Source organism: Nannobrachium achirus (genome assembly GCF_963921795.1).
Source record: "Nannobrachium achirus genome assembly, chromosome: 13".
Classification (NCBI taxonomy): domain Eukaryota; kingdom Metazoa; phylum Chordata; class Actinopteri; order Myctophiformes; family Myctophidae; genus Nannobrachium; species Nannobrachium achirus.
Genome location: NC_137833.1, coordinates 45,750,668 through 45,870,667, shown reverse-complemented (window position 1 = coordinate 45,870,667; position 120,000 = coordinate 45,750,668). Strand labels below are relative to the sequence as shown.

The 120,000-nt window shown below is 43.3% G+C and overlaps 3 protein-coding genes and 1 long non-coding RNA gene across 4 annotated transcripts; all 4 read right to left on the bottom strand.

Moving 5' to 3' along the window:
• Positions 1 to 12,699: 12,699 nt before the first annotated feature.
• On the bottom strand, positions 12,700 to 61,181 carry plcb1 (phospholipase C beta 1; the record flags this gene model as incomplete). The annotated part of the gene is made up of 32 exons (XM_080740125.1): positions 12,700 to 12,849; positions 13,991 to 14,077; positions 14,905 to 14,962; positions 16,375 to 16,464; positions 17,329 to 17,405; positions 17,602 to 17,725; positions 18,996 to 19,173; positions 20,800 to 20,856; positions 21,656 to 21,806; positions 23,123 to 23,235; positions 23,662 to 23,766; positions 24,878 to 24,977; positions 27,659 to 27,826; positions 28,369 to 28,523; positions 30,804 to 30,928; positions 32,541 to 32,625; positions 33,140 to 33,236; positions 33,449 to 33,504; positions 33,982 to 34,147; positions 36,666 to 36,750; positions 37,135 to 37,217; positions 38,460 to 38,617; positions 41,494 to 41,640; positions 42,316 to 42,479; positions 46,621 to 46,721; positions 47,404 to 47,479; positions 47,947 to 48,000; positions 49,427 to 49,506; positions 50,265 to 50,405; positions 51,388 to 51,456; positions 52,427 to 52,504; positions 61,083 to 61,181. The coding sequence occupies 32 exons, from the start codon at positions 61,179 to 61,181 to the stop codon at positions 12,700 to 12,702; spliced, it is 3,477 nt and encodes a 1,158-aa protein (XP_080596251.1).
• Positions 61,182 to 77,435: 16,254 nt separating this feature from the next.
• crls1 (cardiolipin synthase 1) lies at positions 77,436 to 87,986 on the bottom strand. The gene is made up of 8 exons (XM_080740260.1): positions 87,619 to 87,986; positions 86,900 to 87,255; positions 85,102 to 85,239; positions 84,502 to 84,631; positions 83,240 to 83,325; positions 82,997 to 83,065; positions 80,408 to 80,499; positions 77,436 to 77,933 (listed from the first exon to the last, which is right to left on the bottom strand). Exons 1-8 carry the CDS (start codon positions 87,821 to 87,823, stop codon positions 77,831 to 77,833), a joined length of 1,179 nt encoding a protein of 392 aa, XP_080596386.1. The 5' UTR covers positions 87,824 to 87,986; the 3' UTR covers positions 77,436 to 77,830.
• Positions 87,987 to 100,667: 12,681 nt separating this feature from the next.
• LOC308297365 (chymotrypsinogen 2-like) lies at positions 100,668 to 103,469 on the bottom strand (the record flags this gene model as incomplete). The annotated part of the gene is made up of 5 exons (XM_080740777.1): positions 100,668 to 100,835; positions 101,119 to 101,249; positions 102,115 to 102,316; positions 103,027 to 103,105; positions 103,378 to 103,469. The coding sequence occupies 5 exons, from the start codon at positions 103,467 to 103,469 to the stop codon at positions 100,668 to 100,670; spliced, it is 672 nt and encodes a 223-aa protein (XP_080596903.1).
• A 743-nt stretch (positions 103,470 to 104,212) lies between these two features.
• On the bottom strand, positions 104,213 to 106,456 carry LOC308296999. The gene is made up of 3 exons (XR_013962652.1): positions 106,387 to 106,456; positions 105,432 to 105,494; positions 104,213 to 104,246 (listed from the first exon to the last, which is right to left on the bottom strand). It is a non-coding gene; the product is annotated as an uncharacterized lncRNA (long non-coding RNA).
• Between the last annotated feature and the right edge of the window lie 13,544 nt (positions 106,457 to 120,000).

Sequence of the window (120,000 nt, the reverse complement as noted above, 5' to 3'; positions counted from 1 at the left end):
GTTCTCCTTTGTAGCTACAAAGTGTTTTGTATTATTTGTTGATGATGTATTACGGTAGCCTATTTTTGTGTTATCCTTTTAGCCTTAATGACTGCACCACGTGCTGTTTACATTTGTGACTAATAAATAAAGTATTGAATCAATCAAACAGTAACAGTAACTCTTGATTTGACCTTCATGCAATACCACTTGCCAACCAGTAGGTGTCCTACCTGACCACAGGATATAGGCTATACTCAAGAGCAGCAGTACAGGTAGAGTAGACCAAGCACAAACTGCATTCTGTTTACAGATTGGCCCCCCAGGCCTAGTAGGGGAAACCTATAGCACAATATGTTAAAGTGGAACTACTCTCTTTCCAGCTCCCAAGAACCACCAGCAACAGGGATGTTCAGCCTTTTTTAATATGAATACATAAACTGGGAGCATGGGCACCAAGTCAAAACAATGAACAAAAGTAAAACTAATCAAGTCAAAGGGAACCTAAAGACAAAACACGAACCTATCGTACCACCTTATCAAACACAGGAGATCAAAAAGAGCCCTACCCTACGAATCCAGGTTGTTAAAAACAGAACCTTTTAGTGCAATACAATTGGCTTGCAGTAGTCTTGCTTGAAGTGGAAAGAGGAATTAAGCCCACATGAGATGGGAAACACTTTTAAAGCTTTTAAAGTTCCCTCTCCAGGGACCCTCCCTGCAACAAGGACCAGGAGGTGTTGGACCCATATGCAGGAACACAAAACTATACTGACGAATAACAACGGTTAACAAAAGTGCACACTGTGAACATGTGCAATATATCAACAGTTTCAAAACACTGAAACTCTGAAACTCTGAGGCTTCCTACACACAGTAAAGTCATATGCCCTGTCACTCTCCTTGGGGAATGAGGGGGGAGGGCGTCGTCCAGTTCATTCCCTATGGAAGTTTCATGGTTTCATGCCTCTAGCAAGCCTCTTGGCTTAAAGCAACCTTGCTATGCCAAGAGGCTTCCTACACACTGTAGAGTGATATGCCCTGCCACTCTCCTTGGGGGATGAGGGGGGAGGGTGTCGTCCAGTTCATTCCCTATGGAAGCTTCATGGTTTCATGCCTCTAGCAAGCCTCTTGGCTTAAAGCAAGCTTGTTTTAACAGCAGCACCAGCAGCACTGAACGCATGCAATGACACAGTCTCTTACTATAAATAGTCTCTGGAGCTCGTCACCCAATCAGGCTCAACTGGTCCTCGCAGGTGACACAGCGCAATCAGACTCTTTTAGGCCACAGGGAGGGGAAAAGGAGGTTGGCTGAGGGAAAAACACACTGGGCGAAGTCACAACAGGGAACCACTGGACGCTATTATTCTTTCCGTAGGTAAGGGAGCACTTGTTTTCACCTTGCACGAAATCCAAGTGAACACAGCTGAGCTCCCTCTCCCTCTCTGAAGGGAGAGGGAGCAAGGAAATGAATGAATGCTTGCCAACAACAGTCGTCTCTAACCACAACCATGTCCCGAACACGAAATACCGATTGACAACATCAAACTGGAAATATAGGTTTGCATAATTTAATATGTCCATATTTGGCCAACAGTTTGTGCTACGTCTGAGCTTACTTCACGCCCCCAAGGCATAATATAATCCTGCAACAGCAGGAACCAGAACATCCACAGCAACATGTACCAGAGGTTTAGAGTGTTCTAGGGCTTAGATTTGCTTAGAGGTTCTGTATTTTGAGCAAACGATTTACGGCTATGGGGGACGAGGAGAAAGAGAGAAAAGAGCGCAGGATTGCACTAGAGAGCATCGCCTTCAAAGCCGCCGTGGGAAAGCTCCGGAAGCAAATGGTCACAAAGGACGAGCTAATAGAGGAATACAAAGACGAGATCAGGAGACTCAAGGCACAACTGCGGGACGTGGGGGACTGTCACGGTACGCAAGCCGAGTCCAGGAGACTGGAGGATGAGCAAATGAAGAAAATGATGGACGACCAGTTAGAGGCCTTGCATATCCAGGAACAGGAGATGATACGCTTCTCTAACAATCCCAGCCTCTTCCAGGTCGTGGACCCACTGGACCCCCAGAGAGCCATAGCTGAACATGTGTCTTCTGGATGCTGCCCCCCTATGTGCAGCTGGTTTAACAGGAAACAAAAGCGAAGGTAGGCGATCTGCCATGTTGTGGCTAGGGGTCAGGATCCGGAACCCGACCAGTACCCATTATCACAGCACTGGTGATAATGTGCACTGTGTCAGTAGCCTACTATGACACAGTATATCAGGGATCTCCATATGGGCATAAAAGAGGCAGACAGACAGACAGACAGATAGATAGATGGACAGATAGACAGACAGACAGACAGACAGACAGACAGACAGACAGACAGACAGACAGACAGACAGACAGACAGACAGACAGACAGACAGACAGACGGACAGACAGACAGACAGAGATTTGTAGATGGACAACCACAGATCCGGCCGATGTCCCGCATGGCGAGTCACTCCCTTGCGTCCACTGTGATTATGAGTTTGAGCTCAATTGGGTGGACAATTTGGGATTGCGAAGGACAGATACACATGCACACGAATACAGTAGGCCTATATGATGCCACACAGAGATGATTTATAGCAGCATCTTGTATAGTTTTTATATTTTTGTTCGCTCCTTTCCAATTGTACCTGCATCTGTTATGCTAGAAAGATCTCACTGAATCTGTCTGCAAAAGGGCAGAACTATGAATCTCTCTCTCCACCATCTTAGGTTTATTGGCGTGAGTAGACAAACATTTCTTTTACTTTGGCGATTATGTGGGATGAAAAAATGAAATCAAAGATTGTAGGCCGGCTGCATGACCCAACGATAATGTAATGCTAGCCATTGTCTCTGACCTCAAACATTTCCTGGTTACAGCAAATTAATTACCACAAGGGATCCAAATGGATCCCTTTGGGACTGTAACTCTTGAGAGTGTATAAATGGAATCCAATGGAATCAAACAAATGGAATTGGGTTTGTAGGGCTTGTGGAGGAATTCAGATCAATCAATAATCAATGAGAAAATGAGGACATGTAAGGAGGATATGTAACATCATATCATGGACAGAAGTACAGTTTAACACTCCGGTCAGTGGTAAAGTAGTTCTGCCAAGAAGAATGGTCAGACACTAGAGCTGTACCATAACAAGATAGGCTTTACCAAAACAATGGCTACTGTGGCCTACTGAAGGCCTCTCGACTCCTAACTATCAAGTATTAGCATCATCATAAAGACCTAGATATTAATATAATCAATGAACACATGATCTACTCTAATAACGTCATGGATAATCAATCATGATAATATATAATCTACTACAGGCTCCTCTCCCCCCCACACCTCCTCCTCCTCTCCCTCTCCACCCTCCTCTCTCTCTCTCTCCCATCCCCTCCTCCTCTTTCTGTCCATCCTCACACTTTCTTCTCTCCCCCTTGCTTGTGAACTTAGAATTGTATGGATTCATGCTCCTGTAAGGCCTGCCACTAACTCAACATCCATGGACCTACTGCTCCCTGGGGTTTCTGTGTCTCCCATTACGCAAGTTTCCATGGCCTGTGATTACGGACCCCCTGGCTGCGGATCAAGGGTATGATTGCGGTCCGGGTCTCTCTGGAGCACGACTGCGGAGTGCTACTATTATACCATTATATATTATCTTAACATTATATTACACAAGTATATACTATCTGACATTATTATTACACTAGGTGATATCATTATTATATCATTATACCGTTGTATACTATCTAACAATATTATTATTGTTTTGACTGTTGTTGCTGCTATTTATGCTCTTGTGTTGTATCTCTCTCCCTCTCCTCCTCTGTCTCTCTCCTCTCTCTTTCCCCCTCAACACCGTCGAGGCAGATGATCACTTATCCTAGCCTAGAGCCTGGGTTCTCGTTGCCACTCTTGCAAACATTGCTCAAGCTGGGACAATGATGCGGTCTCTGCTCGATAGTGTCTTGGGACATCTTGTGAATTGGCACTATAATAAAATTGAATTGAATTGAATTGAATTGAATTGAATTGAATTGAACATAGGTGATTTTACAGTGTAGATTGGGGACCCATGAGTTAATAAAAATTGTATCAAACTGGCGTCCTTGAAATTATACAGTTTGAGAATCACTGTTTTACTAGCGTTAGACTGATGTCCACACGTACGGTAGGCTACCTATACAGTCTTTTTAACAATTGTTTCCTCCCTTGTTTTAAAACAGAAACTGTCTACAAGCACCTTTATAAACAAATTTGTCCACATTAAAAGCTACAATCGCAGCGGTCATCGCAAGACTGCCTACAGTACAACTACATATACAGTCTTGCGATGACAGGCATCTCATACAGTCTGGTCTTTGTTCAGGGGTGGACTGGGCATCTGGCATACCGGGCATATGCCCGGTGGGCCGACTACACAAGTGGGACTGTGGGCAAAAAAACAACAACTTTGATACCATTTTAGGATAATTACAGTCATTTTCGGCTGGGTGGCCACTAAGTGGAGAGGGCCAATCCTTCTGTAGTACAGGCTCATAGAGCAGAGAGACATCATATGATTGGCCCACTGCATGACTTATATCATCTGAATATCAGCAGCCCATTCATAGGCTACTGTGGCCCAGTAGTCCCACCCAAACATAAAACAGCTGATACAAGCCCACAACGCGTCGCTGCCTCAATGCATTGTGGGCTTGCAGATCTTCTATGTTCGGTTCACACCGGTTGTGGTGGGCCAGTCTGCGCCACTGGTTCCTTGAGTATCGTGAGAACTAGGCTCATTGCAACGGTTTGTTCTTACGTCACGCTCAAGGCATAGGGCTATATAAACAAACATTCACTGTAACCGAGGCAGAATTTAAAACAGTAGGTTATTAGCTATAGTGATAAGGAACGGAAGCTATGAAGGAAGAGCACAAGGCCGTCTTGGACGAGCTCCGGCAGCAGCTGGATCTGAAGGACGAGCTGATAGAACAGCTCAGAGAAGAGATCGAGACGCTGAGGGCGAAGCTGAAGAACGTCACGGTGGTTCACAAAACCCAGGCCGAGGACAGGAGGCTGGGTGACGAGGAGATGAAAGGCATGATGGTCGATGGATAACCAGGCACGTGCACACATAGACATCAATGGGGCCTTGAGCCCCTGCCCTTTTACCCGACTGTAGTAGATGAGTGCTCTCTCCAGACCATGAATGCAGTGAAAACTGCATAGTGAAACTATGGTGAAAGAAATTATGCAAATTATGCCCCCCTTTCCATGCCATAGCTGAAGGCAGCATCCAAGAGAATTGCCTCGCCAAACTCTCCTGAACTTGAATGCAGCATCTTATGTTGAAAGAGTCCATGCCGTACCGTACGCCACATCTCCAGTATTCACGTGATTATGCTTAGTTTAATGTGGTAAGTACCGGAAATAGCCGACCTCCAAACCCACAACGCGTCGTAGCTGTGAGCTTGGTGGGCTGCTATCCTTTTTAGGAATTTCAGCCCCTGCCTCTCCAACATTCTCTGCACATCCCTGTGGTTAACTCTACTGTTGTGTGTCTGAGGGGAGGACAGTACATGATTCTATAAATCGGTGGTTCTCAAAAACCTTTTTTCTACATTTTTATTTCAAGCACCCCGAGGTTTGGTGTGGATTAGGTCAAGAGTTCCAGCTCTTTTAAACTTTCCAAAAATAATCATAATTTGAACTGGGGACCCCCTCCCCCCCACCCTGACAAGCACTTGGAATTGTGAGGCGTTGCATAGATATTGTGAAAATAGCCGATCTACAAGCTCACAAAGCCTCACATTCTTTTGCCTCTTATAGGTCATAATTTGACAACTTGGCCAATGTTTATGTTTTTTTATAGTAAATAGATTGTTGGTCACTTTACTCACTTAATGGTCTTTTTTCAGTTTAGAGGTATTAAAAAGTCCTTAAATTGCCGTTTTAGAAATGTGCAGATAACCTTTGTACACTTGTACTGTATGGTGGTTTGTTTACTGTTGAGTGAGAAAACAATGTTGCACATTAAATTAAAGTTGTACTATGTAACTTTTTTTATAAAACAAATCTTAAAATTCTCCTAACTATTAAAACACAAAAGTTTTAGAAGATCCGCGCCGTGAATTTCAGCCTGTAAAGCCTTCTCTATATATGTAAACTGAGATCCTTGCCGGGGACCGGATCTCGCGCCAAAATTGCGTCATCACACTACCGGCCAATCACAGCGAGGGTTATACAACTGCCGGCCAATCACATCGCATCTTGAAGTGGGGTCGCCATTTTGTTGTCGCCGGTTTGTACCATCCAGTCTCTAGGTAATTTCGCCTACCAGGCAGGGTGAAGGAGTGTATCTCTGGAATTAGCCTTATTCACGGCCCGCCCACCTACTTCCGTTTCTCAGTTTTCCCCGGGTGCTGACTTCAATTTAGAAGGGGAAACTATACTGGACTTAAAGCCAACAAATCATTATTTCTAACAGTAAAGTAAATTATAGTGCTTTGTGCCGTTTAGTATCTTGTGTTCTTGATCATGCTAGCCGTATTTTATACTTTACTATTCGGAAATTGCATTAAATTTGCGATTTCTGTGCTAACTCCATAGGCTATGGTAGGATTTACCCCTTCAAAATGTGACTTCAGCACCCGTGGGATGCTTAGTGGGCGGGCCGTGAATTAGGCTAATTACTGAACGCACAGGAACAAGGGACCCCTCCAAAGATAGATCTCAGCGAGGTGGAGGCAGACGCGGGGGTCTGAAGGTACGAAAAACGGCCGAAAGACGCGGACGCGACCGCGGTTCGCTATAGGGCTAATGACCACTAGGTGAGCAACTTACACAGTATGGCTTTAAGGCTAATGCCCGAACCACCTATAGACTGTCTCCTTTCCAAGTCAAGGACAAACGGTTCTACCCAGAGTCTCTCTCGGGTGACTGAACCTTTTTCATATCAAAGGTCCATTATGTTAGTATTTGCCATTTGAGTCACGGACCACCATTTGATGAGATTTAGCCTCTCAGACCCACAAGACTTAGAATACTTTGTTGCTGTTGGATACGATTTTGCCACAATTCCATTCATGCTATTACTGATGCCATAGAAAAGATTCTACATTCTCTAATTGTGTAGGCTTCTTGTAAATTAAGTAATGCACATGTTTAACAATAATGTAACTCTTGAGAGCGTAAAATGAAACGAATGAAATGGAATGCATGAAAATGACATTTCATCGACTTGCACTCTCAAGAGTTAAAGATCTATAAGGGCCCATTTGGTTACAAACTCACCATCATTTAGCTGGGGAACCACCTAGTCCTAGCACCTCAAGGACCACCGGTGGTCCCCGGACCACTGGTCGAGAACCACTGGTCTGAGGGAGATGCCAGCCACCCGTCTGAGAACTCATTTCGGCCACTCGTATCCGCGATTCCGCTGCCTTAATCTTTCGGTAATGACCCCACACTTCATGACTGGTCATGGTCAGGGAGACACACACCTTGAAAAGTCAAATAAAACTAGAAATACTGTTCCTACGAAACAGTGTGGGCTCGCATGTAACACCATGTATGGGCACAAAGATCTACCCTTTGGCTGCACCTCATTGGCTAAGGGCCCTGTCGGTACAAAGGCAGTGTCTTACGTCATTTTGAGGAGAACTTGACTGATAGATAAATAATGAAGATAACATAGGCCTATGTGTGCTCGCAGCGAGCCCTAAATTAAAACTGGATTGATTTATATGATTGGTTATTAACTTAGTTTTCTGGGGACGTTTAAACACTTATGACATGTGCACAGCAATAACGGAATCGTCTGATATGGGAACGTGAAGGAAATACTTCTCAACTAAACACATTGCGTATCCAATGTCGATATGTTTAATTGGTTTAAAATTACATTCATTAAAACAATTCATTTCAAAGGGTAATCAAAGCAGCAACACAACATAGCATGCTTGGTTTAACCAGGGCTGCATTCAACGAGTAAGTTTTTGTTGGTGACGATCGTAAGTCGCTAGAATACATGCCACTGTATGCTAACATTCACTAATGGATAAGGGTAGTGGCATTATGCTATATGGTCACAAAGTGATATTTCCAACATAAAAGCCCCCCCCCCAAATTTTTTTTAATAAATACATAAATAAATAAATAAAACAATAACATGCCAATACTTGATCAACATCAAATATAAATATAGATAACTTAACTACATTTTAGAATATTGTCTTAAAGTCACACTTAAACCCCAGCATCCAAATTGAGGTTTCAGCGAAAGCTTTACCCAGAATGACAGAAAACAGAGAATACACTAGCATAGAGCCCCGAGGGACTCCGCTCAACTGGTATTGGGGTTGAAGTGGTTAAAAGGTCAGCTACAAATGGATGCATTCAATGTTTTATTAAAGATCATTCAGTGGAAGCAAAAGGCCCGTTGCGCAGCACGGTCGCTCAGGCCTTAATTCATGCCAAAGAAGGAGATCCTTCTTATCTCTATTTCCTAGTTCCGTGCTAATACGCTGATTAAATAAAAAGAAATGGGCTAGCTAAAAACCCCTAGCATCTAATGTGTTAATACCTGGCAGTCAATAGTTGCATAAACCCAGAGGAGAGCACACGGTCGTACCAGAAAGTATAAATCAGGCTTAAAGGAGTAGTTCACCCCCCCAAAATGACTTATTTCAATTACACACTCCAATAAGCCTTGAATTCATGGATATTTCTTTCTCTGATATGTCTCCTACTGAGACATATCATTGGCTCAGGAATGCGACAAAAGCAAAGAAATCTCCATGAATTCAAGGCTTTGTGGTGTGTCTAATTGATAGTAAATAAGTCTACTCCTTTAATACATTGGAAAAGGTTTCGTTAACTACTTACTGTAGTTACTTTCCACTTTTTTTTACTAAGTATAGATAGAGGGTTCAAGTGGTTAAACAACCAACTGGAAGAGCATTGTAAAAAAAGAAAGAAAAAAGAAAAAAAAAGAAAAAGAGCAACAAGCTGCATTCATTATTATTATGTTATAAGGGAGTCAGTTCATTGAGGGGAAAAAGAAACCCCAACACACAAAAAGAACTGGTGCAGGCAATATACAGTAGTGTGTGCTTATCTTATTTACAGTGATACAAAGTGCATAAATGAACAGGACCAGAGGTTGGCGCCAAAACGAAGGACCAATTCAAACTAAAAACATGTACTGTGCAAAAACCTGAATGTGTCCGTCTAATGCAGTGGTTCTCAAACTTTGAAATTTGACAGTTAACTTTGACAGTATACAATGGAACCAAATGGACCCTGGTTCCATTGTACACTGTCAAAGTCACATAATTGTAAGGGTCAATTTAGACCCCCATGAAGGAACCTAGAGAGTCCCTGAAATCCACTTTGAGAACCACTGGTCTAATGGACAGGACATAATAAAGCTAAAGCTGTACTAACTACAAACAACACAATAGCTTACAAAGACTGGCAACTAACTGCCCTCTAACCTAGCGTGCAGTTCATTATCTTAGCTATAAGTTAAAATAAATAAGCAACTTATCTAACAGCTATCCTGACCCAGTTGTCCCGCTAATGCACTTGTGTCAACCAATACGGACAAGTCTGTGTCAACTCCCTCACGCATGGGTTTTCAAACCATAAACTACATAGTCATAGATAGTAACTGTAACGTTATAAAAAAAGAAAAATTGTAATTAAATCAAGCCTATTTCTTGCAGTGGGAATATGGCCAGGTTCCCCTGCCAATGTGGCAGTGACGTTGACGCATTGATCCACCAGCCAATGCGCTGTAGTACATATAAATTATCATCTCTATGTATTATACTGGCATGGGGAGCTATGATTGGTCGGTCTCGGGAGGTAGGAACCAATCAGGAGGGACCGCCGAGCAGGATTTCAGTAGCATGCACATAACGCATGCATGCAGGCACGCAAGCACACAGACTAAGGCAGATCCTACTATAATGTTGGTAACAATGTACAGTATGTACATATTATATAGCTTTTCTTTTTTTTACAAAAGGTTGACATGGCACATTAAAACTGTATAAACTCTCCCTGTTTTGGACATTAATTAACATAAATTAACATTTAAATATAATAAATAATACATCTTTTGAACTTTTATATCAGAAAAATCATGTTCAGTCATGCAGTTCCAACATCATTTCCACTTTCTCCTTTAGGGGTGGCAGGGTGGACTATCGCCCCACTGGGTACAAGTTAAACCCGGCCTGCAAGTCAATCTGTCCATCAAGGCCATGTGACTAAACTGAAAGCTCCCATGCTAGGGCGCTCAAGTCTGCAGCAAACAAGGGACTTAAAGCAGGAAGAAACGCTATAGGCTGATGTTGTAGTTTGTAGTTCTAGTTAATGGCAAAAACTACATCAGGGTACAAAACATGGCTTATGTTGCAGGGTCATCAGGCAAAGACTTGGCCAGTTGACCGTACGTGGCATACCTTTATTTTACAGAATATGTGCGGTACATTGGCACATTTTAAGTCCACTAGTACTAGTGGTTCTCAAACGTCTTATTTATTTGCAAGGACCCCCATAACTCTGAGAGCAGAAAAGTTTGTTTTGTAGCTTTTGTCCCAGCTGGTGTGAACTCAACATTACAGCAGAGGGCCTATACTGTGATGTAAGCAAAACAGCGGCAGCTAATCAAAATAAAAATTGGTGTGTTCTAGCCTTAGAATCAGACCCTTGTAGCCAGACTGACGTAGCATATTACAACGCTACAAGAGTCTTAGCGAGTTGTCAGACAGTCTGGCTGGATGGTCGGCAAAACTGTCCTATTGGCTCTACACAGTACACATGCACAAATGCAAAATATAGGACACCGACACCATAGACCTTCTGCCAACTGTTAGCGACTACTGAGGTAGCCTTGCACAATGTATTAGTCCGTTGTTTTCAATAAAAAATATTTTTTACCAAGTGTCACTGCTTTTCCTTGTTTGCCACAATGTTCGTTGCAACAGCTCCTCTTTAAATATTTAAATATTGGTGATTTCGTCAAAATATAAACACTAAGCCAAAACGTTAGGGAGTTACTAATGGAGAAGAGATTCAGTAGAACTAAGACAAGTCATTTCATGTTCGGTTGAGCTTGGGTGTTCGGTGCTCTAAAAATAGCTGACCACTCTCGGAATTAATAATAATAATACAAAAAAACAGTAGTGCAACATCAACTGAAGCATTCAAAAATATGGCTGTAAATGATCTATCTTCATGTGATAAATGAAAATGATGTGGTACGGGAATGGCATAGACTGGCATACTCATCCATATCGATACCGGCATTTTAGGCAGCTTTTCCGATACTGATATTGGTATCAGGAAAAAAACAAATCAATGGTATGGACTGGGCTTAACACACCCATTGTGTTTTGATTTGTATTAGTTGCAGCTGTGTTGCTTAGTAGCCTGTCATGTTGACAACATTTTGTAGTTTTCTAACCTCACCCGGAGAACAAACTACAAAATCAGACCAGGGGTTTCCGACCCCTTTAACAGTTGGAATGTATTCACAATCACTTATCTTCTTACAGTTAGAAGACAGACAGAGTGATCAGAGTGATTATGCTGTACAACAGCCTTGCTGGGTTTGTGTTTCGAAAAAGAGACTTGCACTGAAATCTCTCCCTCTGTCCTCTTCTTAATTAACCTCCTTTCCTCCTATAGTACTTCCTCTATATCTTCACCCAAAGATTTTAATATAGGACGATAGGCAATCTCAATTGTAGCCACAAAAATCCTACAAATGGTCTCCTAAGACCTAAGTGGGCACCGGCGTTTGACGGCTAATCTCGCGCATGTCCCATGTTACTGGTGCTAGATCCTGTGAGAGTGTGTTGCAGTTTCTGGGACAGACAAAGGTCAATAATAAAGTTGATTCTCTCCTTATTTGTGTCTCTGAAAAAAAGCCATTTTAGTTATGAAGAATATGGGAATATTGTGTGGCTTATTTAGTTCAGTGACCACGGGGCTAATGCTGCGTTCAGATGGGCTCAGGCAAGCGGTAGACGGCAAACCGGAAGTCATTTTAGTGGACGGGAGTAGAACGGCAAACGGTACAGTAGTCCGGCAGTCGAAACCGGTGACGGTAAACGGCAGACGTGCCGTTCAAAGTTAAATTAATTTATCTTTTTACCGTGGTACAGGACGGAATCTGGAACCGGATGTTACGTAGCTCCATCTCACGGGAAAAATTCGAGCAGAGCGCCAACACACACAGAACACACATCAGCCAGCAGTAGCAGAGAGAGCAGCATGGAGCCACCTCAACCACCGCAGCGCGCGTTTTCATTTTGCGCGAGCGCTTTAAATAATTAATTAATGTTGCCGTACCGTTCCGTCGGGCATATTTTGTTCTACCTTGCCGTACCGTCCAGCAGGTGGTGCCGTTTGCCGTCTACCGCTTGCCTGAGCCCATCTGAACGCAGCATAAAGAAGCTGTGTTCAGGTTCACTCTCCCTTTGGCAATGAATAGACTCCAACCTGCTTCCGGTCTCCTAAAAAGGTGACAACCTGCTTCACGCAGAAAACCAGAGATGGCGTGTTGTGCTATTTCCGTCTTGGCTTCACCCTCCCCGATTCATTTTACACCTGTTTCATTTTGCTCCTCCCCTCCTCAACATAGCTACATGTCTCTCTCTCTCTCTCTCTCTCTACCCCCCTCAGTCCTCCTCTGACAGGGGGTCGTGTGGGGTCAGGGGGCGGGACACGCCGTGACCTCTGATCCACTTCCCGTCCTGCAGGAAGTCCCGGATGTCGCCTGGCAACTGGTCAAACTTCTCCTGGAACTCGGCCTCCAAGGCTCCCTGCAACTGGACCAGAGAGAGAGAGAGAGAGAGAGAGAGAGAGAGAGAGAGAGAGAGAGAGAGAGAGAGAGAGAGAGAGAGAGAGAGAGAGACTATGGGCTTGTACACACTGCCCGACTTTTTGCGCCGATTATGCTGTTGCCAAAAGTTTAATTTAGGCACTCACCGACAAAACCGCCCTCCCGAGCGCCTACGTATCTCTCTCTCTGTGTGTGTGTGTGTGTGTGTGTGTGTGTGTGCGTGCGTGCATGCGTGCGTGCGTGCGTGCGTGCGTGCGTGCGGAGAGACAGAATGAAAATCTTTTGTGTCCTGCACGCACATATCACGGCCACGGGAGCCTTTCATGTTTTTGTTGGACAATGGAATAAAAACTAAAGTTGGCTATATGTCTCGCATCCTGGTGAAATATCTGTCAGCGTGTGATCCCTTGTCGGCTATCGATCTTATAGTATGAAAACCACAACGATATTATGACAGCCGATTTCAAGAAAGACACTTGTGTAGTGTGAAATACGATACTCTAACTATCTAATAATCACTGGACACTTAAATATCGTACAGTGTGTCCAAGCCTTTAACCTGGGCTCAGACTCACACATCTGACCGTGTAAAGTGGTCAGATGGGTGGGCCACGTGCTATTTATCACAATGAAAAGATGTCGGTGTTTTGCCAATTATTTGGCAAAACACTTATTCGTTGTTGTCGGGTGGAAACGTATGTCCAAAACCGTTTGTTTTGTATTTAGAAATGTAAAAGTGATTTAAAACAGGGAAAATAGCTGATCTACAAGCACCGTGAGGCGTTGTGTGCTTGTAGGCTTGTGGATCTTCTATGTTCACTAGTTTTGTGCGACAGTCTTGTATGATGAAGCAGGGCTTTATTTAACGAAAGACAAACCTATATTCCGTAAGAAGAAAAAAAGAGGCCTATGGGCTACGGCTACGCAGTGTTATTAGCCCTATGCAGTGTTATTAGTCTGGCCATACCAGGCTACTGTAACAATATCCTCCACTGGTGTACAAAATGTGTATATTGTGTGTGTGTGTGCGCGTGTGTGTGTGTGTGTGTGTGTGTGTGTGCGTGCGTGTACGTGCGTGTACGTGCGTGCGTGCGTGCGTGCGTGCGTGCGTGCGTGCGTGCGTTTACTTTTGGTTTGTGCTCCAGTATATCCTGCAGCAGCTTGTTGTGCTGTTCCACCAGCTGGTCCTGACGCTTGGCCTGGGCATCCTCTAGCTAGGAGAGGTCAGAGGTCAGAAGGTCAGCATGTACTGAAATAGGGGTGGGCGATATGGTGATAATTATCGTTGAGACAATACAATGTCTCCACGATATGCCTTTTCAGAGGTATCGAATATGTCGTGATACAATTGAGGGAGCCTTGTAAAACATCCTGTTTAATCGTTAATACAGAGAATCATTGCAGAATTCAATTTAAGCCTGCATTTTGGTCTAAATCAGTAGTTCTCAAATGTTAAAATGTCAAGGTCTCCACTTAACTCTGACAGTATACAAATGAAACCAAATGGACCCGTGAGGGTCCATTTGGTTTCATTTGTATACTGTCAGAGTTACATACTTGTAATGTTCAATTTAGACCTCCCAAAAGGAACCCAGAGAGTCTAGTTTTTGTCAAGTAACTTGAAAAATAACCATAAAAACCAACGTGAAAAAGAATCGTGATAAAATCGTGTATCGCGATACAGCTTGGGAAAATATTGTGATATTGTATTTTTCCATATCGCCCACCCCTATACTGAAAGGATAGCCCCGCCCCTTGAGATGCAGCATCTCATTTTAGAGGGGGTCCTATACACATAAAACACGATTACATACTTGTATTAGAGAGAGTCGCGCCAGTCCCAATCAGCACAGTACCATACAGTAAAGTACAGTACCATACAGTGCAGTACACCCCAAAAGTACAAAAGTAGCAGCTCTACAAGCTCGAAACGTGGCGCGAAGCTTGTAGATCGGCTACTCTTGATGCGTTTGTGTGATTCTGTAGCATGATCAAGTTTCTGACCGACAGAAAGTTTGAGCTGCCCCTCTCCCCATCTCACCCGTTTGATATTCTGGACGACTTCGTTGACATATGACTTATTGATTTCCATCTTCTCCCTGGGAACACAGCGGGGTCAGGTACAGTGAGAATAGGTGAACAGATATAGTGATTATTTGTGATTATTTATGTTGGCTGTACTGTACTGTACTGTACTGTATGTCTTCATACATATTTAGCTACCTGGTCTGTAAAGCACTATGGGCTCTATTTTGATTGTCTTAAGTACCAGCTCTTATGCCTTAACTTAAGACCTGGAGGCGTGGCAAACGCTGTTTGGCCACTCAAAACATCCAAACAGCATTTGCCACGAGCTGCCTGGTACTTAAGACATTCAAAATAGAGCCCATATGGGTCAACAAGAGTTTGTTTTTTAAGATGATTTAGAAATAAGAAGATAAGATGAATAGAAATTCATATTGCCCCTTCGCTGATGTCTGTCTACTACTATTTCAGAAACTCGCCAAAACAATGACATCGTCGGCAGGCAGGTTTTGGTCATTTCAAACAATATTTCACACTTTTGTGGTTATACTTTTTATTGATGCTAACTTTCCTGGAAGAAAGCTTGGAATCCTCATCGATAGTGTCATTGGCAGGCATGTTTCTGAACTGTCCACAGGCCACCAATGAGATGCAGAGTGAGTAGACGGAAGTGGTACCATATTAAATACGGACTTAAGTTTTCTGAGAAAAAGATGTTGCTATGTATATTGTTTCTGCCGTGTGGAAACCTGTCCAAAACTGGTACTTTTCAGGATTTTCAGATCTACAAGCTCAAAGTGCGTCGCTTTGTGCCGCGCTTCGCTTCTGCTATTTTCAATGCTTTTGTGTCAAACTGTAGTATAATAAAGTAGGGTGTTAATTTAAAAATCACACCCGTGTGAACTGAGCGGTGGTTTACCCACCAACCCCTAACTGTACTGTATACTGTACTCTACTGTACCTAACTGTACTGTACTGTACATATTCTGTGTTCTATATCTATGAATTCGATGTGTTCTAGATCTATGAATTCTGTCACCTCCCTCCCGCCCCCCCAGGCTAGTCTCAACAGCACCCTCTTACCCACCAACCCCTCCCCCCTTCCCCCCTGTGTGTGTGTGTGTGCCTGGCCTGGCCTGGCCTGAAAACAGCGCCCCTCCCTTAACATGTGTGGTCATAAAAGGTACTACACCACAGGCTTGAGGCTACATACAGACCCACCCACCCACATACAAACATACCTACACACACGGCCACGCTATGGAGACGGTGTGACCACCGCTCAAAAAGAGGAGGAGATAGAGGTTTCTGCCCGACAGCAACAATATACAGTACAGTACAGTATGTACAGTAGCAAACTAAAATGGAAGGTAAGATTGAAAACGGGTGAACTATCCCTTTAAATGAACGTGCTGAAGAGACTGTTGGTACAGTACGTAGATGTGGCGGGCTACATAAACAGATGTGTGCCGGTGTGCTAGCTTACTCTTCAGCCAGATGTTTCTCTTTGGTCTTGGCCTGGTTGATCTTCTCCGTTCTCCTTCGATCCATCTGTCGCTTCAGCTCTTTCTTCTCTCTGGCAGTGACAGTAACATTACAACCACCAGCAGGGACATGCAGAGAGAGTTAGAGAGGCAGGGGCTGAACCTTCTAAAAGGGCCTTTGGTGAAAATATTGAAAATAGCCGACCTCCAAGCTCACAACGCGTCACGCTCCAGTAATCAAGTGAGTACTGGAGATGTGGTGTACGGCATGGATTTATTTTCTACACAGAGAGTGCAATTCACCCTTTGTCAGCCTTCTGATTGGTCCCTGACTGGCCAACCAGAAAAATCATTCACTTTTGCTACCGGGGGCGGAGTTATGCAGTGGGACAAAGTCCTTTCATTCTTTCACCGCGGTGCGGTGATGCACGACACGGCCGCGGCGCAGTACGGAACTTGTGGATTGTCTATTTTCGGCAAAGAGATTTGGTAGACCAGTGGTTCCAAAACTGGAAGGTTGGTACCCCCAGGGGGGTCCCAAAGGTATTGGGTGGGGGTTCCCAGTTCAAATATGAGGGGTCCTCAGATGACAAGCTTAATGTCCAACATCGTTTTCTTTCAGCCATTTGAAAATAGACAATCTAATTTGTACTTTTACTCAAGTTTTGATACTTTTATTTAGTAAAAAGAATTGTACTTTTTCCACCACTCATTGTGACTGGCCAGACACAGATTCATAAACTGCAGATCACTTGAACAAAGTCCATAATGCTTCTGTATTTTGCAGTGGAACAATTAATAGGAATGCTTGTTAAGAATTCTTGTTTGCTAATGTAAGTAAGCCATGCTGAGCCATGAGGGCCTCATGGCTCATGAGTACATGGCTCATGGCTCATGAGTACCAAGCTGGGAGGCATTGGGTCTTTGTTATGACCCGGCATGCAGCTTTTACTTACTTGTCACAGATGTCCTTCAGTTTCTTCATCTGGGCATTGTGACTCTCCTCTGCCACTGTGCCCAGTCTCTCTGTCAGCTAGACAACATAAAACAGTACATCGATGCAGGTATTTCCGGCTATTTTCACTACTTCTTAAACATTTGTTTTCTAATTTATGGCATTTCTTAGATTTTTCTTTTATTGTTTCTTTTTAGCTTTTTTCTGAATGTTTTTTGAAAATGTTTTGAATGAATACTAATTAAAACCAGAACCCGTGCTCTTCAGTACCTACCATTTTGATATGCTCTCTCTGCAGGTATTTCTGACTGTAGTATTGCTCCTGTCTCAGAGTCAGTAGCTGCTGCTCCTGTTCCTCTCTGAGCAGCTGAAGGCAGTCGGACTGGGCATGGACACTCCTAGATAACATAAGACAGTGGTTCTCAACCTTTTCAGGCCGCGACCCCCAAAATATTTTTTTTTAAACTGTGGACCCCCATCATATGAGTATTTTGTATAACACGGTTCTATTGTGAAACTAGCAGATCTGCCATTTTCACAATTTAGGCCTCTAATATTTGTCAAATTGGCCAATGTTTAATTAGTCATTTTAGAGGTATTAAAAAGTCCCTAAATTGTCACTTTAGAAATGGTGCAGATACCTTCTATACACTTAAACTTTATGTTGGTTTGTTTACTGTTGAGTGAGAAAACAATGTTGCACATCGAGTTAATCATCTGGGGACCCCCCCAAAATAATTTGGGGACCCCCCTAGGGGTCCCAACCCACAGGTTGAGAAACACTGACATATATGATAAGACCTTTATTGACCCTGTCGGGGGGGGATTCAGTCACCAGAGGCACTGATGCAGCACAGCAGTTGGGATACAGTTACTGGCCAAGAGAACATACTGTAGTGACTGTAGATCAGTTTTCAGGCCGTGACCCCCCAAATAATCATATTCGAACTGAGGATCCCCCAAAAATAATCATAATCATATATGAACTCCAACCCTGACAAGCACTTGGAATTTGTAGGAGTTGAGGCATCGCGCTTAGTTTGACTCGGTTTCACGGATAAATATTGTGAAAATAGCCGAATTACAGTACAAGCTCACTACGCCTCATTATGTAAGGCGTTGTGAGCTTGTACATTGGCTATCTTTCTCACGTAATATTTGATCATTTGGGCAAACATTGTCCAGAATTCTGGCCAGAACACAAAACCGGGGGTACATGGCACACAACATTTTCAGATGGGGGTCACCATATTATACTTGACACAAAAAAGTTTGAGAACTACTGATTTCGAAAACATTTTGTAAAAAGACCTGAGGCCGATTCTACAAATGTCTTCTAAACCCGCTTTTCAGAAAAAAACTTATGTTGCTATATCAGTGGTGCTTTTTCATGTCTAGGACCCCCAAAAGTATTATGTATTGGCTAAGGAACCCTCATCTCAAAATATTTTGTTTCAGGGACCCCCAAAAGAAAAGATTTTAGTTAGAAAAAGTTTGCTTTTAAAATACATACACATATTCAAAGATTGGCACAAAATCTTAAGATTTTCTTTTTTAAATAGCAGATAAACAAGCTCATAGCCGCGCTATGGGCTTATAGATCTGCTAGTTTTGAATAGACAACGTATAGAAAAATAATGGTTAAAGTGGTTAAAATAACCCAGATACCGGGTCTTGCTCTGCTGTTTGGAGGTCTTCTTGTATCTGCTGTTGAACTCCCTGAGGAGCTCCGAGGTCTTCTTGTGGTGCCTCCTCACCAGCTCCTTCAGCTCCTTGAACTGTCGTCTCTGCTGCTTCTGGTAGCTCTTGGACTGCTGCAGGCTCTCCACGGTGCCCACGCCCACGTCTGCCCAACACATCCACAGTGGGCAATACCATATTACAGAGGTCCTCAACCCTTCTAGGCCGTGACCCCCAAAATAATAACTGAGGACCCCCATCCTGATGAGCACTAAGAGTTTAGGCATTACATTTCGTATAACACGTACGGTTCTATTGCGTACGGTTCTACATGCTCACAACGCCTCGCATTGCGAGGCGTTGTGAGCATGTAGATCGGCTATTTTCACAATTTCTGCCTCTAATATTTGACGATTTGAACAATGTTTAATTTGTCATTTTAGAGGTATTAAAACGTCCTTAAATTCTCACTTTAGAAATGTGCAGATACCCTCTATACAATTAAACTTTAAGTTGGTTTGTTCACTGTTGAGTGAGAAAACAATGTTGCACATTAAGTTAATCATCTGGGGACCCCCCCAAAATCATTTGGGGACCCCCCTGGGGGTCCCGACCCACAGGTTGAGAACCACTGCCCTATTATACCAAATACCTCAGAGGTACTACAGCAGTGTTTCTCAAAACTTCACATTTCAAGGTGCTCCCCTTAACTCTGACAGTGTACAAATGGAAGCAAATGAACCTAACGGGTTCATTTGGTTCCATTTGTACACTGTCAGAGTTACAGACTTGTATGGGTCAATTTAGACCCCCCTAAAGGAACCCACAGAGTCCCTGGAAACCACTTTGAGAACCACTGTACTACAGGACACAACTTTGTGTGATAGGATCTTTCTTTCTTTTCTTTTTTTATGAACCACTTGAACCCTAGCATCCCTATTCTGAGGAGAACTTTAGCTAATAAAAATCAAACCTCGGTTCGAAGTGAAGCGGTGAATTTGGATTCTATGTGTTCTATAGCTATGAAATCTGTGTTCTAGATCTATACATTCTGTGTTCTAGATCTATACTTTCTATGTGCTTTAGTTCTATATTTATATGAATTCTGAATGAATGAATGATTTTGTCTGGAGGGCCAAATTGTCATGTGAAGCTTGACCATTCCTCAATTCTGCATGCACGGGACATGTACGGGACAGACAAAGTCACTCCTTGAGAATCTATGGGAATCCTCAAAAAAACATGTACGGGACAGACAAAGCCACTCCTTGGAAGCGGCTTTCACAGCTTAAAAAATAGCAGATCTATAAGTTCATAGCGTCGAGGCGCTGTGAGCTTGTAGATAGTCTATTTTCGGCAAAGAGGTTTGGTGTAGAGGAAGAGAAAGAGCAGACGTGAAAGGTCAGGTTTACTAAGTATTGATATAAAGGACCACAATGGAAACAAGCCCTCGATCAGCATCATTGTATAATCGTAGCACTGTACTAACTGTTAAAAAAGTATTCAATGAATCAATAAATCAATCAATGACGGTGGTTAAGATGAAAATGAGTCCAACATGACAGTGCTGTCAAACATGTCTATGAAGCTATCTATGAAATCTATGAAAAAGGTTTAATGTGCATTACAATTTAATAAAATATGTAGTGGGGGTCCCAGTTTCATCTCTCTCTCAGCTAAGGGGTTCTTGAGCTGAAGAAAGGCTGAAGACCCCCTGCTGTAGATTTTAAATATACCTTGGTGAGAAGTTATAAAATCTTCAGCTCGGCATTATGATGTGACAGTGACTGACCTAACAGCACACTTAGCACCAGGTCTTCAGTCTTGGCTGCTTGCTTGATGTTTGATTCTGAAACACAAAGAAAATGATAAGATAATAACTATCCACCAATAGCCTCACATAGCCAGGCTTACTCAACAGAGAAAAGAGAAAAGTCTGGTTACGACCATAGGCTGATACGGCATAGAACGGTGCTACTTCCGCCAGGAGAATTTCACCGGATGTTATTGTTTTTTCACCGTGTGACGTATTCCCCGCTGGCGAAAAAAAAACTGTTCTACTTCTCCCGACCCTTCGGTTGCGCTCGTAATGAACAATATCCAAACAAAAACATGGATTCTGACAAAGGACACCTATTAAGAGCTACAATCTATTTAGGTTTGTTTCGCTGGCAGATGTAAACAGACTGCAACACATGATGTAACTTCCGTTAACCGCAGCACTTCCACCACTTCCGGTGTCTACAGGTTCATGCCATTCACATGGCATATTGTGGCCAGGGTGCTATCCACCAGGCTTATAGAAAACTATTACAATGTTGGACCACTGTTGGATCTGTTATTATTTTGTCACAACAATGTTTCAAAAATGTTTATAAATAGCATATCTACAAGCCCATGGTGACGAGTTGTGTAAGCTTTTAGATTGTCTCTTTGCAGTTTTGCACTTCACTCTTTAATGACCAAGTATGGCATTAATAAAAAACTAAAAATAAAAACACATACATAGTTGAAATACAGAGATTTTTGACAGCATCAATATATATGTAATACATTGTATATTTAAAACCTGATTCGACCTGGGTCTTCAGCACTAAGGGACACTAAAGCCAAAGGGGAATTAGGCAGAGACTCAGTTACACTCATACCTGTGGCAGCCACTTGGTGATTGGCTGCCGACGCTTTTGGCGTGGTGGCGATGGGGGTGTGGCCTGTGGGTCCAGAGGCGGGGCTGAGGCCGTTCTCCACCGGAACGCTTCGTAGATCCTTCTTCCCCTCAGCAGAGCTGTCAGCCTGTTCCTACACACAGCATGAACACAATATACAACATGAGGATCCCCATTCTAGTGCAGTGGTTCTCAACCTGTGGGTCCCCAGATGATTAACTTAACGTGCAACATTGTTTTCTCACTTAACAGTAAACAAACCAACACAAAGTTTAAGGGACGACTTAACCACTTTTCGACCTATCTTCATATAATTGGTCCTCACTAATGTTCATGATAAAATGGCAAAATTGTCTTCTACTCGGTCTGTGTCTCTCAGGAGGGCTCTGGAGAGTTCAGAAAACCGCCTGCCAGTGACATCGTAGTTTGGAAGATTTTCCCATTATAACATTGTAACTTTTCAGGAATAGAAAGCCTACAGTTTCTATAGAAGCCTAAAATAACATTTAGGCCTAACTTGAAATATACAGTGACTATACTTGAATGAACAGGCAAACAATTAAAAATTAAATACAAACTGAATTTAAAAAAAATTCTACACGCCAGCCTGAAAAGTGTGTAAAGATGGTTCTCCAAGCGATGTTATCAAGTTTCTGTTATGGCAGAGGCCTAATATAAAGCTCTTTGGGGGCTCCAGTCAATTAAGATTCAGTAAGACCTAAAAATACCTAAAATTGTCTTCTAAATCCTAATGGTTTTCTGAAAAAAACATGTTTCTTTATCTGTGGTGCTCAAAGTTTTTAATGTCAAGGTCCCCTAGAATTATATGTATTTGACCACAGATCTCAAAATATTTTGTTCCAGGGACCCCCCAGAAGCAAAGATTTTAGTTAAAAATGTTCGCTTTAAAATAATATACTGTATATATATTCAAAGATTTGCACACATGTTCAAGTTCTTTTCAAAAATAGCCAAAGTATGAAAAAATAATGGTTAAAGTGGTTACGTTACACAGATGCGTTCCAATGGGTTTAAGGTTAAATCATTAACCCTTTCAAAGCCACAGAGGTAGATTGACGATAATTATTAATTAGGCAACTAAGCCACAGACGTAGGTTGACGAGAATAGGCTATTTTTGTTATAAAACAACTCAAAATACATTATTATTGCCGATTTAATAAACAAGGGTTCCGTAGATCTGAGCTGCTGGTGGCAACCCGGTTCGTTACCAGCACATGCACAGAGCGCGTGCGTGGAGCGCCCGACGCAAAAGTATTTGCTCATTTTGTTAGAATGGTTGTATGAGTGTAACTATGGTGGAATTTAGCGTCACCCAGGGTACTGAAAAGAATGGACAGAACGGATAGATGTGTAAACAGCGTTTTCTTGTGGTCGTAAAAAAACACTGAAATGGGCTGTCATTGAAAAAGTTAATAAACAAAATGTACCTCCGTGTGAGTGTCCTCGTCAGCGTCCTCCAGAGTCAGAGCTGCCAGCTGACTGGCTCTCTGCTCCAACAGGTTGACGTAGCGGATGGGGTTGGACAGCGCCTCGATCACATCTACACAGGACGTAAATACACACATTACAATTCAGGAATGGTCCAGATTAACTAACAGTGAGCAAGGTTAAACATTTGAGGTAATACCTCAAATGCCTAGTAATAGTAATCTAGGTTAATATTAGCTCTCGTTAATGAATAAAAATGTATATACTGTAAATAGGAGATGTACAAGCCCATGACGGACGAGTTGTGTAAGCTTTTAGATCGGTTATTTGTTACTTTTGCAATTCACTATGACCAAGTAGGTCAATGGGGGGAAAAGTTTTATCCCTGCTTTTGGTCAGATTGGATTAAACACATTCCCTCTGTTTTTCTGTACAAATTGAGTGTGTGTGTGTGTGTGTGTGTGTGAGTGTGTGTGTGTGTGAGTGTGTGTGTGTGAGAGAGAGAGAGAGAGATAGAGAGAGAGAGAGAGAGAGAGACCTGCGAAGGTGTCCGGCACATAATCTTTGACCTCTATGTAGACGAACACAGCGGGAAGAATCAGGGATTGGTTTTTCTCGCTCCTCAAGCCGATGTAGCGATAGCCTAAGGCAAGGAAATAAGCATTTACAGCACACACACACATTGTTATGCATGGTGGTGTACACTCTCCCACGCATTTCTAGTTTAGTGGGTGGTGGCATGCAAGAGAACTGATGGAGATAAACAAGAAGACACACAATGTTCAGTTCTGAAAAGTACACAATATGTTCTTGGTAGAATACTCGTTATAAGATGACACCATTCCAGTCATCGGTGAGCAGGTTTGGCCACTTCAACGTTTCTTTTGTGTTTTTGTTTTAACGCAAGAGCATAGAAACAGAAGGCATTACGTTAATACAAAAGGTTTGAAATGATCAAACCTGCCTAGCGATGATATCACTGATAGGCAGGTTCCTGAACTGTCCACAGCCCTCCTCTGAGACACAAAGTGAGTAGACAGAAATGGTGCCATCTTATAATGAGCATTAGTGAAATGAAATTGGGTTAGTTGCAAGTGTACTTGCGGCACTTTTTTCAGTCTGCACCACATCTGTTTGTCATAATTAGCTGATCTACAAGCTCAAAAAGGGGCTGCATTGCACACTGATCGAGCTCACAAATAAGTATACTTAGTATGATGCATTGTGAGCTTGCAGATTGGTTATTTCCTCTACTTTTGCATGTAAGACATTCATTTAAAAAAGACATACAGTACAAAGATGAAATATGTAGATGCAAGGTTTCTGCCTGACTGGGATAACATAAAGTTACATTGTGTTTGTGTGTGTTTATTTAACTTTTTGTATAGTATATACCACTGGTTCCCAAACGTTTAAGCTCAAGACACAAAAGAGAAAAGCGATGTCTCCCCAGGACCCAAGCTAGTGAAAATAGCAGATCTACAAGCTCAGCAACGCAATGTGAGCTTGAAGATAGGCTATTTTCACTACTTCTTAAATAAACATTTGTTTTCTAATTCATTGAATTTCTTTGATTTTATATTTTGATTTATCCCAGAGTCCTCACCACATGAAATGAAAACATGCTCTGATATACATATAATTCTGGAGGTCCTTGACATGAAAATGTTTGAAAACCACTGATATAGAAGACATTTTTAGAATGGGCCTTCAGTCAGGTCTTAATGGGTGAAGGGTTATGATAAACAAACTACCTGGTCTAATGGCTGACACTGGGATAATTCTATGACCGATGAACTTCCCTCCTTCCTCAAAAGCTGCTATTCTCAGAGAGGCCAATGTTGGGAGAATCACCTGGCAAAGACATGGCATTAGCACATTAATACAGTACAGGCACATGTAAAAAAATAGGGATGGACCCAAACACAGATACAGTACAATACAGTTATTTTGAGTTGTTGTAAAATGGTTAAATATTTTCTTTTTCTTGACAAAAGAGGGTTTGTGTGTGACATCATCATCATCATCATCATACCCGGAAGTTACTGAGTGGCAAAAACTACTTTCTGGCCTTGACAGCCCATACATCCAAACAGAAAAGTCCTATCTGATTGCATTAAACCATGTTAAACTCACTTTGCCACTCGATTTGCCATTCACTTTATGCATGCGCATACCCTCTATTTAGTCCTTGCCATTTCCTTCATATTGTCTATATGAGGTGGAAACCATAAAAAAAACAGTGTTCCAATGGTTCATATTTAGTCACAAGATCTTGTTAATACTTTTCATCTGCAAAATATGCCTTAAATCCACTGAACACTTTCAACCTGAGTTAGGCATTTCATTATCCTATATTTAAGTTGCCTAGAGGGTGGTTTGACCGCAGAACGCAGACGTCACAAATAGGGATGGTCCGATCAGGTTTTTTGGAACCGATCAGCGAGCACCGATCACAAAAGTTTGATCACCCGATACCGATCAATCACCGATCCGATCAAGTTATTATTTATATTTTCTAAATATTAATGTTTTAACTTTAATTCATTAATTCACTCATGAATTCATTTATATATTTGCCTTATAGTTATTTACCAGCATTACTATGTATTTATTATCATAGTAGTAACTAATTATTCCTTCAGCACTGTGGAAATCAATACCCCAAAATGGCCTCAAGTGGGCATACTGAACGGCTGGTTGATCGGATGCACCGATCCGATCGGATCGGTGAATTTACCTTTTGATCTAAACCACCGATTATCGCCGATCACGCTTTGATCGGCCCGATCCGATCCATTGCCGATTGATCGGTAACATCTCTAGTCACAAACGTAACATCTGGACCTGCGAGGTGCAGGAACATGAACAGCAGCTGCAGTTACTTCAGGACCATGAACAGCAGCAGTTACTTCAGGACCATGGACAGCAGCTGCAGTTACTTCAGGACCATGGACAGCAGCGGTGGTTACTTCAGGACCATGGACAGCAGCTACAGTTACTTCAGGACCATGGACAGCAGCTACAGTTACTTCTGGACCATGGACAGCAGCTGCAGTTACTTCAGGACCATGGACAGCAGCTACAGTTACTTCTGGACCATGAACAGCAGTTACAGTTACTTCAGGACCATGGACAGCAGCTGCAGTTACTTCAGGACCATGAACAGCAGTTACAGTTACTTCAGGACCATGGACAGCAGCTGCAGTTACTTCAGGACCATGAACAGCAGTTACAGTTACTTCAGGACCATGGACAGCAGCTGCAGTTACTTCAGGACCATGGACAGCAGCTACAGTTACTTCAGGACCATGGACAGCAGCTACAGTTACTTCTGGACCATGGACAGCAGCTGCAGACATCTCAGTCTGTGCTATGTTCAGGGCTTCTCTCTCTCTCTCTCCCTCCTTTCTCTCTCTCTCTCTCTCTCTAGGAGAGATTTGCGGTATCTTTTGTCATCCTTGAGTGGTTCGACAAAGATAACATTCAGACTTACAAAGCACCATTGCTCTGATCCGCAACAAACTTGTCACAAACACTGTTCAGGGGACTGTAGTCACAATATCCACACCAGGGGCCACATGAGCACTGTTGTTCCAGTCCGCAACAAACTTGGCACAAACACTGTTCAGGGGTCTGCCATAACAATGGCCACACCAGGGGCAATGTCAGGGCCACAGGCCATGAGAATAGTTGCACCAGGGGCCAGGGGCTACAGGCACACGGTTGCTTCAATCTGCACCAAACTTGGCGCAGACACTGTTCAAGGGTCTGTCATGAAAATAATAGTTATTAAAATAAAATAATAATAATTAAAAACCTAAATTGATCACATATGGGGCTCTACACCAGTGTTTAATACTTCAAATGGCCATAACTCAGTGATCATTACTCTGATCACATCATAGTATAGTACAGCATAATATAGGACTGTAATTGAAGGCAAAGTATCAGCCAGAAAATCTAGAAGGCAAGATTTTCCAAACATTTTTTAAATGCAATCTACAAAACGTGTTACATCGCATTGTGAGATTGCAGATTGGCTAGTTTTGCTACCTTTGTGCCACACTGTCATTTCTGAAAATAATAATAATAATAATGAAATATGAACATATAAAGTTTCTGCCCGACGATGTACTATGGTCTCTGTCACTTTAATAACCTCTTAAACCCTCCACTAGTATTTTCCTTTACACAAAATCTTTTTGTCTAAGGTTTTTTAACTTGTAGGTCGACTATTTGTGCAGAATGTTCAAAAACCTGCCTATCAATGACATGATAGGTACTTTAGGCAGGTTTAGTAATTTCAAACACGATTTTAAACAAGTTTAATGCAAAAACAACAATGCACAGGTCTTCGATTACAGCATGCTAACTTTCCAGGAGGAAAGTGTGAGCTGTGTGCATTTTTGGATGCTCAGTCAATCGATTGTTTTCTGTCTTGGCTCAAGTAGTATACCTTTAAATCCTGATATATCACAATGAAAACCCAATTTTTTCAAGATGTTAAAGACAATAAAATAAATCTAGCTAACCTTCTTGAAGACGATAGGCTCCTCGTCCCAGACTGGGTTGATGGCGTTGCTGTTCTGTGAGGTTTTGGTCTTCAGCGCTTTCCTCCTGGTGTCCGCAGGCAGTCCAAACATCTCCACCTCCACGTAAACACCCACCCTGCGCTCGCTCAGTAGCTGACCTGAGATCACCTGCCACACGCACGCGCACAGGCATTTGTGTTACCATCAGGGATGGGACGATAAGCGATACTTTCGTTTATCGTGATAAAAAACACTCACAATAATCGTATTGTGGTGATTTAATTTATCGTGAAATCGGCCTCTGTCATGCACTGGGATCAATTCACCTTTTATTTGTCGAGCTGTATATCCGGTACCATTTAAACACTCTATAATAAACACTTATAATACTTAATAATTGATAGTCTTTTTTTCACTCTCTACCAAATTTCTTTGTCAAAAATAGCTGATCTACAAGCTCATCAACCCATCGCAACGCGTTGTGAGCTTGTAGATCTGCAATTTTTTGGCAAATGTTCCACCCCAGGATAATATCGTAAATCACGATTTCTTTGGTCACAATAATCGTGATATGAAATGTTTATATGGTCCCATAACTCCCATCCCTAGTTACCATGTATTGTGAGTACACTTTAGGACAGTGATTTCATGAATGCCACTCACACACACACAACATACATACACACACACACACACACATCTTAACATACCTTAACAGACAGAGTGTTGGCCACAATCCCGTCCACTGTGTTCTCTGTGAAGGGGTCAAAGTGTTTGTCCGGTCGTCTCATGAACTCGGGTTTGAGTCTGTAGCCACTGCGACCGTTGTACTCATACATGAAGAGGTTGAACTGCATGGACAGATCTTGTACAACAAGGTTAAGATGAGTGTTTTTTGAGTGCCTTTGCATGCGTGTCAACTTTGCTCCCCACTTGATTTCTTCTCTCCTTGGCTCGCGCTTCTCAGACCAAAGGCTGCAGTCACTAGCGAGTGAGATTCATACATTTTGTAGTATTTCATTTTATTTCATTTTGCCAGATTGACAGTTCAGCGAGAAATGAAAACTAAACAAGAGGAGGTAAAAGGGGCGTTGCAGGTTGGTTCTGGTGTGCTTAATGTGTGAGCTGTTGTTTAACTAGCTAGCCTATTTTGAGGCATACAATTCAACTTTTGTATGCCTGAAACTTTTTTTGTCAGTGATATTTGTCACCCCAGATGGGGAGATTACAACTTCCGTTATCGACATTCAGGAGGAGGCGTGGTTACTGACTAGTTGCAGCATTTAGAGCTTGTTGTAGTCTAACCTAACTCCACCAGAGGGTGGTGGTATTGAGTTCACAAGTTAGGTTCACAATACAGCTTCCATCTCGGATCGCTCAAGAAGGCCTTCCCGACCCTTTTTCAAGCTACTTGGCAGGTGATTGGATGGGGCCTTCTGTCTATCAGCGTCTGGGCGTGCCAATTCGAACCAATCATATTGTCGTGTCTACTTGATGTATAGTAGCTGCTGAGCCAGCAGGAAAGAATAAACACCTCTCACACCGTGCAAGAGGTGTCTCTCTCTGGCGCAGTCACAGGGTAGCAGCACCGAATTTTTCGTGGTAACGGCCATGATGAATAGTGAAAGAACTACAGTGCAACAGGTGCTTATTGATGGCGTCACACCTGGTCTGGCCAAGATCCCGCCCGTAGTTGCCGCTGATTAGTTCAACCTGGGCGTGGGTCAGTGTCAGCTCCAATCTCTGAGCGATACCTGATGGAGACTGTATTGTGAACTTGTGAACACAATACCGCCACCATCTGGCAGATTCAGGTTACATATAGTCTGGTAGTTGAGAGACTGCCTACCTATAGTCTGGTAGTTGAGAGAGACTGCCTACCTATAGTCTGGTAGTTGAGAGACTGCCTACCTATAGTCTGGTAGTTGAGAGAGACTGCCTACCTATAGTCTGGTAGTTGAGAGAGACTGCCTACCTATAGTCTGGTAGTTGAGAGAGACTGCCTACCTATAGTCTGGTAGTTGAGAGAGACTGCCTACCTATAGTCTGGTAGTTGAGAGACTGCCTACCTATAGTCTGGTAGTTGAGAGACTGCCTACCTATAGTCTGGTAGTTGAGAGACTGCCTACCTATAGTCTGGTAGTTGAGAGACAGCCTACCTATAGTCTGGTAGTTGAGAGACTGCCTACCTATAGTCTGGTAGTTGAGAGAGACTGCCTACCTATAGTCTGGTAGTTGAGAGAGACTGCCTACCTATAGTCTGGTAGTTGAGAGAGACTGCCTACCTATAGTCTGGTAGTTGAGAGACAGCCTACCTATAGTCTGGTAGTTGAGAGACTGCCTACCTATAGTCTGGTAGTTGAGAGACTGCCTACCTATAGTCTGGTAGTTGAGAGACTGCCTACCTATAGTCTGGTAGTTGAGAGAGACTGCCTACCTATAGTCTGGTAGTTGAGAGACTGCCTACCTATAGTCTGGTAGTTGAGAGACAGCCTACCTATAGTCTGGTAGTTGAGAGACTGCCTACCTATAGTCTGGTAGTTGAGAGACTGCCTACCTATAGTCTGGTAGTTGAGAGAGACTGCCTACCTATAGTCTGGTAGTTGAGAGAGACTGCCTACCTATAGTCTGGTAGTTGAGAGAGACTGCCTACCTATAGTCTGGTAGTTGAGAGAGACTGCCTACCTATAGTCTGGTAGTTGAGAGAGACTGCCTACCTATAGTCTGGTAGTTGAGAGACAGCCTACCTATAGTCTGGTAGTTGAGAGACTGCCTACCTATAGTCTGGTAGTTGAGAGAGACTGCCTACCTATAGTCTGGTAGTTGAGAGAGACTGCCTACCTATAGTCTGGTAGTTGAGAGAGACTGCCTACCTATAGTCTGGTAGTTGAGAGACAGCCTACCTATAGTCTGGTAGTTGAGAGACTGCCTACCTATAGTCTGGTAGTTGAGAGACTGCCTACCTATAGTCTGGTAGTTGAGAGACTGCCTACCTATAGTCTGGTAGTTGAGAGAGACTGCCTACCTATAGTCTGGTAGTTGAGAGACTGCCTACCTATAGTCTGGTAGTTGAGAGACAGCCTACCTATAGTCTGGTAGTTGAGAGACTGCCTACCTATAGTCTGGTAGTTGAGAGACTGCCTACCTATAGTCTGGTAGTTGAGAGCCACCAGCTGACAGCCAGCGTTCCAGAACAGCTGAGGCATGTAGTTGGAGGAGTCCACTCTGGTCCCTTTGGGGTAAATACGACTCAGCTGGGACTTATTATATCTGGTATAGTAATGGTCAAGGACTTGTAGTGATCCCCTTTCTGCTGTTAACACTGTTAACCCTTATGCCTGCGATACCCAACCTGTGGGTAAGGCAGAGAGTAGGCGGTAGGGTTGGAGCTTGTTCATTTTTATTGATAATGAGCACCTTATTGATCCTGCTTATTGAGCCGGGCTTTTATCGAGCCTGCTATTGAACGTTTTCTAATATTTCGTGGAAAGATACAAGAGTACAAATTAACTGCTATCTTTTTTTATTGGCCAGTTGTTGCGACTGTGAGTTTGTGGCTGACCACCATCTATGAAGATAACAATTGACAAAAGTAACTAATTAAATAAATGGCTTTATATTATGGATAGTACTGTAATAATCTCTTGATCACCTCTTTTATTGATTGTTTAAACATGACATCATGGGCCACTGTGCTCGATAACAAGCTTGATAAGACCAAAGCTTATTGTTATCGGGTACTCAATAAATGTGTTATCGAGCTACCCTTGTTTAGGGCTCCAGCCCTAGTAGGCGGAGCTGTGGAGTGACTGGCTATGCAAGACTACATGATGGCTGTCTCCAAGCACATAGTCTCGGCAGCCAGGCTTTTATTTTCATTGACGTTCGGCAAGCACATGACTTGTATTATTATTAATGTGCATAAAAACCTTATAAGTATGATTGACCATAAAGTGATAGCAACAATAAAAATACAAGCTCACAACGGGTCGCAATGTCACCTGTTGAAAGCCGGCAGATGTACAATTCTTTCCCTATTTCTGGACTTTTGAATAGAGGCCTTTTACTTGTATCATAGTATTTGCGGTATATATTGTATATACTGCAAATACTATGGGGCTGTTAAGTCTGACATCATTTTGTAGGCAGAGGAGAACTTTTGGGGCCAAAAGGCCCCAGCGCCCGTGAATCCTTTTACTATTTTTACTATTTACAAATTTTTCTTCTCTTTTTGTTGAAAGGAAAGTGATAAAATGATACTTTAGTAATTATTTTTGTCTCAGATCTGTTGAAATAGCGAGGGACAGATATTGACAATAAATCTGCTTGGAGGTCTGACTACAAAATGATGTCACGGCTTAAAAGCCCCATATAGTACATAGAGTATTTGCAATACTATTGTGATATTGCAACTTTTACTTCAAGCTGCACTACTGTATGTAACTTTCCTATCCTACCCCAGATTTGAATACGGATACTACGAATACAGGATACTCCACGAACTCCATTTGAGCCAATAGAGCTGGCCTGCTTGCTCAGGGGATAAACTGAATCTTGACCATCAGGTGAAAATTTATGTCAGATCTTGTGTCTACATGAGACATGACCTTTGACATGATCTAAACGTCTCAATAAAAGAGCATGGAGACAAAATACAACCACCCTAATTGTTTTAATTGCATGCATTGTAATAACTAATAACTCATTAAAAAGGAAGTTACATGGTGCTGCTTCAAGTCAAACAAAACCTGTGTACTACTGCCTGTTTTAATTAATGAAGCTCATCAAAGAACCATGGTGTGCAAATGATCTACATTAAAGTGAAGAGGAGGAGGTTGCCATAGTACATTATAGTTGCTGTGGTAACGGTTGTCAAGGATACTCCACAAACTCCACCGGTGACTTGGTGAGATGCTCCAGAGCTTTGGTCTCCACAAAGGACGACATGTGGTGATAGCGGCCCGCCTCTACGTGCACACACACACACACACACACACACACACACACACACACACACACACACACACACACACACACACACACACACACACACACACACACACACACACACACACAGAAAGAAAGAGGAAACAAGAATCATATCAAATAAATACAGATGAACTGATGGATAGGGCTTATGTACAAAACGTTCAAGATGCACATTGTGGTCGAAAGATAACACAAAAAGCTGGAGCACTTGTTTCCATTGTAGACCCCTATAATGGAAACAAGTGCTCTGGCTTTTTGTGTTATCCTTCTAGCAGAGTGAATAAATACAATTACAGCTATATAAAGTTCATATTGTCGCTGTTAGGCATCTCCATTCTTCAACTTTTGAATTATTTTTAAAATAAATCAGTGCTATTGAACTCCCTTTACGTCTGTGTGTGGGTGTTACAAATATTGAACCAAAGAAGAGCCCTCCCCCCTCCTGGCTCCCTTGCTCATGTCAGTGCATGTGGGCTGTGATGTGTTTCTCACTCTTGGAAGCTTCAAAGGAGTTGAACTTGGTTGGCTGCACGTAGTTGACCAGCGTGGACATCTCTTCTGTGGCCACAGCTTCCCGCTCTGCAGAGCCCTGCGGTCAAACCACATCAACAACAATATCAGACAGTAGTTAATAGCAGGAAAAAAGTATTGTACGCGTTGTGAGCTAATTAAAAAAATCTAAATCAAATACAATATTTAATCACTATAGTAAACGACAGCAAAAAAGTCTAAATAAGAAAATACATATAAAAGAGAGCAGTGAAATCATGCCTGCTCCGTTATTACAGGATCACCACTGACCTTTTTACCATCGTCATCTTCATCATCATCTTCCTCATCACTCTCAGCCTCCATCTCTGTTGAAACAAAAATAAGCAAATAAACAACGATCCTGAGATCTTCCAAATGAGTCTCTGCTCAAGCAGCCTGGCATAGAAACTCATAATATAAGATGATACCTGACGTTCAGGAAAGGGGGAAATCTGAACGAACGTCAGTGCAAGAGTTCTCAAAGTGGGGTCCGGGCACTACTCTCAAGACTGTCTCTGCGTAGCCTGTGTGTGTGTGTGTGTGTGTGTGTGTGTGTGAGTGCGTGCGTGTGTGTGTTTTGGGGGGCGGGGGGTTAGAGCAGTGGTTCTCAACCATGCTCACAACGCCTCGCAACACGAGGTGTGAGCATGTAGATCTGCTATTTTCACAATAGAACCGTGTTATACAAAATGTAATGCCTCAACTCTTAGCCCTCGTCAGAGTGGGGTGTCCCCAGTTAAAATATGATTATTTTGGGGGTCGCGGCCTGAAAAGGTTGAGAACCACTGAGTTCTGTGTCTTACCACCCGGGTTGTTGCTAGGAGACGAGGAGTCATTGCTCTGATTGGCTGCCTGGTCTGTCAGTCTCCTGGTGTCCGGGGCGGCGGTGGGCTTGTGGGATTTCTTGTTCTTGATCAGGATCTTCCCCATGAGCTCTTGAGGGCTGGGCAGCGGAACGCCTGACTCCAACTGCACACACGCACGCGCGCGCGCACGCACGCACGCACGCACGCCACGCACGCACGCACGCACGCACGCACGCACGCACGCACGCACGCACGCACGCACGCACGCACACACACACACACACACACACACACACACACACACACACACACACACACACACACACACACACACACACACACACACACACACACACACACACACACACACACACGCACACACACACACACGTACACACACATGCACCCACATTAATTTACCATTGTTTGCCCTACGCCAGGGGATTGTAGATCGGCTATTTTTGCTTCTTTTGAATTGGAATCCTGAAAAATGTTTTTTTTTTTTTTGAATTTTTGAATACTGAAATGTAACATTTTTATTTAATTTCAAACGCTTTTAGTTATATAGCCATGTTAACTTTATGTACCTAAATAAAATACATTGGACATAAAAAAAGACATTTTAATACTACTATACTAGTTACTAATAGACTGAGGGAATTAAAGCAAGTCATGTTTGGAATTGTAACAGCTGAAATCAATAATATATTAGTATTCTGCTATTAACCTGCGGGCCGCATTAAGTGAAGGTGGGGGCCCCCGGGCCGCCAGTTGCCCATGTATGCCCTACGCCTATGATGCCAAAAACAGCTTGACATGCAGCTGCTACGTTTGATATTTTTTCATTTGAATCCTGAAACGAAACAGAGATCTACAAAGTCACAACAACGCTTTTTCGATGCGTGACACTGAAAAAGCTGTCACGAAAAAGTCTCCCATTTAGACCTCTCAGGCCGATTCTAATCTGACCCTATCCCCGATCCTGACTGAAGTTTTATGAAAAAAGTTATTGCTACTCTGTACATAGCAATAACTACCCCAAAGGGAGTTCCGGATTTCGTATAGGGGTTCCCGGTCTAAATGGGTTACGGATAAATCAATCATAACTCCATCCATAACCCCTAAACTTATGCTCTAAATGTCTCTAATACCTTCCTGAATTATTATCACTAGAAGCTGAAACTCGGAACAATGTAAACAGGGAATGAATGCCCCGCCCTTTAATGCAAACCCCATTATACCTGTTTTCATAGGACCCGTATTGACCATCTGTCTGCCTGTGTCCATTTATGCCCATATATGGAGATATCTGTATCTGTCTGTCTGTCTGTCGGCGTCCATTTTATGTCCATATATGGAGATCACTGCAGTTATAGTTCTGGGTCCATTTTATGCCCATATATGGAGATATCTGTCTATCTGCGTCCATTTTATGCCCATATATGGAGTATCTGTCTGTGCCTCCAACTGTGTTGCAGACACAGTGCCGGTTCCCCCTTTAATGCAAACCTCATTATACCTGTTGTCATAGGACCCGTTTTGAACATCTGTTTGCCTGTGTCCATTTATGCCCATATATGGAGATATCTGTATCTGTCTGTCTGCGTCCATTTTATGCCCATATATGGAGATCTTTGACCATCTGTTTGCCTCTGTCCATTTATGTCCATATATGGAGATATCTGTATCTGTCTGTCTGCAATCCATTTTATGCCCATATATGGGGGCATTCATTTTATGCCCATATATGGAGAACGCGCGTGCCCGTGGGAGGAACGGTTCTCGAGATACGCGGATTACATACATACATACACACTCACAGAGATTTTTTGTTGACTCATGTGGCGTACGTGATGTCAGAGCCTTTTATGAGTGATGTCACAATGAGTCAGCGCTTGCGCCGATTTCCTCCGGAACAGCCTGATGTCAACAATCAACCCCGCATAAGGAGATTCCGAACGTTTCGCGCCGGTTCGGGAAAACCGCGCGTCGGGTCGAGTCGAGACCCGGCACTGCACTCCGTGCCGCGGCGGGGAACGCGCGTGCCGAATCTGAAGCCGGTGGGACGAACGGTTCTCGAGATACGCGGATTACATATAGTATCTATGTACACACTTACTGTATGAATCTGACATGTATCTGTGTCCCAGTGATTCTCCATCTTTATTTTCAACGGCCCACAGTTTGATATCTTATCTCCAGATCTTTATTTATTTACACTTTTTGTGTTTTTTCTCTTAAATTAACGACCTACTTGATTATTATACTACCGCGTCACACAAAAGCATTAAAATCAGCAGATCTACAAGCTCGAAACGCGGTTCAAAGCGACACATTTTGAGCTTGTAGATCTGCTACATTTGCTACATTTGAATCATGAAAAGTAACAGTTCTGGACGTATGATGCCTATATTGATCCATGTTGATACACTGATTGTACATACCGGTAATGTATCATTCTCTAATAATGTATTATGCCCATTTTACTGGTGATTATTTATGATTTATGATTATAGTTATAGCACTTAAGAGGGACCGTTTTTTTGGAGAAGTACTGTATGAAATACTTGACAGTAGTACTGTATGTATAGTAGAGTGCGTGCGTGCGTGCGTGCGTGCGTGCGTGCGTGCGTGCGTGCGTGCTTGTGTGCGTGCTTGTGTGCGTGCGTGCGTGTACTTACAGGATACTTGTCCAGTGGGTCTATCAACAGCGCTTCTCCAAAGATGGAACGACAGTATTCAGCCATCTTAGCCTGTTGCTTCAGACTGACAGAATGAAAGTCAAACAGACAGACAGACAGAGAGAAATGTGTCATGGCATTTTTTTGTTTTTGTTCAAAGCCTTGAAAGACAGTGATATTGATGAATAGTAACTTAAAGTATACTACCAGAACACAATTGATTGATTGATTAAAATAATAATCTCACCCCAGTTCAAGAGAGATAATTGATTGATTGATTGATTAAAATAATGCACGTGGCCTACCCAACTGATGGGTAGGCTTTAAAACACTTTCAAGATTTACAAATGAGCCCTGATCCTGAAGGTGGTTGGGAGCCACTGGAATAGTGGGTTGGTAGGGACAGTAGGTACTGTAGATACTGGGTTAGTGGGTTGGTAGGTAGGTACTAGGTAGAGTAGATACTCACGAATCCACATGGTTTTCAAAAGACAGTATGACAGGGAAAGGAGACGTCTTGAAGGCACATTCGGCGATGGCTTCAATCACTTCCTAAAAAAAATATATGCAATGAACAACAGTGACTTAAAAGCGTTCATTTCGTCATTGCCGACTAAAACTATGACGATAACGAAATACACATTTAAAACTAAAACTTGACAAAAACTCTGACAAAATATACCGTATTGAAAATGTTGTCAAAAAAGGTAAGCACTAAAGTTATTTGATCAGGTAAGCTGGTGTGTTGTTTACGCTAAAGCGAGCAAAAGAAACCACCTGATTAGAGGAGTGGTTCTCAGCATTTTCAGGCTGTGACCCCCAAAAACAATTTTGAATAGTTGAACTGGGGTGAGAGTTGAAGCATTCAATTCTGTTTTATAGTATAGTTTTGTTTTTCTTTTCATTATAATAATGCTCTAAGAAGAAAAGGGTCCTTTTGCAGACGTACAGTGACAGGTACAGAGCACATCATTTCACAGGCAATGATGTAATCAATATGAAATCACTCATCTCCATATATGGGCATATATGGCCACAGAAAAACGTACAAGCAGATTTGAGGAGGTTACAGATTGGATATATTAGACCAGTGGTTCTGAAAGTGGATTCCAGGGACTCTGTGGGTTCCTTTAGGGGGGTCTAAAGTGACCCATACAAGTCTGTAACTCTGACAAGTGTACAAATGGAACCAAATTAACCCGTTCGGGTTCATTTGGTTCCATTTGTACACTGTCAGAGTTGAAGATGGGGTGCCATGATTTTCCCCTCTATAAAACATGATTATCTACTATTATGATTATACTAGGAGGAAGAATTTTTCCAAAAAAGTGTACAGAAAGAGTTCAAATTATGTTTTTATGTGGCCACACCCACCAGTTCATTGGTATGAGTGGTTGTCATGGTGGGTGGTGACCCAGCTGAAGTTAGCCACACCCACATGTGTAGGGTGAATGGTAATTAGGGGAGGGGTTGATACTATGATGTAATAAGTATGGGTGTTTTTGGAACGGCACGTCTGACCCTGCAGGTGGCATCCTCCAGCTAAAAACCCAAATAAAAAGAGAATGCATAATTGCTCATAACAACCACACCAGGGGGTCTAATGAAGTACTGTCACAGACACATGAAAACACATGAAAACCAGAAAAAGTACAAAACTATGGCACCACCTCTTTAAGGGGAGACCTTGAAATTTGAACGTTTGAGAAACACTGTATTAGACAATATAAACTAAAGCAAAATGTGCTGTCACATTGTCAGGAGCGTGCCGTGCGGGGCCAGCCATGGGCTCACCTTGAAGGGGATCTCGGAGGTCATGGTGAAGCCGTGCGTGATGACGGGCTCCTCCTCGGCGGTGCGTCCCTTCCACACGTCCAGCTCCACACAGCGACAGCCCGCCAGCAGCACCTGTCTGTACATCTCCACCGACGAGCTCCCGGCTAACTGGCCGGCTGGAAAGACACAGCATTCATTTCAAAGACTAAAGCTATGACGAAAAAAAGGTTTGTCGACTACCTTTTTTCACTGATGAAAACTAAGTAAACTAGACTCTGTCGAGGTGCCAACTTGCGCCTTGTGTGGGGCACGGTGGTGCAGTCGGCTGCGCTGTCGCCTCACAGCTATAGAAGGTCCTGGGTTCAATTCCCACCGGGGACGCTGTGAGGCGTGTTCTATGCTCCACGTCATCAGTGGCCACACCCTAGGTGGGGTTGGCAAAAGGGCCTTTCTTTCTGTGTGGAGTTTGCATGTTTTCCCCATGTTCCCTAGGGTAGATACCCCCACAAAAACATACAGTAATCCTGGTCTCTATACTGCCTCCCCCTGGCCAGACGCCTGACGGAGGGGAAAGGAACTGGTTGGAATAACGTGTTCCTTCCACGCGCTATGTCCTGCCGGGGAAACTTCCCCCCCTCCCTGTCAGGTGATAAGAAGCGGCCTGCTCACTCGTCATGTACTGAAGGAAGCATGAGCTCAGCTCGGGGCTCACCCCAGGTTGGCAGAGGAAGAGTAGCACCCAGGATTACAGCTTAGGCATTAGCACCGGGTGAAAAATGCGTAACAAAATCGTGGGATACAAATGTGCGCATTGTGCACTCGTGGCCATAAAATAAATAAATCAATAAGCATATTGAACACATAATGCTGTCGAAAACTGGCAAGATTGCCTAGCAACAGAGCCACTTACCCACTAATGCTATTAAATGGCATTAGTTAGGTAGCAGCCCAGCCACAGACACAAATAAAACCATATTAACAGATATATCAGATTATCTCTGGATTACTTCACCGCTGATTTGAAATGTTCTCCACTTTTCTCCATATCAACTCCACTACCTTAACTGCATTAACCTTACCTTAACGACATTAACTGCAGATTCATTAAGACTAGGTTAGTGTTAGCTTACTATGTTACCACTGCATTGCCTGCCTCTATATTAATTCATTAAGTCTGGATTAGGCACATGTTAACGACATTAACTGCCTTGCCATGATAATGTGAGAGCCAATTAGAAGGATCTGTGAATGTGAATAGCCTTTTTCGATTGTTGAAGAATGTTGGTCAATATTACAAATAAACCATATTTTTTCCCCTCCAAACCAGTGTCTTCCCCCTCATCCCCCCAGTCTTAAACCTGTATGTATACGTGATGAATAACTTTGTATTATTGATTATTACATCTCAAACAGATTGAGCATGTATGTATTACATCTATGGCATTTTGCTATATTACATCAAAAAATTGCTCTATCATTGCCGTTGTTTGTTTCATAAGTTGATTTTATTAAGTAAAAGTAGCGAGAATGGGGCTGTTAAGTATGACATCATTTTGTAGGCAGAGGAGCATTTCTGCCCCCAGTTTCCGTGAATCTTTTTACTATTTTTACTATTTACACATTTTTCTTCTCTTTGTTGTTGAAAGGAAAGTGTTAGAATTATACTTTAGTCGTTATTTTTGTCTCGGATCTGTTGAAAATAGCGAGGGACAGAAAATGCTCTGGGGGCAGATTCTCCTCTGCCTACAAAATGATGTCACGGCTTAAAAGCCCCATAGCCAATCTACAAGCTGTGAGCATATATCGTCAATTTATTGATGACTTTTTCTTTCCACCGATAAAGCCAGGTTGAAAATGGTCGCATCAGTGGATTTGTATAAACATTTTTAAATGTAAAAAAAAAAATTATTAACAAGAGCTTGTGACTAAATAATAACTACATTTAGAACACAGGTTCCTTTTTCCATTTTATGCATTTAGCATTGAGTTTCGAACTCGTAGATCTGCTACTTTTACAATCGGTATTTCTTTAATGTGAAGCCTGAGAAGTAACAGTTTTGGACACATGAGGTTTCCATCCAAAAAATAATAATAATAATTGCGACCGAAAGTCGCATATACTCTGAAGAACCGTGTCGCTTGAGTGACCTTCCTTCCGTATCCTCTTAGATGTCCTTCCGTATCCTCTTAGATGTCAGTGTGATGTCAGCGAGTTGTGACATCACTTCCTGTACAGGGCGGCTACACAAAATGTGGATAACACTATATATGGAGATAGTCCAGTCCATCATGTCATATGGGACTACCGTCATAGAAAGTAGCCATTGTTAGGCCGGAGTCAATGGCTGTCTGTCTGACTGTCTGTACAGGAAGTGATGTCGATGACATGGAGATGTGGATAACACTATATATGGAGATAGCCTAGTCCAATATGTCATATGGGACTACCGTCATAGACAGTAGCCATTGTTAATCCGGAGTCAATGGCTGACTGTCTGTACAGGAAGTGATGTCACATGACATACTTTTTATGCCCATATATGAGTCCTAACATGGAGATGTGGATAACACTATATATGGAGATAGTCTAGTCCAATATGTCATATGGAACTACCGTCATAGACAGTAGCCATTGTTAGGTCGGAGTCAATGGCTGTCTGTCTGACTGTCTGTACAGGAAGTGATGTCACATGACATACCTTTTATGCCCATATATGAGTCCTTCTGTACCACATCTCCATGTTTAGGCAAACTCCACACAGAAAGGCCCTATCGCCAACCCAACCTAGGGTGTGAGCGATAGGGCCTTTCTGTGTGGAGTTTGCATGTTCTCCCCGTGTCTCCTAGGGTTGATACCCTCACAAAAACATGAACAAACTCCCCCCAGAATGACAACAACTAGAATCGTCAGAGAAACGCTGTGGTTGGCCAGATGGTCAAGAATTGGCGCGACCTCGCCCTTTAGGGCGAGGTTGCATGTCACCCTGAGGTCGCATTCCACCCTCAGGTGTCTTACTAGTAATAATAAGTTTATGGTTTACGTTGTACGTACCGGTAAGGTAAGTATTGTGTGAAGAGTTGATGAAGTAGTGGGACAGGGGGAAGCTCATGTCTTCAGACTGGTCCAGCTTCTCTGGGGGGATCACTCCGTTCTCATCACTGGAGAGGTAGCTGGAGAACGCCTGGAGAGAGATGAAACCTACACGCACACACAATATTAGGTTATTAAGTACACTTTTGAGGTATTTCTGAGCGGTGGTAAACCGCTCCTAGTGGCTATTCGTGTGTCTGTAGCCTTTTTCCTCAGCGTTTTGCCATAGTAAAATGTGTGTACGTAGCATCATGTTTGTCTAGTGATGTCATATGTCGTGTGTCTGTAGCCTTTTTCCTCAGCGTTTTGCCATAGCAAAACGTGTGTGTGTAGCATAGCCTGTACATCCTAGACTTAAATCCTCGTCTGAAGATGTTATGCAAGCGCGACCACTGCTCACTTCACATTGGGTGTGATTTTTTACTTTACTGGAATATTTCCAATCATCAATACTTTTACTTCTACTCCACTACATCTCAGAGGCAAATATTGCACTTTTACTCCACTACAGTTATTTGAAAACTTTAGTTACTAGTTTCTTGTTAGTAGGTTGTTATTATTATTACAACACATACATTAACGCCATCAGCCCTGTATACATTTCGGCCATTTTGAAAATAGGCTCCTAGATTGATCTGCTCGGACAAGAAGGGAGTCAAGGGACTCCCTGCTTGCTGACAACACTTGGAATTGTAGTTGAATCGTTGAATTTTGTTTGACTCTGTTTAAGATTTGTGAAAATAGCTGATCTACAAGCTCACAAGGCCTTGCGTGCGTGTGTACCTTGCTTCAACAGTGCCGTGTCCTGCTGGTGTCTCTCCATCTGAGCGTGTGTCTGCGCGGGCCTCAGAGGAGGGTAGAGGATCTCGTTCAGACGAGGGTCTCTTTGTCTGTTGTTGATGAAGTCTGTCATCTGGTCCAGCGACAGCACGCCGTCGTTACCTCCCCTGCAGGGCACCACACCACCAACCGGAACAGGACCGCACATGGGTTAATGTGAAAAAGGCAGCGCAAAAGTCATATTTGAAATTTTCACCAAACGTCAACATAGCAGTTTTGAACATACAGTACAAGGTTTCCACCGTCCCGACAGACAATATAGAACTTTAAATAACCAGTAAGACTCCCTAATCGGGAGATAAGCGACCATCAGGTCGCAACGTGATTTTAGGGCAAAATGTGTAGGAGCAGTGTCCAAAAATGTGTTTGGAAAAAATGGCCTGATGGTGGCGCTGTATGGGACAGATCCATGTTGATGACATGAGTGTAGACATACTGTGTAGCGATTTGCGTGATTTTAGGGCAAAATCTGTAGGAGTAGTGGCCAAAAATGTGTTTTAAAAATCTGCCTGAAGGTGGCGCTAAATGGGACAGATCCATGTTGATGACATGAGTGTAGAGCAAGTGTGTACCGATTTGCGTGATTTTAGAGCAAAATCTGTAGGAGCAGTGTCCAAAAATGTGTTTGAAAAAATCTGCCTGATTATGGCGCTATGAGCTAGCAACGTACATATGGGGTCATCGGTACCATCTGGGGGGAATAATTCTCATAGTGATTTTTGGGAAGGTATACACCCCTAGTACTAGGAAAAATGTGATAGCCTTGCAGTGGAGGTAGCTTTTTGTGTGTTATCACTCCTTTTATAACCACATGCCAAAACACAGTTTTCAAAATCCGAATGGAACATTCTACTTCAAACTGATGGTTCTCTCTTAATATTGACCCTATCTCTTTGAAAAATGGTTGGGATAAAGCTCAGACTATATATTCTTCACTAATGTTGTTAACATTTGCATATCTATAATTGTTTTTTATTACAGGCAGTGACAACATAGTGACTATAATTATGACATAATCCTCTGTGAACCATGGCTCCACATTATTTGGTCATCGGTACCATCTGGGGGGAACGATTCTCATAGTGATTTTTGGGAAGGTATACATCCCTAGTATTAGGAAAAATGTGATAGCCTTGCATCTGTGGTAGCTTTCTGTGTGTTATCACTCCATTTATAATAACATGCAAAAAAACTTTTCAAAATCCGAATGGAACATTCTACTTCAAACTGATGGTTGGTTCTCTCTTATTGTTCATCCTATCTCTTTGAAAAATGGTTGGGATAAAGTTCAGACTATATATAATATATTGTCCAGTAAGGTGGTTAAAATTAGCATATCTAGAATTGTTCTTTATTACAGGCATTGACATATAGTGACTAATTATGACATAATACGCCAGGGCCCCAAATTTGAGGTCATTGGTACCATCTGGGAGGGAATGATTCTCATATTGACTATATATTAAGACTAGGACATATGTGAAAGCCTTGCATCTGGGGTAGCTTTCTGTGTGTTATCGCTTCATCTATAATCACATGTCAAAACACAGTTTTCAAAATCCAAATTAAGCATTCTACTTCAAACCGATGATTTTCCCTTAGTATTGATGCTCTGTCTTTGAAAAATGTTAAGGATAAAGCTCAGACTACTGGTATATGTTTTTCATAAAAGTTGTTAAAAGTAGCATCTCTAGAAATGGTATCTATTACAGGCAGTGACAACATACTGTACTGTAGTGTAGTGACTACATTACATAAGATGTACTTTTGTTTTCATGAAAGATGTAACACAAAGAGTTCCTTAAACCATGTTTACATACATATATTCTAAGGAAATGTATTGTGAAATTCATTAAACAAAATATAGTGCAAGTGTGTAAGAAAATATCCAAAATGCCCACTATTTGATCCACTTGTCCTAGTATAGAAAACCTGCGTACTCTAATTTCTTGGTTTTCATATGTGTAGAATCCATACCTCACACGTTAAAGGTCAGGTCAAGGTAACATTTGACCTCTGGGAGAACAACAAATAGAAACAACTTGATGAATATTCATCTTTCACTTAATAAAGCGTTTGTGAAAACTGTCATTGGCATAATAGTAACATTATATAATAACATGGCAATATGTATCTTTTGCAACTACATCTGTATTCTCCAACTCATAATCAGGATCAGAAAGTCCACCCACCGCATCCTCCTGGCCTTCAACCTCCTGACTGGCACACAGTAAGGATGTAAGGATGAGGTTCCAGAGGTGGCTGCATCAGGGTAATAGGAATTTAGGAAGTCTTGGTGATGTCTGCCTCATCATGACTAAATGCAGTAGCCTATCTATCACCAGCACTGAAGGTGCCCACCATGCTCAACAGCTTCTGCTCTGTTCTTGCTCTTCAGGATGACATCTTATGTGGTTAAAGGATATTACCATGCACATTGTTGGGCACATTTACCAATAATGGGATTGAAGAGATGAGGGCAGTGATCTTTCTGTGTGTGGATACACCCCGATATTTTACAACCAAGACACACCAGTGCTTAGACTCCCTACTACTGTTACTGCACATTTTGGGTAGGCGTCAGTCAACTCTACCCACATGCGTCATGACTCATGACAGCATCATTCCTGCTCTCTCAGTCTGCTCCCCAGACTGGTGAGCAGAGACAGTGATCCAGAATCCATTATGGTGCTGACAGACAACTTCTAGCTTAGCCTCTATCTATGGCATGGAGACCATGCATTTCAGCAGGCACTGGGTGAGATATCAAGCATATTGCACATGGCCAGCACGGAAGAAGCACTTCATCATGTGTGTCATGAGAGAAAAGGTGACAACCTATTGACAAGGTGTCTCCCTGCATGTTCAAACTGGTGAATGGGAAGTATACAGTAGGAAGAATTAAGTTGTCTACCCAAAGTCAGCCAGTCGGATGCACAGTGTCCAAGTAGACTGCTGCTGTATCTGTTCAAATGTCTTTGGTCTAGTTGATAAAAACCACTTCAGAGTGCAGCTGATACACTCCATATGCAAACACATGCATTTCCAGCGCTGAACTTTGCAACAGTATTGCAATGCAGCTGAGGAATGACGTATCTGTATAACATGTCAATTGTGAGGTGAACACTCTACATGTCAACCAGTGACCATAGCTGCTGCCTGCTTGGACACCTGGATAAGGAGTGATAACAAGATGTGAGAGACCTTAACCTGACCTTTAGCACATAGGCCTAAGACTGAATGGCAATTGAATATATAACTGTAATCTACACCTATGCCCCCCAGGTACCCATATGAATCACCATAAGTTCACACAACTGAAATACAATTTGTTATTTTTAACAAAATGATGTACAATCATTGGATCATTGCAATACAATGGATTTGGCAATACATAATTAACTGATGGTAATTTCACTGATTCAGCCACATTCATTGAACCCTAAAACCTTGGGTTAGATAACCAATACCACCTTTCTATAGGTTGAACAGTATCATAACGCTATTTAAGCTCCAGGCAGCCATCTTGGACGCCATCTTGAAAATGATGGCTTTATAAGACATAGAAAATTCCAACATCTTTAGTGTGTTCTTAAGCATACCTAGAGGTAACATAACTAGTTGAAAAACCTTTTATATAGGGGGGTTAAGTAGTATGTTTTCATAAATTGACCTAAGTAATTTTCGCCTAGTGTTATAAAATAAAATGCATGATAGCACCCATAAAGCTACCTCTGGTGCAAGGCTATCACATATTTTCTAACTCTAGACATGTATACCGTGACAAAAATCACCATGAGCATTAATCCCCTCAGTTGGTACCGACCAACCCCAGTGGCTTACGGTCTAATATGGGACAGATCCATGTTGATGACATGAGTGTAGACATACTGTGTAGCTATTTGCGTGATTTTAGGGCCAAATCTGTAGGAGTAGTGTCCAAAAATGTGTTTTAAAAAATCGGCCTCTCATGGTGGCGCTAGAAGAGGGCCATGTGAGAATTGATGGTGGAGGTTGTGGTTTGGCAGGCAAGGAGTGTGTGTGCAAAATTTGGCATGGATCGGGGTAACGGTTGCGGAGATATGAGCAGGGCAAAAGTGTGACGTGTGACGTGTGACTGACTGATGGACTGACTGACTGACTGACTGACTGACGGACGGACAGCCGGTGGAGGTTTTGATAGTAAATGCGACGGTCGCAATAAGACTAAAACACACAACTACACAAAAAAAGACAAAACAAACTTACTGCAGCTTGAAGACCCCGTTGAGCTCAGGTCGAGGACACAGACAGTCCAGAAAGGTCCTGTAGGCCTCTGGAGAGAAGTCTTCCACTTTAATACTGTCACCCTGTCACATATAAAACACTTTAATACTGTCACATATACATTTGCGGGTACAATGCCAAATCGCCCGTTTGTATCATTCTGATTTATTATTTAGTTTTATTAAATTTTTTGTATGTCCAGGAACCCAGGCTTTCCATTCGCTGCAAAATAATATATATATATATATATATATATATATATATATATATTATAATATAATTAAATTAAGGCTGGTACTTTAACTGATTAATTGCGATTCATTAATCAAAGAAAATTAACGCGATTAAAAAAACTTAGTTTTTGCACCACAGAACCTTCAGTTTCGGGCATACCGATCATAGCGATGCACCAAACAAGAAGAGACAACAAACGCAAAGGGAGAAGTAGCCGATCAGAGCGCTTTGCTTGGCCCAGTGGATGCGAAATTTAGATTTAAAAAACTCACTTGTTGATTCACTCGTAAAACAAAATGTGTTTTACTTGAAAAGAAAAATGCTTCTCAGGTCAAATATCGATGTGCGATTAAAATGCGATTAATTGCGATTAATTAATCACAGAGCCTGTAATTAATTAGATTAAAATTTTTAATCGCATCCCAGCCCTAAAATAAATACATTTTGCATTTTTGTGTCGTCTCCCATGATTGTCATGATTTATTCAGTTCATGACAATAGTTTAATAACGTATACACAGTATAGATTTACCCGTCCATAGGGCAGTCTACAGCTTTCCAGGGCCGTCTCCACTCTCTTCCTGTCTGATGAGAACAGACGCACGATGCTGCAACGAGTCACAAAGAGCACACACAGCATTACTAATGGACCTGTCATCACGTTGCATGGCAATTAACAAACTACATCATATTTAGAACCAATAATCGACTTAAGCTTGCTCAAGTAGGTTCATCGAATACTTGAAATTTTTTATTTTGTTAAATATCAACAATATAAAAGTGCTAGTCGATTTGTTTTTATAAGCGACTAAATCAATTTGCGTGATTAAGCACACAAGCCCTGCATTGATACGATACGTTGTGAACTTGTAAATCTGCTATTTTCACCATTAAACAAAAAATGCATCATGAGCACGTAGATCAGCTATTTACACAAACACAAATCTTCTCTTATGGGGGTCACATACAAAATAGTTTCAGATGGCTGTCTGTGGCTAAATAAATCAATTTGGTTCTTGACATGAAAATGTTTGAGAATCACTGCTCTAGGAGGCAGTGAGGAAAACAAACTCACTTCTTGACTGGAATCTTCCCCTCTGGGTTTGGCAGGAGAGTTAACTTGACATACCTGGAACACAGTGTGCAAACAAATAGGAATATTAGTTGACTATTCATTTTCATTTAAATAACATTCCATTTGAACATGGGATAAATACGATTTTGTTTGCCTTTTAGGCAAAAGTATTAAAGTATTTATGGTCTAAATTAACTTAAAGTTACAAAAGTAAAAGTATCCATGATTCTGATTATTTGATAATAATAAACACAACTGTTGCAGCTGGTGAATGAAGGGAATGAACACAATACATCATAATGTATTTGTTGATTATATTTTATTTTATTAAAACTGCCTAGTGCAGTCCAGTGCAGACCATGGGCGTCACAAATGTAACAGTTGGACTTGTGAGGGGCACCGTTTCTCCAATCTGGCACAAACATTCAGGGGAAGGCCATCAGAATGGGCCCTGTATAGCAGCTGCAGTTACTTCAGGACCATGGACAGCATCTACAGTTACTTCAGGACCATGGACATCAGCTACAGTTACTTCAGGACCATGGACAGCAGCTACAGTTACTTCAGGACCATGGACAGCAGCTACAGTTACTTCAGGACCATGGACAGCAGCTACAGTTACTTCAGGACCATGGACATCAGCTACAGTTACTTCAGGACCATGGACATCAGCTACAGTTACTTCAGGACCATGGACAGCAGCTACAGTTACTTCAGGACCATGGACAGCAGCTACAGTTACTTCAGGACCATGGACAGCAGCTACAGTTACTTCAGGACCATGGACAGCAGCCACAGGTGTCACTGTGCTATGTTCAGGGCCTTTCTCGCTCTCTCTAGATCAGGGGCCTTCAATGTTTTCAGAAGGACCCCTTAGTTGAGAGAGAGATGAAGCAGGGACCCCCACAACCTGTTCACATATTCCATATAGTTTCATCGTTTGACAGCACAATCATCAGTGTATTTTGGTTCATGTAAATTTGTCTTTTCCGATATTTAACCACTTGAACCGTCAACACTTAAATAAACTTGACCTTTCACTCTGTACTGAGTCTGCTGTTTTTCCCCTCTACACCAAACCTCTTTGCTGAAAATAGACGATCTACAGTACAAGCGCTGCGAGGCGTTGTGAGCTTGTAGATCTGCTAAAGTTCTCAGAATATGGACGTTAGTTTTCTATCACACAGAGATTTGGGGGACCCCCTGCAGTAACTCTGAGGACCCCCTAGGGGTCCCAAACCCCCTGTTGAAGACCCCTGCTCTAGAAACATGTTCCAATCAGATTAGCCACTGTCTTCCATGACAATGGTCATACCAGGGGCCTTGAGTGGCCCCCAGGGTCCACGTCAGGGGGCCGGAGGCATATCACTGCTCCGAAACTTGTGTGTGTGTGTGTGTGTGTGTGTGTGTGTGTGTGTGTGTGTGTGTGTGTGTGTGTGTGTGTGTGTGTGTGTGTGTGTGTGTGTGTGTGTGTACTCACGCTTTGAGCAGACTCTGGTCTCTGTTCAGATTGTGGCTCAGAAGGTTAGAAGACAGAGAGAAGAGCTCTTCACACCACACCTACACAATGACAATCACACTGTCAAAAACGCATACATTATCACCATGATTTTAGTTTTAGTTTTGTTTATTTGAAAAGTCAACACAAAACAATTCAAAGATATATGAAACAAGTCCAGGACTTGTTTCCATTGTGGTCCTCATACACATAACAAATACATCTCATAACATGACAGACATGAACAATGAACGATGCACAACAAATAAACACATTATTTCAGACAGGACTAAATACATTTAGACTATTCTAAAACCCACTGTCCTTTCTACTCTGGAACCAAGCCTTTGTTAAACACTTGCATGTTTCATCATCATCATCATCATCATTTCTACATCAGTGGTTCTCAAACCTTTTCATGTCAAGGCCCCCGTAAAAATCTGAAAACTTTTTTGTGCCAAGGAACCCCATGTTGTTATTTATGAAATAAAAGATTATGTTTTTCGAAAAATATCTGTTTTGAGCACGTAGCTTTGCTATTTTCAAAATAGGTGATATACTATAAAAGGGTGAAAGTTCAAATACACTGGTGCTGGGGACCCCATGTAACCCCCCTCAAGGTTCCTGGACTCCAGTTTGACAACCACTGATCATCATTATCATTATATAATCATCATCTGTTCCTAATGTTTATGGTATTATATGTCTTTATATGAATTGAATATACAGGACCACAACGGAAACAAGCCCCTTGTGTTATCCTTTTAGCATTGAACAATCTTCATCGTCCTCATCATCACCATGACAACAGCAGTGGTACCTTGGCCTCGTCCTCCTGTGCAGCGATGAAGTTGAGCTGGGTGACGTTGACCAGGTCCGAGGCCGTAACCACGGTAACCATGCGGTTCTCCAGCCGACCCACCAGATTGCCCGCATCCAGAAGCTCCCGCAGCTTCGCTTCCTATTGGATGAGAGAGTCAGAGTGATAGCGGCTTCGCTTCCTATTGGATGAGAGAGTCAGAGTGGTAGCGGCTTCGCTTCCTATTGGATGAGAGAGTCAGTGCTGTATTTTGATTGCCTTAAGTACCAGCTCTTATGCCTTAACTTAAAGGCCTGTCCATACTGTCTCCGACCACTGAACCTTTCGTAGGAGATTTCCGACTTTTCGACGTGTAGCTTTCCGAACTATAGTTTTTCAGAAGATGCGAGTGACGTCATTTTGTAGTTGAACTGGACATTTCCGAAAAAACGTTCGGAGGTCGGAAACAGTATGGATAGGCTTTTAAGTTAAGGCATAACAGCCCTTAGAGTGCTAGCCGTTTCACTTCCTATTGGATGAGTGATAGGAGCTTCGCTTCCTATTGGATGACAAGAGAGTCAGAGTGATAGCAGCTTCACTTCCTATTGGATGAAAAGAGCATCAGAGTGACAGCAGCTTCGCTTCCTATTGGATGAGCGTTAGCAGCTTCACTTCCTATTGGATGAAAAGACCGTCAGAGTGATAGATCGGCTGACAAAAGTAGAGGTCAGGTACGTAGGTCAGTGGTTTTCAACCTTTTTCAAATGTAAGGTCCATTAATTATTCTGCATTTGAGCCACGGACCACCATTTGATGGGATTCAGCCTCTCAGACCTAAAACGTAGAAGAGTATGTTGTCGTTGGATAAGATCTTGTCCACATTTCCATACTGTATTGATGTGGTACCATATTAGAGATAACAGGCAAACATTGATCAAATTCAATTCTTCTACATTCTCTAATTGTGTAGACTTCTTGTAAATGAAGTAATGTAGATGTCTAACAATAATTTAACTCTTGAGAGCGTAAATTGGACCCGTAAGGTTTGGTTACCAACTCTCCATCATTTAGCTGGGGACCCCCTCAAGGACCACTGGTTCAGAACCACGGAGGTTTAAGTCACATATAGGTCAGGTTCAGGTACCTTCGGTGGCCGGGTGCTCCTTCCTGTTCTCACGTCCTTCACCAGGGTCAGGTCCAACAGCTCTGTCTCCTGAATGACGCACGCACGCACGCACACGCACACACACACACACACACACACACACACACACACACACACACACACACACACACACACACACACAGACCGTTACACAGGGGTTCTCCAGCGTTTTCATGCCACGTTTTCACCCCCACATTTATATTGTTGTTGTCGGGTGGAAACCTTGAATGTCCAAAACCATTTTCTATTTATCATTTTAAAATAGTGAAAATAGCTGATCTACAAGCACAGTGCTCGTAGATCTGCTATTTTCACTAGTTTTGTGCCAGTCTTGTATGATGAAGCAGGGCTTTACTTTACGAAAAAAAACTTTGGGGATACAAGGTTTCTACCCGACCATGACGATATGTATGCATTTGGCCACGTTCCCCCATCTTAAAAGATTTAGCACCAGGGACCGCAAGGTTCTAACCGATCAACTTCAGCATCTGGTCGAATTTTCTGTCATCTGCATTATTAGCACAACTATCTTGTTAAAGGATTAATTCACCCAAAAAATGACTTATGTTCGGTATCAGTTATCAGTTATGAAGCATGTATGAAGTTATGAAGCATTATTTTGTTTTCGTTGCATTCCTAAACCAATAATTTCATGACCGGCTCATAAAACAGGAGGCTCACCGGTCATCAAATTATTGTCTTAGGAATGTGACAAAAAATCCAAAAACCTACCATATGAATTCAAGGCTTCATGGGATGTGTAATTGATAGAAAATAGACTTATTTTTTTTATTCCACAGAGCTTCCACCATGCCTCAGTGCATGCATGCATGAATGCACACTCGGTTGGAGGTGAACCGTGGGGTTAAATGCTACATCCTGATTCCTGCTGGGGGGATTTGGAGCCCACCCGGAAAGAGAGAGGAGGTGTGTGTGTGTGTGTGTGTGTGTGTGTGTGTGTGTGTGTGTGTGTGTGTGTGTGTGTGTGTGTGTGTGTGTGTGTGTGTGTGTGTGTAACCTTGTTCTGGTCGGTCCAGTACAGGTAGAATCCATGTGGATCCACACACAGCGTGACGGGAGTCACTGTAGATAGATCCTAGAGAGAGAGAGAGTAAAATACGACAACAATAATGACTCACACAAGTATGAAAACAAACACATGCGGGCAAGGCACACACACGCACGCACGCACACACACACACACACACACACACACACTAGCTTCGTAAGTTCTGTCCAGTTGTCATGACAACTTCAAACAGTTACACTGTTGCCAGGGTAACAGAGCAGGGCCATATTTCCAGGTGAAACCAGGACTTTGCCGCGTGCATGGTGATGGACAACGTCCAGTACTTGAGTCAAAGCATAGATCAGTACTTCTCAACTGTTTTCATGCCATGGACCCCCAAATTGATTTGTATTTGGCACCTCGGACTCCCCGTCTGAAAATGCTTTCGTGCCGCGGACCCCCAGAAGCTCACAATGCATCGCACCGCGACACATTGTGAGCTTATAGATTGGCTATTTTCAAATGGCCGATATGTATACAGGGCTGACGTTGTTAATGTAGGTTTTGAAATAATAATCAAAATCTACAAAGTAACTAGTAACTCAAGTTTTCAAATACCGTAAATGTAGTGTAGTAAAAGTACAATATTTGGATCAAAGATGTAGTGGAGTAGAAGTGAAAGTTTGGAAATTGGAAATACTCAAGTAAAGTACAAATAATGTGTACTTAAGTAAATGTACTTAGTTACACCACAGCTTCAGTGTAAGACAAGCACAAAACACACTAAATAAACATGGCAGTCAAGTGGAAACCTTGTCCAAAACCGTTCGTTTTTCATCATTAAAAAGGTCAAATAGTGAAATAGCCACGAGGCGTTGTACGATTGTATATCTGTTATTGTCAGTCCTTGTGGTGACAACCTTGTTTGATGAGGCCAGGCTGCACAGCATTCATTTATGAAAAATAATCGTAAAAAGCTGAATATGGAGAAATAAGGTTTTTGCCTGACAGCAACGATGACAATATAACAAAAAGAAAACTCTAATTTCACTAAAAATTCTAACCAAATTGTGTAGAATGCAATTAAAATAGAACTGCAGCATATAAAACTGGCACTAATTGAAATGAGATCAGACGTACTGTAGACTGTGTGTTTTCAAAGGTTCTACTACTAACAGTGGTTTAAAGTAACTAAGTACATGTACTTAAGTAATGTATACTTGAGTACAATTTTGAGGTGTTTGTACTTTACTTGAGTATTTCCAATTTCCGACTTTTACTTCTACTCCACTACATCTCGGATCCAAATATTGTACTTCACTCCACTACATTTATTTGAAAACTAGTTACTAGTTACTAGTTACTTTGCAGATATAAAACATACATTTACCACTTTAGTTCTATTTTACACCTAGGGTATTTGAAAATAGCTATTGTACAAGCTCACAATGCGTTGCGATCTGCTATTTTCAAAAATGTTAAACTTTTACTTTTGATGCCAACACTTTCATACTTTTACTCAAGTACATTTTGAATTCCAGACTTTTACAATGAAGTATTTCTACATTGCAGTATTGATACTTTCAATGAAGTCAAACATTTGAGTACTTTTTCCACCACTGCTGCTACTACTACTAAGTTCATCATTAGCTCCTCTTCTCACAAAGCATCCTGCACTCAAAGAAAGTCCCTTGAATCACTGCTCCAAAAGACATCACACGGATGAGAAAAGATCAGAATAAGCATTGATGAATCATGCATGGCATCCCAGTGGGACAAGGCCATATGCATGTTCACAATGATGGCTCTATAACAGCAGTGGTTGGTTCCCAAATGTTTCAAGGACCACCAAAATGATATTTATTTGACCAACGGACGGTTGACACTGGAGACCTGGGTTTGAATCCCGGTTGTTACGGTTGCAATTAACTCTCCCTGTCAGAAGAGGTCAGTTACACACAAACTTTGTATTGTAGCTTTAGGTAAACCTTATGTGTTTAGTTCTAACTGGGTTTATATCAGGAATACCATATGAGGATACGCAGTGCACTATTATGCTGTTTACCAGAGGATGCTACTGTTCTGGAATTAAAAAGATATGTTGAGAAGGAAAGCAAATTAAAGAAAGCATAAAAAAGTAACATTACGGGCTCCAGAGAACACTGTAATCGAATCCAAACAGACAAAAGTCAGTTGGCTCATTACAAGGATGACTCAGTAATTATGAACCCATGTGGGACCAAAGACAAAAAAAAAAGAAAAAAAAAAAGCTGTCGGGTGGAAACCAAAATGGTTACTTTTGAGGAAAAGACAGCAGATTGCAATCATAAACCATAATCCACATATTATCTCTGTCGGGTGGAAACTAACTTTTCAGTCATTTCGTTCCACGTTACAAGCTTGTAGATCTCCTATTTCTCCTTTTGATGCTTTTGTGTGACGCTGTACTGTGGCATGGTCAAGTAGGGCGTTAATTTTACGATGAAAAGAACGTGGAGATACAAGGTTTCTGCCTGGCAGCAATGAAACAAACAAGACTACTAATACAGCAATAATGAAAGCGACAGCAATGCTTCTGTTAGAGGCATGATTAAAAAAATATCATTTGGATTTGGAGTCATTAAAGAAGATACTAAGCTTAGGGATCATGTTTTCTCTAATGGGCTGTTAGAACGTTTTAGGCCCACCTGATTGCAAATGCTTGATCAGATTTTATATCCAAGGCTAAACTACACAGCACAGCACAGCATCTAAATTAAATATAGCTGCAAGCGGCAATGAACGGGGATCCAAGCTCAAAAAGAGGATGGCTATGAGAAGATGGTGCAGAGGAAGGTGATGATGATACAGTACTTTAGTGTGTTCTTAGAACAGACGGTGAGCGTTGTCAAAGACGACTTTTATGGTAAATGGACTGCATTTATATAGCACTTTTCTCCGAGGCGCTTTACAATGTGTTTCACATTCACCCATTCACACGCACATTCACACACAGATGGCGGAGGAAACCATACAAGGCACCAACCTGCTCATCGGGAGCAGTTGGGGGTTCAGTGTCTTGCTCAACGACTCTTTGCAGAGCCAGGAATTGAACATGGAAACTTCGTATTGCAAGACGGCAGTTCTATCTCCTGAGCCACTGTATACTTTGCACTATTACTTTTCTTCTTCTTCCATTTTTTACCTTACATTGTGTATTTATATTGTCATTTACAGTATGTCAGGGAATGTGATTCTTACTTACACAGCTTCTTAACGGCACTGTATTGTGCTGTATTTTGAATACGTCACTCATATATTGTCGGGTCCCTCTCAAATAAACAAATGAGTCAAATAGCAATCAAGAAATAGAGGTTCTGTGTTATAAACCTGTTGTATAAACACAGCGGATGGGCATTTACAAGATAAGGCAAATCCCCAGTGGTGGAAAAAGTTTTACTTAAAGAGTTGGTGTCATAGTTTTGTACTTTTTCAGTTTTGTATGTGTCTATGGAGTTAACATTACTCTAATAGACCACCAGGTGGGGTTATAATCTGCAGATTTGCCTTCCCTGTGTATTTTCTGTTTCTTCCTAAAAGCTGAAAGCCTCCGAGTCAAAACGCCTGATCGAAAAACGCCTGATTTAATGACATCATAAAATAATCCCCTCCCCTATTACCATACAACGAACACTGTGGGTGTGGCTAACCTCAGCTGGGTCACCACCCACCTGACAACCAGGCATACCTAACGAACTGGTGTCTCTTTCTGTACACTTTTTTGGAAACAATCTTCCTCCTAGAATAATCATAATACCTGATAATCATGTTTTTGGGGGGAGGGGGGGGGGGGGGTTGATACATTGGGGGGTATTGATACATTGCAGTATCAATACTGCAATGTAGAAATATTCTGTTACAGGGTGCCAACTGGCCTACCCATCCAGGCGCATACCAGAGACTGTAGGATCTGATGCCTGACAAAAGTGTTGCAAGTTCGACGACCTTTGCTGCGTGTCACTCCCTATTTCCTGTCAGTCTACTGTCCTATCAATAAAGGCATAAAAGGCCCAAAACAAATCTATTATCAAATGGCCGAAATGTATATGGAGCTGGTTAATGCATGTTTTGTAATAATAATCAAAATCAACAAACTAGTAACTACTGTAGTAACTAGTTTTCACATATTTGTAGTGGAGTAAAAAGTGCAATATTTGCCTCTGAGATGTAGTGGAGTAGAAGTAAAAACACTGACAACTGTATAATTATCCAGAAAAGTAAAAATACCTCAAAATGTACAGTACTTGAGTAAATGTACTAACAATAGTTACTTTAGACACAATAGTTACTGTATGACAGAAATCAATTAAGAGCAGCGTCTGTGATTCCCACTAATCCGTAAAGATGATGTGATTAACTGTAACAAAAGGCAGAACTAATCTAGCCCAATGGTTCTATAAGTGGGGTCCGGGGACCCCAGAGGTCCTTGAGTATATTCCAGGAGGTCCCCAGCAAAATGAAGCACAGTTTAACCACTTTAACCCTATTTTACTTCAGCTATTCAAAAATATAGCTCAAAAGTATAGCCCATCTATTAAATTAGTAGTTCACTCCCAAAATGACTTATTTTCTTTTGATTACTCATGCCATGGAGACTTAATAATAATAATAATAATAAAGCTTTATTTTTATAGCACCTTTCATGACATGAAATGCAGCTCAAAGTGCTTTACAGAGCAGAAAATGAAGCACAAGTGCTTAACAGAAAAAATAAAATACACATGAATACAATAAAGCAGAAAAATAAAAACATAAAACATTGAAGAACAATTTCAGAACAGCGTGGACGTCAATTGCATCAAAGAGATTAAAAAATTCAGCTAAAAGCAAGAGTACAGAAATAGGTCTTGAGCTGTGCTTTAAAGCTATCCACAGAGGCTGCCTGTCTTAGGTGTAGTGGGAGTTTATTCCAAACTGTCGGTCCGTAGAAGCAGAAAGCTGCTTCACCATATTTTTTATATTTCATTTTAGGCACATCGAGTAGGTCAGCACTAGAAGACCTGAGTGGGCGGTTTGGAACGTATCTATGCAGGCAGTCATAGAGGTACGAAGGTGCCAGACCATTTAGAGCTTTATAAACAAGTAAAATAATTTTAAAATCAATCCTAAAAACAACCGGGAGCCAGTGTAGCGACGCTAAGACTGGAGTAATATGTTCTCTCATCCTAGCTTTAGTTAAAACTCTGGCTGCCGCATTTTGAAGTTGTAGACTGTCAGTTGTTTTCTTTGGCAGACCAGAGAGAAGTGCGTTGCAGTAATCAAGCCGAGAGAATCTTGAGACTCAATAATATTTTTATTTTATTTGTCGCATTCCTAAGACAAAAATGTGATTATAGTAAATTTACCCCCATTGATTCCAGATGGGGACCCAAATGCTTGGCACTGGATGGGGAAACCGTCAGGGTAAGTTTACTATAATCATTTTTTTTTCTTAGGAATGCAACAAAAAACATTTTGGGGGTGAACTACTCCTTTAAGATCTAAAGTAATGGGGAGTGTGGAGGAGAGGTGACGAAGAGAGTGCAGGCAGGGTGGGACAGATGGAAAAAAGTGCCAAGACTGAAGCAGCGTTAATTTTGACTGACATTTTTGAATACATTTTCATTTTGTTTTAGCTATATTTTAGTCATCTGACAAGTTTTAGGTTTAGTCTGGCTTTAGTCGACTACGACACAATGGGAAAAGGGTGCTAAAAATGGAACTAGCAGGTAAGAGGAGAAGTGGAAGGCCAAAGAGGAGGTTCATGGATGCGGTGAGAGAGGACATGCAGGTGGCTGGAGAGACAGAGGAAGACGCAGAAAAAAACACAACCAGATGAAAATCTGTTGCAGTGAGCCCCATGGGAATTAGCCGAAAGAAAAAGATGATAAGCTCTCAATGCATCACAAACCTGCTATTTTCAAAACATTTGACAAATCGTGAAAATGATCGACACTTGGTGAACAGGACCATACAAAGCATCATATTTGAAAACAAAAAGTGAATCTAAGTAAGGAACAACTGTGTACTTTAATCAGTAGGATAGTTTCAGAGAAAAATAATTCCAAAGTCGCTTATAATAAGCAGACATTGCAACACTGAATGCAACCAGGAGCGAGCACGTATAACCCGTTAACTGAGCAAGAAGCATATCTCGGCACACCCAGACATTACTGAGACAATAAGATAGCCTTATTTTGGTTCTTTCTTTTATGCAGCACATAATCTGGAACAAACTCCTAGCTCTTTTAAATCAAATCCCCGCAACTTGAGTGTTTGCCGCTGGCCTCTAATGAGGTTCACAACAAGGATTCATATTTTAGATAATATAGAAAAGAAAAGATGAGTGTATAGTAGTAATACATAGCAATAAAGAAATCGCCCAACCCCAACCCAAAATGACATTATGACAATGACACACACAAGCTCATCACACACACACACACACGCACGCACGCACGCACGCACGCACGCACGCACGCACGCACGCACGCACACACACATACCTCATCTGTTTAGGTGGTGGTAACCAGACCAGTTACCATAGTAACTTGACAGCACGTTTCTTATCAACGATCCCTACTTCAGCGTGCCAGCACACACAGATGTGCACGCACGCACACACGCACACACACACTAATACCTACTGTGTGGTAGTGTATATGTGCATGCATGCATTTTCTTTCCCCCCCCTTTTTAAAAAATATAGCTCAAAAGTATATACATTTTACAAGCTCCTGAATCATTGCAACTAATCTTTGAGATTCACATTTTTGCACTTCTACATCTTCTTGTATCTTTGATAATGGGAAGGATTTACATTAGTACAATACTAATGTAAATGTTTTGTATAATGATATTTCTGTACCCTTGTGATAGTGGTAAAGATAATGTAACAAGTATGTGATTGTATCCACGTCTCAAATCTTTGTGTGGTAGTATCACTCTTTTAAATGAACAACTTGAACCCTCACATCCCTATATTCTGAGGAAACTTTAGCCAAAAATAGCAGATCTAAAAGCTCTCAACGCCTCGCAGAGAGCTTGTAGATCGGCTGCTTGCCAAATAACTTTGGTGTAGAGGTCAAAAAAGAGCAGACCAAGTACAGAGTGAAAGGTCAAACTTACTAAGTAACCGGTCAATGATTTAAGCGGTTAAATGTCTGAAAAATACATAAACACAAATCCAAATTAGAATGATGACAGTGCTGTCAAACAAGTCGATGAAAATCTGCAACAAAATGTTATACAATAATGTAGAAAGGGGTCCCTGCTTTATCACCCTCCCAGCTAAGGGGTCTTTGGCCTGAAAACGTTGAAGACCCCTGATATACTGTATATCGTCGTTGTCGGGTGAAAACCTTGTATGTCCAAAACCATTCGTTTTGAATTTATCATTTTTAAAATGATTTAAACTAGTGAAAACAGACAATCTTGTTGATCTGCTGTTTTCACTACTTTTGTGCGACAGCCTTGTCTGATGAAGCAGGGCTTTACTTTGTGGAAAAACGTACAAATTTGAAACTTGGAGATACGAGGTTGTGGCCCGACAATGACGATATACAAACCCTACCAACAGGTAGCAGGACAGGAAATAGAAGCCCTTCGTTCACTCTACTTGCCTCGCTACTCCTGAATTACTGCTGGCATTTCATATTAAGGAAAAAAGATCCTGGGTCTTTGCTGCTCACATGGCAGACTCAAAAGATACAAAGTTACACAACATATTTTGTGGCTTAAGCTTTGTGTCTTTGTAGCTGAAGTTAAAACCATCTCACCTTTTTTCATATACTGTAGCTTTGTAGCTGTTGCAGTTTTTGTAGTAGTTACAAACATCGGCTGTATAGCTTTGTACAGTGGTGTAAGTAGATTTACTTAAGTACTCTACGTACTTAAGTAGAATTTTGTGGTGCTTTTACTTTATTGGAGTAAAGTAAATTGTCAGTACTTTTACTTCTACTCCACTACATCCACGGCCACACCTCCCTGCGCAAATAACGGAGTCGGCATAACGTAGAGTGGGTATAGCGACCCCAAAACACATTTTAGGGACAGAGCAAGCTGCCTTGCCTGCATTTCGCGGATAGAGGGTAAGGATAAGGGGTATAGCAGGGGATACAATAGGGCAGAGAATGTCTCCCGCTTTTCACCCCCTCCCCTCTCCTCTCCTCTCCTCTCCTCTCCTCTCCTCTCCTCTCCTCTCCTCTCCTCTCCTCTCCTCTCCTCTCCCCTCCTCTCCTCTCTCTCTCTCAGTTAAATTATAATCAAATCAATTTGCTTCATCCGCATAATAGGAGCTTCCTCCTCTTCCTCTGCAAACCAATAGAATAAAAGCAGGAATAACCTCCTCTGGTATATATTATACACATAACTAATAGTACTTAACTACAAAGAGTAGCCTATATCTAAACTCAGCACCAGTGTTGATACAACCCTGAGAGTGTACGAATGGAACCAAACAAATAAACACATTTATATGTATATAGGAAATAAAGAGCAGTTGTGCATTACAGGAAATATGAAATAGGGAGTATTAGGCTGGTAGGACTTGAAGAAATATGTAGTAGGACTTTAGGAAGTAGTAAGACTTTAGGAAAAAGGATGTAGTAGGATAATAGGAAACAGGAACTATCGCCTCCATGCTCACCTCGTCCCATCTGATGAAGTTGCTGCCGCTCCTCAGCGTGAAGGAGACGTCCGGAGGCTGCAGCTTCAGGGCATGGACCCCTGGCTGGCCACCGGCCATGGCTACACACACACACACGCACAGACACACACACACACACACACGCACAGGCACACAGGCACGCACAGCTGCTCAAGCACACACCACGGCGGGCATGTGGATAATCATCTCCGGCGTGCACCAACTCCTCAAAAGTCCGGCGGAGACGTTGTTGGGGTGGATCTCTCACATCTTCTCACTTGTGCTCTGGAAATAGAAAAACTCATGTCTGCACTTTTTCTCGTCTTCACTCTGTTCATCGCCTCCGTCTTCTCTCTCTGTCTCTTTATCTCTGTCTCTTTCTCTCTCTCTTTCTTCTCTATCAGCAGCCTATTCTTCTTGTCTACTCTGCTCACCTCCGTTGGCACTGCGTCTCGCAGAGGCAGGCTGAATAAGGATGGACATGCACGTGTGTGTGCGCACGTGAATGCATGCGTGTGTCTGTGTGTGAGAGAGTGCGCGTGTGCTCCTCCACAAATTGACTCATCAACGACATGCGCACAACGGGAACGGCAGCATCCCACAGATGGGGGGGGGGGGGAGACGGAGAGGAGGAGTGAAAAAAAGAGAGATGGAGAGAGAGAAAGAGAGAGACAGGGGGGTGTTGACAGATCTGCCAATTAGAGCGTAGGAGGATGAATAATGTAAAGCCGGTCAGATTAAGGCTAAATGGATGCAGTTAAAGGTATGTCGGTGTCAAAACCTCAGCGCTGACATTTACAATGTTGTGTTCTTATCACTTAAACACCCCAGCGTCCACATTCTGACTGAAGAAAAACGGAGGAAATGCCAGATCTACAAGCTTTCCCCGGAAAGCATCTTGTGTCATTTTAGATTGTAGTGTTGGCTGTTAAAAGAAAAGCAGATATACAGGCTCACAGTGTGTCACTTCATGATTGCGCAGCGAGCTTGTACATCTGCTATTTTTGTGTTTGAAATTTTGAACACAAACCTTCTCTTCTGGGGAAGAGAGGTCCAATCGGGTGGAGTTAGCTGGTTTGGCAGAAAGTGTGTTAGGAGGTTTTGTCCCAAGCACTTTTTACTACTTTCCATTGGTTCAATATTTTTTTAACCAACACTCCGATGTAAAGGTTGTTCAATAGCCCTGATTTATGCCAAACAATTTTAAAAAACTCAAAAATGGAGTTAAGAGGTTTTGACAATAATACTTGTCTGACTTTATTCCATCCGTCTTTCTGCCGCGCTACTCCTCCCACAGTTTTGGTGGCATGCATTTGGGCCATATGTCAAATCCACAAGATCCAAGAGACACTGTCAGTGTCTGGCCAAAACCTCTTAACTCAATTTTTGAGGTTTTAGATTTTTTTGGCATGAATCAGGGCTATTGAACACCCTTTACATCTGAGTGTTGGTTAAAATAATATTGAACCAATAGAAAGTAGTAAAAAGTGCTTGGGACAAAACCTCCTAACTCCACACTTTCTGCCAAACCAGCTAACTCCACCCGATTGGCCCTCTCTTTTTTTCATAAATATGTGCTATTGAACACCCTTTACGTCTGTGTGTTGGTTCAAATAATATTGAACCAATGAAAAGTAGTAAAAAGCCCTTTGGTCAAAACCTCCAAACGCCACTTGAGCTCATTTCCCCGAAAATGAACATTTTGTAGTTAGGAGGTTTTGGCCCGACAGCAGATAGTTTAATTCATATAAATGTATTTGTGGATTAAATGTATTTGGCTGCGGGCCCCCTAAAGACTGAAAATCTTTTGTGCCAGGGAGCCCCAGATGAGAAGATTTGTGTTAAACAATTTAAAAATATTCAAAACACTTTCAAGATTTTTCTAAAATGTTCAAAAATAGCAGATGTACAAGCTTAGATGTGGCATTTTTGAATGGACAAATGGATAAAGCGGTTAAAGTGATTGTGATGACGTATAAACTACTTTTGGTGGGGACCCCCTGACACCCCCACAAGAATCCAATGGGGCCTCCAGACCCCACTTTTAGAGGTAACATGTCCTTGGTTCGAACTCCCTTTGGTCCGACCACCTAAACCTAACCCTGTTTGGACCAACGGGAGTTTGAACCATGGGGAAGTCCCCCTTTTAGAACCACTTCTCTACACCGTAAGAGAGAGAGTGAGACATGAAGCAGGGACCCCCACTACATATGGCATACAATTGTCTTGAATATTAAAGCCGCACTAACTTTTCTTTTATTAATAAAATAAAATATGTTAATATGAGTATGTTAATACAATATAACTTACAGTATACAATTGGGGTGGTTGTATTTTGTCTCCCTGCTCTTCTATTGAGACATTTACATTGTATCAAATGTCATGTCTCACAGGGGCGCAGTAGGCAGTGCCGTCGCCTCACAGCTAGAAGGTCCCGGGTTCAATTACCATCGGATACGCTGTGGGCGTGTTCTCTCCTCCGTGTCATCAGTGCCCATAGCCTAGGTGGGGTTGGCGAAAGGTCCTTTCTGTGTGGAGTTTGCATGTTCTCCTCGTGTCTCCTAGGGTAGGTACCCTCACAAAGAAACATGCAGTAATCCTGGTCTCTATACTGCCTGGTCAGCCTGAGCCTGGTCCAGGACGCCTGATGGAGGGGAAAGGAACTGGTTGGAATAACGTGTTCCTTCCACTCGCTACATCCTACCGGGGAATCTCCCCCATGTCAGGTGATGGGAGGCGGGCTGCTTACTCCTCATACATTGAAGGAAGCATGAGTTCAGTTCAGGGCTCTCCCCAGGTTGGCAGTAGCCTCGTAAACCACCAGACTCTCCTTTCGAATCAGAAGGCAGGAGGAGTCAGTTTACTAGGCTAGGTTGGCAGAGGGAGGCAATTGGCACTGGATGTAAAATGGGTTACAAAATCGTGGCATAACATTTTAGTATTTAAAAAAAATCACATCTCACCTAGACACAGGATCTGACACACATTTTGACCTGATGCTCAAGATTCAATTTATACCCTGAGCAACAGGCAGGCTCTAAAAGCCTTCCATGCAAAATGATAAGAGCCTTTCAAAACTAGCTCGCCACATTTAAATATCATCTACTGTTGACCGTTGGACCTATGAGTGGAAATGCGTAGGCGCCTGTGCATGTTTTTATACAGTATAATGGTACATGTTTGCCTGAATTACCTGCCTACAGTATCTCCAAAGCGAAAAGGAGAGTGTATGCCTTTTGATAATCCTCTACCTAAAGAGCATCTGTTTTCAGTTGGCTATAATTATTGGCCCCATGCACCACTCCTATAATACCTCTTTTATGTGATTATGTGGGTCGGCGGCCAAATACGTAATTCATTTGGGGACATTGACACGAAAAAGTTAAAAGATTGATATGACCTAGGATCCTATAGGAGTTGTGTGAGAGTAGGTATTTTGCAGCATAATGAATACCTTGCAAACAGAAGACAGCATAAAGAGCAGAGCAGGTTTGTATAAGATGTACTTAACTGTTCCCCCTGCCCACACAACCGTCTTTATATAGATACTTTATCATCGGAAACAAGAACACTCTCTCACACCCCACACACACACACACACACACACACACACACACACACACACACACACACACACACACACACACACACACACACACACACACACACACACACACACACACACACACACACACACACACACACACACACACAGTTCATGCTTACTTCCTCACTGTGCAGCCTAGAAATCCTCCTCCACACACGTGTTAGTTCAACTATAATAAAAAAAATAAAAGCACATTTAATAATAGTTTTTTTAATAGTCTTAATTATTATTGGTGTACTATGACAACGCATTAAGGATAGTTTAGTGTTACTTGAGATAAAGCTGTTGAGAATTAACCCAGAGACCTTTGGGTAATGAGCCAACATGAAGCATATCTTATTTTGCTGTCAGGCAGAAACCTTACATCTCCATAGTTAAGCTTTTTATGTTTGTTTTCTTATGTCGATTAATTCCCTATTTCATCATATAAGAGTATCGCAAAAGGCAGTGAAGATAGCAGGTCTACAAGCAACGCATTGTGAGCTTGTAGATCGCTATTTTCACAGTTTTTATGATAACAGTTTTGGTCATACGAGATTTCCACCCGACGGCGGAGATATTATGCTTCAAGTTCGCTCATTACCCAGAGGTCTCTAGGTTAATGTTATTGCTACGTTTTCTTTTCCTTTTTTTTTTTAAGAACATTTTTGGGACGTTTTATTTAGACAGAACTGTAGTGAGACCCAGGACGAGAGAGAGAGAGAGAGAGAGAGAGAGAGAGAGAGAGAGAGAGAGAGAGAGAGAGAGAGAGAGATATGCAAGAGAGATTCAAACTCACAAAGAGCATGTACAATAATACACAATATTGTGCACTGCACACAAAGATAGACAGAATGCATACATTTCAACACATGAACATACAAACCTGCACACGTGCAGTCGCGCACACACACACACACACACACACACACACACACACACACACACACACACACACACACCCACACACACAAGACAGACTCTTACTGCCTGCACATGTGCATTGTGCATGCGTACGCACGCAGACGCACATACACACACACACACACACACACACACACACACACACACACACACACACACACACACACACACACACACACACACACACACACACACACACACACACACACACACACACACACACACACACACACACACACACACACACACACACAAAATGCCCACACACGTGCATACAGTATGTGTGCGTGCACCCACACACACACACGCACAGGCACACATTGCTGGGGAGCTTACATAAGGGTAGAGTGGGAGGCTGCTACTATTTCAAGACTTTTTGTATGTAGGCCTATCGGATCCATAAGGACACTTACTCAGTGTGTTTCATAACCATGGAGGGTTTGAAGTCTCCAAGTTTGGGGTTTTGAAACTGCATGGGGGCTGGGGTTCTTATTCCACTTTGCCTCAAGCATGGCCGGGGTGCTCCAACGAACACGATTGATCGTGTTCAACGAGTGGGAAGCGATCTCTTTTGCTTTTTTTCTTTTGTTTTGCATTGACTCCACAGATTGGTTGTGGGGGGGGGGGGGGAGTGGGAGGCAAACTATGAGGAAAAATGATCGTCACTTAATTATAACAATAATAGTTACCTACTTCCTCCCGTGAGGGAAATTCAGTATTTTCGGCCCAACCCAGCTGATGCGCTGCCCACGAGGAGCATGTGAGCAATTAGAGGTTAGAGTCTTGCTCAGGGACACACATACCCTGGCCTGGAATGGAACCTGGGACAACGAGGGGCTTCGAGGGATTTCTCTCCAGGATGACAAATTGTCTCGATCCACAGCAGAATGGTTTAACGATGATATCCCTTCATTACAACTGAACACCTTTCTTCTGGAAGACCCCACCAGTTAAAAATGTCTCTATAAGAACTGCTATTAATTTTGTGCCAAAATTAACGCCTTAACTTGATCACACTACAGTGTCACACAAAAGCTTCAAAAGTAGCAGATCCACAAGCTCGAAACACGGAGTGAAGCGACGCATTTTGAGATCGATCTTTTGCCATTTTTGAATTTGAATCCTGTCGTAACATTTTTGGATTATGAGGTTTCCACCCGACAGAGCTTATCCCAACCTTGTGGTTTTTGCTCATCACCAGCAACACATTAACCGCTTCATTTGCATGTAGACAATAACAAATTAGCATAAAAGGCAGAGTCTGGGCAGCCGTGAGCACTCTGCCTCATACATACCACAGATGAACCTCTGCCACATCTCCTCACCCTGCTCGAGCCGTTCAAAAATATCTCCCTTGTTAAACAAGAGAGTGGGGGCAGCCCAACTCCTCTTTTGAACATGTTTTTTCCTTTGTGACAAGACGCTATAGGAAACAGAGAGGGAGACAGTGTAGGGAAGACACAGGAGGGAACGTGGCGGCTCTGGTGGAACTCAATTATAGTCAGTGCAGTTCAGGTGAGCAACAAGACACTTATGAGTGAATGGGCAAACTAAGCATCTTATTATAACAGGTAATAGGTTACTGTACCCTACTATTTTGAACAATTTGTCTTATCCTCTCTTTTTCCCCATATAGCGCAAATTGCCAATCGACAAGCTCACGTTTCACACAACATGCCGCATTGTGAGATTGTACTGTACATTGGCTTTTCTTGCCATTTTCATAAATGTTCTCCTATAATAAATAACACACACAAAACAAGTATATATATGTACAGATATCGTCTCTGTCGGGTGGAAACCTCATACAGTATGTCCAAAACTGTTACGTTTCAGGATTTAAATTCATCATGAGCAAAAGCAGCAGATCAACAAGCTCAAAGTAACACTGCAGTATGATCAAGTAGGGCATTCATTTACGTTAACATACTGTATGGAGATGAGGTTTCTGCCCGACAACAACAATAGATATACATCTAATAAGTCTATATATAAACTAGAGCCAATGACTATAGCACTTTGCTCCACAGTGCTAGTGACTAACAGCTAGCACAATAACAGTGTGTCTCAGCGTGGGCTGCTGTCTCCTTGATGTCTTTCCACTGGGTAATTAGCAGCAGTGCCACGAGGAGTTTCAAATAAGATTAAAAATAAATCTCCCCTCTTGTTCGTAGCTTTTGTTTTTACCCTCGTGCTTTACGAAAGCTATTTGACACAAGGAAAAGAAAAACACACCCTTTTTTTAAGTCTTCAACCCCCTTGACTCAAATATGAACTTTTTGACCTGTCCTCTCTTTCTAACTTTTTGTGTATATTGGTCAATTTACACCCTGCTGTATTTGATCATACTCGAAAGCATCAATAGTAGCAGATATACAAGCTCGAAACATGTTTTGAGCTTGTAGATCTGTTACTTTTGAATTTGAACCCTGAAAAGTAACAGTTTTGGACGTGCAGTATGAGTTTTCCACCCAACAGAGACGACATACTGAAGAAATTCAACTGGACAATGTCTTTTTTCTGAAACCCCCACAGGCTGTAGGAAAAGGATTGTGTTTAAATCTGTCCTGAGGTGGATTCTCCCCTCAAAACTTTAACTCTGGTATGTGTAGGACTGTAGGTGACACCGCTGTCACATGCAGTGAGAGAAATTAGCCGTCAGCCATATGCTGGTATTATGGCAATATGCTTCCCAAATTCTGGAAGTTTCTTTTATATTCCACCAATCATATGTGGCCAATACATTATTGAAGGTGTCATCGTTTTTTGTGCTGGTCATAGAGAAAATCTTTATATATAAAAAGAATAATGTCCATTAACACTTATATGTTGATTTGTTTTTGTTACTATATTCTGATAGTAATCATTGCTATAGTGTGTTTGTTCAGTAACAGGAGTCTCCCTGTCTCTCTGTCTCTAACTCTCTCTCTCTTTAATAAACAGAAAACAATTGTGGCAACGTTTCTTTTGGTTTCATTTCATAGTGATCCAGTTCCAATTGCATCTGCTAATTTATTTGTGTCATCACCTCCAATTTCACTTGTTTAACCTGTATACTTGAGGTCTTCACTGGTCCAATTTTACCTACCAAAACCCGCCTATTATTAGAAATAATGAGAACAGATACCTGAGCAGCACAGAGAGAAGTCAGAACCGGAGGCGAGATCCGAAATGACTGAATGTCAACATTATTATGAAGGTGTTTATTATCATTAAATAGGACTTTTTCTTTCTTACCGCTCGTAATTGCTGCTCACCCCTGGTCATTAACATATTTACCCACATATTTCAATCAATGCGGACATGTTTTCTTTAGATGTGTAATCTTTCTTCTTAGCCATTGTTAAATGCTAATCCACTGTTAATTTATGTCGCAGCAGAGCATATTGTTTTGTTTGTCAAGTAGCGCCAGTAGTTCCTGACAAGTCACGTGACACAGCAAGGCAGCTTGCCTCTCACTGACCGGAGGAGAAAAAACAGCTGTGACAGCCAATCATTCGGGTATCAATGGAACATACGCTAGCGGCTCCGACCCGGCTCCCAGTCACTACTTGTGAATGGACCCGGTGCTGGGTCGGATCGCAGGTAATTTCGGTCCTCGGCCCTACCTGAAGACCTCTGCTGTATACTGACGAGTTCTCTATCCCCATAGAGAAACGAAGCCATGTCGTCATTTGTGCGTAATGACGCCCTCTAGGGGGTTCATGCTGGTATTGTTTTGTATTCAAATCGCCATTGGGAAATTTGCGATTGCCGCATATAAGGACTGTGTTAAAAAAATAAACACACCATGTGCGCGTTTCTGTCAGCGGGGGGGTTCTGCATAGTTTATGATATTCATTCATATCTGATATAGCCTGTTGTCAGAGAAAATGTAATCAACGCTGTCCTAAATGTTGGAAACTACAGAGAGACACTCGTGTCTGGGACAGACTGTCGCTGAGAGCATGTCCGCGCACATGGTGTGTTTATATTTTTAACACAGTTCTTATATGCGGTGATCGCAAATTCCTCAATGGCGATTTGAATACAAAACAATACCAGCATGAACCCCGTAGAGGGCGTCATTTCACGCCATTTCACGGAAGTGACATCACACTTCGCTGCTGAATTGCATAACATTGTTATTATAATGTCGTGCTGAAAATGTATTTTCTGTGGAGAGACATGGAGACTCAATAGAGCTATATAACACTTATTTAATGAAACAAAACCACTTACCCTACTTTAAAGTACATACAGTACACACTCACTGGTGAAGTCAGGTCATTTCTTAGTGCAAATGCAAGTGAAATGCTCTCTGTTCTCGCAAATCTCTGCTGGTGCTCAGGCCCTGCTAATGCCAGACTACCACCAACAGCATGGCACACTCCGCACAAAATTACACCCATTATCGGGCACAGGCAGTTTACTGTCAATATTCCAGGATGACCTCCCACTTGGGTAATGACGCCCCCTGGCGATCATTCAGAGAAACTACTTCAGCTCCCGTACTAACGTAGGTAGGAAGGGCCTGTCACTCAAACCGGAGTGACCCGCCTCCAGGCTATATAAACCCCCGGAGGCGGAAGTAACATCCTCTTTTCACTCTCTGCCGAAGCAAGCGTGGCATAGCATTAGCCGTTAGCTTGTTAGCTCGTCTGCTATTGTTAACGTTAGCTACACTGCTTACCGCTTGTTCAGGCCCTGCCCGAATCAAGCGTGGCCTAGCCTTAGCCGTTAGCTTGTTAGCTCGTCTGCTTCTGGTTAACTCTATCTACAGTGCTTCGCCATGGATCCTCTGGCCTTCCTGCCGAGGCAATGTCCAGGCTGTCCAGGACTCATCGACGGACAGGATCTTCACCATCTCTGTGTCGGCTGCATGGGCGTTGCACACGCCTTCTCTGCACTGAGTCCTCAGGGGAGAGCAGGACCTTTCTGTGACTGCTGCGTGGCCTACGACCACGATGTACTGATACACCGGTTCTTCCTAGCCAGGGCAGGCCTCGGGGCCTGCGCTCCACCAGGTGGGTCCACTGCTCTCAACCCCACAGCCCAGTCTTTCCTTCCCCAGGCGGCCCGCACCGTTGGTCAAGGTGCGGCGCTGCCTTCCGGAGATCCGCTTGGCAACCAGCGCGCCATTCCAAGTCAAGATGGCGCCGTGCTACATGAGACACCGCCTGCCGCGCAACCGACCGCAGCTAGCTCCACTGTCACTGGAGCTGGCGGGTCTGGTGAAGTCGCCGCTAAGAAGGCGACCAAGAAGGCTAACATCCAGACGAAATCTCCGGTAGCCTTTTCCCCTTCGGGCGCGGTGCCCAAAAAGAAACGCTTGGATGTGACCGTCGGGGACGTCCCCCTCGACGTGAGCATCACCAAAACAGTCCAGACCTTCAGGCGAGAGTCGGACCTGAGCTCCTGTCAGAGCGAGGGTTCTGGTTCTGAATACTCTGGATACACGGCCGAGGAGGAGGAGGACTCCGTCGAGGACGAGGGTTCTCGACTCACGGTCACTGTGAAAGGTAATGCCCCTGCGGCTCCAGCACGTCAACTGGACGCCGCAGGGAGCTCCCAGGCCTCCTCAGGCACCACTGCCCCTCCACCCGCCAGTCAAGCGAGTGAAGCGGGAGCAGAGGACGTCGATTCTGCAGCAGAAATGCTGGATCATCTCACAGTCTACATGAGAGCTCTGGCCAGAGTTGGAGAGGAGTTGCCACCTCCTCTCCCCTCTGAAGAGGCCGAGGATGATGATGAAATGCCCGGGCAGGAGCCTTCGGTTCCCGCCCCGTATGTCCTCTCCAGGCTGCCGCTGGTGAAAGGTTTCACCAAGGCCCTCCATTCCTCATGGAAGACACATAAAGACCCCAGGAAGCTGCCTTTTTCTGTGTTGGATTTGGTGGGCGGTGCGGAGGCAGGCATGTCCACCTGCCCTAACCTGGACCACCTGTTGGCACAATCTTTTCTGAGTTCCGTCAGACCCCAGTACAAAGATGTAGGCACGGCTAAAAACGGGCCGTTTGTTGGCCCCGTCGGCACCAACCCGCCGGGGTTCACTGTCCTGGAGGACAAGCTGCAGTCGGACAGGGCTCGTAACGCCTACCGGTCCGCTGCTCTGCCGCTAAGGACCTAAATCTGATCCAGCTCTTGCTCGCTTCCACCAAGGACCTGGTCAAAGGTCTGCCCACGGGGGAGCACACAGCTGAACTGAACACTCTATTTGACATCATGCTGAAGGTCAATTGGCATGCGGTTAAGTGGATGGGCAGGTCCATGGACTACAACCTCCAGTCTGAGAGAGCCCGCTGGCTCGACTATGTCGACCTCGAGCCTAAGAGGGACGTGGGCGAGAAGCCTCTAGGTCCTCGCGGGGAGATGTACAAGTCTCTCATAAACATGGAGAACAGTCCCACCACCCTCATGGGTGGGGGCTTGGAGCTGCTGCAGGGTAGAGTTACCTTCTTCAAGGCGGCTAAGGACATCGTCGAGTCCACCACAGTGCCACAGGATGAACCGCAGCAAGCTAGGAGGACGTCCCGCTCCTCCCGCGCCAAGGAAAGGGGCCGCTCTGCTTCTTTTAAGAAGCACTCGTCTTCCTCCAGGGGAGCCTCTGCAGCCAGGGCGCCTGACAGGCCCCGCAGCAAGGCTGTGGTTCCCGAGCGCGCTCAGCCGCGCCGCCCGTCCAAGGATGGCAGGCAGCAGTCTTCATACCGCGGTGGCCGCGGTAGGGGACAGCGCAAATGACACTCTGAAGAGGGGAATTGTGCTGGGGCGGGGGTCCGAGGTGTCTCTCGGTCCCCCTCCCCCCAAACGAGGGCGTTTTTCGGTACCCCGTGTCGGGGAAATGAAAATGTTAATTTTGATGCCTCCTGTGTCGGCAATAAACATGTTGAAAGAACAAAGTCTGTCTCTGTCCAACTCTCTCGCACTAGCACAGACGACCCCATCGTGCATGCCTCCTGTAGTAATGATGAAGTCCTGTCAGGACTCGATAATCAATCACAGGTTTTATCAGAAACCAGTAATGTTAATGTCAAACAATTATGTGGTTCCTCAAGCGCGCGAGTGGGATATCCCTCGCGTCGACAATATGAATCCTTTATGCATGCCTCCTGTAAGAATGATGGAGTCCCGTCAGGACTCTTTAATCAGTCAGAGGTTTTATCAGCAACCAGTAATGTTAACGTCAAACAATTATATGGTTCCTCATGCGCGCGAGTGGATTTTCCCTCGCGTGAGCGATGCTATGAATTTAACCTTGAGTCAGAAATTCTGTCGGCCTACTATGAGCCCGGGTCAAGGGACAAGCATAAAGGCCTTAGAGCAGGTATTAAACGTAAAAGTTCCTCTCCTGTCAGGGGAGAATGCTTTAGTTGTGGGCGAGTCTGTTTATCAGTCGAATCGCTTTGCTCTTCCTGTCGCTCTATCGAGCCAAAACCGAACGCTTCCGGTTTCACCGGATACGGATTCGCTAGCTCCCCGCTTCCGGTCCGGCCGCAAAAGAGCTCCGCTAGTCAAGCGGTACAATCGGAAGGTGTTCCCACCTTGCGGCCTATTGAACCCCTGCGCTCCGCATCCGGGTGTTCCGGATACGGATACGCAGGTTCCCCACTTCCGGTCCCGCCGCAAAATAGCTCCGCTAGTCAAGCGGTACAACCAGAAGGTGTTTCCGCCATGCGGCCTATTGAACCCTTGCGCTCCGCATCCGGTCGTTCCGGATACGGATACGCAGGTTCCCCACTTCCGGTCCGGCCGCCAAAAAGCTCCGCCGTCACGGAAGCACAGTGGTGGGGTTTCTCTCGCTCAAAACACGCTAGCACGCTGTGCGCGCCAGTGGAAGTTATGCAACCCGAGCCATTGGGTACTTCGAACGATAACCAGGGGTTACAGGTTACAGTTCGCAGATATACCCCCGCTTTCGAGCAGGGTTATTCATACCAGAGCACGTGGTTTAAAAGCAAGTCTTTTGAGAGAAGAGATCAGCTCATTGCTAAGCAAGGGTGCTATAGTGGAGCTGGACAGGACCCAATCCCGCATGGGATTTTGGAGCCGTTATTTCCTGGTGCCCAAAAAGGGGGGGGGGCTACGTCCCATCCTGGACCTAAAGGCACTAAACGTGTACCTGAAGAAGTACGTTTTCAGGATGCTAACAGTACCCACCATGTTACGGTCGGTCAGGCAAGGGGATTTCCACTGTTCAGTGGATCTGAAGGATGCTTATCAGCACGTCCAGATTTATCCCCCACACAGGAAATTCCTTCGGTTCGCCTTCGAGGGTCGCCTGTACGAGTATACAGTACTCCCTTTCGGTCTGTCACTGAGCCCGAGGGTTTTCGTGAAAGTGACCGAAGCAGCCATCGCCCCGCTGAGACGGCAGGGCGTCAGGTTGGCGACGTACATCGACGATTGGATGATTTCAGCGAGCTCCGCCCACGAAGTGGCGCGTCACACACAAGTGGTTTTGGCTCACCTGAAGGCCTTAGGTTTCATAGTCAACCACGGCAAGAGCATGCTGACTCCAGCAAGTCGTCTTACATTCATTGGGGTCCTTCTGGACTCATCCGACATGTCGGCCCGTCTCTCAGAGGAGAGGGTGGACAGGTTTCGGGAATGTCTCGACTCCTTTCAAGTGGGCCAGGAGGTCACTTACAGGAGTTGCATGGTACTGACGGGAATGATGGCTTCCGCAGTACATCTGTTGCGTTTGGGCAGGTTTCATATGAGACCTTTTCAAAGATGGATGTTATCCCTCGGGATCCCGCCCTCCTTGAAGTACAAGAAGGTTACGGTTTCCCCTTCCTGCGCGATCGCCCTGTCTCCGTGGCTGGTGGAGGGGTTCCTCACCAGCGGAGTCTCGATTGGCGAGGTGGTTTCCCACAAGTCGATCACGACAGACGCCAGTCTCAGTGGATGGGGAGCCACTTTCGAGGGGCGCACAGCGCAGGGGCTTTGGCCTCTGGAGATGAGGGGTCGTCACATCAACTATTTGGAGTTGATGGCTATACTCCTGGCGCTCAAGCATTTCGAGCCTTGGATTTTGCATTGTCACGTCCTGGTCAGGACAGACAATACGACGGCCATGTTTTATGTCAACAAACAGGGGGGCCTGTCGTCGTTGCCACTGGACCGTCTGGCTCGAGAATTGACGGTTTGGTGCTTGTCGCGCCTCAAGTCGATCAGGGCCTCACACGTCCCAGGTCTCCTCAACAGCGGAGCAGATCTCCTGTCCAGGGGAGGTCCTCGCTACGAGGATTGGTCTCTCCACCCCAGGGTGGTGAGCCAGATTTTTCGCAAGTTTGGTCAGCCAGTGGCGGACCTGTTTGCGTCAGCGGAGAATACGAAGTGTCCGTTGTTCTTCGCGGTGAAGGGCAGTCCTCCCTTGGGGTTGGACGCCTTAGCGCACACGTGGCCGAGAGGTCTACTGTACGCGTTTCCCCCCTTCGACTTAATCCGACCCACTCTGGAGAGAGTCAGGAGGTTCGGTCTGGAGATGCTCCTGGTGGCTCCCTACAAGGGCACGTGGAGATCGGCGATCGCCCCTCTCCTTTGCGAACCGGGTTGGCAGCTGCCTCAGTGCAGGGACCTGTTGAGTCAGGCCAGGGGGGAGATCTTCCACCAAGGCCTGCAGGTCCTAGACCTGTGGGTTTGGCACGTGAAAGGTTAAACCTGCTGGCAGCCGGTTTTTCTTCTGAAGTGGTTGATACCATTCAGAGTGCTAAGGCGCCCTCTACGAGGGCGTCTTATGATGGAAGGTGGAATGCCTTTGAGGACTGGTGTGAGTCGCGTGTTCCACCTGTGGTGGCTCATGTGGCGTCAGCCCAGGAAATTCTGGAATTTATGCAGAACCGCTTGAGAAGTGGTCTAGCATTTTCTACCCTTAGGGGGTATTTGGCGGCTATTAATGCCTGTCACCTGGGGGTGGCGGGCAAGGCACCTTCTAAAGTCCCGGAGGTCATCAAGTTCATGCAAGGAGTTGAACGTTTGAGGCCGGTGACTAGGTCTTTGTTCCCAGTTTGGGATCTGCAGGTGGTTCTAGGGGGCCTATGTCGGGCTCCCTTTGAGCCGCTTGTAGGGATGCCTTTGAAACTTTTGAGTTTCAAGACGGCTCTTTTGCTGGCTTTGGCCACGGCTAAAAGAGTTGGTGACCTGCAAGCTCTCTCGGTGTCTGCGGAGTGCATGCAGTTTATGAACAATGATCTCAAGGTGTTGCTCAAGCCTCATCTTAAGTTTGTTCCTAAGAACATGGTGGTTCCTAAGGAGCCTGTTGTTCTTCTGGCTTTTCATCCTCCTCCGTTTGTCTCGGCGGAGGATGAGCGGCTGAATTGCCTTTGTCCTGTCAGGGCATTGAAGGCCTACTGTGACAGGACTGCTGGTTCTAGAGCTTCTTCTCAGCTCTTTGTAGAAATGGGCAATGTTCTTGTCAGAAAGCCGGTGTCTAGACCCACTCTTTCGAGGTGGATTGTGGATGCTATTAGGCTGGCTTACTCTAGTGCGGGTGTGGAAGTGCCGGCGGCACTTAAAGCCCATAGCACTAGAGGTGTGGCTACTTCGTGGGCACTGGCAAAGGGAGTCTCCGTTCAGGAGATTTGTGTTTCGGCGAATTGGTCTTCGCCTTCTACCTTTGCAGCCTACTATCACCTGGATATCGAATCCTCTTCGCTAGCGCATTCGGTTCTGGGTGCAGTTGCCTCCTCTACGTCATAGAGGAGTCGGATCTTCCCCTCCCACAGGTGGGCATGTAGCCACCTGGGGTACTTTGGGGGGACCCTGTGTTTTCCTTATAGTGTGTCTTACTTATAAGGCGGACTTGTCCTTTTCATTTAGTTGAATGAGGCGGACTTCGGTCTGTCAGGGTCTCTCTTTATTTTCTCATGCCTTCACACCCAGGTCCGGTGGGCCTGGGACCTTCTGGGTGATGGGTCACGCCCGTTGGGGCTGTGCTCACCCGTATGAGGGGTGTGTGGGGGTATGAGAGTAGGTTGTGGCTTAGAGGGGAGTTTAAGAATCCCAAGTGGGAGGTCATCCTGGAATATTGACAGTAAACGGTAGGTTCCGTACGGAACCATTGTTTACTTAGATATGGAAGGATGACCTCCCACGTAATGCCCCTCTGTTTCACTGAATGTGGCAGAGAGTGGTATTAAGAGGATGTTACTTCCGCCTCCGGGGGTTTATATAGCCTGGAGGCGGGTCACTCCGGTTTGAGTGACAGGCCCTTCCTACCTACGTTAGTACGGGAGCTGAAGTAGTTTCTCTGAATGATCGCCAGGGGGCGTCATTACCCAAGTGGGAGGTCATCCTTCCATATCTAAGTAAACAATGGTTCCGTACGGAACCTACCGTTCTCAGCGGTTGCCCAACACCACATGTGTGTTCAGGCCTTCCTATACATATTTTCCCTTAGAACCTAAGGATATTATGGTTAAGAGTTTAAGACCATTTTCTCAAACCATGATTAAACATCTAGAGAATATAGATATTTGGAAAACCCTGCAACATTTATATAATGTTGTCTCTGGAGTCACTACGGCGTAATAATAATTAATGAATTTATAGGAAATAAACTGTCCTGTCCGAAAACAATGTGAAAGTCAGATGATTAACAGAAATACATACGTACATACAGTAGATTATTGTTGGACCAAGAGAGCATGTTGATCCTGTAGAATTTTGGTCCGCCGTAAACTCAGTTTCAAACCTATCCATGTGAGCCAGAGACGCGCGCGCGCGCGCACACACACACACACACACACACACACACACACACACACACACACACACACACACACACACACACACACACACACACACACACACACACACACACACACACACACACACACACACACACACACACACACACACCCCTTTTTTAAACTTTTAATCATAAATCATCGCTTTACAAAACCGTTAACCACATGACAATGAAGTTGCTTGGCATTGTAACCATGGTAACATCTGGGTTTAAAAAGAAAACAAAAAACTCCAGCAAGACGACTTGGTGTATTGTGTGTGTGATTGTGTGTGTGTGTGCATATCCACACATTCTAACTGTGGTCATGTCTCTTAAGTCCACAGCCAGTCGAGTCATTTAGTCCCCCGTCACCTTTGATAGCGTCACTGCCATGGATTCTCAGTTCTGTTCTGTACAGCTACTTGGCATCATCAGGCTTCCCACCTTCCATTCGTACGGGGTGACATACTTTAGTTCCTTCCCGTGACATTCCTGGGTGGTCGTTCGGTTGCCGTTATTTATTTCCGCTTACTCTTCCGGTTGCTTCCGGGAATTTAGCACCTCCACGGTCTTGCGGCCGTAGTGCCAGTAGCTGTACCCCGACGCAGTTGTGGTCACCGCTGTGATGTACCTACAATACAAGAAACCGGCGTCAGCCACAAGCCAAAGCCTGAACTTCACCTATTATGGGGATGGTTCACCCCAAAATGACTTTTTCTCTCTCGATTACTCACCCCATGGACTTTTTCTTTTTTTTTCATACCTAAGCCAATATTTTGAGGAGACTCTTTGTCTCTTCATAGAGAACAAAGCAGGCTCTTTGTGTCTCCATAAGGAACCACTGCTGGTCATCATTTATTGGCTTAGGAATCCGACAAAAACTAAAGTCTCCATGGGGTGAGTAATCGGTTTTGAGGGTTTTAGTGGGTTAACCCAATCAATCCGGGAAAGCATCTGTGTCATTTCAGATTTTAGCTACAGTATTAAACACAGGTCTATCCCAAAAAATGTGAATATTGTGTCAAAAAAGCATTGCAGATGCCACAGCACCCCGAATCATAACTGACTGCGGAAACTTCCCACTGGACTTTAAGCAACTCTGACTTCAGAAGGTTGACATTTCTCTAATATAAATCCTTGTTTTGAGTGGTCTCGTGCAATATTGTAATATTTTGAAAATAATGGACTTTTGGTATTCATGAGGTGTATGCCATAACAATTCAAATTTTTAACAAAAAAGGTTTGGAATAATTCAATGAATGTGCAATTTATCTAGAACATATTTGAAAGTTTCAAGAACATTTACTTTTACACAATATTCTAATTTCTTGGGATAGACCTGTATTGTTGATGTCAGACAGAAGCCTTCTATCAAGTACAGTAGCAGATTCAGGCCCTGCATGCAGCAAATGCTGCAAATGAAAAGTGTAGTAAGGGGGATATGTGGCAACACTGCTATAAACCCTTGCATTGAGTTAAAATATTGCTAATTATTGTAAAATTATTAAATCAACCTACAAATACACTGTATTTTGGTTTGCTCTTTCAGGATTCGCTAACAGAGTTCGAATTCTGGTGCTCATCTTGCCATGTCCACACTCACTCTGTCATAGAACACAGTGCATGCCATAATCTGTCATACATTAGTATCTAATTAAGAGGGAATGCGAGGGCAAAACTACGTACAGTCCAAGTATTGGAGAATGATATTTCAGATATTTCTTTTATGGTTAACACTTTAATTAAGGGCCAGGTCTATAATGCATTAAAATCACATGTATAATGAATTATAATGCACGTACAGTATAAGGCTTCATAACAATCAAATTAAAATGTTTACAATTATGCAGAACAACTTATAACGAGGTTTATGAGGTATTATTAAATGCTGGTCATAATGTATTATGAGCTCAGCAGAACAGCTAATGATTAGATATTAGCTGATGAAGGCTATAGAGTAGAGGTCTTCACGGGTCCAATTCTAACTACCCGAACCCAAAAGGACCCGGGGGAAATGGACCCGGACCCATATGGCCCCGTCTATCATTTGGAATTTGAGAACCGTTACCCGAGCAGCCCCGAGACATGATGGATCCGATCCGAACGGCCCCGCCTGTTATTGGAAAAATTTGATCCGATACCCGAGCAGAACGAGAGATCCGAGACCCGAACGTGTGGCCCCGAAATGAAAGAATGCCAACGTTATTATATTAGAGTTGTATGAGACGTCTTTCTTACCTAACGTCGTCATGGTTGCAGCTGCATCAGCGCTGAGGCGCTGTGCCTCTCGTCAAAAAATGATCTTTTCCCAGACCAGTAAGTCAATGACATGAGTTTGTAAATACAAATAAATCCATGTTTTTATTCCTTATTCTTTGGCTAGCCAATGCTAATGCTATCGTTTTCTGTCGCATGTGTTGTTCATTATAATCTTTCTGCTTTGAGTGTCCATTTTGCTCTGCAGAGCATGACAACACGCAATGACAACTCCATTGTAAACCATTAACCAAAACGTTACGTTAATATCAACAATCTTTGATAATAATAACAATCCAACTGATACAGTGTTGTTGTGACTGAGTGAGTTCTAAACTTCACAACCAATGCATCAGATTACATGCTGCATCTTTAGTGCCATCGTGTGGCGTTATCTATTTGGTGCAATTGTTGCGTTCTCTTTCATTCAATCTCGGCCTGACTCGGCTCTACTCGGGTAACAGGAACCGGCGACTTCACTATCAGATACCCGGGAACTGGCGCAGACTGCCCCGGCCCGCCCCTGCTGTAAATGCTCGGAAATGGCCCCGTTACCCGGCTCGGGGCGGGTCGGATCACGGGTAATTTCGGATCTCGGGCAGGTCCGAAGACCTCTACTATAGAGCCGAAAAGCTTCCTGATTGCCTAGTTGCCTCTTTCATTTTCAAACAAATGAAAATTAAATAAGTATTACTTGAGGGACACAACGTGGGCGCTGGCATCATCTCTTTATTCATTAGTATCTATAACTCTCAGATGACTGCGTATTAAAACCTTTTGAGTGTGAAAATAAAGAACTCCACTCAAGAGACAAACATTGAGACTAGAAGCATGGTATGAGTGTGTTACCATAGCGACTGCAGCAGTATACTGTCTGTGTACTGGAAGACTGGAGCGGCCAGGGACGCTGCCACCAGGAGCAGCTGAATGGCTGTGTTCACCTGTACACACGCACGCACGCGCGCGCAACACACACACACACACACACACACACACACACACACACACACGCTTTTGTATTACTTGAGAAGACATCAATAGGGCTGTCACGATTATGACATTTTACATGCCAATTAATTGCCACTCAAATTACTGGGATTTAATTGTGTTTTTGTCGTTGACGATTACATTTCTGTTTGGCTTTTAGGCTTTGCAGTTGCACATGGCAATTATGACACAACATAAATATACAAAGAAATTACTGACATATTTGACAACATTATACTTGAAAAAGAACATTGATAGTGGAAATAGCCGATCTACAAGCTCACAACGTGCAATCAGACATAACCCACCTAACCCCAACACCTAACCTTTAAATGACTGATTCTAAAACCAACCTGAATGTTTTCCTAATTGTAAAGCTAACCCTTCAGCCAGAGGCTCACATACCCTCCGAACATGTATACAGAGAGGTACAGACTCTCCTTCAAACCAACTGCCACCAGACTGTACAATGCATAAGAACTCTCTCCCTCAATTAGGGGTGGGCGATATGGTGATAATTATCGTTGAGACGATTAGGGTTGGAGGCGGTAAAAAGACAAAAAAAAGGTCTATTTTTTATTGGAAAACAAGCGAGTTTTAAAACGGGGGAGAAGCGAGGACCGCATGCGCTCCATGCCGCTCTGCTCTGGGCCGTGTACCACACGTTGGAAGCCACATACGTCACTCACACACAGACCTGCCTGCACAGTGCACACAGTGCACGCAGGGCAGTAGAGTACGGAGCACAACTCTATGACGGAGCAGCATAAACTTTCTCTGTAATCCACTCGACACAAGGATGTTAATACATACCTTGTGTTGTGGCATATCTTTTTTTATTCATACGGATTACTGGCGGAGCGCGGGCCGCGTGGACTAAAACCGAAAATGAAACTATTTTACTTTCTCCACCGCGTCGCACGTTGTGCTCCGTCCAGCGGCGCGTCGGCGATTTTATAACCTTTTTTTATAACCTTTCCTGTCAAGTCTTGTAACTAAAACCTGTATATAGCAGCACTCAATCACTGCGATTTGAGAGTTGAGACGTGACGTGAGTTTACAGAATCACTGTACACGATCTGACTACCCTTCCTCTTCTGGTTTGTTCACACAGCTGTTTGTGTCTGAAAAGCCCAAGTAGCTATCCTACGTTACTATGGTAACCCGACAGTGCAGATCTAAAAGCTCAGAACGCATCACGGATGCGATGTGTTGTGAGCTTGTAGATCTGCTCCTTTGAAAGCCAGACCCGCTGTGCTGTACGGAGAAGTATAACTCGGGCAGTCAGGCTGTGTCGCCTCTCCACTGTGGAGAGGCGACTTTTGGGAAGATGATTGCAATATTTTGGCTTATCGCCGAACCTTAATTAATAGATACGGGGGTGCGGTAATTACCGCTGTACCGGCGGTAAATGGGAAGACGGTAATCGCGGTAACAAAATGTCCATACCGCCCCAGGCCTAGAGACGATACAATGTCTCCACGATATGCCTTTTCAGAGGTATCGTATATATTGTGATACATTTGAAAGAGCCTTGAGGACAATTCCTGTTTAATCGTTAATACAGGGATTCATTGCAGAATTCAATTTAAACCTGCATTTTGATCTAAATCAGTAGTTCTCAAACTTTAAAATGTCAAGGTCTCCCCCTAACTCTGACAGTATACAAATGAAACCAAATGGACCCATTTGGTTTCATTTGTATACTGTCAGAGTTACATACTTGTAAAGTTCAATTTAGATCTCCCAAAAGGAACCCAGAGAGTCTAGTTTTTGTCAAGTAACTTGAAAAATAACCATAAAAACCAACGTGAAAAAGAATCGTGATAAAATCGTGTATCGTGATACAGCTTGGGAAAATATTGTGATATTGTATTTTTCCATATCGACCTCAATGCATATTGTCCTTTGTCGGCCCTGGTCTGTGTGATTGTTCCTGTTTGTTTGGTTGATTATTAATTGTATCACATTATGCTGCTGTAACGCCTCCGTTTCCCTTGGGGGATAATAATCTCATCAACCCTAAAAAATATGTTTAAATGTTTAACCATAAAACAACCATTTCCCTAGCAAATAACAGGGAAATGAATCAGACACACAACCCCACGCACAACGCTCCTTATGTTGGGCAATGGTGCCACCTAGAGGCAATAAAAACCAAACCAAACCAATGTTCTGCCCTGTCATACTAAATTAATTACAGTAAACCGGCTTAGATCAACTGTAATTAATAGTAGTAATCAATAGTCCTGTTCTGTCTACCGTATCTGACTTGTTGCAACATATTCACTTCTGTTCTGGCTGTTCACTTCTGTTCTGGCTGAATGACTTATCTCTAATGTGTTCAAAGTCCAGTAGGCGTGTGTGTGTGTGTGTGTGTGTGTGTGTGTGTGTGTGTGTGTGTGTGTGTGTGTGTGTGTGTGTGTGTGTGTGTGTGTGTGTGTGTCTCACCTTGCTAAACAATGTGGGTTTGAGCTGGGCTGTGGCGTAGCAGGGATTAAAAAACCTACTGAGGGTCACCTGGAGAAAGAGAGGGGTCATTCATTTAGCAGAACATTATAATGGTGTGTATAATCAAAATCTACAATTTTCCACAGACAAGGCCAAGTCTTGCCACGGACACATTTGTACGTGTACGGACATACTGATGACCCCTGTGTATAAGACGTGTACACAAAATACAGTATGTTTTACCGGTGGTGGTACAGTCTTGTATCGGACCCAGAATACTGCAGCTATCAGACCCACGTCTCTGAAGATCACCAGAGCTGTCAGAGGAGCTGGGAGACAAGAGAGAGAATCTTATTTTCCATTTCTATTTCTTTAAACCGGTTGTTAGTTTCCTGGTGAATAGTTAGCCAAGAGCTCATTTTCATCTGTAGTCCCTGAACAGGTTGTTAAAAATGGTGGTGATCTATTAGCTACCATTACAAAACAATAGACCTATCAGTAGAAAAGACAGAATAGTTACACTATAATAATATAGTTATAGTTACAACAATTGAAAATTAAGGTGATTATACACAAATGCAATTTTGGGGTGCTTTAAGCCATCTCAGTTTCAATTTAAAAGTCAAGTAATCGTCTCTCTCTCTTATTTCGGCACAAAGACTGTTCAAGTGGTGAGAGGCTCTAACAGATAGGACTGTTTGTCCAAATGTCCTAGTTTAATGATGACGTTGCTGCTGTTCCACATACAGCCGACCAGTTGAAGGAATCACAGATTGAGGCTTTGACCTTCGCTTTTATGAAGTATCCATATTCCATTCATATTTCATGGAAGGTGCTTCTGAACATGTATTCTATTGCTAGCTTGAACCCTTCAAATAATCCTTCATCTTTAGATAGATAGATATAGATAGATACCTTTATTATCCAAGGGGGAAAATCATCTTTCAAAACAGACTAATAACAGTACCTTTCATGCGGTACTGAGGAATTTCATGTTTAAATTTATGTGTAGACTCATTGATTCAAAGAATGAATGAATTATGGCCTTGACACATATCACACCTAATGAAGCCTGGGTTTCCGAGGCTACACACAGAGTGATATAAGATATACATCCTGCTTCTGGAAACACTGGAGGCAATGTTTATATGTTTTTTTTTAAATGAATGTAAACATTTTGGAACTATATATATCTGTATTGTTTGTCTGTTTTTTGTATATATGTTTTTTATGGACCATGTGTCTGAAATAAAGTTTATCATCATCAACTGAACATAACCGATTTACTGTAATAGCTCACAACACGTCTTGTCGATCTGATTTTCAGTGCTTCCATAGAAGACATGCTGACTGAAATCAGTTGTGGCTACTGAGAGGGCGTTAATCCATGAGGTCCCTTTGCATGTTTAATACAAATGTGTGCATACAATATTAATATGGAACACACACACACACACACACACACACACACACACACACACACACACACACACACACACTTATACCTGGTATAAGCTGAGCGTAGGTGAGGCTGACATATAATATGCTGATGAGGATCTTATCAGCCAGTGGGTCTAGAGCACTGCCCATAGCAGACTTCTGGCTGGGCCACGTCCTGGCGATGTAGCCATCTAACTGTTGAGACAGAAAGGGATGTTGGTTAGAACCCAGAAGACCATATTATGAAAATTTCATATGGTCACGATTATTGTGACCAAAATAAAGCGCTTTTCAGACAATAGGCGGGGGCCGCGCCGCGGTCTCTCATGTGGACACAGAAACACAACCGCTCCGCTAGTAAACGCTGGGCGATATTTTGCCTAGAGGCTATTGTTGTTGTTGTTGTCCAGTCGCGTGGGGCTCCATCTGAAACCCCCTTAACTCGTTTACTGCCTCTCCCAATAGTCCTGAGAAAATCCCTATGTTCCTCTCTGCAGCTCGGCAAAAAAAGGTGCATTGATCTCAGTGCATGACAGGACAATTTCACGATAAATTTAAATCCAAACCCAAATACTGATGAATGTGTGCGCACGACATGCACAGCTTTACTAAAATGTGTGTTGTAGTTGTTAGGGTGGTGTGTCTTTTTGCAGTGAGATATTTACCAGGTCCGTAGCTCCGGCCAACGTGAACAGAACCAGACTCAGGTGAAAGTGCTGCTGGATGATAAGGTGGCCCAGGTATGGAGCCAACACGATCCGACATACACACAACAGGTTAGGGATCGTCCATGGATTCTCATACTGCAGAAACATAAAACAGTACAAAATCAAATAGAAATGGATACAGGTGAGCAGGTGTTTGTTCAGATGTATTCAGATACTACTAGTACCTATTGTGGAACAGCCACGCTGCACTAACTCTTAAAAGTTAAAACAAATTGAAAATTAATCGCCACAATTCTCCAGTGAGAGAAGAAACTAAAGTGCTTAGATCCCAACAGACTGTAGTAGACAGATAGGTGGACATGATATGTTGAGTGTGCAATTTTGGCCACAGAATTAATGCTGTCAAAGTATTAGTGGTTGCCTTCTCCGCCCCACCCCCATCTCTCCCCGGCTGTGTGAACGTCATGTAGATGAAAGGTTGTGCATGGCATGTTGTAACCAGATCTCTCGAGAAAGCATCACTGGGACAGAGAAAGGGAGTAAGTTGATTTTCTCCTGATTTGTCTCTCTGAAAAGGGGCATTTTACAGTTAGAATGTTGGCAAGATGTGTGGCTTGTTAAGAAAGGGTCCAAGATTTAGTTCATTGACCGTGGGCCTAAAGAATGGGGCAGAAGCTGTGTTCACGTTCACTTCTCCAATTTGAATTCATCAGACACACAACCTACTTCTGGTTTTCTTAAGAGGCAAGCGCCTACGGCACACAGATACAGGAAGTAAAAGTGAGATGGGCTGTCCTGCTTTTCTATCTATTGTTCTTAGTCCTAGATTTCCAGAAGGTGGCATAGATAGATACCTTCAAAAAGGACGGAGCGCCGCCAGGTAGCACCTAAAACAAACCTTAACCTCAGTAAAACTAACGCTGGTGAAACGCGAACTTGCTGACGCTCCGTCCCCCCGTGGGTGAAATGCTAACCTGCCAACGCTGGTGAAAGCTAACCTGGTGAGTGGCTAACCTGCCGACGCTGGTGAGAGTTAACCTGGTATTTCACCAGGTTACCTGTGTCCCCTGTGTGCGGGGACAGCGACACGAATAGAGATCGCCCTTGCTACATTTTCAAGCAAACGCCCTGCACACACACACGCGCACGCACGCACGCACACACACAGTTGGGGGTTCAGTGCATTGCTCAAGGGCACTTTGGCAGATTTGCAGGAGGGGAGGGGTCTAACTCTGACAGTGTAGCATTGGAACCAAAGGGACCTGTGGTTCAATTTCCTACTTGCTACACTCTGAGTTATTATAGGGGCACAGTGGCTCTCAAAGTGGGGTCCGGGGAGGACCCCAGGGGTCTTTGAGGAGTTTCCAAGGGGTACCAGCATAATGACTGATAGTTAAACAGGAACCAAGTGGACCATTAGTTCTGTAACTACAAGCGTACAAATGGAACCAAATGGACGCACACACTGAGATTTTTTGGGTGTCCGTCCGTAGTCTGAACACCAAACGGAGGATCGGAGAACAAAGCCAGTAACTACGGGAAAAACAATCACGTATGAATGGGTTTAAAAGTGTTAAACAAACTGGTCAGCCAAATATTGGTATACAGTACGTGAAAGTGATATTACACTAATTGTGTATCTGTTCTTGAGGTAATTGTTTATCCCCCCCAAATCACAAGGTCTAATTTCACCTTCGGGCCAGGAAGAACAGCCATGCTTAGGCAAGTGCCAACGGGGGATCCATAATAAAGTAAAGCAACATTTGAGAACCATAACCACTTTCACTTTACGTACCAGTTCTTTGAACTTGAACAGGCCTTGTCCCGTGACATCGCCGGGCTCGTTGCGGGGGTCTGTTGCAGTTGGTGTGGTGGTGGTGGTGGATTGGGAGGAACCCTCCCGGGGCTCGTGGGGTTGTTTCCCGGGGGCGGCCTGGCTACATAGTCCTCGTAAAGAGGCCGCCTCACCGGTTGTTGTTGTTGTTGATGTTGATGACAGCAGAGACCTGCCATGACCTCCCAGTCCTCCTCCTCGTTCCCAGTAGTGTTGCTGGTGGAGGGACCGGTTTCCAGCAGCGCGCAAGGAGCACTTCCAGGGGTCCCACTTCCACTGTGACCACTGGAAGTGCTCTGTGCGCGCTGGTGGAAACGCTGTGAGATAGACAGATAGATGCCTTTATTATCCCAAGAGGGAAAATCAGTCGCCCAGAGGCGGCACAGCAGTTAAGGTTACAAAGTTACAGCGAAGTATGAAAATAAAATTTACTTTTGTGTACAGTGAAAAAACTACGAAAAAAATAAAATAAAACAATGAACAATACAGACAGAGCAGTTTAAATGTAGCTAAAAAAAAAAAAACTATGCTAAATAAGTGTCACGTCATAACACAAATAGTAGTCTACTACTTATCAATGCAGTGCCAACCAAAAAAGGTGTCCATAACATTCAGTACTACACTATACATAAGTGTCTCACCGTTATGTCAAACACAGGTAATAATAATACTTGTCTTACCACCACCGCCGTCCCACGAAGGACAAATATGTCTCTGTCTCGCGCACTGGCTGCTGGTGACAGTGACACTGACAGGTGCGCGTGCGAGCCGCCACGGGCCGGCCTGGCCCTCCAAACACCGGACACTAGCAGCGCCGCCGCCTCGCCTGCACAGCAGCACGCGACTCGTCTTTCGAGCGCACAGGTACAACACCTCGAGCCCCATTGTTTGTCTGTTTGTTTGTTTTTAGCGAGCGGACGACGGTCTCTCGCTGTCCGTTGTTGTCGTCCTCATGTTTTGTTTTTATTGCAAAAAAAACAAACTTTTCCTGACTGTTTACTTCACGAGCGAACGGACGGACGACAGCAGCAACCCGACCCTGTAGGCCGCCATGTTGTTGCCGTATGACGCAGACGGAGTTTACGGCAACGTCGTAAAGCTGTCATCGTCGCCTCGTCCGCTTGGAGCTGGCTATGGAGTGGCCCCGTTAGTCAGGTGTCGGGTCCATATCTGCGCGGGGTCCATATCTGCGCGCCTGCCATATTAACATCCGGCGGTTGCAACTGACGGCACACAATATGGTGTTGTGATTGGCTTTTCCTCTTCAAACCTTTATTGAACAAGGACTAACAACATCCCCCAAAGTAACTTTTAATAATACATAACAGTACTGCATTAATTCTTATTGCCTTTAATAATAAATAACAGTATTGCATTAATTCTTATTGCCGAAAATTCCAAGTTTTTAATAATAAATAACAGTACTGAGGTACCCCTCTGAGGACCGGTGGTCTGCGAGAGACCTCAGTGTGAGTCAGCCGTCCTGCGGGGGTTTCTCACCGCCGACCACGGGGCGAGGTCCGTGACTGACCGTGAGTGGTGGTCTCCGGGTGGAGGGTCGCACGGTGGCCGTGAGTAGCCGCCCTGCGAGGGTCTCTCGCCGCCGACCACGGAGCCGCTGACGCCCGCTCCTCTCACGGACCTCCTCTCTCACGGACCTCCAGCGGAGGAGGTCCGTGAGAGGAGCGGGGGTCAGCGGCTCCGTGGTTGGCGGCGGGGGTCTCGCCGCTGACCACGGGACCAGCGTCGGGGGCCTCGCTGCTGACCACCGGGGTGTCTCTCACCGCTGATATTTATTATTAAAAGAAACTACCGGTATTCACTATAATTATTAATATAGAAACTATTTACTATATTATTATTATTACTATATTAAAATAAACTATTACTATATTATTAATATAGTAAATAGTTTCTTTTAATAATAAATATTCTTAAAGAAACGTGTTATTTTCCTGTGTTCAATAATAATAATAATAATAATAATAAAGCTTTATTTGTATAGCACCTTTCATGACATGAAATGCAGCTCAAAGTGCTTTACAGAGCAGAAAATGAAGCACAGTTACTTAACAGAAAAAATAAAATACACATGAATACAATAAAGCAGAACAATAAAAACATAAAACATTGAAGAACAATTTCAGAACAGTGTGGACGTCAATAGCATCAAAGAGATAAAAAAAATAATTCAGCTAAAAGCAAGAGTAAAGAAATATATAAGAATTATATATCCATGCAGCTGTAGTATTCTAAAAACGACTGGGCAGCGGTGGCTGTGTTGGGTGGCGAAAACAGCCGATCTACAAGCCCACAAAGCGTTGCGCTTGCTATGCGTTTTGAGCTTGTAGGTCTGCTGTTTTCAGCCATATTTGTGACGTCAGTCGCAAGCGCCGGAAGAGAGCAGAAAAGGCAGAGCGAAAAGATCGAGTACCGACACCGGGCATTTCGGGCAGTATTTTGATAGAATCGTGCACTTTATGAAAGAAGCATAAACATTACATGAAATTTGGCACACAGTTAGAACATGCCATATGCATATGGAACATTTTTGTCTTGGGAAACTTGTGGGAGCCAAATCAGCCAATCAAAGTGGCGTCTCATAGACTTTAATATAGAGTAAAATAATACAAAAAATATCAAACCTCGGTTCGAAGTGAAGCGGTGAATTTTTATTCTATGTGTTCTAATCTAGAGCTATGAACAAACAGTGGTGCTTTGGGATTTTTTTTTCCGGGCGGACGGTCATTTATTGACGTCACGTGCACGTGCGTGCACGCGCCTCTAGAGGCTATTTAGATAGAAAGGATGTCAGCAGATCTAATGGTGGGAAAACAATAGTTTTCTAGTCTTAATTACATTTGCATTGTTACTTAAGATTTTATGTTCTACTTTCTTTAAATTCATTTAGAAAATACAGCGCTGCAGTAGGATAGAGAAACAAAGTTTGCCTTGAACGAATCTCAAACACTAAATACCACAGTAATGGATGAGGACACACACACATCGACACATGCACATGCAGTCACAGCTGGAAACCTAAGTAGGCTATATATCCATATGAATAGAGGCTTGAGGACGCTCACACATTCACCACTATAGAAACCTGTTATGCATAGTAGTAGCCACTGATTAAAGTATTGCTTGTAGTTATCGCGGATTCGCGGGGTGGGGGGTTGTCGCGGCTCTCGCGGGGGGGTATGCACGCGTTTACACGGTCGTGCACCGTTCGGTGCCGTCCGTGCGCGTGCACGTGGGGAAATATTTCCGGCCACACGGCCTCCGGTCGCGTCCGGCCCCCAAAGCACTACTGGCTATGAAATCTGTGTTCTAGATCTATACATTCTGTGTTCTAGATCTATACTTTCTATGTGCTTTGGTTCTATATTTTTATGAATTCTGAATGAATGAATGATTTTATCTGGAGGGCCAAATTGTCATGTGAATGTAGCCCCAGCCAATAAACCGACCCGCAAACACCCTGCCAATTGAGCTCAGCTCTATAGACCGTTTGTCAGCCTTCTGATTGGTCCCTGAGACTCCCTGACTGGCCAACCAGAAAAAATCATTAACTTTTTGCTATTGGGGGTGGAGTTGTGCAGTGGGAGAATGTTGTGTTGTGCTTTCAGCACGGTGCGCACTGTGGAGCACGGCGAGCGTGCTGTATACGGCCCCGCGCGACAATAGTGATTTCGATCATTATAATGAATAAGCTTCAACAGACTAGTTCACATGAACAATATCAATGTAACTAAGAGTTTCGATTGGGTACATATATTTTAAATGGGCAGAATTACGACAGCCAGCCTATTTTGCAGTGGATTTATAGGCTGTCTGACAGAATTCCTACCCAAGATGCACTGCGCTTTCTCTCTCTGTAAGAGCAAAATGGGGCGGGATTGACATACAGTCTATTGGCACAGTGGTTTGGGTGTCGGACTGGCGAGTGGGAGAGTGGTGTTCGATTCCCGCTCCTGCGCTTCACTACAATCTGGCGTTGTCGGCAGGATGAGGAGCGTGATATCCTTGCGTGAGGGACATGAGGGACGTCGTGTGCGGTGGTCCGCGGCATGAAGTGTGAAGCGCGAGGACGCGCTTCAAAAGACCGAGGGGGTGATTGTAGCCCCAGCCAATAAACCGATAGGAGGGCTGCTGGGGGGCCGGCTGGTAGGTGGGCTGCTGGGGGGGCGGCTGGTAGGAGGGCTGCTGGGGGCCGGCTGGTAGGAGGGCTGCTGGGGGGCCGGCTGGTAGGAGGGCTGCTGGGGGAACGGCTGGTAGGAGGGCTGCTGGGGGACCGGCTGGTAGGAGGGCTGCTGGTAGCTGTAGGGCTGGTGGTAGCTAGGCTGCTGGTAGCTGGTGGGCTGCTGATAGGTTGGTTGCTGGGAGCTGTAGTGCTGGAGGTAGGTTGGCTGTTGCTGGGAGCTGTACGGCTGCTGGTGGAAGGTTGGCTGCTGCTGGTATGCTGGCTGTTGGGGGCCGTACGGCTGCTGGTATGCTGGCTGTTGGGGGCCGTACGGCTGCTGGTATGCTGGCTGTTGGGGGCCGTACGGCTGCTGGTATGCTGGCTGTTGGGGGCCGTACGGCTGCTGGTATGCTGGCTGCTGGGGGCCGTACGGCTGCTGGTAGCTACCATTAGCCACAGTAGCCTGGGCTGTACAACCATGTAAAAGACTGCGTAGTTGTAACCATTTGCTAGGATATTATATTCAGACATCAGAATACCTATGAGAGTATTCAGACCAGAATGAAAGCATTGACCAGATGGTTAAAATCTTATTGCTGTTTATTGCAGGAGATGTTGGTACAGGTAGATGGCATGTTGTAGTTGAAACCGGTATAGGTGATGATGATTTTAAATTAAATAATGCATCAAAGAAACTTGGAAAATGGAACACAGGAACTTAAACAAAACAGAACTCAAACAAATAGAAACTGGAAAACAAACAGCATACCTCTCGAAAGGCAGTCTAGAATGGCTGCCTTTAAAGGCAACTAGGTGCAGTCCACAATTGCACTCAACAGGTAACAGGTGTGCAGGAATTAATCATTACCCCTCCCACCAGTCCAGAGCCCCTCCCACCTAGGACTGGACAGGAGGGGATTTTGTACAGCCACCCCAATCAAATACAATATTTGATGAATAAACAAAATCACTGTCAATTCGGGCTGGTCATGACCGGGAAGGGTACTATCTTTCTATGGCCACCCCATGAGGAGCACACAACCCAAGGCTGTGCGGAAAGATGGAGTCTGGTGGACGGCCCGGCCAGTGGAGCCACATGGGTGGGCGCAAACTCTTGGGGAGGGGGTCTGGAGGGCGACCATGGGGGTGTGGCCAGTCGGGCGACAGGTGTCGGTGGAGATGATGCTCTGGCAGGGGCGGTTTAGGGTGCGCTGGGTGTGTGCATTGTTTTTGGTGGCGCCAGTTGGAGGGGGGGCTTGGTTGCTGGCGGTGACGTGCTGGCGGCAATGACTGGAGAGGAGGCCCGGGTGAAGGCGGCAACTGGGAAGGCCCAGTTGCTAGGGGAGTCGACAGCTGGGGTGGAGGGCCGGGTGGAGGAGACTGCTGGGGGGGCCCGGGTGCTGGGGGGGTCAACTGAAAAGGAGGCCCGGATGGAGGCGAAGACTGGAAAGGCCTGGGTGCTGGAAGGGTTGACTGAGGAGGAGGCCCGGGTGCTGTGGGAGTTGACTGGGGAGGAGGCCCGGGTGGAGGGGAAGGCTGGAAAGGCCCGGGTGCTTGGGGAGTCGACTGGGGAGGAGGCCTGGGTGGAGGAGGCGACTGGAGAGGCTCGGGCACTGGCTGGTACTGCTGGGGGGCCGGCTGGTAGGGGGGCTGCTGGGGGGCCGGCTGGTAGGAGGGCTGCTGGGGGGCCGGCTGGTAGGAGGGCTGCTGGGGGGCCGGCTGGTAGGACTGGTGCTGGGGGGCCAGCTGGTAGGACTGGTGCTGGGGGGCCGGCTGGTAGGACTGGTGCTGGGGGGCCGGCTGGTAGGACTGGTGCTGGGGGGCCGGCTGGTGGAAGGGCTGCTGGGGGGCCGGCTGGTAGGAGGGCTGCTGGGGGGCCGGCTGGTAGGAGGGCTGCTGGGGGGCCGGCTGGTAGGAGGGCTGCTGGGGGGCCGGCTGGTAGGAGGGCTGCTTGGGGGCCGGCTGGTAGGAGGGCTGCTGGGGGGCCGGCTGGTAGGAGGGCTGCTGGGGGGCCGGCTGGTAGGAGGGCTGCTGGGGGGCCGGCTGGTAGGAGGGCTGCTGGGGGGCCGGCTGGTAGGACTGGTGCTGGGGGGCCAGCTGGTGGAAGGCTGGCTGCTGGTGCTGCAGAGGTGGGGGCCACTGCTGGGGCTGAGGTGGAGGCCACTGCTGGGGCTGAGGAGGTGGCGGCCACTGCTGGGGCTGAGGTTGAGGTGGAAGCCACTGCTGAGGCTGAGGGGGCCACTGCTGAGGCTGAGGTTGAAGCCACTGCTGGGGCTGAGGTGGAGGCCACTGCTGGGGCTGAGGTGGAGGCCACTGCTGAGGCTGAGGTTGAAGCCACTGCTGGGGCTGAGGTGGAGGCCACTTCTGGGGCTGAGGTGGAGGCCACTGCTGGGGCTGAGATTGAGGTGGAAGCCACCACTGAGGCTGACACGGGGCTGGTGGCCATGGCTGCTGTTGAGGGGAGGTTGGTGGCCATGCATTTTTCCATAAGATTTCCATCTGGTCAATTTAGTTCTGGTCTTTGCCTGATGGCCAAATATTCCGTGCTCGAAGGACCATGTAAAATTTGTAGGCTAAAATGCTAGTATTGGTGTGTAGTACTCGGCACCAGAATATCGGTCAGAATATTAGAACCAGATTAAGAGTATTGGACCAGATGGGTAAAATGTTAAATAGTTGGCATTTATTAACATAAGGCAATGGCAGACAACAGGGTATGGACATGATGGATGGAGATGATTCAAGGTGATGATGATTTAAATGCTATAAAAAGTACAAAGGAAAAACAAACAATCAGTAACTAGCAAATACTCATCAGCAATAAAGGAAACATACTAAATCAGGAAATAACTATAACCAAGGAATACTGAATACTTACTCAAATAATGCATCACACAAACACAGGAATCAACTCAAAAACTAAACTATAAGAAAACAAACTCAAGAAAACTATAACAAAGGAAAACGCTCCAACAAATGCAGCTGGTGCCAATTGTCGTTAAGTTCAGGTGTGTGGTATGTAAAGTCTAGGGCTCCTCCCACCTGGGCCAGGCAGGAGTGAGGGGATTTTCTACAACGGCAGTTTAAAACGGTGAGATTAACTACTGGAGTTAGAGTGCAGATTGAAAGTTCTGTTGAAATTAAGTGAATACACAAAACTTTGCTTTCCATTTGGACACTTGTTGTGGTTATGCGATACAATACAATAGCCTTTATTAATCCCCATTAATCCAGGCAGTTCATATGTCCCACACGTGGGATGTGTCATGGAAACTATGAAGTATGTTGTAAAACATTATGAAATGAACAAAAATGTTACTGCTATCATGTGAATATCAGCTTCCAGAGGATCCATTGAAGTTTAGTTGCTAATGCTATTTATGCTTATTACCCGGCTTGTTTCAATGCTTCATTCTGATTGGTCGAGCGCTGAAATCAGAGGTCTGTTATTTCTGGATAGCAGACCGCTCCGCTCTATAACAGACCGCTGCCTAATCAAAGACTCAGAGCAGCTGCTGCAGTCAAGCTGCACTGCGTGAATCTTGTGCTGTATCCAACATGTCAGCCATGAAAACAAACACACAGCGACATTTACAACTAAACGTTGCTCTGAAGAATGTTTTTAAAAATATTTTAAGCGAGAAATAGACGACGTAGTACCAGAAAATGGACCTTATCTAATCAGCACTTCCTTGTTTTCCAAGGCAACCGTGTCGCGCTGGGAGGACAGCCAGCGCAACACTTGTGGAACACTTCCAGCCGTCTGTAAACAAGGAAATACTTTGTTTTGTTTTTAGTTTTGAGTCAAATTATTAATTTGATTTAGTAGCCGGGTAATAAGCGGGATAAATACTGGCTCCTTGGGGGTTGTTCATATATAACATCCCTTCGAACTGATAACTCCCCTCGGCTGGCGCCTCGGGGAGTTATCAGTCCGTCGGGATGTTATATATGAACAACCCCCGCGGAGCCAGTTATCCCTTACATAAGCACCTTTGGCCCTGGCTAGGGGGTCTGACACTTACCTCTGTTGTGATTACATCCTCTGCATTGAATGAATACTGTATGTAAAAGCCCATGCCACACCTATTGTTTGTTGGCCATGGGACCTCCTGAGTTCTAGCTTTTGAGAGAAGGGTATAAAGACACAGACAAAATGAGATGAGAGGGACTTCGGTAGGGAGAGGTGAAGGACTTACCCAGGCCATGGGCATTAGGGCAGACAAGGCTGAAGCCTTGTAATTGTCATTATTCTGTATTATGGACTTGTTGCTATTGTCTCTAAATAAACGGAACATCTACTACTCGTCACCTTGGATTGGACTCTAAATAAACGGAACATCTACTACTCGTCACCTTGGATTGGACTCATATTTCTCTTTGACAGATGTCTGTTTGGCTTCGGTCAGTCTGAGGTGAAATTTCCATAGTTTTAGTTTCTGTAATCATTGAATTTCAGCAGGGTGGGTGATTGGCCCAGCTGCTACGGGTGGAGCACTCATTGTCTGGACTCTGGGAGCATGTCGCTGTTACTACATGTCATCTTTTCGACACCCGACTCTAACCCTCACCCTAACTTTAACCTCTGTGGAGTGAGTCGCTACTCGCTAACCCTCCGGTCGAAATGATGGGCGTTCGCAAAAGCGAGATTTCCCCCTGGACTCTACCCTTCAACCTGTTCAGCTTCGTGCTACACTAAGATTTGATCTACCTGTGAGACCATCCAACCTCCTGGTTTCTGCTGCTACCACAGAAGATGACAATGCATGGCTCAGAAATGGTGGGGAATGACAGCGTGGGAAGCATCAGCGTGGTAGGCAGATCATGATATCATGCCATCTATGGTAGACGTTTCAACAGATATCTTGATTTTTCTGAGCCATGCATTGTCATCTTATGTGGCAGCAGCAGAAACCAGGAGGTTGGATGGTCTCACGGGACCTTGTACAGCCGGTGAACTGAATTATTTTGTCTTGAGGGTAGCTGGTGGCACAATTGTGTAGGCTGATGGCAGAGGTGTCACTGATTGGTGGAAGCGCCATCCTGACTAATCACTATAGACAACATGCCTGGCCACGCCCCCTACTTCCGACCGGAAGCCCTTTTTTGGGCTTGATCGTAGCGCGATTTCCTGTTTACGTTCATCTGATCTGATTCTCCTCTTAACTAATGAGACGGGATTGTTTTACTTTGTAATTTTACTTTGTAACTTATGTTAACAATGTCACTTAATGGCAACACTCATCCACTCTGCTGATAAATAAATGAGTTGTGACGATACACACCTGTTCTGCCATCATTCAATGTTATGAGTTGGAGGGAAAAAAAAAGAGATCTCAATTGAAACAATTGCCATAGGCTTTCTTGGGCGTATGCTTTTAGTTGACCTTGTACTAGTGTACTGTCATGAAACTACCTTTTTTCATATGCAAACTTCTTAAAAAATAACGCTATTTAAATTGTTTCAAAAGCTTTATACCCTGTATATAAAATGTCACAATGCGACATAGCTTTTTACACAATGCTGTACTCCCTCCAACTGCATGTCATATTATATGTTCGCCATTTTAAACTGTTTTTATTTTATTTGACACTTGCTTTGGCAATATAAACATGTCTTCTCATGCCAATAAAGCTCCTTTGAATTGAATTGATATAGGCCTACAAATAAACAGATTTGTGTATTTGAAAGCAAGCATTGAACCTAATCAGTATTTCATTGAAGCGAATGTTGTATGATTTCTAGCTAGCAAACCTTTTCCCTTCAGAACGCTGGTTGATCATGTCAAACGTTGTCATCTCCATTCTCCTCTGTTCTGGGATGAAGTCACAGTTGGCTTGTGTTGTGTGATATGCATTAATGTTTTTACAAATAGGCCTGTCAACAACTCAACCCACTCCAGAATAGACATAATACACATTAGCCCACCTATTATGTGCATCCTATGCTGTGTTCATTTCACTATATCACTGTAAATCATCGATTTAATCCTAATCAAGGCAATATAAATATCCATTCATATTTAATGCTCATTTAATCATTAAATCCTAAACTGTCACGTCAAAACAATGAATACATTTGGCTTTAATAGATACAAAAACAAACTGGATTAATTGAAAATGACAAGTGTTTAAAAGCATTCCTTCAAAGCATCATTGGGAACATTCCTTATCTCAATAACACAATATACAGTACAACATTTGAAACCCTCAACAGTAAAAAAAAAAAAGGCATGGACAAGTCAAAGAAAAGTGTGTATAAATATTTTATTGCAATAAATATGATGAGGAGACCCTCACATCTGGCTTCATTGGTCCTGGACGTACAGTACAGGTCTGAAAGACAGAAAACAATTGCATTCACAGATACAACACAACAGCGAAGAGCTTGTATTTCAATTATAATCAATGTTGTGTTGTCACAAGTGAAAATAACTTGTACTTAGTTGTAACAAGAGTAGTCCCCATACAGTAAAAGATCGTAGCTAACAAGGCTAATTAGCTAGCATGAGAGTTTTACCTTGTTGTTGTTGTTGTTGTTGTTGTTGTTGTTGTTGTTGTTGTGAGTCGTGCTGCTTCTCTGGGGAGTTTGCTGAGTTTAGGATATGTTAAGGATGTCATCAATACTATTAACTGGTGTAGATAGAATAAAAACATCGAAGATAGCGGTGCGCTTGCATATCAAGAGACCATGACCGCAGTCACCGCACCATCTGACAGCTGGAAAAAAAACCTCCGTTGGTTTAACCCTTTCAGTTCATTGTCATAATCTTTTACTGCAGCGCTGGGCAGTGTTGCCAAAATTTGTGAGAGAAATAAGCCAAACAAGCCAACTCTTGCAATATAAATAAGCAAAAAAACAAGATAGTTTAGGTAAATAAATTGACTTGGCAACACGTTTATATGCATGCCTGACAGAGAGAACCCGGAAGTTCCCTTTCGACTTGGGGGCGGGGCGTCCCTCCTGCAATCGGCCAGGAATGTTGTCTATTACACCACGATCAGTTCCGCCATGTGTGTGTGACGGATGTTTGCCCCATCAAGTATCATGTTGACTAGAGCCAAGAGGATGGTGGCACAGCTCCCTGCTGGCAGTTTTCCTGGAATGACCCATCAAAGGAGAAACTTGCATCAACTTGTGACTGTCATAATATCTTTTCCTGTGTTCTGTTGAATGTTGTGCATGTTTGATACTTTTATCAGGCTTGCTTTACTAGAATGGATACAATTTCAGCCTTAAAATGCCAAATGTAGGTGTACAGATTTGATGACTGAAGCAAAGTAAGACATCTTTAATAATGACTTATCATCTTTAAATCATTACTTAAGTGAATATCTGTATGATCTTGCATGCATTGCCCCCACCCCAGACCTGCCAACCAATTTAGCACACATGTGTTGTGGCTCAGACTGAGGCGGAAATGTTTTGCTCCCTGCCATGTAGTTCCTCCCAGGCACCACATGAATGGTGCGTGAATGGGGCGCATGTCGCTGGGGAGCACTGGAACGGAAGCTATGCTAGTTTTTTCGGCAGAAGAAGAATTGAACCGAAATGGCGGGGTCTGTTTTGTTTTGGTCTCATAGCGTCCAACTATTGCTCGGATTGTACATAACAGCGATATAAATCAGATTCATTTATAAAGCTCTGTGGGGTGAGTAGCTAACCTGCTGACGCTTGTTGTGTATGAAGCCCGTACTTGGGAGCGTTTCGCTGTTTCTGTGTCATCTTTTCGACACCCAAACCTAACCTTTACCATGTCGAAAGAGCGAGATTTCAGAGATGTTGCACGCGAGCAACAAGTCGGAAAATGTAAAAACTTGTGACACAGGTTTTAATACAATGAACTGAAGCATTGGCCATGATTGGGCTTTAGAGTCAAGATCCAAAATAATGAAAATAAAATTCTGAGCTGCCTGTTCCACTTTATCTAAATGAGTATGAATGAATGAATTAGGCCTATGTGTATTGTCAAAAACATTAACAGTGAACAAATGATTTATCACCGGTGAATATATGAGTATCAACAATGAGTAGCTTGTAGTAGAATGAATATACAGACTAGGCTGTATGTGATCTATACACAATGTAGCCTACAATATGTAGGCATATATATCAATTAATGAATGGAATAGAAACCTACATGAGTTGAATACTTTCAACTTCATGCAAATCATGCACAGAAAATTGGTTTTATTTAGGCTGCTCAATTCACAATGTTTAACAAAGACACAGGTTTATGTAAATAGCTTACTTGACAATGAAAAGCTATTTTGCAATTTGAATAACATGATTATATTGATGCATGTTCATTCATAAAGTCACTGGTGATAGACTGTTTTGCTAGTCTATTGTTAACTAACTCTGAGCAAGTGCAGTTAGTATATGTTATTCAATATTTGTCAACAATATTGCCAATGCAACATTTACTGTATTGCCTGGTAATACTTTTTCTCTGGACCAAATAGCATTTTATTTAAAAGGTTGTTATAACATGCATGGGTACAATTTCAGCCTTAAAATGCCAAATGTAGGTGTACAAATGTAATTTCCTGTGTTCTTGTAAATTTTGGGAGTTTGATACCAAATCCAGGAGAAATGACAATCATCCTGGCAAATCCAGGAGCATTGGCAAGCCTGCCAATGAGCGTGGACAATTTGGCAAGTTGGATTTTTGGCGAAGTGACCTGATACTGTGTGTGGCTGTGCAGTGCAGCCTGCTTGCAAGCGTTTACATGTGTGCTAAGATAAAAACATACAAGCGTCTAACTTTGCGTTGCCATGTCTTGTTTGTGAGAGAGAAACAAGCAACCAGGTCTATGAAAATAAGTCCACGTTTTTCTGTTGCCCTGAGTGACTTATATTGGACTTTAAAACAGGGGTCTTCAACCTTTTTCAGGCCAAGGACCCCAGTCCCCTTAGTTGAGAGAGATGAAGCAGGGACCCACAATTCTTGTGGGATTTGTATTAAATGTTTGCTTTCAAACATTTAACCACTTAAACTCTCAATAGCCTTCTTTAAACTTGTCCTTTGGCTTGGTACTTGGTCTGCACCAAAACCTCTTTGCTGGAAATAGCCGATCTACAAGCTCACAACACATTGCGAGCTTGTAGATCTGTTATTTTTGTCTAATGTTCCCACCAGAATATGAATGTGAGGGTTCAGGTGGTTCATGTTACTAATCATGTACAATGTAAACAAAAGTCCCTATCACAATGATTTGGTTCAGTGATCACAGGACATCAGGGATGTGGTTCCCCTGACATCACAGTGACATCAGAGCATGATGTCAGAGCGGCAAACCCATAGGCCGTAAAAATGTGTACACGTCTATATTATGGACGGACGGACACGAACAAGCTGTGAGGTTTCTCATAGTAAACTGCGACCTTCGGTCGCAATAATTGGCCACTGGTACACATCTGCAATTCCATGATTTATTAGCAATAAGCAATAAGCATTTACCCTTCAAACAAATTGCACATCAAGGACAAATACGCCCAGACATTTTGTGTTGATGCCAACTAGACTAGAGTATAACAGCAGTTTAGTTTGTATGCATGATTTTCTTCATCCAGCCGAGCAGTTCGGTGACGTCGGCATAAACAGACGGCACCTTCAGAGGGCAGCCCTTCTCGCCCCAGGAGGTCACACCAACCAGGATCCAGCGTCCATCCTCCCTTCTCTTACACACCAGGGGACCACCAGAGTCACCCTGAAAGCACAAGCAGTTATGTTTGTAAAACATGAACTCATTCACTGCCATTGACACATGTGTCATGTTGTGTGTGTGTGTGTGTGTGTGTGTGTGTGTGTGTGTGTGTGTGTGTGTGTGTGTGTGCGTGTGCGTGTGCGTGTGCGTGTGTGTGTGTGTGTGAGAGAGACTGTCTTTCTGAAGCTCAGAATGCCGTCAATATGTAATTATATCACAGCCATATTTCTGAAGAAAAGTGTGGATGTTCGGACGACTGGAGTATGTATTTGTGCGTTACACTCACGTTGCAGGTGTCACCTTCACCCCCTCCTGCACAGCGCATACGATCGGTGATCCCTTTGTGGTACGAGTTGCATTTCTCAGTGCTGATGAGGGGCACACAAACCTGCTGTAGCTTTTCAAGCCTTTCCTCAGCTGGGGAAAAAAATACACAAAAAATATCTATATTTTATAATGGAAGTCTATGTGGATCGGATTGCCCTAATCTGGGCACTGGTGAGGTTATCTGCTCGCTAGACTCTTTCAGGGCCAGGCCAGCTAAGGAAGTGAACAGTGGTTGAATTGGGCCGAAACCTTGCCCAAATATGGAGTCACACGTGATATGTCAAGATGTAACTGATGTAAGATAAAGAAACACCTCTTACTGTAATCCTTTTGAGCTGTGTTAACCGCTCCTTCATCTGGCTTTGTATGTACAGTATGTATGTATGTATGTATGTATGTATGTATGTATGTATGTATGTATGTATGTATGTATGTATGTATGTATGTATGTATGTATGTATGTATGTATGTATGTATGTCCCACACTTTGGGACATTCATACATTCATTGGCCAAGCATGGAACGCTTAATGAAAAAAATAATTAATTTAAAAAAGGCACTGCTCACTTCATACTGGGCATGTGTGTTTTTTTCTTTTCTTTTCCTTTCTTTTTTTAGAAGTAATTTAATATTTGCCAGAAAGTTTCAAGGTGAAAACCCAGAAAGGTGGAGTAGATCTAACTCTATTAGAGTAAAAGATTACTCTATCTTTTGTTTATAAAATCTTCTTGAAGCTTTGCATTTTAGTTTTTGCATTTTGTTTTATATTGTGAACAAGACATTTCAAACTAATAATTGACAATTGCTGAGTTAATAATCTGCTCTATTAGGTTGCTCTGCAGTAGCCTACTTGCCACATGTACACACCCTACTCTATTCTAAATAGCTGACTGTACTGGTAAAAATTAATTAATGGTCCAATCTGTGTTTGAGGGTTGAAAAGTGTTTCACTCACTTGTGAAGTTGATCCAGCCCCAGCCAGTGGCCACACAGTTAGACACCATGCCATCAGGGAAGTCATCACTATCAGGCAGACACACAGGGGACACATGCTTGTTGGGCACGACAGGGGTTTTCAGCTTGATCAGTGCGATGTCATAGTCATAGGCGTCATCGTCAGAGTCCACTGTCTTGTACTTTGGGTGTTTGAAGACCTCCTGGGGAAATTACACAGTCATCTTAGCGGTTAAAAGATCCCTGGCTAAAAAGCCTTATATGCCTTATTACAGTGTATATTTGAATTGCCCTCTGTAACTAAAATTAAAAACTCTTTCAATGTTTTATTTATTTTAGAATAGTTCATCTTTTACTCGGTGTGCATGGGACAATGCCCGTCACAAGTTGATACTGTCATTTGTCCATGTGTGGTCTAACCCAGTCCTTGTTAGTCTTATGGAATTTATGGAATGCAGGTGCAAATAGAAAACAACTTAATACGTCCTATGGTTAATATGAGCATCAAATCAATATTTAAAATAGTTTTTATTCATTCCATATACATTCCATTGGGCTGGACCACACATGGACAAATGACATCATCAACTTGCGTCGGGCATTGTCTCTCTTGAGTAACTAGGCCTATTTCTTATTATTTTTTTATTTGTAATCTTAGTTATAGATGGCAAAAGGCTTATAGCCACAGATCCTTTTAAGGAGTATTATGTGCAAGAAGCCAGTTGTTGCTGCTTGTTGATTGAATGTCTGGCTTTAACCATGTTTTACAATATGTAGCATCAAACATTAAAAAGTTATCAAAAAAAAGGAGAAAAAAAAGAATGGAGGTAATTGAGATCACTCTGATAACAAATAAACATAATGTTGTGTCTGTATTACAGCTGTATCATGCAATATAAACCAGATCACCAACCTTAATTTTACTAGTCTGGACTACATCGTACCTGCTCCAGGGGTCATGCGCGCCCAGGATTACACGGTGGTCTAAATCACTGAAAAGATGGTGAGAGATTTACGGAAAAGACTTTTAAGACTCTAATAGGGACTGCAGCATGTCTGTCTCCCCCACACAAGAACACCAATTGGTTGAGTTGTAACAGATTGCTTTGTGGTTTTGTATCCATGTTGTTCTTATTTTGTTCTTAAAATCTTACTCTAGCATGTTGAAATAGTGTGTACTCTCAGTTTTGGAAATGCTACTGTACTGTAGATGGATAGAATAAAATATTTATTTCAGAGGGAGACATTGTCTACTCTACTGTACCTGATCTCACAGTGGGCAGCAGTCACAACCCAGTCCTTCTTGATCAGTGATCCACCACACAGATAGTTCTTTTGACCCTGGTCACTATCCATGACATTCTGAATTCACATTAAGGCTCTGTTAGTGACATAGGATTTTTCTAACTTAGTCTCTCTGCACCTGATACCCACATTAACATCCCTTAGTCTGTTATCACCATTGCCATCCCTTAGCTAAGGCTCAGTAGTCTGTCTACTGGCTACCAGGAGGCTGGTAGACCCGTTATCACCCACTGGTCACACATTACCGATTTATGTGCCCTTATGGACAGAATAGTAAATATTGTTCCCCCCTAGTTCACATGGTGCAAGTTAACACAAATAAAAACGAAAATAATAATTAAAATCGTCCAGCTAGCTGCCTGGTTAGCTCACTCAGCAGCGATGATTAGCAGGGAATCCAAAGGCCCGAGTTTGAGTCCCGCTGAGGAACAGCAATAAATCATTCCTCTGAACGTGCGCATTGCAATGACAAGACCATGGGTGATAACGGGTCTATCAGCCTCCTGGTAGCCAGCAGACTACTGAGCTAAGGGATGACAACGGTGATAACAGACCCATACTAAGGGATGACAACAGGGATATCGGCTGTTCAGTAATTCAGCTATTGCGTTTAATGATAATTATGCCATGAATGCACTGTCCAGTCTATCAGTGACATGTGTGGATAATTACATGTTAAACATAAACAAAGTGTTGTAAAATGATGTACCTGCAGGGTGATCTGCCAGGGCCAGGAATGAGCTTTAGCCTCCTGACCATTGATGATACCTAGTCCATCACTTGGAAGACATTCAGGGACTTTTGGTTCGATGGCAGGAACACCACAGGCTGTAGAACATTATATACACGAATGAATTTATGTAGGTTAGCATCATAACATAATTGCCTAAGTCACCCTTTTGGTCAAATTGACTGCTGCATCATTGTGCCTCTTAGAATGCTTGTTACATTCCTTTCTGCCTAAGTAATTTTAAGTAATCTTTTTTGACTTAGCCATACATTATAAGTAATAAGCATTCTGAGGATATTGGCAATAATTCAAGCTGAATCAGCAGTGTTAGGAGAGTAGAATTAGTCAGAAATAAATGAAGGCAGATGATTGCCTCATGATTGTCTAAGTCAACCAGATGACATAGTGTTTTTTTTAATTAATTATATAGTTATCTTCTTTTCTGAAAACCTTTGACTGATATATACTACGATATACATGCAAAGTGTTTGGGGGAAAACAAAGCGGTGGTGTATAATATGCTTTAGCCTGGTTGAACACACATTTGGTAAACAAATTACAAATGTACAGCACACCACTTATAGGAGTAGTTCACCCCCAAAATTATTATTATTATTATTATTCTATTGATTACTCGTGCCATGGAGACTTAAGTTCAATAATATTTTTTGTGTTTTGTCGCATTCCTAAGACAATAATTTGATTACAATAAATGTACCCCCATTGATTCCGGATGGGGACCTGAATGCATTTGGGTCCCCATCCGGAAGGAATGGGGCTAAATTTACTATAATCATTTTTTTTCTTAGGAATGCGACAAATACCAAAAAATATTATTGAACTCAAGTCTCCATGGCCTGAGTAATCAATATAAAAAAGTCATTTTGGGGGTGAACTACTCCTTTAAGCCATATTTTAATCTGTGTCATATAAAAGAGTCATGCAAAATTAGTGAAAATAGCTTTATTTATTTATTTATCACTCGTCTGAATCAAATGTATACCTTTGTGATGAACAAGTTGTACTTTTAGGCCACATATAACCCTGCAACCCTCCAACTGTGTTATTGTGATAAGATTTAATTCATTATTGTGTATTGATTCATTCAAGGTATTAATATTTTAGACATTTCAATTGTGTTCTGCTCATGTAAATCATTCATGTTGTATTCAGTACTTATATTATTATACTATTATGTTATAATGTTTTATGCTTAATAAAGCAATTATTTAGATGGCTACTTTTCTACTTAATCATACAGTTCATGTCTAAACTCTACACACCTGGTGACTCAACCATCACATCTTCAGGGGAATGAAGGTGGACTGCTGATGCCAACTGTGTGCCTGTTGAAATGAAGGAGAGTACCAGTTAAACCTGCATGGGCAATACAACTTAAGAATTCCCATATTTTGGACCAAATTATTTGACTGACACTTTTTATTAAAGGGGCCACACCATGCTTTTAAAAACATATATTTTATATAAATATTGGTCCATAATACGGTTTTATACAGGTTTTAGCCTAAACAACCACTCAGATATTGAAATTTCATGTTCTGTCTGTCTCTAATTCCAAGCCATTTCACATGCATTACCAAAATGCCCTTTGTTGGCAACGGGGCGCTGTCTTTGGGCCAAAATTGAAACGATACAGAGAAGATACCATGGCACCATGCTAATCTTCTCTGTATCGTTCCAATTTTAGCACCACTTTACCTCATTCCACCTCATATGTCTCAATAGAATATAGCCTCCCAAAAAACTACCGCCCGTTCTCGAGGGGGCCCAATAGGAAATAGCCCCCTGTGACATAGAATGGGGCCGATTTCAAAAGAGTATACCGTTCAGAGTACATGCCCATTCAGAAAATCACTGAATTGAAAGGCATTTTTTTTCTTTTTTTTTTTCTTTTTGCGACCTCTTCCTTAATTTCTCTCAGTAAAATATAGGAAGAAATGTTCACCTGAACTACATGACGTTTCGAGTGTGGTAGCTCTTTCTCAGACAAACTGCACATTTTTGGTTGTTTTTAAATGTCCCTCTGAATATCACAGTATATAATGTATAACACCACAATAATGGCTAAATCCTTCACGGAAATCCACATACCAAGCTCAATTTTTGTTCTAAATAATCCGATAAATATTTGTGCTTTATTTCTCTCCGAATCAAAACAACAAGCTGTGAGAGTGAATAAAATGAGTGAATAATTCTGAAGATAAAGTTATACTGTACCTGAGTTGCAGACCAAGAAGATGATGATCCAGACTTTCTCCATGTATGCCTCAGCATCTGGACCTGGCTGTTGTCCAGACTGTAGTCTTCACTGAACAAGTCTTTCTCTTATAGCTCTTTGCTTATGACGCACTTTGACATACATCCTTTCTCGGCAAGTCTGTGGCTTTAGGTGTTCACAGAAAGGTGCAAAGGTGTGAAAGGGTAGGAAGCAGACGCATTTCTAAGTAACTGACCACAGTGGCTGGAGGGGTGTGGGGGATGGGACATTGTTGGCGTTCCATTGAAATGTACCCCTGTTACCTTCGTTCTTCATTTTTTGCCATCAACCTTGAGCCGCTGTAGCGGTCAATGTTCCCTCTAATTTTTTTTCGGTCTGAGCAAACACTCTAACCTTCTGAGCACAACTTGAGCACTGATGAGCAAATATGTCGAGTGCATGTATACTGCGTCAGTGCATCAAGTCATGTCAAGTTATGGCTTATTCAAATTTAATTACAGAATAAGTAATAGCGGTTCGACTACTGTTAATAAACTGTAGGCTACTATAGGACAGTTAAATTTAAAAAGACGGGGGAAAAAGGGTTTTATATCCATTATTATTCAGTATTAGGCCCACAGACTGATTTCCCCCCTTGGGATAATAAATCTATCTATCTTATATACACATGTTGACAACATGTTGTGTAAATACAATACAAACAATGGGCCTAAATATGAGTCAAAATAACAATACATTGACATATTGACATTGACACATCTAAAGAAGTGTCATTATTATGAATAAAATACAGTCCAAAAGCACTATGTGTAGTGCCAAAGTGCCAATGTAAGCATGCATGCGAAAATTTGGTATAGGCCTACCATTTCACACTCAATTTAAATTAACACTGGCTTTTGACCTTGTAGATTGCTTTCCCAAAAATTAAATCATATAATATGACCTAAGCTAGCCCATAACCTTACAGAGAGGTGGACTCTCTCCCTAACGCTAACCCAACTTGTATTTTTTATAAAATCAACAAATTAATTTAACTCTGAGTGTGGGGTTCCATTTGTACACTCTGAGTTATACATATGGGTCCATCAGTGGTGCTTTGGGATTTTCTTTTCCGGGCGGACGGTCATTTATTGACGTCACGTGCACGCGCGTGCACGCGCCTCTAGAGGCTATTTAGATAGAAAGGATGTCAGCAGATCTAATGGTGGGAAAACAATAGTTTTCTAGTCTTGATTACATTTGCATTGTTACATAAGATTTTATGTTCTACTTTCTTTTAATTCATTTAGAAAATACAGCGCTGCAGTAGGCTAGAGAAACAAAGTTTGCCTTGAACGAATCTCAAACACTAAATACCACACAGTAATGGAGCCATGTATGAGGACACACACATCGACACATGCACATGCATTCACAGCTGGAAACCTAGGTGTTAAAGTAGTATATATCCATATGAATAGAGGGTGCTTGGCTTGAAGACGCTCACACATTCAACACTAGAAACCTGTTATGCATAGTAGTAGCCACTGATTAAAGTATTGCTTGTAGTTATCGCGGATTCGCGGGGTGGGGGATTGCCGCGGCTCTCGCGGGGGGGGGGGGGGGGGGGTATGCACGCGTTTACACGGTCGTGCACCGTTCGGTGCCGTCCGTGCGTCCGTGTGGGAATTTTTCGACCACACAGCGTCCGGTCGCGTCCGGCCTCCAAAGCGCTACTGGTCTTTACCCTCCTTATTTAAAAGTATTGATACATTCTTGTTTATTTCAGACTATAGCCTAGTTAGCTATTAGTCAAAGTCAGAGGCCCTTCCTCCTTTCAGAGGCCCCACATGCACAAACTCTTGCTGAGTCTCAGCCAACTGCTGCACTGACTCGGACAGAAGTTTGAGTGAGCGTGACAGTCCCTAGCAGCATGTTGGTTGCATGCTGTTCTTCAAGGCGTAGCAATGCATTCTGCAGCATACTGTGCCTCTGACTATGTGAAGTGTGGAGGGGTACATTTTAAGACGCCTGGGGACATCTTAGGCACTCAAAGTGTTAACACTTTGGCTGTGTCCGAAATGCGGAACACGTTCCCTACTCCCTAACCCTAAATGAGGGATCCAGATGTAGTGTACTACAGTAGTGAACAAATCAGCGCATTTCGGACACTACTCCGTCGCCATCTGGTTGCGTCATCGTTGTCGCACAGTTAAAACGCTCAGAGCCCTGCTTTTGGAGCAATAAATAATAGCTGATCTACAAGCTCTCAACAGGGGCGAAGCGACACGTTGTGAGCTTGTACATCAACTCCCCAATGCTTGTGGATTGTAAATAACATACCAACATGTTGCGGTGTTATTATGAGAAATAGGCCTATATGTTTTTATTTATCACAATTCAATAAAATCTTATAAAAAAAATATATATATTTTTCAATTGTAGTCATTCATTGGTGAATGAATGAATAATGTTTGTGCCACAATCATTTGTCTCACATGCAGACATACACCCATGTTTGTGATAAAATAGGTTATTCTTGCTAACTTAATAAATAACATTATTTATCATGATTATTATTATCAGCTGTGGAAGGTTGGGAAGAAAAGAGAGATCGAAAAACAAAAGCATCCAGCGTCTATTCTTGTATAATTCTCTTCATAAACAACTTTAGAGCTTTTTTCATCATTTGTTCTCTGGTGACAAAGTTGTTTTCTTTAGCCGGTGATTCTGCTACGAGTGGCTCTGTTGCTTTTGTTCAGCAAAAGGTGGCTATGGCTAGCTGCGTTCGTTGCCTTCTGCCCAGAGACGAGCCGGCACACTGCACGTGCGTGCTCAAAGTGCGAGACAGCGGCCGCAGCGCAGTGCATTGTGGGGCGGTAGGGCTTGAATAGTGACCATCGAATGTACACTACAAATCCAGATGCATTGTGGGATACTTCAGTACACGTACAAAAATGCTCACTATACATTCGGACACTAGTTCAAAATGGCAGAGCCCCCTTTTAGTACACTACATTAGAGAATAGGGTGGATTTCGGACGCAGCCTTTGAGTGCCTAAGATGTCCCCAGGCGTCTCCAGCCCCAGGCGTCCCCAACTCTGCTCAGCCCTGCTGCCCAACTGGTAAAATTAGAGCACTTCCAAGTCTCCACAAACCACTGCACAACTGAGAAAGAAAGAAAGAAAGAAAGAAAGAAAGAAAGAAAGACTAATGCCTTTTACAATCCTTCTTCTCTCAACTTGAACTTGACTCTGACTGTGTAACTCTGTGTATTCTCATGGCTGAACCCTGACCAGTGTTTGAGTTTGTGACATCCACCGTTGGTCCAACGTCCACCAATGAGGTCATAGACCTTAGTGGGGTACTGCAGTATGCACACACACACACACGCACCTGTGTGCGTGCATGCGTGTGTGCGTGTGTGTAAACACAATTATTTAGAAGCATGTGGCTTAAACCACCAACTGATACAGGAAACACATGCCTCACAAACTGAAAGTTGTGGGGAAAGACAAGAGATAGATGAAGGAAACGAGTTCATGCAATTATAATACAATATGTTGTATATTGTTTGATCATTGATGCATAGTGGTACACATACAATAGCAGCTGTATTATCATTGACTTCTTGGTGTGTGTGTGTGTGTGTGTGTGTGTGTGTGTGTGTGTGTATGACGCTTTAGAGGTGAGAATGTTGCAGCGTGTGTACTGACAGCTTGACAGACTTCAAGGGTGGATGTTTGTTACAACCATGACTTGTAGGCCTTAACAAAAAGGAGGAGAGGAAAGCACACGGCTGGTTTATAAGTGTTTAAAACAATAGGTTTATTTACAATACTAGAAGATCGGTTCGGGCGGCCGAGCGTCTAGTCGGCGACCTGGCCAACTCGGGAACGATGTCAATTGGGAATGAATGCCCCACCCTTTAATGCAAACCCCATTATACCGGTTGTCATACGACCTGTTTTGACCACCTGTTTTATGCCCATATATGGATATATCTGTCTGTTTGCGTCCATGTTATGCCCTCTGTATCTGTCTGTCTGTGTCCCTTTTATGCCCATATATGGAATCTCTGCCCTTTGGGCGACCAAGCGTCTAGTTGGGTGCCGGCCTACTCGGGAACAATGTACATAGGGAATGAATGCCCCACCCTTTAATGCAAACCCCATTATAACTGTTGTCATAGGACCCGTTTTGACCATTTGTTTGCCTGGTCATATCATGCCCATATATGGAGATATCTGTATGTCTGCGTCCATTTTATGCCCATATTTGGAGATCTCTGTATCTGTCTGTATGTGTCCCTTTTATGCCCATATATGGAGATCTCTTCCCTTCGGGCGGCCAATCGTCTAGTCGGGGACCAGCCTACTCGGGAACGATGTAAATAGGGAATGAAAGCCCCACCCTTTAACGCAAACCCCATTTATCTGTTTGTCTGTGTCCATTTTATGCCCATATATGGATATCTCTGTATCTGCCTGTTTTCATCTTGAGCAGTATACAATACACAGACTGTTTGCTCCCCACCCGTGGGGAATGATGCCCCTCCGGTTGTTAGGCAATACCCATCACACCCCGTTGTTCGGTTATGTCATACTGATGACATTCAATACGTAACCATGGCATTTTTTGTTGACTCATGTAGCGTACGTGATGTCAGAGTCTATTATGAAGTGATGTCACAATGAGTCAGCGCTTGCGCCGATTTCCTCCAGAACAGCCTGACAACAATCAGCTCCGCATAAGGAGATTGCGAACGCTTCCCGCCGGTTTCGGAAACGAAAATTGAGGTTGTCCGCGACACGTGCCACTCGGCCGCCCCACGCCGAGTCCCCGAGGGTTGGTATGGTCGGACATGTTTCTCATAAACACTCTTCTTTTATTGTCTGAGGGCGTGGCCTAGACTATGTTCTGCACCTTGTCCGTCCGTTTGTCCGTCTGTGATTAGCTAATTAACCTGTGGCACCATTGCTCTGATCCACAGTGAAACTGATCGCACACTCCCTGGATGCCAGAGGATATTGCCAAGCATCAAGCAAATCGGTACACATATCTAGTCATGTGATCAAGATGGATCTGTGTAGTTCCATACTCTGGTTTATTGTAAATTATGAAGAACAATTTGAAGCAGGGAAATTGGGAGGCAGTGAAGCATCATTTCTAAGTTTGCTGCTACTTTATGATTTGAGTCAGAGGGCCAGTTTGCCTTGAATTAAAAAAGTTTGAAAACCCCTAGGTGGAGTAGTCACCCAAAAAATGACATATTTTCTATGCATCACACACCCCATGAAGCCTTGAATTCATGGAGATTTATTTCTTCTTCATTCTTGAGCCAATAATTTGATGACCGGCGGAGTCTCCTACTGAGTCTCCCATAGACCTTATTCACACCGCGGCCATCTTGGATCACATGTCCGTTCCGCCAACATAGTTCCCCCACATCAAACAGTAGAGAGAGAGAGAGACAGACAGACAGACACAGACACAGAGACAGAGACAGAGACAGAGACAGAGACAGACAGAGACAGACAGACAGACAGACAGACAGACAGACAGACAGACAGACAGACAGACAGACAACAGATAGATACATAGATTACATAGACAGATAATAATAATAATAATAAATATGTGAAATAATGACAAATAGTATATAGCCAATATTCTACGTAGCCTACTCTACAATAATAATAAGGGTAAATATAGCTGCAAGCAGCGATAAAGTGGCCAAGGCATAAAAAGCAGGAAAGCAAAAAGGCATCAAGGGAAAGCAAAGAAGAATATCAAAGAAAAACTAGAAGCAGTGTTCTTCCGAACAGGACTCCGGCAGGTCAGGTAGGTTTTTTTTGGCCTAGTGGTGACTCTTTAATAGGCCAAAGTGAAAAGGGTGCCACGTGTTCTTGGGCCTTTCACGGCAATCGGACGCTGCATGCGGGATTTGAAGCATTTTGTTCCAAAAATGTGTTTTGCAAAAATTGACCCGCTGGTGGCGCTATAACAGGCCAATGTGAGAAGGGTGGCATCTGTTCCTTGGCCTAGTACCCAGGGGGCAAACCAGCCTTTTTTTAGGAAACCTGCATTTGCCCCGACATAAAAGGTTGTCCACCAGAAATATTATCTATGACCCAGTAGGATCACAACCTATATGGACAACCCGGTCAATTTGTACGGCAAAGTTCCAATATGGCCGCCTCAATATTAGCCCCTATTAGTTTTAATGGGGGGTGAATAGGGAAAATTTTTAAACTGAGGGATATTTCCACGAAACTTCACAGGTTGATCAATGGTATACATATGAACATTTTTTGTATTGCAAGTTTCCATGAAATCCAATATGGCCGCCACAATATGGCCGCCATAATGTAAGGACCCAGAAAATAGGTTTTGCCTCTAACTTCTGAACCAGATGAGCTAGAAACGCAAACTTGGTGTCTATTTCATGGTGTCTGACCATGGGAGACTCAATGGAATAGCTAATTTTATTATTGGGTGTGTCTGGACCTTTATTGTGCATATTTGCAAGATGGTGGATTCCCAAAATAGAGCTTTAACATAATTTCTACCATGATTGTTGACTGCTTTTGCAAATACAAGCAATATGAATCCATTTGCTAAGATTTATGGCACAGAAGGGACTTATACCTGTATTATTCTTGAGTTTGCATGTTGTCAAAATGGCTGTAAACAAGATATTATATTTCCTGTCCGATTCTACTGTATGTAGTTGTAGCAATGACTTCAGATAAAATCAGAGACCAAAACAATGTATCTTAGAAATTATTTTTTTATTTAAAAAATTTATAAAAAAAGAGAGAGATTATCTCAATGAAATGAATGCAACTGCCCTTTTGGGTCTTTCACACATAGACATGCACATGCTTTCCAACAACTTCAGCTTCAGGGAAATTATAATGAACACATGATTAAAACAGGCTGCATTATAATGCAAATAATTGCTAGTCACTATCACTGTCATGTGTACCTATCCTGCTGCATCTTGTCTCCAGTCCTTGGCAACGACACCCCAAGTAGCATGCAATTCCCTTCTTCGCACATGAAGTTCAATCACCCGAGAGAGACTTGGAGTAGAACCGCTGCTCCTTCACTTGGAAAGGAGTCAGCTTAGGTGGTTCGGGCATCTAGTATGGATGCCCCCCGAGCGCCTTCCTAGGAAGGTCCTCGATGCACGTCCCACTGGGAGGAGACCCCGTGGCAGACCTAAGACCAGATGGAAGGATTATATCTCCAGACTGGCCTGGGAACGCCTCGGTATACTCCCAGAGGGAGTGGAGGAAGTTACGCAGGATAAGGAAATCTGGAAGTCTCAGTTGGAACCGTTACCCCCGCGACCCGATTCCGGATAAGCGGTTGAAGATGGATGGATGGATGGCACATGAACAGTTTTTCTGGCAGCCTTTGATACAGCTACATGATATTGCCTTGTCCATTGATATAGGCCAGGCTGGCTCTGTAGATGGACAGGGGACTGCCTTCCCATCACTGAGAGACCATCCATATTCAGTGAAGCAAGGGATGTCTGGCTTCGCGATGTGTGCAGTTTTATCTATTATGGCTGCAAGAGCAGCTCTTTTCAGGTGCAGGCCAAAGGCATTTTCTGTAGGTGGCAGCAGCTTCAACAGGGTTGATCGGTTATTTAGGAACTTGTACACTCTCAGCTTTGCCAGGTCAAAGTCCTCCGAATGGTCAGCTTTTGATGCATATACAGCTATTGTGAGGTCTCTAGCCTGATTCTTGACATCCTCTGAGAGGGAATAAGAGGAATTTTCACCAAACTCCTGAAGTGCAGGGAGATCTAGACCCATGCTGGTCTTGAACCATGCCTTCTTTCCAGTGAAAAAGGGATAGCTGGTGGTATCTCTGCCACTCAGGCTGTGAATAAAGGGCAGGGCACGACACTGTGCGAGTCCAAGGGCTGAGACCATGTGATGGATAGGAAGATATGCATCCTGCTCTGTTCTCACCCACAGCTCTGGAAGGTCTAGGAGGTGGGTGGCAGCATGATATAGATGCCTATATCATGCTGCCGCCATGGGAAGGCAGTCCCCTGTCCATCTACAGAGCCAGCCTGGCCTATGGACAAGGCAATATCATGTAGCTGTATCAAAGGCTGCCAGAAAAACCTTTCATGTGCGAAGAAGGGAATTGCATGCTACTTGGGGTGTCGTTGCCAAGGACTGGAGACAAGATGCAGCAGGATAGGTACACATGACAGTGATAGTGACTAGCAATTATTTGCATTATAATGCAGCCTGTTTTAATCATGTGTTCATTATAATTTCCCTGAAGCTGAAGTTGTTGGAAAGCATGTGCATGTCTATGTGTGAAAGACCCAAAAAGGCAGTTGCATTCATTTCATTGAGATAATCTCTCTCTTTTTTTATTAATTTTTTTAATAAAAAAATAATTTCTAAGATACATTGTTTTGGTCCCAATAATAAAATTAGCTATTCCATTGAGTCTCCCATGGTCAGACACCATGAAATAGACACCAAGTTTGCGTTTCTAGCTCATCTGGTTCAGAAGTTAGAGGCAAAACCTATTTTCTGGGTCCTTACATTATGGCGGCCATATTGTGGCGGCCATATTGGATTTCATGGAAACTTGCAATAGAAAAAAATGTTCATATGTATACCATTGATCGACCTGTGAAGTTTCGTGGAAATATCCCTCAGTTTAAAATTTTTCCCTATTCACCCCCCATTAAAACTAATAGGGGCTAATATTGAGGCGGCCATATTGGAACTTTGCCGTACAAATTGACCGGGTTGTCCATATAGGTTGTGATCCTACTGGGTCATAGATAATATTTCTGGTGGACAACCTTTTATGTCGGGGCAAATGCAGCACACCTTCCTTTGCCCCCTGGGTATAGTGGGAATGTGTGTGCAAAATTTCACACACATAGCAGGCTGCGTTTGAGACATTTTGTTCAAAAAGGAGCAATCCTGCAAACCTTGGAATTCAATGTTAGCCAATTAGATAGAATATGATATCTGTCAAATCCGTCATGATTACATCACTGTAGAGATACTGTGTACTGATTTGTGTGATTTTCGGATAAAATCTGAAGGAGTAATATCGAAGAATGTGTTTTACACACTGTAAGTCGGCCTTCTGGTGGCGCTATAAATGGCAGATGTGAAAAATGCAGGGCACAGGTTTTTCCTTGGCCTCTGGGAAGTGTGCATACAAAGTTTTACACTAATCGGTGGTTATAGGTAAAAGCACAAATTGGCCTCTACACAACATGTATGCAAAAGACTGTAGGCCTATATGCAACAGACATAAAAAACTGTGATACTATGCACCTGGACAGTTTGATGATGTACATAGTAAGCCTTGCTGAGCTATGAAGACCATATGAATCGGCCGGGCTATGAATCTCATAGGGCAGGAGCCTATCTCCTGTTTCTGTAGTGTAAGGCAGCTTGATGTACAAGTACACCCCCTGGACATGACGCTAGTATGTCGCAGGGAGTTACCCCCAATCCAACCCTTGATGCTGAGTTTCAAGCAGGGAGGCACTGGGTCCCATTTTTTAGAATCTTTGGTATGACACGACCCGGGTTTGAACCCGGATCTCCCAGTCTCAGGGCAGACACTCAAACCACTAGGCCACTGAGCTGGTACATGTCATCATTGCAATCCTTGGAAATCACAACATAGGTGTAGACATGACAGTTTGTATTATAATGCTTGTTTCAGGATTTATGATGCAAAATACATTATTTAGTAATGGCGGATATTAAAATACGCATCAAGGGGGGTTGGGGGACATTTTTAGGAAGGCTCCATATCAGACATTGTTCAAGGAACCAAACTGTAAAGTCTACCAAATGTCATGGTTTTATGTTTATATAAACCCCAGGCGGGATTCGATCCAACGACCTTCTGCATGAAAGGCATATGCCCTGACCACTACACTAGGCAGCCACAGGATCTGTTAACTATGTTTGTTTAAAAAAAAAAGTTCTATGTAGGCTGAGTGCCTTGATTTTATTGATTTCTTTTTTATATTTTGGAGGCTTGGGGTGAAATCAATCTGAGTAAATGTAATCTGAGTATTTCTGACATTTTTGAGTGATCATATTTTCTTTTACTCAGAACAGAAAAAAAAAACGGCCGGTAGAGAAGGGCTCATTTTAAACATGAACGTGATCTGGAGTTAGATCAGACGTGTCAACATTAAAGAGTTTGACATACGCACATGCCATGGGCATCCAGGATGTTAACATCAACTCAACCCGATGTAGGGTTTGAACTCACAACCATCCATATATCAGGCACAGGCACTGACCACTACACTACGGCAGTCACACATAATGGACCTGTCATTTAAAAAAAAAAAAAAAGTTTCATGTAATGTACTTGACGCCTTCTTTCAAAATGATATAGCGCCCCCCTTTGGCCAATTGGGGTAAGATTGGTTTCAGTGATATTTGGACTAACCCTCTATAGTAGTTCATCATGAAATTTTTACTTTGCATGTATGTTTTAGAGGCAGAAGAATAATTTGCATAAAACCGCAATATGCATTGAATTATTAAAAAAGCATGTTTCAATTTTTAAAAAATCCGATCTGACAGATCTTTAGATATTGGTCCAAAGTTCATGTAAAAAAGGTTCCGTGCACGTGACGCGAAAGTTCCGGAATAAAAGCGGGTTTAAGCGTTTTACAAACTGCTCAAAATGGCGGAAAATCTAAGGGCGGAGCTTACTTAACAAAGACACAGATGTCTTCCGCTTGAGTCAAGGCACGTGTGTAAGCAAGTTGCATGTCTTCAAACGAAACGAGGCATGACTTATGCCCCTTTAAAGTTTGAGTTTTCAAACGCTTCGTATAGCGCCCCCCTTTGGCCAATTGGAGTAAGATTGCTTTCAGTGATATTTGGACTAACCCTCTACATATTTGCCAAATGCCATGAACGTGTCACTTTGCATGTATGATTTAGAGGCAGAAGAATAATTTGCATATAACTGCAACATTGAGTGAATTATTAAAAAAATAATGTTTCGCTTTAAAGAAAATCCGCCTAAAAGTTTCGCGCACGTTACGCGAAAATCCCAGGAGGAGATACATTTTTACTGTTTTTCATATAATTCAAAATTGTGGGAGAAGTAAAGGTCAGAGGTCAAAAGTCAGAGTGTAAAAGTTGTTCGGCATTAGGAGACGCATAAGTGTATACAGTAGGGATGTGAATCTCGACCACTGAGGCGATACGATACGCATCACGATACACTCCCAGCGATACGATATAATTGCGATACATTGAAATCTTGCCGATACGATACATCACGATACACCCCTGACCCCGATACGATGCGATATGATTCACGATATTTTGCGATACACCCCTGGTGCTTACGATGCGATACGATTCACGATTCGGTGCGATTCAACACAATGCAAAGGATTTATATTAAAGCCCATGTAAATTTCCCCCCCAAAAAATTACTAAAAATGCATTACATTTAATTTCCAAACAATTTATTGTTTCACTGTAGTACTAGGCTCTGTCTAACAATCCAACTTATTGAAATCTGGGAGAACACTCCTTGCTGGCTGGTAAAATTGTTTGATTAATACTATATCATTATATCATTATTATATATCATTACATCCTCAACAGGTGGTCAGGGACCCCTAGGGTCCTCAGAGTTATGTGAGGCGGCCAAATATTAATAGTTCGTTTTTACAGTAACCAATTGAACCCTAGCAAGTAGCAACCCTATGGGGGAACATTAGCCAATACATTAACACTTATTGAGGGTTTAAGAGATAATAATTCATGGATTATAATGAATAACATAAATCCATCATATTAATAGAAAAGATAATGTGTGAACAAATAAACACAACATAGTAATGTATTAATGTCACTGATGAAATAGTGCTGTCAAACAAGTCTCTGACAAGTTTTAATCTGCAATAGTTTTATATAATAGCCTATAGTAGTCTAAAATAGCCTACAGTGGGGGTCCCTGCTTGATCTCTCTCTTCTCAGTTAAGGATCCTTGACCTGTATTATTATTATATTGTATGAATATAATCTAGGATTTTGCCATTTCTAGCCAAAATGTTTCAAAACGTAGATATTTGAGTCACAACGCGTCGCGTTGTGAGCTTGTAGGTCTGCTATTTAGGTGCGTGCGCGACACCGTCGAGCTGCCAAGTATAAATCAGGCTCCAGCCTCTCTTTGCAGAGGGAACAGCAGCAGCAGAAGAGTGTTCTGCCTGCTACAGTAACAAGTTTTGAAACAGTGTCAAATACTTTGTTTTAATCGCTAGCTGCACGCCCAGTATCGTTGTTGTAGTTCATACGTGTGTGTAGTTAAAGCGTGGAAGCTTCTGCTTTGTTTAAATCAATTCTGTCGCAGACTCGACAAGAAGAACAAACGGGTGTGGAATGTGGATCATAATATCACGCAGCGTGCTCCAGTCCAGTGACACAACAACGGATCACATCAGCGAACATTGGACAGGGATGTTATAAAGCTAAACGTGGTACTAATCTTGCATGTTTAAGCAGTGGGCTCACGAGTGCTGTCTGTCTGTCTCTGCATTCCGGGTTCACTGCGCTCCGCTGAGCAGCTCAGTGCTGCTGTAAAATACGCATGTCTGTAGAGTCGCTACAAGTGCTTTTTGGGGGGAGGGCTGATGGGGCATTCAATGCGCCTCGGAAACACAGTATAGAATGAAATACTATTATGCAAAAATCGATCCAACCGTGGAATGTACCGATCCAGACACCCACGATACGATACATCACGATTCCAGCCGTCAATTGTACCGATCCACCCTGAATGAACCGATTCACTCGTATCGCGCACGTTTGTATCGCGATTACGATCCGTACCGGTATATCTTCGCATCCCTAGTATACAGGTTTCATTGCTGTACCTGAAACAGGGCATGAGCTACACCAGTTCAAAGTTGGCATTTTTCAAAGGCTTCCTACAGCGCCACCCTTTGGCCGATTGTTGCGAGCTTCGCGTTTTAGCCGTTTGGCATAGTCCTCTGCCATACTGCCGAGTTTCATAAAAAGTGACTGCACGGTCTAGCCGCTAGAGAAAAAGTGGCGGAAGAATAATAGTAATGATGAAGTCCAATATCAATGAGTGGCCATTTGCCACTTCGTGGCCTTGGCCACTAATAATAATAATACAAGTTTTCTCAGCAGGAGTGTGTGTGTGTGTGTGTGTGTGTGTGTGTGTGTGTGTGTGTGTGTGTGTTGTGTGTGTGTGTGTGTGTGTGTGTGTGTGTGTGTGTGTGTGTGTGTGTGTGTGTGTGTGTGTGTGTGTGTGTGTGCGTGCGCGTGCGTGCGTGCGTGCGTGCGTGCGTGCGTGGGTGTGTGTGTGTGTGTGTGTGTGTGTGTGTGTGTGTGTGTGTGTGAGTGTGACAGCTTGACAGGCTTATAGAAATTATTTTATTAGGAATAACTAGAGATGTTACCGATCAATCGGCAATGGATCGGATCGGGCCGATCAAAGCGTGATCGGCGATAATCGGTGGTTTAGATCAAAAGGTAAATTCACCGATCCGATCCGATCGGTGCATCCGATCAACCAGCCGTTCAGTATGCCCACTTGAGTAATGCTGGTAA

Excerpts from the sequence above, each read along its gene's own strand:
- crls1 (XM_080740260.1), bottom strand. The coding sequence starts at position 87,823 with ATGGGGCTCGAGGTGTTGTACCTGTGCGCTCGAAAGACGAGTCGCGTG. Across the intron at positions 87,256-87,618 it reads TTCGTGGGACGGCGGTGGTG|CGTTTCCACCAGCGCGCACA; the intron begins GTAAGACAAGTA and ends TCTATCTCACAG. Across the intron at positions 83,326-84,501 it reads CTACGCTCAGCTTATACCAG|CTCCTCTGACAGCTCTGGTG; the intron begins GTATAAGTGTGT and ends CTTGTCTCCCAG.